Below are 126,499 nucleotides of genomic sequence, written 5' to 3' on the forward strand. Positions count from 1 at the left end.
GTTTAAGGAATGAATGCAGAGAAGAACAAGGCCTGAGCACCTTGCGGTTGAAAAATTTTTGAGAAGGAATGAATTTTATCACAGAAAGAGACTACCTGGTTCTTCTCAGGTAATAAATGTCCTGAAGGAAAAAAAAACCCGTGTCATTATCAGGTGATGTTACTTTATGAAAGATAGGTAAGGACAAGCAAATTATGAACATAATTTAAAGATAGAATTTATTCTCTGATGGTTTACTCATGCAAACTGCACATAAAAGAAAGTAGTACAGTTTGTGTAACATTGCAAATATAAGGACTCAAAATGCTAGGTACAGAAGTAGTGTGACATCCTGAAAGTCGAAATGGAATTTGTGTTTATACAACTAATAATGATTTTTATTTGCTGAGTACAGACTGATTTACAATGAAAGTTTTGCTAACCTTGATAAAAGTTCATTAACCGTTTACATGACTTCTTACACCTATGTAGTTTTATTTTACAGTTGCAAGAATTCCTGTTACCAAAAAACTTTAACTTGCATAAATAATAAAATGAAAGAAAAATGTACTGAAGGACTTAGGAGAGTGAAAAATTGAGGCTTTTCCTAACCCATTCAAACTACAATAAAAAATAGCCTTCTTGCAGAATTTATATTTTGTGCCTTTGAGATCAACTCCTTAGCATAACTATGGCAAAATCACGATTAGAAATTCATTACTTTAAAATTATAAAATCAGTTAAAAATAAAAAAAATTTAGAAGTAGAATTATCAACTAAAAACGCTCACTTTTAATAAGCCAAACAATAAAAATCCTATTATCTTCATACTTAAAAGTCCTGAAATGTCATTTGTATAATTTGAATGTTTCCCAGTTTGGAACTTAGGCAGGTGGGATATTTCCTTGAATTATCAAGGATATTCGATATAGGTTTTTTAAATGTCAGTCTCATTAGGAGATGGCACTGAGACGTTCGTAAATAGTGTAGTATAGATGCAGAACAAACTACACAACTTATTATAAATGCATTACAGATATTTACATAATGGAATCCTGCTTGAATGCCAGAAGTTGCTACTGGGTAGGACTCAACTATTTTACAAAGTTTTCTTACACACATCTACTACTTTATTTTTAACAATTTAGTCTATTTTAAAATATTGTACTGTATTTTGAACATAACTGCAGAATAAAAATAGATAATGGCACATTAGAAAACTCAGTATCCCACAGATGATTGGATAATGAGGAAAGTGTACCTACAATCATCTCATCAGAAACAAACTACATCATGGAATGTTAGTTATCCAAGCCTGCACAGTAATGACATTTTAAATTGCAATCATCTATTGGCCAGCATCACACTGAAGGCATCGTTAAACATTCAAGCAAAGACTGCTGGCATAAACTATTGAAAGAAACATACACACACACACATTCATACTCTCTCTCTCATTCACTCTTGCTTCTCACATTATAATTACATTGTTCTAAAGATAGATACTGATTTTTTTCCCACGAGAAACGTTATCAAAATTTGCTACTAAAAGATGACAGTGCTTTCACAAGAATAAGTACAAGTTAGCTTGCAAGTACAAGACAATGGGGGGTAAACAGTCTTAAATTTTCTAAGTAATTTTTAGGCTTTTTCTGGCAACCATACCATACTTGATTATGCATAAACTTCTCAGTTTGTAACCTGAAATCTGCAAAAAAAAGAAAACCAAAACCAAACCTAATTTCAAAAAATTATTATATTGGATAACCCTGTATCATAGATTATGTAATTTCGTATTTTATTAGCCTCAAAACATACGGTCTAAAATACTGAATTTAAGACTTGAAAAATAGTCATTTTGAAATGATAAAGGATTCCAAAATTCATGTCTACTTAAAATCTTAAAAGAAAATGCACGATTAATGATCTTGATTTAGTTTCAGAGTGTGCATAAAAGCACCGTATGTCTCTCACCATGTTTCACTCACTTAAAAAAGTGTTCGCTAATGTTATTCCTTTTGCATAATGTGCAAAATAAAAGGCAAAAAGATTAAAAGCAAATCTCTATCTTTCTCTTGCTAGTGCTTTATGACCTTGTTATTATTACAAAGTCAATAGGGACTATGCAGAACTTTGGTATAAATGATAAACAATACTACCATCACAGCTGAGGATTAAGAGGTGGTCAAAAGAAATGGAAGTGGGAAGAGATTCAGTAACACCCCCATTTATTAAAACACCACCAAATTAAAAGTGAAATAAACCACAATGAATTATAATACAATTTACACATTGAGCACAGAAAATTAATAAATCTAACAATATTTATAAAAAAAGCAAAATCAGTCTTTTTCCAGAGACTAAAAACTGTTGTTCAGTCTATCATCAACTGCTGCTACACCAACTTTAGAGCCAAATTTAATTTCAAGTAAAAAAAAAAAAAAAAAAAATTTACAACCACAGATTTCGCATAAATGGAAACTGGTCTTTCCTTGATTTCCCTTTGAAGTCACTAATGAGTATCTAAAACTGCTGCACTGCAGGTTTCTAATCAACTTCCTGAGGGCTGTGACTGGGAGGCAGGAGCCATAACAATCTGCGAAAGCGCAGGCTCTGTACTCTGGTCCGCCATCTGCGTGAGGACTGAGGTGGCCACAGCTTCGGCCTTGGAGGTTGAACTGACTCCATTGGATGTGCTGACAGAACTATGCTGTATAGCTTCTGTATGTGGACTACTTGGCACTGACAGGTCTTCTGAACTATCATCTTTATCTGCGGCTGAGTGGAAAAAAGAAAAGTTACTGTTTCTTAAAAACATCTCTAGGAATGTGTCAACAGTTTGTCAATATACAGAGTGAAAAGTTAGGCTTTTGCAAAAATTGGTTATTGAGTTAAAGTGGAATGACTGGAACTAAATAAATGAAAGGTGGCTGCAAGGAAGGAAGGAGGCAATTTCACCGCAACAGGTCAGATGAAGGTACAACCAGACACACGGAGCATCTGTATGCCCAGTGCTTCACTGAACAGAGCTGAAGTATTTGCTAAATAGTGTTAAGAAAATCAGGTACGAATTCAAGAGACAGCCTCTTACAGATATAATCAAACACTTATAAAGTAACACATCTAACAAAACCAGTGTGTTTGCATACATGCTATTCTTATTGAAAGATAAAAAAATTATAACCACATGCATAAACAAAATAAATTCTTACATACAAATTACATTTTCAAATTATTCCCTCTGCATCTCCAGAACTATATTTATTCTGGCTGACTCTCCATCTACTGTAGCAATGGGTGTTTACAACACCTGATTCTAATGATGCATCCACATGAGAATAAGCAATATTTAGAATCTAAATGCCACCAGCTGTTATAGCTGCATGAATTAATTGAGGTTCAAATAAAAAACTATATAAAACTCTAGACACTGCAATGGAAAAGATATTCAGAAAAGGGCTTAAGTATTTATAAAAAGCTACCAACTTTTAGGCTTGAACAATGAATTTCCTACACCTTTCTCATTTTAACAGGATAGAATCCAGTTATTTCATTTAGTGAAAAATTTGATATGTACAACACCCAAGTAGTTATAGTGTATGTAACTCATGAGATACAATGGTAACTCGAACCAGTAACTATAAACCCAGTGCCAAACTTAAGAGAACACTGCCAGTAAATGCTTCCTAGAGAATCCTCTCATCAAAAGTAATCACCATTCTGATAGTTAACCACTCGCTTAGTTTTGGTTTGAAGCTTTATCAAATGGGTGTGTGTTCCTACACAATAGCATTTGGCTTTGTCTTTGAACATCCTGAAAACTGTACCATACTGGATGTATTCCTTTGTACTTTTCACTTGGCATTAAAATGCTTATTTAGTGCTTTAAAGTCACAAGCAGGCTTTCTACCAAATCTCGCAATGCATACTGGCCTGCTTACTGCACAGGTGCCCATTCTAAAAGTTAAGCATTAAAAAGACTGTGGATCCTATGCAACAGGACTTATCCCATGATCTGTAATGCAGAAGGCAAAGGGGGAAGAACCTGGCCAGCTTAACTTTAGTTCAAATAAAATTCCTCATTTTGAGAGTTTTCTGAAATACAGTACTTACAGAATTTTGACAAGTTTGCCTCAAATCGACGTATTTTTGGGAAAGCAGTTTTTAAAATGTATTAATTAGAATCCCATCTTCTCTATAAATCTGCTATAAATGCAAAATCACACCTCAACATAAAAGCTTGACTTCAAGATACAATAAAAAAAATCACAATAATCCTTTTAAAATTATACAAAGTAGAAAGGATACTTTTCTGATGAAACAACAACAAAGGTTCTAAAATATTTATATTTCAGTTAAACAGCCAATACAATAGTTATGTGTTCAAAGAAACCCAAACCCTGGCAATGACTGAAAAGAATACTAAAAAAAAAAAAAAAAAGTTCTCTTTATTTCACCACTCTTCTTCAACAGGAAACAAACTGACCTTTCTCTCAATGTTAAGTTCTAGGGGATACACCAGGTTTCAAAAATAAAGAGGCTGATCTGTGACAAAAGGTATAAGTAAATATAAATACACAGTGGAGACAAGGACTCAAAATGAAACAGTAAATTGTAATGATAAGTGCTTACCTCCAGATTTTAAGAATTAGGTAAAGCAAATCTTTAGGTTGTACAAAGCATCAGTATACAAAATATCTTTATAATGTGATATACCTGCACCTTTGTCTACTTCTAGAGGTGAGGAGAGAAAAATCACTAGTTTAATAATAAGCACTAAAAAGATACCAGATCTTACTGCACTTTAAGAGCCATTTTCAGCCCTACTTAAAGCTACAAAACCCCCAACTGTTTGACAATTCACTCTATGAAGTTTTCTACCTAATGTTCATACATATTTTCATTAATGAAAATATAAATTCTCAATTACATTTAGGCCCAAGAAGCTTTGCTTCCTACTTATGGAAACAAGTATAAAACCATTTTAATAATGCCCAGAGATCTACAAAATATGAATTAATGGTAGTAATAAGATCACTCTTGTGCTTATTCTTCATAGAATCCAAACATTAAAAATTTATTCCTATTTTCATTCACATTTTATACTATATCTGATTGTTAAGGTGACCAACTGTCATGGTTTTCCCCTTTCATCCTATAAGATAGGGACTTTGAGTATTAGAACTGAGACCCTATGTCTATGCTTTTATACTGTCACCTTTACCTGAAGGATTTTGTAATATTCCTTAATTTTTATAAAACCTCAATTCCACAAATGCTTTAAAAGTACTATAACAAAAAAAAAAAAAAAAAAAAAGTACTATAACAATTCAACACCATTAGCAACACCTGTGTGCTACAATATGAATAGTGTTAGATATTTGTGAATCTCCCCACATTTTCTCCAAGATTTAAATATTCACTTTATCTACCTTGACCACTAAACAGAGAAGTCCTATTTTTCTTCTAAGACTTCAAACTTGAGAAATTACTTTAAAATCTCTACAAAACCCAATTATCTCCCCAAGAGCTGAAGGAACTAATTTTATGCTAAAACTACACTTTTACTGTAGTCAGTTTGTCTAGATGACTAGACAGAAAAAATGTAGGAATAACTTCAAACATCACAAATATCTTATCATTTCTTATAGCCCATACAATCTAGCCATAATATATATTCCCTAAAAATTTATTAATCTAGACTTTCAGTGTATTCTAAGGGTATGTATGGCACATAAATCCATACATCTAGACCTTAAAAATATCTTTATAAATTATTACTTAAAATGAAAAATTGGCTTGCCTTTCCTGAGCATATGCTGCCTTGATTACAGAGATAAAACTGTTGAGATTATCTAAGAGATTATCTAAGATTAAAAAACTGCAGATGAAAACAAAATTAAAAAAAAAAACAACTGCAGATGAGATAAAATTTTAGTTGGATGTAACTGAAGAATTCATTTTCCTTCTAATTTTATAGATTCATTTGTATATTTCTTTTTGAACTATCAACATTCAAGAGAGCTCTCTTGTTAAGAAAATCATATATGCATAATGCTGAACTCAGTAGCTTCTATAGGAAATTATGTTGTTAAATCAGATGGGAGCCATAATGGCCTCATCCCCACAGCAATCATTGTTAATACAAACCTCAAACATATTTCTATATGGGTCCAATTTACTTCACAATGTGTTTCACTATCCCGTGAAAATGACTAGATATCAAAGGACTGAGATTTATTTGCTCAAAACTGACAAAAATCAATGTTCTAAATATATATGGCAATAGAGAGTTGCTAAATCTACTGAATCTTTTAAATTAAAAAATATTGCCCATTTTGATGAAACTGCTTACAATGACTACAAGTAAAGATGGTGGCCATTAAGTTTTATCGTGAGCACCTGAGGAACTGTTTGCATCCAATACAAAATGTTTCTTTCTTTTGAATTACTGACACTGGCAAATTAAAATGAAGTGGATACATATGGTTGAAACAATCTTCACATTTACAAATATCCTGAAATATCACTAAATCATAAAAACGAAAGCTGTGGGTTATATATTATGAATGTTGCCTAATGCATCCCAGCTCTGTTATTTGTTACAAATTTGTGTACGATGGACAAAATTGGCCATTTATTCAAGAGTAACAGCTGGCTCCAATATTGTGCATCTTAACAAAAAAGAAGGACATTACAAGACGGAAAAAGCACAATTAACCTCTAAAATGCTGAAAACAGAAGAATCTCATTTTGGGGAAAACATGTAAGAGAAAATTAAAAAGCAGATAATTTAAATAGTGTTCTATTTCAGCATTTTTATGACTAAAGGACTCAATATAAAGATTCACAATAAAAATGGCACAATGCTGAGACTTAAGAAAGAACAAAAGGATCTGATACTGGAACTGGGTACTATGTATTATTAAATGAAGATAGTTAATTTTTAAAAACATTACTGAATGGAGGCTGGAACAGAAGTAGTGTTTCACTCTAAGACAAAATGTTACTCTGGAAGATAAAATACCATCAGTACTTAACAGTTTATTTTAAATTATTAACCTGTTTTGTTGATGTATAATAATCCTCAGAAAAAAAGCTAGAAATAGGAAAACTCAAAAACTCTCTAGATTCTAAAAAGTATATTACCCATTCCATAATAATCTTGCAGAAGTTCTAATACTTAATATTAAATATTATACCCCAGTCTGTTTTTTAAATGGTAGCTTGTTCGCTCTGGCAGTATTTCACTCATGCAGCCTAAGGCTATAGGTAATGGAACATTACTCACTATGATAGCCAGATTTCTTCTGCATGGCGGTTACAGGGCAATCTTTATGAGCCAGAAGAAGCTGTTTCAGCTGTGCCACTTCATTTCTCAGCAGGGTGACTTCACTCTAGAGAAGAAACAACTTATGTACCTTAACAGCATCAGACTAAACATTTCTTACTGTTTATAACAAGTGAAAATTAAGAACATCGGATATCTTTAACAGAATATCAAGGAATAAACAAAATATACTGTTTAAATAGGTTTGTTCAGTACACATCAGTTTTCATATTTTAGCATTTGTACAAAAAACTTCTATAAAAATTTAAATGAGGTAACAACACGAATGGATAACATACTTCAAAGTTTTTTACATTACCATTTGCCTTGGGACTGCTTATGTATTACAGGTTACCTGTAGAAGATACTTTTTTACTTATGTTGCATGCTCTTTTGATTATTTGAAAAATTAGAAACATCAAGGAAGTCAGAATGAATTTTCACTGACTCTATGTACCTGAAAATGAAAAATTTATACTAGAAACTCAATTAAGCAAGTTTCTAGTTTTCCAGAAACTATGAAAAGCTCCACAGGGGAAATCACAATAACCAAATAATCATGGATACCTAAAATGAATCAAAGTACTTACTGTCTCGGACATGGAACCAATGAAAGGAGATGTATTATTGAAATGGCTTAGTTGCCCTTGATCTAGGTAATTTGTACACATCTAAATTTAAACCTGATAAATGGTGATTTGTCCTAGTCTTTTACTTTTTAAAAAAAATTTTATTTATTCATTTATTTGAGAGAGAGAGAGAGAGAGAGAGAGCGCACACAAGTGAGGAGAGGAGCAGAGGAAGAGGGAGAGAGAAGGGGAGAGAATCCCAAGGATTCTGGCACTGAGTGTGGAACCCAGCATGGGGCTCGATCCCATGACCTTGAGGATCACAACCCAAGCTGAGACCAAGAGGTGGATACCTAACTAACTAAGCCACCCAGGCACCCCTGTCCTAGTCCTTACTAAAAGATGAGCATTTCAGCCTTTGTTTTGGATGCATATTAATCTGGTATATTCTGTATAAAAGTTCCAAATTAAGAGATTTCCTTTGATTCCTTTTGGTTACCCCTAAATATTAAAGATGCAGAAATTAATGACAATTACCAATACTCAAGAGTTAGAATTAAGGGGCACCAAAAAAAAAGGGGGGGGGGCACCTAGGTGGCTCAGTTGGTTAAGCATCTGCCTTTGGCTCAGGTCATGATCTGGGAGTCCTAAGATGAAGCACCGCATCAGGCTCCCTGCTTAGTGGGGAGCCTGTTTCTCCCTCTGCCCCTCTCCCTGCTTATGTGCAGTCTCTCTCTCTCACTCAAATAAATAAACTCTTTAAAAAAAGTTAGAAATAATATGAATTAATAAAATGGTTAAAAATGCTTAATTTACAAACACCTCTACTCACCTGGACTTACATTAACTTTGAGTATTCAAATTTCATCTATGAACCCAAAATTAAATAAAGAAATACAACAAGCATATGTACTTTTGTAAAAGCTCAGGCACTTTGTTTTCCATCCCTTTGTCTCTTAACAAGAAAGCTGAATATAAAATAATTTAGCAGACTAGTTTCATTAGGTCCCCTTAAGACGGAAACATAAAAATTCAGAGAATAAAAGTTAAGCAAGTCTCTTGGTTCAAATAGTTCCTCGCACCCCCTATAACAACAAAATACAACAATGTATTAAAGCACAGAACAAAAAGTGATGCTCACAGTAACTCTAAACATTAAAAAAAGGTTAAATTCTGTTCACAATATTGTATTTGAGACAAGAATGGGTGTGTAGTGATCAAAAATACAAAGGGAAATTTTTAGAGTTTAGAGTTTTGCTTTAAAAAAATATGCTGTTTAGAAAAAAAGCAGCTATTTCTATGGAAGACTATAGTCATTAATGTCAGTATCACTAATTATAGCTCTTTATTAGTGACATCAAAGATGAGAAACCATGTTACGAATAATCTAATATAAATCCCAAATTTCTCCCTCTGCTGCGTCAGCTTGATTTTGAGATTCCTAACAAGTTTCTCTTATTAATTTCTGTGATATGAAATAGGACTGGGTATGTATTTTTAGTCCACAGTAATATTATCTTATAATCTGGTACCTGTGACCAGATTCACATTAGTTTGAACCTATGAAAAAAAATCAATATTTAATCATTCTGACCTATACATATTGAAGTTTTATAAATACACATTGCTGTCATTATCAAGAAAAGTTAAAAAAAAATAAGTTTTCTTCTTTATCTCATCTTGCTAATTTCTTCTTTTTCTTTTTTTTGCTAATTTTTTCATTCATCTTGTCCCCAGACCCATATGCATATATGTGTGTACACTTATGGAGTATTTACTACACAGGACTGTAATTTATTTACTTGTTTGATACCTCTGCCAGATTGGGAATTTCTCAAGAACAGGGATTATCTTGCTTTTTGTATCCCTAGACTACAGCACACAGCCTAGCACAGACTGAGTACATGGTTATATTTTAGAACCATGTAAATCTATGTCCCTGAGGGTGGGGGAAAAAGTCCAAAGAAGGTGAAATTGCTTAAGTATATAAAACCAGTCAGAGGTCCTAATTTCATTATTTAAACCAACAATCTCACCAACATAGCTTACACTATTCATTTCCTCAGACATAAAATGAAAACTGGCATATTTTACAGTATCCTCTCAATTATAGAATTTTAAAAATCACAAATGCCCTCTCTCCTATATATTCTAGACATTCAGCATAAACGATATTATGATTTATTTTATCAAAGTAAAATATTTGTGGTAAGATAAAGCAGATGCTGAAAAAATTGTTAATGCTAGTCTAAAATGAAATGTAAATTACTTTGGCAATGTCTGTATCATTGCTCCATTCCATCTCAAAGGTTAATTATATACTAACGAACAATTTGTTTTTGCTTTTTTTACAGTTTATGTGAAGCAGATTAGGCTGATAAAATCATGACAGATTAGCCAATTGATTAATCGATGAAAGCTTTTCATGGATACTTGGCCATAGACTGAGGACCTGGTATTCCAAAAATTTATGATCTTTGATTTTCTAGTTGAACTACTACCCCCCAAAATAAAGAAATAATATTGGATAATTTCTTCTTTGGGGAGTTTCTCACTGGTAAAGGTACAGTTTTCTTTATGTTAAGTCTTTCCAAAAATCAATGATTAGGTATCAAGATTCCCATCACACAATTCCAAGGATTGTCATGGATGTAAAAATCTTACACTTGAGAACAAAACATTTAATTTATGTATGTAACAATAGAAAAAGAGATAACTGGGTTCTTAATATTTTGGAAATACTTTGCCAAATGGACTCTTCTGTTACTCTCTTCAGAGTATTTTCAGACTTTGTTTCATGTCTGTCTCCTCTGCTAGACCACAAATTCTGTAAGTGCAAGGACAATGTCTTTGTCACTGTTGTATCTCCTGTGTCTAATAACATGCCCTGCACACAATAGATACTTAATGACAGAATGAATAATAAATAGCTAGCATTTGCATAGTGTAGTTATAACAGACTTCTCTATACCCTCTCTCTCATTTAATCTTCATAATAGTACTTATTCTATGAATATGACAGATGGGGAAGTAAAGGCTCAAAGATTTTTAGTAAGGCCTAGTATAAAGAAGTACTAGGTCTCAGGCTCATAAGAAAATGCATCAAAAAAAAAAAAAAAAAAAAGAAAATGCATCAAGTATAAGTGGCTTCACTATTACCCATTCTCCCTCTAGAACATAGTTAAAAATGAAGGAAGGCTGTAATAGCAGAGAATACTTTTTTTTTTCTTCAGGAATTAAAAACCAGTGTAGCATCTTCCAATTGTCACCATTCCTTTTTATTTCAAATGATAAATACTGAAATAAAATATGGTTTGGGTATCAGAAATAAAAGATTTGATCCTATTCCCTTTTGAATCAATAGAGCAATAACCAAACTTTTTCTGTATCATTAACTTATGAGTGAAAACTCCTCACGTATCCAGCTATGAGGGAATGCTTCTATTTTTTTTAATTTATTGAGCTTCTACTCTACACATATTATCCACAACAAAAACTCCTAAGTTTTATATACAGACCAACTGTTAAGAAGCTGCGGTTAGTAAAGAATCTACCTTTGATCACAAAGGAAACATGCTGAAATTTAAGCCGAAAACAAAATTCCAAAATGAATATAACTGAAAAAGCCATAAAGAGGTGAAAACTTTTTCAAGTAAAAGACAATAAAATCATGTATTACCTTGAAAAAATAGTAATTTATAACAGTATCCCAGTTTTGGTCTAGATTACCATGTCTCTGGTGCAATTTGATGCAACTGTCTTTTTAGCAACAATTTTAGAAAGTCAAAATATAATCAAAATCAGTGAGTGGGGCAAGAAAGTTGAATAATTAATGTTCTTTAAAACCCAATATGGGGACGCCTGGGTGGCTCAGCGGTTGAGCGCCTGCCTTCAGCCCAGGGCGCGATCCTGGAGACCTGGGAACAAGCCCCATATCGGGCTCCCTGCATGGAGCCTGCTACTACTCTCTGCCTATGTCTCTGCCTCTTTCTCTCTGTTGTCTCTCATGAATAAACAAATAAGATCTTTAAAAAAAACAAAAAACAAAAAAACCCAATATGTATTTGGTAAAAATATGAAGTTACACCTCAACACTCGTTATGATTTATCTATAATATATAAGTAACCATGGGTCATTACTGCCCACTATACGATCAGCTAAGCCTATGTCACATAAAGGATTATTAAGGAAATGTAGAATTGATGAGTGTTTTCACATAAAGTAGAGTTTAATTATTTCACTGACATTCAATTTGCTTTACAAGTCATTCTGTTCTTTACAGTTAATGGTCTTGCTGTTGGCAGACTGAAATTTTTCTCCCTGAATCTATCATAAGCATGTTAACTCTTTATACTCTGAAAACAAGAATCTGTCACTTTTTAAGACTGTTTAATTTGATAACTAAAAAACAAAAAATAAGAATCATATATCCACCTAAACAATAGAGAAAGTCATAATTGAAGCACACTTTCTTCCTAAACTATTCATGCCCTCAAAAGCCTCTTCACTTACTCCTGCTACATGTGTCATTCCAAAATTCGATTTAGGGATTCATTCCTATATCGATTTTCATATTTACACATTTATCCATCTAATTATAAACCCTTTATTAATGAAAAAGAGCTGTGCTATTTTAGTGTACAACTATTTTTTTGAGTAAGTTATTGAGGTGACATTGCCCTGAGCTAGAATTAACCATTTTAAAGTAAACAATTCAGTTCAGTGGTGTTCAGTACATTTACAATGTTGTACAGCCACCTCCCTCAATCTGGTTATAAAACACTTCTGTCGGTCCAAAGTAAAACTCCTCACCCATTAACCAGTTTCTCCCTATTTTCTACTCACCTCCCCCTGCCACCCCTGCAACCACTAAACTGCATTTGTCTCTATGGATTTCTATTCTTTTTCTTTTTCTTTCTTTTTCCTGAGAGAGAGAGAGACAGGAGTGGGGAGGGGCAGAGAGAGACAAAGAGAGAATTTTAAGCACGCTCCACACCCACGCAGAGCCTGATGTGGGGCTTGATCTCACTACCCTCAGATCATGATCTGAGCCGACATCAAGAGTTGGACATGACAGAATGAGCCACCCAGGCAACCCTCTTCTTTGTATTTCATATAAATGGAGTCATAGGTGGCTTTTTTCTGGCTTCATTTCATTTAAGCAAAATGTTCAGAGGTTCATCCATATTCTAGCATGTTCATCCACATTCACTCCTTTTTATGGCTGAATATTCTATTGTATGCATAGACCATAATTTATTCATTCCTCCACTGATAGACATTTGGGCTGCTCTCAACAACTTTCCTTTTACCCCTAACAATATATTATAGCTAATTTCCTAGGTTAGTACCTGATATGAACATCATTCTTTTTTTTTTTTTTTACAGAAATATTTTATTTTATTTTATTTTTTTATTTTATACAGAAATATTTTAAAGAATATCCTGTTAGAGGATACCTGTGTGGCTCAGTCTATTAAGCATCCAACTCTCGATTTTGGCTCAGGTCGTGACCTCAGGATCCTGGGATTAAGGCCCACATTAGGCTCTGTGCTCAGGGAGGAGTCTGCCCATCCCTCTCCCTCTGCCCCTCCCCCCATGCTCATGGTCTCTCTCAATAAGCAGTATCTTTAAAAAAAAAAGAGAGAACATCCCTGATAACACATCATTTCATCACCTATCTTCACATTCTGATACACAGTTCCAAAATTAATAACACTTTCTATCTAACCATGATTCCCCATCGTCACTTAGTGTTTTTGATTAAAAATATGGATTTTGGAGCCTGAGTGGCTCAGTCTGTTAAGCGTCTGCCTTTGGCTTAAGTCATGATCTCAGGGTCCTGGGACTGAGCCCCATGTTGGGCTCTCCCACTCAGCATGGAGTCTGCTTCTGCTTCTCCATCTTCCCTTCCCCTGGTGCTAAAAAATAAAATTTTTAAAAAAGTAAATAAATAATGGATTTTAATTTTGTTTATAATTTGGGGTATTAACATTACATTCAACTTTAGAGCTTAATTTAGGAATTTCTTGAATTTGACTTTTTTTTTTTTTTAGATTTCATTTATTTATTCATGAGAGAGACAGAGAGAGAGGCAGAGGGAGAAGCAGGCTCCATGAAGGGAGCCTGACGTGGGACTCGATCCCAGGTGTCCAGGTTCAGGCCCTGGGCTGAAGGTGGCACTAAACCGCTGAGCTACCCAGGCCGCTCTTGAATTTGACTTCTATTTGAAAGTTTCATGCTTTGAAAATGATGCATTTGTTAACCTTTACCTCAAGGATAAATCTTGCCTTTATTCCTCCAATCAAGAAATTTCTACCCAGATTAGGAAACACAAAAATGTAAATATACTTTACAATAATGACATTTAATCATAGTTTGTTTGGTGGAAAAAACATGAGATGAATGAAACAAAGATTACATTTATCTTGAATACTGAATTTTCCAGGGTTTTCTGAAATAACAAAGTCCTGTTGCTGTTAGTAATGGGCTGCAATTAAGGAAATAACAATATCTCGTGAAAGCTGTTAATATACTGCTATACCTTAGGTCAAAGCAGAAAACTGGCCCAATCTAAAGTTGAAGACTACTCTGTAAATGATACTGTACATTTCTATACCATTGTACAGTTTTCAGCCTTTTTAAACTTCTTAAAAATGACAATAAGCCAAATCACAAAGGAAAATATTGATAAATTTAAGACTTAAAATTTATGTATTTAAAAATACTTGCACTCATTCTAATTCAATTGATTTATGCAAAAAATTCTCAGAGAAGTAGGATCAACAGGTATATTCTATGGATAAGACAAATGAGGCTAACAAAGAATGACAACTAAAAAATAGCCAAGTTATTCAGAAGAATAATTTTGTTAAGAACAGAAAAGAAAAAAAGAGCTAAATCATTTTGTGAATGTAACATGAGTACCTGAAAATTTGAATGACAATACTTCATATTTTAAGAGAAACTTGGCAAATAGCCATTTTTTAAAGAATATAAATAAGTTAGTAACTATAACCTGTTTCATTGTATTTAAAAGGAAAAGAATCAAGTTTTCTACAAAGTTATAAAAATAGTTCTTGAATAAGAATTTATCAGATGATAATATTAAGATATCCTCGTATGTATTTATTTCAAGTCTCTGTGATGATGTGATAAATCATGTTTAAATTTTTTCTAAAAAAATAAATTTTTTCTAAATGGTTAAAATGACTAAAAATAAATTTTGCAAGACATTTGTTCTAGAACTCATGCATCAAATATCTAAAGCACAATATAGAATCTTAAAAAAGGATTGTCTCACATATGAAACAATTTTTATAAAATTTACATTAGGTTAAATGCTGTGTCTTATGTTAAAAACTTTTTCCTAAGAACTGAAACAGACATTTATATTGGTGACATATTTAAAGATAGATTTTAAAAAAGAGCAAGTTTCAACATCAATTATAATTATACGGAAAGATCTGTTTTTCACTGGGGATGGCTTACTCAGAAGACTGGCCAGTAACAACTACAATTCATTAACATCAATTTTCTAGTTAATGCTCATCAACTGGTTCACAAGATCTTTCTGAGAATATTCACAATATTAACAGAACAAAAAGAGGGCGCCTTGGTGGCTCAGTTAAGCAACTGCCTTCCGCTTGAGTCATGCTCTCAGGGCCCTAGGATGGAGCCCCAGTTGGACTTCCCATTCAACGGGGGAGTCTGCTTCTTGCTCTGCCTTTCTTCCTTGCTCATGTTCTGTCTTTATCTCCTAAATAAAATCTTTCAGAAAAGCAAAAAACAAAACAAAAAACCCACCAAAAAAATGAGGACGCCTAGATGGCCTGCTCTGTTAAGGCTCCTATTCTTGATTTTGGCTCAGCTTCTTTCCTCCTCCTCCCCTCCCTTCCCTCTGCCCCTCCCCCTGCAATCGCACTCACGCGCTCTCTCTCCTCTTGAACTAAAATAAATAAATCTTTAAACCAAACAGTAAAAATAAAAGGAAGAAAGAAAAATCAGAATGAAGAAAATAGACTTCATGCTGTCTGACATCATCACTGGAAATCTTAGTAGACTGAACAAGAAGGAGCCTTAAAATCTGTATATCCCATGATGTTCCTAAGAAACCTATCTGAGGTGCATTTTGCACGACATTATGAAATCATTTCTACTGCCATTGGCTATATTGTACCTGTTCTGTGGATGATTAGAGCTCTTCAGTTTCCAAAACTATCAATCTGACACTTTTCCCAAGCACTATATTCACTCCAAATAAACACAACAAAATTTATAATTCAAAGAACCTAAGAACTTTAAAATGTTACCGAAGCAACTTTACAGTTGTGATAGAGACCAAACAAATTAGAAAAGTGAAACACCAGCCATATTTTAAATTTTAAGATTCTTTGTTTGAACTTTATACACCAGAACTTTACAAAGTTTAAGCCAAACAGTTTTGTTACTTTTGTAGCACACAAGTGAAAACTTATATTTAGTATTTCCTCATTGTATCAGTGTTGCAAGTTTTGTATTACTTCACCTCAGTATTCAAATAGTTTTATAAAACTATGCTTCACTACAGATCCCATACACACCCAATATTGTGTGCTAAAATGTCTAGATGGCTAAATGGGAAAAACAGGGAAGAACTAAGTTCACAATTATTAAAATTAGACAAAATATACATATATGCACCATACCTGCAGTTGACCATTTAATGAACTCAAGTCTTCTGCTTTCTTCTCTAAAGACTGAACCCACACTTTCCTTTTTTGTCGGCATCTTGAAGCTGCTGCTCTATTTCGCTCTAGAAATTTCCTCCTTTTTTCATCAGGATCTTCATTAGCTGCTCTTCTTCGACGACCACTTGTATTTTGGGTCTGTGGAGTTGTGTGAGCTGGAGAAGCCTACAGTAAACACAAATGGAAGTTTTTTATGTTTGTATCCAGTGAGAACACAGGCACAGTAAAGGGTGGCAGAAGAAAAGAGCTACTAACTTTGTTTTCTAAGTCTCACTGTATATATCAACATTTTGGGGTGACATGAAAATCACCCTGTGCTTTAACAAATTCCTTGAAATAAATAAGCACTGCTAAAATAAGATTCTAATTCACTATCATAGTGAATATATTTAAAGTTTGTATAATGTTTTCATTTATATAGAAATAATAAGAAGTTGAAAATGCAACATAAATGAACATGCATAGATCTTAAATTTTTCCAAGTGTACTTTTTAACATAACGGTATTATATAATCCTTTGAAAAATTATAAGGTACTAAATTATAATTTTAATTATTAAAATTTAATAATTTATTTAAATTCACTATGAGAAACCATTTACTTGCTATTTTTGAAGTAAAACTTTAAAAAATCGTAAAATTTTCTCTTAAAAACTAGTTTCTCTAAAATTGAGAAGTACAGTAGTGCCCCCTTATCAGTAGGGAATATGTATGTTCCAAGACTCCCGTGGATCCCTGAAACCACGGATAGTACCGGACCCAATATATACCATGTTTCTTCCTATGCATATATTCCTATTATAAAGCTTAATTTATAAATTATGTACAGTAAGAGATCAAATAGTAAGAGATCAACAATAATTTATAATAAAATAGAACAATTATAACAATATACTCTAATAAAAGTCATGTGAATGTGGTCTCTTTTGCTTTTAAAATACTGTCCTGTACCCACACCCTTCTTCCTGTGATGGTAGGAGGTAACATGCCTATGTCACGATGTGAAGTAAAGTGACTGATAAAGGCATTATGACATACTGCTAGGTTACTAGTGACCCTTCTAACAATCTGTCAGAAGGAGAATCCTCTCCTTCTGGACCACAGTTGACTGTGAACAACTCAAACTGCAGAAAGCTAAACTGCAGGTAGGAGGGAACTATATAGTATGTACATATTTTGGTATACTCAGCTTTTCTTCAGTTTTTAAAATTTAGGGTCAAGGACATGTGATTATTGATGCTCATTTTCCTGGTGAAAATTAGCAATCCCACAGGTGTCCAGATTTTAATTTTAATTGCTTCCCTTTGCCTTTCAACAGATCAGCCTAGTTATCTCGGATCAGCCAGAGACAGTTTTCGGTCACTGGTAATATTATCTAGTATCTGGGATTAAGAACAGCAAGTATTTCCAAGCCTCTCTCAAATCCCAAAATTATGCCACAGAACACTTGAACTTGGGATGTAGGAAATGAACCCTTGGAAACAGTGTAAAGGAAATGGCACTTTGTGATCACAGGCTCATGACCCAAGGAAGCCTGAAGACAATCTTTTATGTATAATTATATTCCAAAATAGTGTGAATAAATAAGACTTCTATCTTCTAATCTACATAATAAGCAAAAGCCTTATATATAAGCTCAACATACGTTCTGCAAGGAAATCATCAAACTACTTCTCACTCTACAAACTCCAAAAGACATACATTCTCATCTAATTCCTTTTCCAAATAGCTAGCATTAAAAATTCTGAGGGTAATTTAATTTATACTTTATTTTAATTGTAATAAAGATTAAGTATTAAATTAGACCAGTTCTTTTACGTACATAATTGCAAGTTAATCTTTTAGAAAAATATTTCTATGGCTTGCTTCAAGAATGGCAACCTTGAAATATTTTCTTTTCTTCATCCTCTTAACTTATTGATAATAGCAGGTTTTTTTCTTTTACTCATTTGGCTGAATAGGAAAGAACAGTTTTTTAAAAAATTGACAACTCAGTTATTACAGCAAAGGCTAATCACAAGTATTATAAGCAGAAACCAATAAAGAGTTATATTTGTACATTTTTACAACTAACAAGGATTAAGGCTACTAAAAGGCATATAGTCCTCTCCCTTTCCCTCCTTCCACCGATTCATTCATTCCACATTATTAAAAAGAACACAGGAACTATCTTAGAAACTAGTGATATAATAGTTAACAGATAAAGTCCTGCCTTCATGAAGCTTCCATCTAATACAGTTTAAGGATATAAATAAAAGTGAGATCCAGATAAGCTATAGAGTTAGTGTAAGAAAATAAATTATATATTCACTTCAAGAAAATTATATATTCATTTATTTTAAATAAACTTTTAAAGATGTAAAAACCACACATATAGCTTGCAGACCATATGAAGAAATTCAGAAAACATGAATTATCTCCGAATTATGACATTAAAAATAATACACTTATTTTCCTTCTCTCTTGGTCCCTAAATTGTTTAGTAGATGACTACCACAGCTACATTCCACTTTATTTTAAGGTCTGTGAAGGTAAAATACAGTTATTTAAAAAGTTACAATTATGAGGTAATCTAAAACTTGTGATTTACCTGTTTCTTTAATTGCAAAGTTTTGCTGTTTAATGCCAGTGGTAATAATCTTTAAGTGTCCGTATCTTTTATCTTGAATGTTCTAAATAAAGTTCTAAAACACTTAATACAGTAACCCTGCCATGTAGAAATGCAGTGTAGACAAAATAGACATATCAATTATCTGATACACAGTCACAAACCAGAGATAAATGAAAAGGACCTCTAGTATTAACAGTTTCCATAAAAGCTTATATATATATGCTCCTTTGGTGATGTTTCTCAAATTTTAATTCAAGTATCATTTGATTTATGTTAGTAATGTAATAAATACACACCATGTAAACATTACTCGTTGAATACAATCAACGGGAAAAAAATGATTTAAAAAGTGTCGATGTCATGTCAGGCTAACACACAGACACCTATAGAAGCATTTATAGGGTGTTCTAATCAGCAACTTGACTATTTTATCTGTTTTTGGTATCAATACTTTTACAATGAATTATCTTTTCCAAAGGTTTTTGGTACACTTTTGAATTATGACCAGAAATATTTTTTTTTCAAAGTATATAAAACAGTCATTTAAATTACACTGTATTTGGTTTTTAAAGGATGATAACAGAGCATGAATGATAAAAACAACACACATACCGGTGTTTCTGTAGTGGATGTAGCTGGCTGTTGTAACGACTGTGGTCGAGATTCCTCTGACTGAGTTCTAACCAATCCGCTGCCATGACCTTTGACTGTATCACCATTGGTAACCGGAGGATGTTGCTGGGTCAAAGCAGCTTTTAATCTCTGAAATGCAAACACCAATTTAAAAAAAAGGTTCCCCCGCTTTCCATTCAAATTCAACTCCCAGCATACTCTTTGGTTAACAAAAAAGTTAAGGAATGCGTGAATACATTTGATACCAATAGTAAGACAAACACTTGGGGGAGCTTTCTTGAGTTTTTCTGTCTGGTACTAGAGGATTTTACACTTTGCTGTTCCTAATCAATTTTAAGAAGAGTGAAAAATAAAAACACTGTTGACTGAAAATAACTAGTTCTGTTCAACTAAAATAAGCAACATAAGTTAATTATGTACACTTTTACCTATTTTCTCCCACCTCATTCCTGTTATCTCCATCTTCTCAGGCTCTGCCTAGATTCTTAAAGCCTAAATCTCATCCAAATTTGGGACCAATTAATCTCTGCTTGATGGTCTGATGTCAGTGCCTATTTGGATAATGACCTGATGTTGCATTTTTTAGGCCACTATATTAAAGTCAGAATGAATCTCCTAGAATCTACAGCTAGGTTCACCTCCCTTAGGTCTTCCCTGTCTCCAGTAAGCAGATTTAGTTCCAAGTCTATCCCCTCTACGAGGTTCCATTTGCCATTAACTGAATTGCACTTGACCCACTGTCAGAGTATGAACGATCGATCTAGTGTTAGAATGAGGTCCTAAACATTTATGGCTACCTCTTAATAAAGGTACAATTTGCATAAAACTTATTATTCTACCAGCAAAAATGTATATGTGTCTTATCTCCTCAACCAGATAGTAAGGTCTTTCTTTCAAGAATAGAGACTGCCCTATCTTTCTTTGCACCCGGTTTAAGCAACTGATTGATTTGCTACATGGCAAATAACAGATGTATTTGTTAAGTGACATAAATTGGATTCTCTGACAAATATGGCACAAGTGATATTTGGGGTAGTTTTATTATTAAAAATACATAAATATGAAATAATTAGCACAAGATAATTATACTGTCTTAGAAATGAAAGGGACTTGAGAGATCTAGGACTATGATTGTTGATATTGTTTTCGTAACTGAAATGTAGTCCTTGAGCCCAAATTAAGTTCCAGAGACAAGTGCTTTTAAAGAGGCCTCCAGATGATTTTAGTACAACTGCCTTCATTTACTCGAATTAAGAGCAACTTAGAAATCTGTACAACTGTCTTTAAATTTCTAATATCTTTGATTTTCTCTATGCATATCTCCTTTCCATCTGTAAGAGATCCAGACCCCTTAAAAACTAAAACATACATGAAAAGGTCACTAAAACTTCCCAAGGCAATAATTACACCTAGACAAGTGTTAATGGACATTTTCTCTATACTGCTTTCATTATAGATGCTACGTATCATTTTTATTTTTTTTTTAATTTTTTAAAATTTATTTATGATAGTCACACAGAGAGATGAGAGAGAGGCAGAGACACACACAGGCAGAGGGAGAAGCAGGCTCCATGCACCGGGAGCCCGACGCGGGACTCGATCCCAGGTCTCCAGGATCGCGCCCTGGGCCAAAGGCAGGTGCCAAACCACTGCGCCACCCAGGGATCCCTACGTATCATTTTAAAAACAAGTCAGTAGTTTAAAAAACAAGTTTACTGGGGCACCTGGGTGGCTCAGTCAGTTAAGTGTCTGCTTTCAGCTCAGGTCATGATCCCAAGGTCCTGGGATAGAGCCCCCAAGTTGGGCTTTGTCGGACTCCCTGCTCAGTGGGGAGTCAGCTTCTCCTTCTGCCTCTCCCCTAACTCATGTCTTCCTTCTCTCTCTCAAATAAATAAATCTTAAAAAAAAAAAAAAAAAGTTTACTGAAGTATAAATTACATATGGTAAAATGAAGTCTTTTTTGTGCACAGTTCTTTGAGTTTTAACAAGTGCATACAGTTGTGTAACCACCCTCTACAATCAGGATACAGAACAGTACTATTATCCCCCCAAATTCCCTCGCACTCCTTTCTTGTCAAAGCCTCCTCCCACCCCCTGCCCCTAAGAAACCACTTATCTGCTTTCAGATCCCAAAAGTTTTGTTTTTTCTAGGACATCATATAAATGGAATTATACAGTATTACAGCCTTTGAATTTGGCTTCTTTCTTTTAGCATAATACACTTGAAATTCATCCATGTTATTGGTACTTTTCCAATGAATTTCAATGAGGACGGTGTCCCTACTTTACAGATTAGGAAACATGAGATCATTTGCCCAAGGTCACATTAGTGGCTAAGACACAAGAAATTGAGACACTCGTAACTGCTGGGTTAATATGGACATGGATGGATTAAACTAAAGTTTGATAATGGGCCAAAGTAGTTGGCTACAACCAACAGGACTACTTAGACTAAGTGGTCAAAGAGCTCAAAATAGAAAGACAAGAGTTTAGGGATGCCTGGGTGGCTCAGTGGTTGAGCGTCTGCCTTTGGCTCAGGTCGTGATCCTGAGGTCCTGGGATCATGTCCCACATCAGGCTCCCTACATAGGCCTCTCCCTCTGCCTATGTCTCTGCCTCTCTGTGTCTCTCCTGAATAAATAAAATCTTAAAAAAAAAAAACAAAAAAACACAAGGCTTTGAAAGTATAGGTCAATATAAACAGAACAAAGGAGGAAAATCAGGGAAGGTAGTCAGTCAGTCTGCGTAACTGTATCTTTTAAAAACAGTGTTATACATCAAAGTTCAATAAACAGTCTACACTATTAGGCTATAGGCTTTCATTTCTGGGTATAAAATGTGTATAAATATAAGTAGTGGTTGAGATGTGAAGCTTGGTAAGTTATGTGTTGATAAAACACTTTTAAGTCCTTAGGTAGAAAACATCATAGAATTGAAGAGCATTTAAAGTTTTATAGTGAAGAGCTTAACTCTTAGAATTAATGAAATACAGTAACTGCACATAGGGGAGTCTGAAGTACATAAACATCACTCTCTTGAATAATCTTTAGTAGGACAAGTTACTACCTTATAGAGCACTTAAAAGCAGCATCAGTATTCATTCATTATCCTCTCTTGACTGCCCTAGTGTATACAGTACTCACCTAGTGAGGAAGCTCTAATGTTTGCTTCGTGCTGTTACATTGATTACATTGTTACAATGGGTCTGACTTAGAAAGTGTGCCACTGGGTACAAAATTTAAGAAGAAAGATTTTCAAGGGTTAATTAACACTGCTCTGAACTGTGTGTGTGTGTGTGTGTGTGTGTGTGTGTGTGTGTGTGTATATTTATTTTAAAGAGCAGTAAAAAAATACATGTATGCTAAAAAATTCAGAATGGGCTAGGTGGAAAAAAAAGTCACTAAATAGAATTCATAAAAATTTTATAATATAAGGATATCTATAATCCACCCATATATATGTTAGAGACATCTTAAAAAATGACAAATAACATGGGTCAAAAATATTAATGAAAACATATATAAATGCCACAGGTATTTTGGAACTAGAAGATATAATGATGATCAATTAATACAATCACCAGCTTAGAGATAGGCTAACTAAGGTCCAAAGACTGAATGAAGTTACTTCTCCAAATCAAAGAGTACGTGAGAAGAAGAGCAGGGACCCCGGTATTCTATCTGTTTACTCTGAATTCATTGAATATATCTTTTTTTAAATTTTTATTTATTTATGATAGTCACAGAGAGAGAGAGAGAGAGAGGCAGAGACACAGGCAGAGGGAGAAGCAGGCTCCATGCACCGGGAGCCCGACGTGGGATTCGATCCCGGGTCTCCAGGATCGCTCCCTGGGCCAAAGGCAGGTGCCAAACCGCTGCGCCACCCAGGGATCCCTCATTGAATATATCTTAAACAAAAGTTTTGCCTAACTAAAGCTTTTGCCTACATTAAGTATTCTAAGTATATTAGCAATCAATAAGAAGAGTATCAGACATTGGTCAGTTCATTTCTCTCAATACAGAAATTTAATATAATAAAAAGATTGAGTATTCAGAGAAATTTAGTTAAGATCCAAAATGTATTCTCCAACATGTAAAATAAAACTTAAGTATAATTTTAATTTTAAACTAGAGGCATTGTTTGAAAGAAAACGAAAATATCTTTATTACTGTATTTCTAAGCAGACTAGTGTTTTAATGTTTGGAATTAACTTTTAGCAATGTAAAATTCAAGAACTATATCGAAAACTTTTTTCTTAGGTATAAACTGTGTCAAAAGATCAATAGTTAGTTGTGCTGACCAAGATCACTTACTCATTTTTAAGAAGTAATCTGCTAAAAATAATTTGCTATTCAAATTCTAGGTTATATTTCACACTCCTGAAAACAAATTTTATCACATCTGTCAGAACTTAGTAGGAACAAACTACTCCATCATAGTTCAAAGAAAAAACATAATGTTCTCTAGAAACAATTTATGAAAAAGTCAGATCCATATTTCATATGTGCCACAAAAGCTCATCAGAGTAATAACCCTCCTTCTCCTGGGTGTTATCCTACCATCTGCTGCTCTATTACTTATCTTTATTTTGCAACTAATTAACAGCATAATCTTCTAAATTCAGCAAGTTAATTATCATTATTGTGGTCTTTGCAGCATCATCAGTCCTCATGAAGTCTTGTCTCCCCACCCCCAGAGAACATATGAAAATGAAGTAGGTTGGGAGAGAGTCTGTTTCTTTGGAGTGGGCTCATTAGGTGTTTGCTGATTAGCCTGGCATGCAGAGGCAGGTCAGAAGAATTCTGCTGAACATGAGGTTCCATGCAGGGCCCAACTAAGTTAATGTAGGTTTCTGAACATTTGCCAAGATGCCCTCTGTCAGCTCTCAGTAGAAACCCCCCGCAGAAAACCTACTGGCTACCCACCGTGTGCAAGGATATTTCTGTTTGTCACACAAGACTTAAAGGAACGACTGTGGAGAATGCTACATAAATACTTTATTAAATCTGAACAATACTCTTAGATGATTAATATTTTCTTATTCATACAAGTTACTTTTTGATTACAAATAATACATAAGAAAGTTGTTTTATTAGAAGAGTAACACAGATGGAAAGTTAACTATGGTTTATGTGCTTAATGACAAGATTCCTAAACCTAAATTTAGTGAAGTCCACTGAAATTCTGTGTAAGACTGTAGATCCTAGGAATCTTTCTGTAGTACTAAAATTTAAAAATACTAGATAATCTTATATTTGTGGACCCCCACCTACATTTCTTTTTCTTGGCACATTCTCACTTTTACAAAGACTTAAATGTTCCAAGAACAAAAAAGCTTGCTCAGGAGTAATTTCTTTAGCAAAAAAAAAAAAAAGGGGGGGGGGGGGAGGGTCCATTTCAATATTTATAGTAGACATAGACAATGCATATCGGTCTCCCTATGAGCCCTAGGCATCTGAAAATCAGGGCCCCAGAAAAATATCCCTGGCTATCTTGGGATACAAATAAGTTTCTCTTTAGCTATAGTGTGCTAGTCATTCTTAGGTATTCCAATGCCATTTCTCCTACATTTATTTTTTAAGGTATCTTCCACTATATTTCATCTTAATTTCAATGTAGTTAATAGAAAGTAGTATATTCATTTCAGGTGTACAATATAGTGATTCAACAATTCCATATATAGCTTAGTGCTCATCTAGATAAGTGCACTCTTATCCCCTTCATCTATTTCACCACCCCACCCCCTTCTCACTGGTAACCATCAATCTGTTCTTTGTAGTTAAGAGTCTGTTTTGGGGTTTGTCTTTTTTGTTTTGTTTCTTAAATTCCACATATGGGTGAGATCACATGGTATTTGTCTTTCTCTGACTGGCTTATATTGCTTAGTATTATATCCTCTAGATCCTTCATGCTGTTGGAAAAGGTAAGAGTTCATTCTTTTTTATGGTAGAATAATATTCCATTGTGTGTGTGTGTGTATACATATATATATACACATGTATGTATGTATATATATTACTTCTTTATCCATTCGTCTATTGGACACTTAAGCTGCTTCCATAATTTGGCTATTGTAACAATAATACTGCAATAAACACAGGGGTGCATATCCTTTTGAATTAGGGTTTCTGTATTCTTTGGGTAAATGCCCAGTTGTGAGATTACCCTGGGTCATAGTATAGTTCTATTTTTAATTTTTTGAGGAACCTCCATACGGTCTTCCACAGTGGCTGCACCAGTTTGCATTCCTGCCAATAATGTAAGTGGTTTCCCTTTTCCCCACATCCTCGCCAACTTGTTTCTTGAGTTTTGGGTTTTAGCCCTTCTGTCAGGTGTGAGGTGGTATCTCACTGTGGTTTTGATTTGCATTTCCCTGATGATGAGTGATGGTAAGCATCCTTTCATGTGTCTGTTTGGCCATCTGGATGTCTTCTTTGGAGAAATGTCTGTTCATGTCTTCTGCTCATTTTTCAATTGGATTATTTGTGGGGGTTTTTGGTATTGTGTAAGTTCTTGATTTATTTTGAATACTACACCTTTATTGGATATATTGTTTGCAAATATTTTCTCCCATTCAGTACGTTTTTTGTTTTGTTGTTTCTTTTGCTGTGTAGAAAGAAGCTTTAGATTTTGATATAGTTTCAATAGTTTAATTTGCTTTTGTTTCTCCCACTTCAGGAGACATACCTAGAAACATGTCATTACAGCCAGTATCAGAGAAATTACTTCTTGTGCTCTCTTCTAGGATTTTTATGGCTTCAGGTCTCACATTACGATCCTTAATCCGGGACGCCTGGGTGGCTCAGTAGTTGGGCATCTGCCTTCAGCTCAGGCCGTGATCCTGGAGTCCCGGGATCGAATCCCAGATCGGACTCTCTGCATGGAGTCTGCTTCTCCCTCTGCCTATGTCTCTGCCTCTCTCTCTCTCTCTCTCTCTCTCTGTCTCTCATGAATAAATAAAATCTTAAAAAAAAAATCCTTAATCCATTTTGAGTTTACTTTTTGTGTATGATGTAAGAAACTGGTCTACTTTGCTAACACCATTTGTTGAAAAGACTTTTTTCCAATGCCTCCAATGTTGAAGATTAATTTACTATATAATTGTGGGTTTACTTCTGAGCTCTCCATTCTGTTCCATTGATCTGTGTGTCTATTTTTGTGCCAGTACCATACTTTTTGATTACTACAGCTTTATGATATAACTTGAAATCTGGAATTGTGACACCTCCAGTTTTGTTCTCTTTAAAGATTGCTTTGGCTTTTTGGGGTCTTCTGTGGTTTCATACAAATTTTAGGATTGTCTGTTGTAGTCTTGTGAAAATGGCTATTGCTATTTTGATACAGATTGCATTAAATCTGTAGATCGCTTTGGGCAGCATAGACATTTTTACCATATTGTTCTTCCAGTCCACAAGCATGGAATGTTTTTCCATTTGTTTGCATCATCTTCAATTTCTTCAATGCTTTATAGTTTTCAGAGTACAGGTCTTTCACCATTTTGGTTAAATATATTCCTAGCTATTTTATTATTTTTTGTGTAATTGTAAAAGGGATTTTCTTAATTTCCTTCCCTTTCTGCTGCTTGTTACTTTATAGAAATGAAACCAATTTTTGTATGTTGATTTTGTATCCTGCGAACTTAATTAATTCACCAGTTCTAGCAGTTTTTTGGTGAAGTCTTTAGGGTTTTCTATATATAGGACCATGTCATCAGCAAATAGTGAAAGATTTACTTCTTATTATTCTGGATGCCTTTTATTCCTTTCTCTTGTCTGACTGCTGTGACTAGGACTTTAGTACTGTGTCAAATAAAACTTATCTTGTTCCTGACCTTAGTGGAAAAGCTGTTTTCACCATTATGATGTTAGCTGTGGATTTTTCATATAAGGGCTGTATTATGTTAAGGTATGTTCCCTCTAAGCCTACTTTGTTGGGTGTTTATCATGAATGGATGTTGTACTTTGTCATATACTTTTTCTGCATCTGTTGAAAAGATCATATGGTTTTTATCCTTTTTCTTATTGATGTAATGTGTCATGTTGATTGATTTGTAAACATTACATCACCCTTGCATCCCTAGAATAAATCCCACTTGATCGTGGTGAATGACTTTTTTAAAGATTTTTATTCATTCATGAGAGACACACAGAGACAGGCAGAGACATAGGCAGAGGGAGGCAGAACTTGATCCCAGGACCCCAGGATCATGATCTGAGCCAAAGGCAGACGCTCAACCACTGAACCACCCAGGTGCCTCTGAATAACTTTTTTAATGTATTGTTGGATTTGGTTTGCTAATATTTTGTTGAGGATTTTTGTTCGTCAGAGATAGTGACTTGTTCTTTTTTTGTGGGGTTTATCTGGTTTTGGTAGCAGTGTGATACTGGCTTCCTAGAATGAATTTGGAAGTTTCCTTCCTCTTTTATTTTTTGGATAAAGTTTAAGAAGAATAGGTTTTAATTCTTCCTTAAATGTTTGGCAGAATTCATCTGTGAAGCCATCTGTCCTGGATTTTTGTTTGTTGGAAGTTATTTGATTAGTGATTCAACTTCATTGCTGGTAATCAGTCCGTTTAAATTTTGTTTCTTCCTGATTCATTTTTGGGAAGTTACACATTTCTAGGAATTTATCCATTTCTTTTAGGTTGCCCAGTTTGTTAACACATAATTTTTCATAATATTCTTACAATCCAGGAAGCCCTGGTGGTTCAGCGGTTTAGCGCCTCCTTCAGCTCAAGGCATGATCCTGGGGACCTGGGATCGAGTCCCACATCGGGCTCCATGCATGGAGCCTGCTCCTCCCTCTGCCTGTCTCTCTGTATGTCTCTCCTGAATAAGTAAATGAAATCTTTAAAATATATATATATATATTTTTTTTTCTTACAGTCCTTTGTATTTCTGTAGTTTAGGTCTCCTCTTTGTTCCTGATTTTGTTTGAGTCCCTCCCCACCTCCTTTTTTTTTTTTTTTTTGATGAGTCTGGCTATAGATTTATCAATTTTGTTGATCTTTTCAAAGAACCAGCTCCTGATTTCATTATTTTTTATATATTCTTTATCATTTATTTTGGCTTTAAGCTTTATAATTTCTTTTCTTCTAATGAGTTTTGTTATTTTTCTAGCTCCTTTAGGCATAAGATTAGGTTATTTGAGATTTTTCTTGCTTCTTCACAGACCAGTATTGCTATAAACTTTCCTCTTAGAATTGCTTCTGCTGCTTCCCAAAGATTTTGGACCAGTTTTTTTTTTTTTTAAGGATTTATTTATTTATTCAGAGAGGGAGAAAGGCAGAGACACAGGCAGAGGGAGAAGCAGGCTCCATGCAGGAAGCCGGACGTGGGACTCGATAAAAAAAAACAAGGATCTCCAGGATCACACCCTGGGCTGCAGGTGGCGCTAAACTGCTATGCCACCGGGGCTGCCCGACTTTCTTCATTTGTCTCCATTTATTTTCTGACTTTCCCTTTGATTTGTTGATTGACTCATTTGTTGTTTAGTAGCATGTTTTGTTCTCTTTTCAGATTTTTCCTACTGGTTGATTCTAGTTTCACTACAATGTGGTTGAAAAGATGCACAGTGTAACTGAACTTTTTGAATTTGTTGAGACTTATTTTGTGACCTAATATATGATCTATTCTGCTCCAAGTGTACTTGAAAAGTTTGTATTCTGCTATTTTAAGAAGGAATATTTTGAATATGCCTATTAAAACATACGGTCTAATGTGTCATTCAAAGCCACATTTGTCTTGTTTTTTTATCCATTCTGTCACCCTATTTCTTTTGATTGGAGCGTTTAGTCCATTTACATTCAGAGTAATTACTGATAGGTAATTAGGTATTTACTGGCCTTCTGTCATTTGTTTTGTTTTTGTAGATCTTGTTTCTTTCTCCCTTGCTCTCTTCTCTCACCCTAAGTTGGCTTTCTTTAATGATATACTTGGATTTCTTTTTTTTCCAATCTATTACTGGTTTTTGATTTGTGGTTACCATTAGGTTTGTATATGACATCTTCGGAACCACATGTCATTTTAGCAGAATCACTAGTATACTATTTAGCATGGCATTGAGAGATTATGATGACATAGGTCAAATAAATCCTTAGGAGAGACGAAGAATCAAGTAAGAAGGATGTTTAAATAATTTTCAAAGATTTGAAAACAACAAAGCAAAATCCAACTGAAGCACGAAAGAAAAAATTTTTAAGTTTTACTGAGGAAGGGTAGCAAGCAGACTGACAAAGAGAAAAATTATTTAACGTGTAACATGAATCTAAGAGATATGAGCTGGATGGAAACCACTCATTTGGAGAGTATGGATTTGGAGTCTTATCATTGATGGAGAACAGTCATGTCCTGTGATCATTTATCTAGTCCTGCGTAGGTCATTAAAAAACCTACACATACACTGGGATCTGAACCGAGTCTCAACTTTCTTCAGGGATGATACAATTATTTCCTCATTTGGTAAGTCTTTTTTTAGCCCACAGGAACTTAATACTGTAAATTAATGACACTGACATTTTAATTTAGAAAAAAACTGTAGCTATTTGGTATTTTATGTCCTAAAAGTAATTAAAATAACTTGCCACAGAGTTTAACAGGTTACGTTTGAATTTCAATTTAAAATGTTTAAGAGATCAGTTTAGTCTTGTCAGTTGGAAAAGCTAAAAAAGCTAAAAGCTTTACCAATCTTCTAATACTAGACAGTTTAGGAAAACCAAACCTCACTATAAGTTTAATTAACCTTTGAAGTTATTAAAATACTTAGGGAAGTTTGTTAGACAACTGAGTTACCTATAGGATTTATCAAGTCTCAAATGAAGTTTAGAATGTTTTAGATTAATTGTATTTGAAGACCTTTAAAAGCAATCATTATATAATTGGATTTGTAAACTGGCCTTGAGAATTCAGGGAAGAATTAAATTTTGGAATTTGTAACTTTAATAAATCTAATTTTTTTTTTTTTTAAGTAGTCCCTCCAAAAAAAAAAAAAAAAAGTAGTCCCTCCGTGGATCCCTGGGTGGTGCAGGGGTTTAGTGCCTGCCTTCGGCCCAGGGGTGATCCTCGAGTCCCAGGATCGAGTCCCACATCGGGCTCCCTGCATGGAGCCTGCTTCTCCCTCTGCCTTGTGCCTCTGCCGCCTCCCCCCCCGCCCCGTGCTCTCGTGAATAAATAAAACCTCAAAAAAAAAAAAAAAAAAAAAGTAGTCCCTGCATAATGGTTTTTATGCACATGGGCACCAAAACCCAGAAATAAAAAATCTCATTGATATGATATAATCCTAACTGTTGAAAAATATAAGTAATGGCCTTAAAAGGTAAGAAGACTTTCTATGTTCACCAGAATCATTTGCAAGAAAATTTTCAAAATTTAAATTTAAACTGCTAAGTTTAAATTTAAACTAAGTTTTTTAGTACCTAAGAAATGTTTGTTAAATAAATAACAATAGAAAGAAATAATTGTTATAGAGGCTGAGACCAAATATATGAACGTGAATCAAAATACAATAACCAAACTATTTTCAGTTTATTTCCTAATGTTGCTAGACTGGTTTTGTATTTATAACAATATGTAAGTATAGTTGATGATGGCATGCAAGCAATGAAAATTCTTAAATAGTCAACAATGTTCATTTTATGTTACTAAGATAGAGAAAATAGACTAGTAATATTTGATAAAAATATAAAACCAAAGGTGAAATGTACAGTAATTTCTGTATAACCACCACCAAAAAAAACCCAATTAATCAGAATTCCCTTAGCATACCAGGCAATTGGTAACAAATTGGTAACAAAATTGTTACCAGTTCATGTTACCTGGATAGAAATGAGCCAAACAGGTATGATATATTAGAAAACAGGGCAATCAAGTATACCAAAGGTGGTTAAGTTCCCAAATCACGATGTAATTAAAACAGAAATCAGTAAGATAAAAAAAAAGTCTCCAGATATTTGGAAATTATACAATATACTTTTTTATAACCCATAGCTCAAAGAAGAAATCACATATTAGAAGATAATGAAATACAGCAAATCAAAATTTGTGAATAGAAAAATTTATAGCTTTAAGTGCCTATATAGGAAAGGTAAATAGATCTAATCAAAAAAATCTAAGCTTCCACTTTAAGCCAAAAAACATAGGCAAATTAAACCTGATTAAGAGAAAGTAAGTATTAGAGATAAAAGTAGCAATCAGTGATAGTACAAATATATTATTAAGAAAAATAAAGGCAGGCTACAGACTAAGAGAAAATATCTGTATGTCACAAAAGTTTTGTATTTATTATATCTAAAGAATTCCTATAACATGATAACAAGAGACAACCCAATTTAAAAAATCAGCAGTAAGATATCACAAAAAGCATCTGGAAAAATCAGAAATGCAAATTAAAACCATATGATATTGCTATAAACTCCTAAAAATGTCTACAATTAAAATGACAGATAAAACCAAATGCTGGCAAAAATGTGGGATCAACTTGAATTCCCATACTCTACTTGTGAGAATGTAGATGTCTGGCAAAGGATCTGGCAGTTTTCTTACGAAGTTAAATGTGTAACTATCCTCTTACTCAGCAATTGCACTCTTCAGTAGACATACCAAATGAAAATAAACATCCACATTAAGAGTTATACAAGAATGTGTATAGCCTCTTTGTTCATAAAGCTCAACACTGAAAACCATTCAAGTGTCCATCAACAAGAGAATGGATAAAGAAATTGTGGTATATTTGCACAATGGAGTATTACTCAGCAATAAAAAGAAGTAAACAATGATATATTCAACAACATGGGTAAGTCCCATAGACATATGGTTGGCTGGACAGAAGAGTATATATTAGCTCTAGAATTTCATACAAAAGGAATCAATTGCTGGCGACAAAGATCAGAACAATTGGGACGTTGTACTGACTAGGGAGGAAAATAAACTTCCTGGGTAGATGTTAATCTTCTATACCATGATAGTAGTGTGAGTTACATTAATGCACTTATATATCAAAATTAAAGTTGGTTCATTTCAACGTATATAAATTTTACATTAAGAAAGGCCTATTAAAAGAATAATGGAGGGAACGCCTGGCTGACTCAGTGGTTTAGTGCCTGCCTTTGGCCCAGGGCGTGATTCTAAAGTCCTGGGATCGAGTCCCACATCAGTCTCCCTCTCTCTCTCTCTCACAAATAAATAAAATCTTTGAAAAAAAAGAAAAAAAGAAAAAAGGAAAGAAAAAGAAGAATGGAGTTGGGTAGGGAACGGTCTGAGGCATAGATAAAATAAGAATGGCAGTTATATTCCTAATAATTGAAGTTGGAGATGGGTACATGAGGGCTCATTATACCATACTGTTTACTTTGTATATGTTTGAAATTTTCCATAATGGAAAGTTGGGGGGGGGGGGGGGGAAGGAAAGACTAATTTCTGAGTCTTTCTATTTAATTAAAAAGGACAATCTTATTTACCACTTCAATTAAAACAGGCCATCACCTAAATATGGCTATTTTAACATTAGCAAAATTCTAATAAATTTAATTGGATTGTTAAATTTAAGTGTGGCAATCTGTGACTCCCCATGCTATTTTTTGGGCCTTCAACCAATGATTGTTTTCCATATATAAATTTATTAAAGTTGTAGCTTTGATTTTTTTTCTACCATATAAGCACATAAAACATTTTTATTCTTCTTAATTTCCTGATGACCTAAAAGTTACTCAAGGAAGTATTAAATGTAATAGTTTCTACAAATATGGCCTACTCTTCTTATAGCCAAAAGTATTTCTTTAAATTTGAATTGTTCCTTTTGAATTAATTTGTTAGGAAAAAAAGTCCAAAAAAAAAAAAAGTCCACTGAATATGTAAATATATTTTTAGATGCGGTGTACAACAGATCTCTTTAATTCCTACTACTCCACTCAGTTCTCACTAATTGAATTTTTCACTAGTACAGTATGTCTATAGTAGGAAATGTAAAAAACATTCCCCGTGAAGCTGTTTTGCTATCAAGTGAAGAGGATTCATCTTGTATTTCCAAAGCTTTGAGCCAAACATGCTGTTATGCAAAAAAAAAAAAAAAAAAAATTCCCTTTTGGGTTTTCAAAAGTTCTCTCCCCCTAATCAAGGACCAGCTAATTTTCATACTTTTCAACCACTGTTCATTTAGATGGTGTGTGTAAGTTTTACTGGCAAAGTCATCACATGCCAATTTCAAACTGATTATTTGCAATAATGGAAAACAGAGGTAAAAACTTAAAGCTTTGCAATATATTATATAATGGCTTTTAAACATGTAATTTTATATTGTTATTACAGTGCCCATAGACAACAGGTGTCTAATAACTACTGATTTTCTAAGAATGTAGAGTTATTAATTGATGTTAAGAATTAGCCCTAAGGTAAGTTAGGATATAGAAGGGAGAATTACATGGATTAAAAAAAAAAAAAAAAAAAAAAATCAACAGCACCTTTAGGTTTTTTACCAAGGAATTTAGCACGTTTATGGAATCTAAGAGAAACTCTAAAAATCAAAGTTTAATCTCTTTATCTTACAGATAAGGAAACAGTCTCCTCAAAGTCAAAATGGCTTAAGAGTAGTAAATAGCAGAGTTAGGATTAAAATTAAAACACGTCTCCTGACTCCTAATCTATAGCTCATCCCTTAAACAACACCAATTTCTTAGTGTCAATACACAACCCCAAACTATGGTGTTTTTGGGATGCCTGGGTTGCTCAGTGGTTGAGTGCCTTCAGCTCAGGATGTGATGATCCCTGAGTTCCCGGATCAAGTCCCACATCGGGCTCCTGCATGGAGCCTACCTCTCCTCCCTCTGCCTATGTCTGCCTCTGTGTCTCTCATGAATAAATAAAATCTTTAAAAAAAGAAAAAACTATGTTTTTTCTTTGTATATTATGTGTAACATTTGCTAACTTGTATATGATTTCAGAATTCTTAACATTGTTCTATAATTTGTGTCACTGTTTATAAAACCATCTGTACTGCCTTCAGATGATTACATCTAGTTTGAGCTGTAATATTCCCAGCCACCACCAGGAGGAGATTTTGTTTAAAAAGCTACAGCCAAAAACCAAACCAATTACAAGAGCTAGAACTTTACTCCCAAATCCATCCATTTAAGGTACCACTAACTAGTCTCTACATTTTCTGGTTCTTCTAAAGTGTGATGCATTCCAAATTTTATAAAATGTGATCTATCTTGTATATTTGAAGCAGGCTTTAATGGAAAAACTAATTCAAAACAGGCTCAAGAAATGTACAGAACAAGTAAATCTTGCTTACCATTTTTGCTTCTGACTGTACTGGTTGAGGGGAGGAAGGACCTGGAATTCCTGGAACACTAGGCACCATGGTGACTGGTCGAACAAGCTAAAATATATTGAAAAATAATTGCTAGAGAGTATATTCAAAATGATTGTCCTATATCTGCACAATGGCTATAAAAATTTGAGAGTTCAGAACCAGAAAGGTGTAAATCTTTATTGATCTTCTGTCCTGATTTATCCTTTAAAACTTGTCAATTTCTGAGACACTTGCTTCTCCAATCTCTAATTTTCAATGTCTTTTTTTAAATAGTTTCTTCTTACAGAAACTCAATTTTTAAACTGATGCAAAATTTCCCAAAGATCTGTCATACTGACATTTTGAATGTGAAAGGAAAAAATGTCAAAACTTGTGACAAGTAGGCAAATAACTTCACAATGAATTTTGCTCTTCTAATTCAGTTTCTAAAATACATAAAGAAAGGTTCGTTTGTATATAAATATGCACATAATGACAAAGAAAGAACCTGGTTACCTCAAATAATTTCTCTAGAAATAATGTGGAACAGATTTTTTTCATTTTGCATACCTTTTTAAAAAAACTAATATTAACATTGGTAATTAGTTATTATATAGCTACAGTAGCTCTCCTTGCATTTTAGTTTTATCATAATTATATTTAACAGGGTAACTATATAATCTCAAATTCAAGGGCAAGAATGTTTCCCCCTTCAAAAATATCCTAGAAAAATAGGAAGTAGTCACCTAATATCTGAGTCCTTATAAAGTCACTCAAATAATGCATTTTGAACAGCAAGGTTCTGTCTGAAGATGATACCTCATCTTATAATTATGCCAATCAGTGCTAATTTTCAATACTTAGCAAGGCCACTTGGAAGAATGTATTAATAAAAAATATTTCATATTAATTTTAATAATTTTCCTGGGGGTATAATCTCACCAAAATGTTGGAAGTTATTGTAAATAGACTTTTAAAAATAATTTTCAAAGGCACCTGGGTGGCTCAGTCAGTTAAGCGTCTGCCTTCAGCTCAGGTCATGATCCCACAGGTCCTGGGATCCAGCCCCACATCGGGCTCCCTGCTCAGTGGGAAACCTGCTTCTCCCTCTGCCTCTGCCCATCTCCCTGCTCTTGTTTCTGCTCCCTCTCTCAAATAAAATCTTGAAAAAAAATTTTTTTAAGCTATACAATAAATGATTATATTGTACTGATCAGAAATAAATATCTGTAAGGTAAAAAAAAAATTTCTTTTTATCATATGAAGGAGTATTAGGGCTTGGGTAAGATTTCTAGGAAGATATACATTCAGAAAGTGTTATGTTGAAATTACTTAGGTGAAAACAAAAAGTGTTTTGAAAAAACTGTGGTAGGTGTTTTAAAAAGTGCTTTTTTTTTTTTTTTTTTTTAAGATTTTATTCATTTATTCATGAGAGATACACAGAGAGAGGCAGAGACACAGGCAGAGGGAGAAGCAGGCTCCATGCAGGGAGCCGACGTGGGACTCGATCCCGGGTCTCCAGGATCACACCCCGGGCTGCAGGCGGCACCAAACCGCTGGACCACCAGGGCTGCCCTAAAAAGTGATCTTAATGATGAAAACCTGAACACTGAAGACACATTTGAAGAAGAGTTTGAATAAAATTGTTATATGAAAAGTGAGAAAAGAAAAAGTATTTCTTACTCAAAAGAATGTGCATTTAAATATTCTCTATATTATTAAGTATTACAAGTAGGTGTTTAACTTGCCTATGACTTTCAAAATTTATATATTTATATTTAACATGCTCAAGAGACTTCTCTTTTGGATCTGACATGCTGATTTACCCTTCAAATGGTCAATTTCTCTGAGACATTTGCATTAGCAAACTGAAGGACTATCTACTGTTTTAGACTGTTTAGATTTCCACATGCCTGGGCCAGCAAAGGAATTCTGTAAACCCAACTTGACCATAAAAGTTCAGAGAGTGTTCTTATAAACAATTCCTACAATAATCGAAGTATCATGGAGTTACTGGACATGTGTTCTAGTATAAATATCTTCCTAAAGAATAGAACTATGTGTTAATATTTTAATTCTATGAACTAGTCAAATTGAAATGGGTTAAATAAGGATAAATTTCTTAATATTAACAATTGAAGGAAAAAAATTTTTTGGAAGATAGAAAAACATTTTCTAGTCAATTATGTTTCCCTTTACTGGTATATGCTACCACTAAAAGGGGAGTAAATACTACTAACTACTACTAAGTATTTTGTTGGATTCAGTTTCATAAACCAATCAAGCTTCCGAAAGTGTATTTTCTGATTACAAAGATCAGTTTGGTATGAAGAAAAGATTTAGTCTAAATCTCAAACTTACTGGGACTGCAGCTGGAACATGCACATTAGAACTTGTAATTGATGCAGGAATAGCAACAGGCATGGTCTGTCCATTAGGAAGATGCAACAGAAGAGGAAATGGGCCTGGTACAGGACTAAGAAAAACAGAAGAAGGAAAATTAAAGATAAGAAATCCTTATTAGTCATCTCTAAAAATATGAGTATTTTTACTATTTTTTAAAAATATATTTTAAAAATATTTTCTAACCATCACAAAGCAAATTGCAAATTTTTACTATTTTTAATTGCATCTTAAATGTATAATACATAAAGCAGTGTGGAAAAACAACAGGGGAAAAATAGGAAAAGTTAATGGATTTACTTAGGACAAGCTCCAATGTTAAATGAGAAAAATTCTTATCAGAAGCTCTTGAGGGGCACCTGACTGGCCCAGTTGGTGGAGCATGCCAACTCTTGATCATGGGATTATGAGTTTGAGCCCCACACTGAATGTCAACATTACTTAAAAATAAAATCTTAATAACAAAACAAAGAAAGCTCGAGGGATATGTGTTAAGAACTAAAAATAAGAGACCGCCTTAAATTCATAAAGTTGATTTGTTTTTAAAACTAAATTTTAGTTGGGGTGCCTGAGTGGCTCATTTTGTTAAGTGTCTGACTCCTAGATTTTGGCTCAGGTCATCTCAGGGTTGTGAGAGTTTAGATTCTCTCCTCCTCTCTCTGATGTTCCCCCCCTCCCCCAATTAAATTTTATATATTTGTTTTCTAATCTATTAGATAATATGAAGAAAAAAAGACAACCCAAATACTTTCCAAAAATCAAAGCATGCAGAATATGATTAACACATACCCACACATACCCCTAAGGCTACAATTTGAATAATTAAATGTCTTAAGAAAAACTTAATTCATAAACAGTTTAATGACTAGCCCAAATCATCACTTACACGATTGGTCTGTTGGAGGATGGTGCCTGGGTGATTACAGTACTTGAGGTTGGTGAAGGTACTGCTTGCTGAATAATTACACTTGAGTCAGAACTTGTAAGCAGCACGTTGGGAACCTGTAATGATGCTGGACGAACAATAGCTGATGTGGGCTGTGCAGTTTGTGCCAATGGTACCTCCTATTTAATGAGATAGAGAAAGAGTAGGATTTAAAAATGTAAGTCAATCCATGACGTTAGAGTGAACAGAATATAACACACTTTGAAAAGTGTCCACAGGATAAATATCCTCCCCCAAAGTAATTTCATGTTAACTTTATTTAAATAACTTAAATATAATATAAAGAAAATTTTGGAAGTAGCTATAAAGCTTTTCAAATGCAACGTTCATATTTTAATTTAAAGACATCAGAGTGGTTTTTTTTTTTTGTTTGTTTGTTTTTTTCCAGTACAACTTGTTTTCCTATCAATCCAGAAATAGGCTGGGCAACTTGGCTACGATTCCATGAGAATTTCTGTGAAAAGTAAAAATATAATTTATTCTCATGGAATTGTAGAGCTTAAAATCCAGAGAGATTGCCTAGTCCTACTTCATCATTATACTGTAAAAACAGGAAACAGGTCCAGGGAGACTGGGTTTATGGTTGATACAAATTCAGTAATAGAAACGGTTAAAAAAATTTTAACACAATACAAATGTTTGTTAATTTCAGGTAGCTATTACTATCCCCCACTCCTGATAATTTCCCAATGTCAAAAGGGCAAGGAATACTGATTAACATCCTGAATGTAAAATAAATAATTACTAGAGTGAAATCTTTCTAAATTAAAGGAAAACACAGGGCAACCTGGGTGGCTCAGTGGTTTAGCGCCGCCTTTGGCCCAGGGCATAATCCTGGAGACCTGGAATCGAGTCCTATGTTGGGCTCCCTGCATGGAGCCTGCTTCTCCCTCTGCCTGTCTATCTGCCTTTCTCTCTGCTGCTCATGAATAAATAAAATCTTTAAAAATTAATTAATTAGAGGAAAACACAGAATCTGCGAGTTAGTCAGGACCTTAAAGATGGTTTTTCCCCCCAGTTTCACAGATTAGGAAGAGATTAAGGGCTTTACATAGAACTTCTTAACTAGTTAGAGTAAAAATTGGGTCTATTGTGTTCTTTGAATTGGTCTTTATGCTGCCTATTACCAAATCTTATTAAGCCCCTTGGAAGAAAGATCAACTAGAACTATTGGAACTTCATTTATTCAACAGGTTTGAGAATTTATAGCATACCTTCAAAGGGCTAGGGGAAGAGACAATAAATAAGAAGAAAATTTCAGATAATAATATGTTACAGAGTAATACTACAGCATAATAAATAATGAAAGATTAACTGAGGGAAGGTTAGAGTTGGCTACTTCAGAGAGCAAGTAAGGTGAGCTTTTTTGCAAAAAAAAATGGTGCTGAATGAATGGATACTGAAAAAATAACAAGCGAGAGGGAGAGGGAAGCAGTACTAAGAGTAATGTCTTCGAGGTAGGAAATAACTTAGAATATTTGATGAATGTAACACAGTGGCATGAGGTGAAGGCTGGATGAGCAGATAAGCTCAGATCAACGAGGACTTAAGAAAGGAGTATTAGTCTTTTTTTTCTTTTAAAGATTTATTTGAGAGAGAGAGAATGCACCCATGAATGGGAGGTGCAGAGGGAGAGGGAGAGAGAATCTTCAGCAGACTCTAAGCTGACTGCAGAGCCCAATACTGGACTTGATCCTATGATCCTGAGATGAGCCTAAACCAAGAGCTGGACATCCAGCAGACTGTACCACCTAGGCACCCTTAAGAATATTTAGTTATCTTAAATGTAATGGCAAACCACTGAAAGATTTTAAGCAGAAAAGTGACTATAATGTGTTAAAAACAAAGCCATCTATAGAATATTGGAGATGGAAGCAGCAAATCCAATTAGAAGATAATTGTTACTAATCCAAGTAAAAGATGATGATGGCTTGGAGTAAGGTGTTAACACTGAAGACTGAAGATAAATTGAGGATATTTCAGAAGGTATATCTGATGTCTAAGAAGATTTGCTGTTGCTTTGGTGTAAAGAAAAAGAAGGGAGGCCCTTGAGTGGCTCAGTTGGTTGAGCATCTGACTTTGGCTTCTGTCATGATCTGGGGGTCCTGGAATTATGCCCTGCATCAGGCTCTCCACTCAATGAGGAGTCTGCTCATTCCTCCCCTTCTTCCCCCACTTGTGCTTTCTCAAACAAATAAAATCTTAAAAAAAAGAAAGAAAGAAAGAAAGAAAGAAAGAAAGAAGAAAGAAGAAAGAAAGAGAGAGAGAGAGAGAGAGAGACAGCACTAAGGATTCTTGGTTTGAGCAACCAGATGGGATGGAGAGAAAATTTACTGAGCTAGAGAAAACTATGGAAAGAATCAAGAGCTCTGACTTAGATATATTAAATTTAATAGGTCTATTAGACATAGAAAAAGAAATGTCAAGATGGGAGCTGTAAATGAGTATGGAAATCCAGAAGATATCTTGGTTGACATAAGTTTGAGAGTCAACAGCATGTAGCTGTTTTTTAAAATTTATGGGTGTAGATGAGATCACCTAGGACGAAAAGTGAGAAAGACAAGAGAAGGCGGCCCAGAACAGACTTTTACAAGTTGGCACAACTATGCCCTGTCCAGAGAGAGGCTATAGACCTATAGACAGGAATGCAGGAAGAAGGATTACCCTAGAAAGATCTAAAATAGCAATGAAGAGGGAAAAACTGTTGAGTGTGGAGGAACTGGAAAGCTCTTTAGAAAAAGGATATTTATATCACAGAATTAACAGCATTTTCTATTAACTGTGATTATGTGGAAACAATCTTTATGTCCAAAAAGAACAGGATAATACATTAAGATAATGATAAAGTGCAACCATTAAAAATTTTTCTAATGACATGGGAAAGTGTTCATTATACTACAAAAGTAAACTAGGATCAGGCTGCCTATAAAAATATTTTTAATGTTATTTTATTTTATTTATTTATTTTTAAAGATTTTATTTATTTATGAGAGACACAGAGAAAGAGAGAGGCAGAGACACAGGCAGAGGGAGAAGCAGGCTCCACGCAGGGAGCCCGACGTGAGACTCAATCCTGAAACCGCAGTATCATGCCCTGGGCTGAAGGTGGCGGTAAACCGCTGAGCCACCAGGCTGCCCTATTTTTTTAATGTTATTTTAAATTAGAAAGTAAACTGCCCAGCGAGAAGTCTGCTTCTCCCTCTGCCACTCCCCAAGCTGTGCTCTCTCTCAAATAAATAAAACGTTTTTAAAAAAGTAAACTACGGTTTTTGAATTTTTCTTTGTATCCATTTAATTATTCACATATATATACATATATATTCACTTATATATGTGACTTCTAATTACTCACTTATGTATGTGTATTTGTATAATGTTTGCATGTATCTATGAAAACTGTTTCAAAATATTGGTAATTCTTATCACTCAGTTATGGGCTAACAAGATTTTGGTTTTCTTCTTCATATTTTTCTGTATTAAAGTATTTATAATGAAACTCACTTTATAATTAGGAAATGAGAATAACAATGCACGAAACCTCTTAGGTCAAAGCATTTATTCTTATGTAGAAAGTTACTTTTTCTACCTTACTTCTAGATCCTGTCATGACATAAGTCCATTAATTCATTTACAGTTTTAGAATAACATAGTATACAAAAAGAACAAGATAATACATTAAGATAATGATAAAGTACAACTATTAAAAATTTTTCTAATGACATGGGAAAATGTTCATTTCCTCTTAATTGCCATTCATTGCCTCTTAATTGTGCCACACGTAGCACCCCATGTATTCATTATACATGCTTATGAACAAAAAGTGATCAAGAAATACCCATGGGGACCTGGGTAGCTCAGCTGGTTAAGCATTCAACTCTTAAAGATTTCAGCTCAGATCATGATCTCAGGGTTGTGAGATAGAGCTCCGTGTCGGTTTCTGTGCTGGGATTGGAGACTGCTTAAGATTCTCTCTCCCTGTGCCCCTCCCCACTCCTCTCCCTCTCCACCTCTCTAAAAAAAAAAAAAAAAAAAAAAGAAAGAAGAAAGAAAGAAAGAAAGAAAGAAAGAAAGAAAGAAAGAAAGAAGAAAGAAGAAAGAAGAAAGAAGAAAGAAGAAAGAAAGAAAGAAGAAAGAAGAAAGAAGAAAGAAGAAAGAAGAAAGAAGAAAGAAGAAAGAAGAAGAAGAAGAAGAAAGAAGAAAGAAGAAAGAAGAAAGAAGAAAGAAGAAAGAAGAAGAAGAAGAAGAAGAAGAAGAAGAAGAAGAAGAAGAAGAAAAGAAATGCCCACAGTAATAGTCACATAACACACACTATAGCTCAGGGGGTTCCAAGTTACCAAGGTATTCAAGATCCAGAAATAAGGCCCTAAACCATCTACAAAAGGCTTGTACCAGAGACAGTATCATCATCTTAGTTGGTAGTACCAAAGATTCCTTGTAGAGAATGAGTAAACTACTCCTTTAGCTCTTAAAAAGCCTAAATAACCTTGGTTCAAGAATTTTAGTTGTAAATAAAAAGCTGTCACTATTTAAAAGCAGAGAAGAATAAAATAGAAAAACCCAGAAAAATTAACTTCACTTTATAAATTCATGTAGCCTTTAAAAAAATAAATTTTATCTAAAATGACTGCTGTTTCCCCTATTATTTTTCTGCATGTAATAAAAAACAAATTATCTATAAAGGTGATGTTTTCTTTCCCTGAAATTTCTGAGTATTCCCAGGCTTTCACAAATAAGGCTATTACAACCTAATACTCAATTATGTATAACTTATCACATTAACATTTTATGTAAATGAAACATTTAACTTCACTTGGGGGTGCTGTTTTTTTTACACTAAGTTTGCATTTCTACCCAAAATACAAATTTCTAACCTTTTCATCACTGGTAGTAGACTCTGGGTGAGGTAAAGGACTATCCTGGTGAGTTGTTTCTACAACAGAGGGCTCCTCAATTTTGCTTCTTATGATAGGTGTTGCAAGAGGGGATAAATCTAGAGGCATCTAAAATGCAAACATTAAAGAAAATATCAGAAGTTCAAAAATGCCAGTCAGTATATCTAAAGTAAGAAAGCAAGAAGTATAAGCTATGATTACTACTTTGTTAGAAGTACTCTTTTAATTTCATGGTTAACATACTTTTTTAATGTCGTCTTCTGAGGCTTTCTTGAATTCATTCTCAAATGGACTTGCCAACTCATTAAATAAACCCACTTCTTCACAGTTTTTCAAGAATCTTGTTGGTGTAGGGGTCTGATCTGAAATAAATGTCAGAAGCAATCACATAGATTTAAATATGCAGGACTCTCAAATATAGCTAGTAAGTTAACAAATTAGCAGGACTGGTTCAGTCAGCTGTTAATTCTCTCTTTGGAAAGACCTCTTCCTTTAAAGCAAACAAAATTTGGTTAAGTTTTTGTTGCAATTCAAGATATTTCCTCCAACTTTACGAACCATAGAAGTATGAAAAAAGTCCTTCCTGTTCCTTAGTCCAGACCTTCTGAGTAGAGTGACCTAAGCATCTTCTACTCAGATCAACTATTATCAACTATTAAGGCAATAAGAATTTTTAAAAGTTTACATTATTAAAAATTATGATTGTTTAAAATACATGCAGTCTGGAGAAAACTAGGACAAGAGCATGTATATTCACTCTAGCTCAGCCCTTCCACTAGTGTTCATAATCTATTATGAAAGCAAGCTTAAGATAAAATGGAATTTTTAGTAGGTAGCCCAAAATACTACAAGGAAGAAAAAGAAGGTTAAAACAAGAGCCCTAAAACAAAAACAAACCAAAACAAAATCCTCCTTATCACTATCCATAGAAGCCAATTTTCTATTTTAATACATTTTTCAAGGTTGGAACAAGGAGCTATATAAGAGTTACATATTTATGGAATGCTCTACCTTAATTTCTAGGCAGTAGAGGAATAGTCAACTCTATTTTCTCACAACGTGAAGTATTTTAACTATACTTGAATATGTACTCATGCAATGTACATTAACACATGTACTGGTGATGGAATAAATGTCAATTAAGATCCATGTTGAATGAAAAATAGTATTTTTATGGATTTCTCCTTGGTCTTATTACTTTCCAGGCTATTTATTCATACTGACCAGAGCTGGGGACACATTAAAATTCTATTCACATTTTATGTATTTTAGGGCATCAAGTTAGGTTTTATCAGGAATCTAGCCTAAGCTAAATAAAAGTATAAGGATGATTCCCAGTTTAAGATTTTGTAAAATTAAAATTCATATATTTGTTAAATATTATGTCCCCAGAATCGGCATTACTTATTGTTTCATCTTTGCCCCACATATATGTAGAGTACTAATATGCTTATTACATATAAATATATTTAACACTAAAATGACCTACTTGTCATACACACTGGATATAATGTAAGCCTATCTTAAACACTATTAGTATTACCTAAATTACTAAAGGGTCTATCTTGTGTCATCATTTTACCTATTAGTCTATAACATACATACCCACTAACTCTCAAAAGACTTCTAAAATTGTATTATAGTAAGGGTTCAGAGTACACATATTAGCCTAAATCCATTATAGCTGAATTAGTAAATTAAATATAAATTTGTCTCTTCTGTTCACAATCAAAGGGTTTGTCTATCTCAGCTCAACAAAAGGCTAGTGTGGTAAAGGGAGAGAAAAGTCTTAAAAATAAAATACATATGAATAAAACACTGTTATCAGTGATTACTGGAATGACTAGGTGTGAGAAAAAAAGTCAATATAGGCATAATTGCTTAATCATGCAGTGGCTTATGGCAATTGATCATCAAATATATACCACACACATCATGCATTATACTTATACAGTAACGTTAAATTACTAACTTCAACACGTTAGTAAAAAAATCGTCAAGTGCTGTGTTGAATGTGTTCTATTTTTTTTCACTGTAATAAAGGTAAACCAATAGGAAATTTCTATAAGCCAATCTCAAAATATTCTTGAGTTGAAAAGTTACAGATAATTGCTCTATGGCAGTTAAGTTTCAGACAAGCAAAGACCCTCATGCCTAGGAGAGTGAACTGTCCAGGTTGTTGTTACTTTGCTTTTTTTTTGGTATCAGCTCTTAATAGCTGATGTACAATATTCAAAAGAAATGCATACCTCATTCTTCTTTGCTTCCTTTTACTTATGGAATTAAAGATATGCTGAATATGCTCTTTCATTTTTCTTAGTTTTTGACAAATAACCAACTTTTTGTTCCCTCAAATTTTTTTATTACAAAAATCATGATACTGAAAGTACAGGAAAAACCTTTTGCCTCATTATCTCTCCAAAGCATTGCATATGACAATTTAATCTATTATGTTGGGTAATAATTTCAAAATACTAATAATACTCAGATTTCAGGATTATTTCCAGACTTACAAATAGTATAATCCAAACTTCAGAAGAGAAAATATTTAGGGTTGATTTTGAATATTTATGTAACTCTGTGGTTATGCCATGATAAGTTCTGAAATTTATATAAATATATTAAGTTTTATAGAAAACGTTTTCTTATAATACCTATAAAATATACAAAATGCAGTAAACCTATGCATATTTTATGTGTCCATATACATAGATGTGTGTTTATATATATTTAAATATCAAAAAAGGGGCGACTAATATAAAGCACGAGAAGACAATAAACAAGCATGAATTTTCTCTTTTCACATACTATGAAAGATAATCATCTGCTTATGATACTGTATATTCATAGGATCAAACACACACAAAAAAGCACTGACTGAATTTAGGCCCCTTTATTGAGAGTATTTTTATTAACACAGATGTTTTAGTCCCAAAAGAAATATAAACAAAATTCTAGTGAACAAGTCTGCTAATTGATCTTTCTCCAACAGGAGGAGCTTGATCATTTCCTATCTTCCCACAGCATTGCAAACCAGGTGTAAAAATCTACAAGAAACATTGACTAATCATCACATTAATTCAATTATCAATTAAATGTAAACTTTGGAGATGCTATAAATGCTCCCGGGGTTCTAATTAACTTCCACAAAACATTGAAATCTACATTTGAAAACCACACAGAAAAGTGAAATGAATGGTCAGAAGGAAACATGGAAATGTAATGGGTAAAATACATGTTGCCAACATTTACTGTAAATGAAGTAATTGGAGTATCACCAGACTATATTATTTACAGAGAATACACAAAAATTGTGCACATTCCAGGTGAAATATGTATATAAGCTATTAATAAAAGCATATACTAACCAGCCACAATGACACTGTCATTACGTGCTGGACCAAATTTCAGTGTCATCTCATGTTTATGTTTATGGACAGCCAAATGATCCTCGTTGGTAAAACGCTGTGGCAAAAAGTTTTAAAATATAGTTAAGATTTTCAATTTGATCAAATAAAGTAAAATGATAAGGAAATTCATTTCCACAACATGTAAAACCACCATTAACAATGAAATAGTTTGTTAACTATAAAAGAATCTATTGTTAGTATAGATAAACATACAAGACTTCAAATAATCAGAAAAACCCATTACTCAAGAATAAGCAATACTGATGTATTATTAAGTCACATTACTCATTTAAGAGCATTTAAAAATAAAACCTGAGGCAAAGAAACTTCATATAAATTTCATCTGGACACTAAAAATAGACCACTAGTGATTTTTTTTTGCCATGTCATAGAAATATATATTTCATGGTTCAGTGATTTTTGAAGAAAGTACTGTATTTACACAGACTTCAAGTTACTTACCACTTTTAAAATGAGAGTTCTCTCATAAAAATATTACTCCTGAACAAATTAAGAAGTAAAGCAGGTTCTTTATGTTACCACATTAAAAAAAAAAATGCTTTGGTTATAATCCAGCAAAGAAATAGCAACCAATACAAAGCAGTTCATTTTAAAATAAAATTATGTCTGGACATCAACTTTTATGAGGATGCTCCTTACCAAGAAACAATTATAACTGAAAATAAGGAGCACTTACATTTTATTTCAGAGCAATAATTATAAAATGCCAAATTAAGATATATAAGCTCTCTACCCTACCATCTTTATAAATGGGGATGTTAAAATTATAAAATATTTGAACTTGGTTCTCCCTAAACTATCATAATGGGATTCCTGGGGTGGCTGCATGGCTCAGTCAGTTAAGTATCCAACTCTTGATTTTGGCTCAGGTCACAATCTCAGGGTCGTAAGATTGAATCCCGTGTCTTACAGCTCGCGCTCAGTGGGGTGAGTCTGCTTGAGAGTCTCTCTTTCTCCCCCGCCCTCTGCCCCTTCCTCAGCTCATGCACATGCTCTTAAAATAAATCTTAAAAAAAAAAAAAAAAAAAAAAACCAACAAATTCCTCCTTTTGTGGAAATATTATTCCTGGACAAAATTAAGACGTAAATCAGGTTATGTTACCACATTATAAAAAATGCTTCTTATAATCCAACAAAGAAAGAACAACCAATATGATAACAAAAGTTCATTTTAGAATAATCAAGCTCTTTCCCACTCAAGTGCTATCTTCCTACTGCTTTATCATTATAAGAATCCCTCCCAAATTTGGAATAAAAAGTAGTTGTCTTTTATAAGACTGTTGAGTAACAGCTCTTAGAGAATGGACATATGTGTAGAGTTTACAGAATAATGTAGGCATTAAATCATTAGTTTCCATTAGAGTTTTAAATATATGTATATTAAATTCTACACTAAAAGTATCTTAAAGCCAGATTCACTTTATGTCCAAAGAACCTAACAATGTAGGAGGTAGTAACTGAACATTTGTGAATAAATGCATTTTGGGAGAGGTCATAATTAGTAGATAACCCGGAAAATTATCTCCTAGGAATTTATTCTACTACTATTCTCTGCTTGGAATGGTCTGACCACAAATATCAAAATCAAAGAGCAACCACATAGAGAATTGTACAAATTGTACAAAACATGTAAAAAATGGTACCAAGATTGATCCTAAGTGAAAAGGAACAGCTATAAGGACCCTAAAAAAAAAAAATCACTTAGGATCATGTGAATATTATAAGAGGGAATGCAAGAAATATGAATTTACAAAGTCTTATATATAATCTACAGATCAAATTTACCAAAATACTACTTAAGAGATTTTTGATATATTATTGATGTACATGGATAAAATACACTGAAACTGGCACTTCATAATAGAGGAGTTTAACCTTAGCTGTCAACTGAGTTAATTTATTTACTTGTAACAAGAAACTTAAAAAAGTCAAAGGCCATCTTGTCAAAAGCCAGTCACCAGGAAAAAAAAAAAAAAATATATATATATATATATGAATGAATGAATGAAGTTATTTTTTCAACAAATGCTTATAAAATAGCTACTGCTACATGCCAAGATAAAATTTTTGCAGAATCTATTTGAATTGCTTTCTGAGCCAAATTAAAAAGTTCATTTTAAAAATAAATTTTGTAGAAAAATATAACGATACTATACTTTTAATAATACATTAAATTCATAATTTATTTCTTCTAGGCAATGTACGGCACATGTCCAATGCCAACTGTTACAGATGTACACAGTATTTTGTTAAACAAGACTGAGTATACAGTTGAATAAACAATGGGAAAGGCAGTCAAAAGGTAGGACAGAATAACCATCTCTCTTAAAAAGTTAAAAAAAAACAAAAAACAAAAAAAAACAAAAAAAAAAGGGAAGGTAACTTGACAGATGGGAGGGAGGTAAACCAATCGCTTTTATAATGAATTTAAGCTCTGATATCTGAGAAATCTGTAAATAAGGCTTGAACACTCACCAGAACTAACTTCCTAAGAAGTCAGTCATTCTGCATTTAATACATGCATTCACATCCATGACATATATTTTTTTTCCTATTTAACAGACTAAATAGAGGGATCCCTGGGTGGCGCAGCGGTTTAGCGCCTGCCTTTGGCCCAGAGCGCGATCCTGGAGACCCGGGATCGAATCCCACATCAGGCTCCCGGTGCATGGAGCCTGCTTCTCCCTCTGCCTGTGTCTCTGCCTCTCTCTCTCTCTCTCTCTCCATGTGACTATCATAAATAAATTAAAAAAAAAATTAAAAACAAAACAAAACAGACTAAATAGATACAACTAAGTTATAAAGCCACCAGGCTCAATTTACTGCTTCTTTTACTAGTTTGAAGGAAATTTATTCAACATCAGGAAGTAACACACACACATTTACACACCTCCAGTGAAACTTTAGACTAAATAAAATATCTCGTTTGTAAAAGTTTATAATGTATAAACATTCTACCAAAGTAATTTTCAATGAAAGCATCACTGAAAACAAAGATACTACCAATAAAATAGAAGAGGTCCAATATAATCTTTCATTCAATTATCTCGCTTTGTCTCTTTCACCAAATTCAATGGACCATAACTTTAAAACAAATCCATCAACAGAACTTTCTGTAAAATACCTAATAGTGACTGAGGCATATAAAAACATTTTTAACAGCAAAAGTCAACAGTTAAAATTCTTTGTTTGCACTGATTTCTATAGGTCTCTCTCCAAAATAACATTCTCAAAGTTTTAAAAAAATTTAAAATCTACCTGAAATTTTATGTCAATTGTGTGCATTAAAGCTAAAATTCAAATTTAGAATAATGTCAATACTCATGACAAAAAGTAACTTGTACTACCACTATCAAATTGGTGATTCTAAAAATCAGTTCTTATTTGAACTTTCAATTTCATAGGAAATATTATTCACAAAAAATTCTGGGAGGTATTTTTTTTAACCTTTCTTGAATTTATAGAAAAATGAGTATCAAATATATCTCCAAAATATATGTCAAATCAGTCTATTTCTCTATATTGTCCACTCTTAGTACCTAGCAAAGCCACCATTACCTCTTGCCTGACAGGTCTCAGTTTCTAACTCTCCATTTCCACTCTTAGTTCAGTAATGGCTTCTCACCTTATGTGAATAAAGCCCACACACTTTATCACAGTCTACAAAGCTTTACAGGATATGGACTCTTATTCTACCCGAGACAATCTCTTACCCTTATCTTTGTTGGTCACTATATACTCCAGCCACAATAGCTGTCCTTCTGTTTTTAAACACACCGAAACCATTCCCTCCTTTGAACCTTTATTGTTCCTTCAGTCTGAAAAATGTTTCCTCCAAAAGTCTGCTCCTACATTTTCACATCTTAATCCAAATGTCACCTTATCAGAGGCATTCCCTGACCAACCTATCAAAATAGCACCAATCCTGGTAACTTCCTACCTTTACCCTGGTTCAGCATCTTTGGATATATCATGAAAATTAAGATCAAAATGAGATACCACTATATCCTCACTGTAATGACTAAAATTAAGAGACTATTCAGAACAATCTCAAAAAGCAGAACTAAATTGATAAACTTATTACCTCACCTGACTGGAAACATTACTATATAGCTAGAGTAACCATTGTGGTACTAGCATAAAAGCTGACAGATGGATGAATGGAACAGAGAAGAAACCGCAGAAATAGACCTACACTTATACCATGATTTGATTTTTAATAAAGGAGCTGAAGCAAATTAATGGAGAAAGAAAAATCTTTTCAATAAATGATGGTGGAATATCTGAAAAACCACATGGGATAAAAATGAGCTTCAAATCCTACCTCACACGAGTATATATATACACAAAAAGTAATTCAAGATGAGACAGAGGCCTAAATGAAAAAACAACTTTCAGATAAAACCAAGGAGAGTGCCTTTGTGACTTAAAGGTAGGCAAAGATTTCTTAGACAGTCACAGAAAATAACCATAGAAGAAAAAAAATTAATACATTAGACTTCTTTAGAATTAGATCTGCTCATCAGACGCACTTATCATGAAAATTAAGATGCAAACCACAGACTTGGAGAACTTTTTGAAACTGGACTGGTATCCAGGACATGTAAAGAACTCCTACAAGTTAATAATTAAAAGAAAGACAATCTGAGTTTTAAAAACAGCAAAAGATTTGAAAAGATAGGTCACAAAAAATAATGCAAATGATCAATCAGCACATGAACAAGTGCTCATCTTTTCATCAAAGAAATGCAAATTAAAACCACATGATATATCAGTATACACACAATGAAAATGGCTAAAATTAGAAGACTGACAGCACCAAACGTAGGCAAATATGGCACAAGACCTCTTTATACACTCTTGGTGGAAATGTAAAGTGATGCATCCATTACGGGAAACAGTTTGACAATTTCTAAAAAGTAAACATATATCTAACAAATGATCCCACCATTTATTTCATTCCTATGCATTTACCCAAGAAAAAAGAAAGCATGCATCCACGCCAAAGACTTGTACACAAATAGTTATACCAGCTTTATTTTTAATAAGTAAAAACTGGAAATAAGGGAAATGTCCACAATTGGATAATAGTGAAGTATTACTCCTCAACAAAAAGGAATGAACTACTTGTCAAATAACATGGGGAAATTACAAGTTAATTATAAGGAACAAAAGAAGCCAGACAAAAGTACATATGATAGAACTCTATTCATATAAAATCCTACAAAATGCAAACTGATCTGTAAGGACATATGGCAGAGTAGTGGTTTACAAAGGCAGGAGGGATAACAACTGGGCATAACAAAACTTTTGGGGTGAGGAGTATGTTTTCTATCTTAATTATGGATTATGGTTTTATGAGCATATACATGTTAAAACTAAATTATACATTATAAATACATGCAATTCATTGTATATCAATTACACCTCAATCCAAAACACCAACTAAAGAAAACAAATAAGGGGCATCTGGGTGGTTCAGTCAGTAAAGTATCTGTCTTTGGCTCAGGTCCTGATCCCAGAGTCCTGGGATCAAGTCCTGAGTTGGGTTCCCCACTCAGTGGGGAGTCTTGCTTTCCCTCTTCCTCTATTTCTCCCTCTCCCCCGACCTTGTACATTCTCACTCTCTTTCTCTCAAATAAATAAATAAAATATTTAGAAATAAATAACCAATGAAACACTAATGCTTATTTATGATCTATAGTTTGAATATTTAAGTACTCTGTAATTTGCCTACATATTACGTTTATTATTTCATTTCTTGGTGTCTATAATTATTTTAAATTTAGAATTATTACAACAGTAGATTAATAATTTAATGGCCTGTTACAAACATTGAAATATTTTTTGATATAATGTAGGAAGATTATTTCCTGCAAATGTTTTCATACCTGCTCTGAAGATGTTATACATTAAGAACATTACTGTGTTAGTGATACTGTCAGAAGTAAATATTAATTTCATAAGAGTTTAGTAAGTAAAATAATTTTCAAACAAGAGGTGTATCTGATTTCCAATTAAGTAATTTACAATGATTTTCAAACAATAATGGTCAAATGAAGATACTGTTAAGCCCTGGATTTTGTCTAGGTATCCATCTTTCTGTTTTAAGACTTCGAATTTTTTTTCTCCCTATTAGATTGTGTCTTTAAAAACTCAAATATGCTATTGAGGAAAAAGAATTTCTTCTCAAAATTTTTCTGGGTTATTTTTTACATTCTAACTTCAAAATTTTATTAAAAAAATCATAGGAGAATCTTTTTAGTGACAACATAAACTATCATCAGGTTTAATAAATGAGAAGTTATAAAATGATTTAAAGTAACTTATATATTACCTGTCCACATCCAGGGGCAGTGCATAGAAAGGGTTTGTCATCACTCATATTCCACAGGTCCTTGTACTGCCTATAATAAAACATTAAGAGATAGCTTAATGTTTGAAAGTACAGATTTTTAAACAAAGAATCATTTAAAATATAATATTATATGATTTTCACTAAGGTTATTACCTTTTACATTTCAATGTGAAATAAAATACTTTTACTGACATTTTAGCCATATTTTCTTCCATCTTTTTAAAATGAGTAGACAAATACACATAACACGCAAATTTTACACTATAGAAAAAAAAAGTCAGGAAGCCTGGTTTATCAGGCTAAATCTTTCTTATTCAGCAGTTTAAGTAAAGAAAGAATGAAATAATTAAAAAATCACCACTTTAATACCCAATGAAATAATGGATCTAGGCCACTATCACCAATGTCTGATAAAAACATTAGGAAAAAAGGTGACTGGGAACTTTATAATGGTTTATAGTGAACTCAGGTCAATCTTAAATTAACATCATTAAGAGTGGGACAGTTAGACATTATGTGCCATCTGATATGACGCAAGAGAAAGCATGAGAAATCTTCTTGGGCAGGGGTAGGGGTAGTATATGTGTGTGGACACAGTGGGAAGTCAAACCTAAATTTAATTAGGCATCCCTAGATTCAGCTACAGGAAATATAGGGGTAGAAAAACCATCAACACTATCTGGATGCAGTCAGCCAAATTCTATAGGAAAAAGACTTGGTCACTTCAACAAATAAATAGGATGAAGAACAAAAGGAGAGGAGGTAAGTGGAATCTGTTACAAATTAAAGGAGATTTAATAAACATACTAACCAGAGGCACCTGGGTAAGCTCAGTCAGTAAAGTGGCTGCCTTTGGCTCAGGTCATGATCCCAGAACCAGCTGAGCCAGTGTCATGCTCCCTGCTCAGTGGGGAGTCTGCTTTTCTCTTTCCCTTCCCCCTCCCCACCACTTGTGTGTTCTCTTCAAATAAAATCTTAAAAAAAAAAAAAAAAAAAAAAAAAAACCTAACCAAATGTAAATCCTTTCTGGATCCTGATTTGAACAAAATAACTATAATGAAATTTCTGAGATAAGATTATTTTCCTATATTTGATTTAAAGTCCCCAGTCGGGACGCCTGGGTGGCTTGGTGGTTGAGTGTCTGCCTTTGACTCAGGGCGTGATCCTGGGGTCCAGGATAGAGTCCCAGGTAGGGCTCCTGTGGAGCTTGCTTCTCCCTCTGCCTGTGTCTCTGCCTCTTTCTCTCTCTGTCTCACATGAATAAATAAGTAAAATCTTTAAAAAAATAAAAATAAAAAATAAAGCACCCAGTCATTTCTTCCAACAACTTTTAGGTTTTAATTTTGTCTTGGCTTTCTTTCTAGAAATTATATACAACAACTGTATTTGATTCAACTAAAAATCAGGTAACATTGTTCCTTTTTCAACACTGGCTTGCTAATCCTTCAAAGCAATGTTTCCCAAAGCATTTCAACAGGGATGACAATAGCTATATAGAAAAAAAGGTATAAAATCAAACAAATTTGGGAAATGTGGAGTATTTTTTTTTTTTGTCAAGACTTTTCAGCACCTTTAATATGTTCAAGTGAAGTGACTAGATGAGCACCTAGCATATGGCATTTTTGTCACATCTGTTTGCTATTCAAAATGCTTTTTCATAGAACATCTCATGGGACTAGTTATTTAAAACTCTAGAAATCAAACCCTAAAATATGTTTGTTTGATATAGTTAAGTGTGTTTTGATGCTCTGTTTGATAATTTGTAGACATAATAGGGGCACCTGGGTGGCTCAGTTGGTGCCTGCCTTTGGCTCGGGTCTTTTTCTTAGTTTTGTTTTTGTTTTTAAAGATTTTACTTATTTATTCATGAGAGACAGAGAAAACGAGAGGCAGAGACATAGGTAGAGGGAGAAGCAGGCTCCATGCAGGGAGCCCGACATAGGACTCGATCCCAGGACCCTGGGGTCACGCCCTGGGCTGAAGGTGGCGCTAAACCGCTGAGCCACCCAGGCTGCCCTTGGGCTCAGGGTCCTGGGATCAAGCACCGTGAGTTAGGCTTCCCGCTCAGCTTCTCCCTCTCCATCGCCCTCTGCCTCTGCCCCTCCCCTGGTTTGTGCTTTCTGTCTTTCAGATAAGTAAATAAAATCTTAAAAAAAAAAAAAAAAAAAAAAAAAGACATAATGGGAGTATCAGCTAAACTAATATACAGAGATTTGTTTTAAATTTATGGAAAAAATGCTGAAATATTTATCTAGAAACTGAGAATTTTTATAATTTAAAATATGAAAAATGGTTAACCATTCCAAATACCGCATACATACCTGGCAGAATTCACATGTAACTTGAATTTCATAAGTTGAGCAACTTATCACGTCCTCTGTTTCATGGCAAGGATACTAAAAAACAAAGTGGTTTCACACTGTTAAAAATAGTTTTGAAACAATGCTTGAAACACAGGAAATAAAAACACCTGAATAATTATACTTTTTAACACTGTCAACCCCAAACCTTGTCACTATTAAGAATCTTTACAGGGGGAAAAAAAAAAAAAAGAATCTTTACAGGGCAGCCCTGGTAGCTCAGTGGTTAGCGCCGCCTTCAGCCCAAGGCCTGATCGTGGAGACCCAGATCGGATCGAGTACCACGTCGGGCTCCCTGCATGGAGCCTGCTCCTCCCTCTGCCTGTGTCTCTGCCTCTCTCTCTCCCTCTCTCTCTGGCACAGAGAGAATGAATAAATAAATAAATCTTAAAAAAAAAAAATCTTAAATCTCATGAATAATAAATAAAATCTTAAAAAAAAAAAAAAAAGGAATCTTTATAAAGAGTAAAAATACTGCTCCTACAATATGAATACCCATATAAATGCCTTAAACACAGATATGTATATATCCAACTCAATCACAGGGATAAAAGGAGAAAAAACATTAAATTCAGTCCTTTGGACTGTGGTTGAAAGCAAAAATCCTGACCTTTGAAGTCTGATGAGAAAGAGGAGATCCAGCATTTCAGAGATCTGGAAAGTTTTTAACTTCTTAAAATATAGTTGGAGGTGATCAAGCTCTCAGTCTAATTTATCAAAATCTAATTGTCCCAAAATATAGTTGATCTATGTAAGTATCTCCCTCTTCCATACCCTTATAACTTGTTTATTTGATATTAGTTTATTTTTTTAAGATTTATTTATTTGAGAGAGAGAGAGAGAGAAAGGGGCAGAGGGAGACAAGATCCAAGCAGACTCTCAGTGAGTGCAGGGCCTGATGTGGGCCTTGATTTCATGACTCATGAGATCAGGACCTGAGCCAAAACTGAGTTGGATGCTTAACCAACTGAACCACGCAGGTGCCCCTGAATATGAGCTTAAGAATAAGTACATGTTGAAACTATCCAGGTCAGTGCCCATTTTAAAAACTGTGCTAGGGGCACCTGGCTGACTCTGTCCAAAGAGCATGTGACTCTCGGGGTTACAAGTCTTAGCCCCACATTGGGTTTAGAGATTACATACAAACATACATACATACATACATACATAATTTTCCTAATACCTCATCTTACATTCACTAAAACTCCATCCTGTGGTGGTGAAGAGTAACTATAGGTTTATTCAAATAAGATAATGATGCATAGACAAAAAATTTTCATAATTTTGCTTATACATGTGGTATTGCTCTGGACAATTTGGGAAATGCATAAATAGCCACAGTTCTGAGTCTTAGAGTTAAGGGTGAGTTGGTATAGGAGACAGAAGATTTTTTCCCTGGTTTCCAGGAAAAACTTGTATCTGGTTCTATTCCTTGTATCTGGGTTCTATTCTTCCATTCACATTTAACTTTGCCATGCTGTCTATAAAAAGAAGGTAAAGAATACTCGAATAAACCAAAGGAAATCTATGAAGGTTATACTTCTGTTCTTCTGTTGTTACCTATAGATGTGAGCTTAATGAGGGCAAGGAACTTATCTTTTGGGTTAACTACCTAAAACAGTGCCTACTCCACAGTAGCATGTATTCATTAAATATTAAAGAATGAATAAACAGCCATATGATATGAACAAGTCAAAATCAGTTTACCTCAAAAACTCTTCTAAAACTGGTAAGAAAATGTAGTTCATATTGCTATGAAAAATCAAAGCAAAATTTAAATTCAGTTAAGAAACATTTAAATACCAAATATAACCCAAGACACAAAGATGAAACAACAGTCCCTACCCTTAAGAGACTTTCAGTCTAGCAGGAGAAAGAGTACTACAGAAATATAATTTTAATTCCTTTGGTAAGAATAAGAGTTATTTAACATACTATGAGAATACACAGGTAGTGTAAGGACCAAACTGGTAAGTTTGGTTTTCTAGAAGGCATTCTAGAAATTCCTTCTGAGGGAATTAGCCCATGATACCCTTTTCTCTCTTATCTTTTCCACTCCCCCACAACTGCCCCCTTTCTCTACAAAAGCAGTTCCTTACCTACACAGCCCATTTCCTAGCTAACCAATAAAAATTCCCATTCCTTATTACTATTTTTAATTTTTTAATTTTTTTAAAATTTTTATTTATTTATGATAGTCACACACACACAGAGAGAGAGAGAGAGAGAGAGAGAGAGGCAGAGACACAGGCAGAGGGAGAAGCAGGCTCCATGCACCAGGAGCCCGACGTGGGACTCGATCCCGGGTCTCCAGGATCACGCCCTGGGCCAAAGGCAGGTGCCAAACCACTGCGCCACCCAGGGATCCCCCTTATTACTATTTTCTAAAACCTAGCTGAGGTAGTTGTAAATACAACAGTTGAAGCACCTTGAGACATAAATGATGATATTTGCTTTGGGAGGCTTAAATGCTATCTCTTCCTTAAACTGAATCTCAAGCCTTTACATCTAGGCTTATCTCTCTTTAGAAAATTTTATTTATTTGAGAGAGAGTGAGAGAGTACGTGTGCACACAAGCAGGGGGTGGGGTAAAGCAGGAACAGGGAGCCTGATGAGGGGTTTAATCCCAGGACCTTGGGATCATGACCTGAACTGAATACAAATACTTAACTGACTGAGCCACCCAGGCATCCCTAGGTTGAAAAGAGGCTCTGTTCAACAATAAACTGTTGGAGAAGTCAATGACTATAGACAGAGAATTGTTAATATACCACACCACTCTGCCAAGCATCCAAACCAATACCAGTAGGAGAATCACTATCATGAGGAATACACAAGAGGGTTCTAGGCAAAATTTAAAAGTCCTTTGTGTTCTCTAACTTCACTCTTAACTCTTCTTCTAACAGTCCTTTATCTTCCTTGCCCTCATGATCTACTACCATCAGTTTCCTCTTTTCTTTCAATTAGCAAATATTTGAGTGTCCCTTCGGGCTTGGCACTCTGCCAGATGCCAGGACTGTAGCAGTGAACTAAGGTACCTGTCTTCAAGAAATTTCTAGGGAAAAAAAAAAAATTCCAGGACAGTGAGGGAGTTCACACCAGCTAATCAAACATGCAGTACAGACTTCTTTCCAGGTTTCTAAGACAATTCCACATGTAAACATGTATATGTTCTCCCCAAAATGTTTTTTTTTTTTTTTTTTAAGATTTTATGTATTTATTTATTTATTTTTTTTTTTTAATTTTTTTTTTTTTATTTATGATAGTCACAGAGAGAGAAAGAGGGAGAGGCAGAGACATAGGCAGAAGGAGAAGCAGGCTCCATGCACCGAGAGCCCGATGTGGGATTCGATCCCGGGTCTCCAGGATCGCGCCCTGGGCCAAAGGCAGGCGCCAAACGGCTGCGCCACCCAGGGATCCCCCAAAATGTTTTTCTATTTCATTGTTCTAAGGCATTTTATTTTAGGACCCAAACTTTAAGGTATACTTTGAATTGTTTGTTACAAATAGCCAGAGCAGGATCCCTGGGTGGCTCAGTGGTTTGGTGCCTGTCTTTGGCCCGGGGTGTAATCCTGGAGTCCCAGGATCGAGTCCCGCATTGGGCTCCGGGCATGGAGCCTGCTTCTCCCTCCTCCTGTGTCTCTGCCTCTCTCCCTGTGTATCTATCATAAATGAATAAATCTTAAAAAAAAAAAAAATAGAGAAACTTCCACTATTAGGTATCCCACATAAATGATCAGTCTTACATAATTCTAAAAAACCTTTAAGGCAGAAGTTTGGGATTCAGAAGGAGGTCACGTATTTCCTGATAATATGAACTAAATTCTACCTATTGAACTACATAAGATGTAGTAAGGAACTTTAGGTTTGCTTCCATAAAAATACAGAAGAGCAAAAAGAAAAAAATAAACATCATCTAAAATCCCACCACCTACTGTTTGACATTTCACAGAGTATTGCAGTCTCTTATCACTGCATGGAGATATGCAGCTTTACACACTGTAAGAGCAGTGTCACAACTTTCTTTAAAATGCAACTCTCTAAATCCTGCCACATCATTAAATAGTAAGAACATGAAATATGAGAACTGGGACACCCGGTGGCACAACGGTTGAGTGCCGCCTTCAGCCCGGGGCCTGACCCTAGAGACCCGGGATCGAGTCCCGCGTCAGGCTCCCCTTGCATATATGTGTGTGTGTGTGTGTGTGTGTGTCTCTCATGAATAAATAAAATATTTAATTAAAAAAATTAGATGCCATTTTTAATGGCTATATAGTATTCTATCATACAGTTATAACATATTTATTACTAATTCTCTATTAGTGAATTTTTATCATCAATAAATATCCTTGATAACAGGGGTGCTGTGGTGGCTTAGTCGGTTAAGTGTCTGCCTTTGGCTCAGGTCATGTCCCTGAGATGGAGCCCTGCATTGGGCTCCCTGCCCCATGGGGAGTCTGCTTCTCCCTCTCCCCCTGCACCTTGCCCCCACAACATGCTCCACTCATGCATACTTCCTCTCTCAAATAAATAAAATCTTAAGAAAAAATATATATCCTTGATTAATAAATCTTTGTGCAGTATCTATAATTTTCACAGAAGAATTTCTAGAAATGAAAGGAAATGACTATGTCAAGGAGGTCAGCACCTCTGTCATGTCTTCTGGGGCCAGTGTGAATGCTCTGCAGTGGTGGCCTGGTGGAGCAGGTCAAGCTGGAGGCTGGCATGGAAAGGACCAAGGCCCCCACGTGGCTGCAGGGCCGTAGCAGTATTGCATGCAGAATGCCTACAAGGACGTCTTGCTGCTAGGTGTTCCAGCTGGAAGCAAACCCTTTCAGGAGCCTAGATCCTGTGCCTTATTCTAAAGGCTTTTAGGGAAGAAGTCCACTGAGGAATGCATTTAAGTGCCAAGTGATGAATGACTGCTTCCAAATCTCAAGAAAACACTTTTCTCCAGCCAAATGACTTTTAGATATTTTAGACCTTTCCTGTGGTCTGGTCCTGTAGTCAAAATTCTACAGAAATTGATGAGTTTCTACTCAGATAAGAAAACTAAGAGAAGGAGTAAGCTTTAAATAATAATGACCTGATTCTTTTGGTAAAGCGCTTTTATATATAAGACAAACAAAAATGTTACCACCAAACGCAGTATTTCTATACGTGGAATATAATATTTGTTTTATTTACTAAATGTTTACATTTTGGGAAGGAAAACATTTTTGTGAGAAAACTGAATATTTGAAATTTGTTCGTCCAGAGATTTTTATACCATAGAAAAACTTCTTTTTTGTCATGAATTTACAGTTTCTAAATGAAGATAAGCATTTTTACAACTGGGGGAAGAATAGGTTTTATTAATCAAATGATGTCTTGATTTTTAAAAATTTTTTTTAATATATTTTTTATTTATTTATGATAGTCATACAGAGAGAGAGAGAGAGGCAGAGACACAGGCAGAGGGAGAAGCAGGCTCCATGCACCGGGAGCCCGACGTGGGATTCGATCCCGGGTCTCCAGGATCGCGCCCTGGGCCAAAGGCAGGCGCCAAACTGCTGCGCCACCCAGGGATCCCTTTAAAATTTTTTTTAAAGATTTTATTTATCCAATTCATTAGAGACCCAGAGAGAAAAGCAAAAACATAAGCAGAGGGAGAAGCAGGCTCCTTGCAAGGAGCTGGATGTGGAACATGACCCCGGGAAGGCAGTCGCTCAACCGCTGAGCCACCCAGGCATTCCTTCATCTTGATTTTTCTAAATGAGAAGACTGTTTTATTTTTAACACTAACATGGGAGCTGTTCCTCAGCAAACTTTTTTGGGAAGATTCATGTCATATCGGGTTTAGAATGCCTGTTGAAACAGACCTGTTCTTTGTCTTAAGTTCCTCTATTTTACAGTTGTGGTCATCCTTTAAAAAATAAATATACTACATGATTTCCTATCTTTATTTTTTTTTAAAGATTTTATTTATTCGTGAGAGACAAAGAGAGAGAGAGAAAGGCAGAGACAGGCAGAGGGAAAAGCAGGTTCCATGCAGGGAGCCTGACGTGGGACTTGATCCTTGGACCCCAGGATCATGCCCTGAGCCAAAGGCTCAACCGCTGAGCCACCCAGGCATCCCTATTTCCTATCTTTAAAAAAATGTTTAAATGTGATCTTGAGAACACTGTAAATGATTAAAAATAATGTAAAAATACAATTTAAAATTTTTTAAATATTTTTTTTATTTGAGAGAGAGTGTGTGTGCGAGCGCACTCCGGCGAGCATCCACACAGTGGGAGGGGCCAGGGACGGGAGGGAGAATCTCAAGCTGACTCCACACTGAGCATGGATCCCACAACCCTGATTATGACCTGAGCTGATCACGAGTCCAACGTTTAACCCACCGCACCACCCAGGTGCCCCAACCTAAATGAATTCTTAATGTCACAAGTACTTTTCCTTTGATGATGTGTCTTTGGTTTAATTTGGGACACTTTTAAAAGGATATTCTGTGTTTGCAATAACTTTTGATGAACTTGGAAATTCATCCAAGCAAATTAAGCAAATTTCTGCTTAATTAAAAAAAAAAAGAAAACCAACAACAAAAAAATTACTATGGGAAAGTGAAGGCATATTTTTAAGACTTTTGATTTACATTGTTAACTGCCCTTCAATATGTAGTATTGACTTCTACTTTACCAATATTGTACAGAAAGATCTCATTTCTCAACACCTATACTAACAATTAATATTAACATTTTTTGTCAGATTACTGAAAAAAGACCCTAATTTTAAAGTTGCAAATCTTGTCACCCTAATAAGGTTATTAAACTTTTTCGTATGTATAATGGTCATTTGTAGTTCTGAAATGCTTCCTCTGCCCATTCTATAAAAATAAAATTTTAATCTAAAATTCTCTCTTAAATATAAATAGGCTTTCTTATCACATGGATTTCTGATCATGTACCTTATTGTATTCTTGATGTAGTCCTAACTACCTAACCTACATAAGAGGTGCCAAAGGGTGACTTACTCAAGGTAAAAAATGGGACAAGAACATTTTTAATGTCATACTGTGTCTGCCAGCTGGTATACTTTGGCATACACTATGTATATCAACTGTTAAGCCTTGTTATTCTATGCCTACCAACCATACAGAAATTTTATATAAACCACCTTTTAAAAAGTAGTATAGAAAGACCCTTCAGGACTTTAAGAATTATTCAACAGACCTATTATCAAATAAAATCACACATGAGATGCTAATAAGAAAATAGTAAAGAACAAGACTTCTAGGAACAATGACAAGAAGAAAATGGGAGAAATTAACTAGCAAACCATTTCTTATAGCTTAAATTAATACAAAAGCCAAGCCTCCATAAAAAACATATATAAGGGGGCAGCCTGGGTGGCTCAGAGGTTTAGCGCTGCCTCCAGCCCAGGGTGTGATCCTGGAGACCTGGGATCGAGTCCCACATCAGGCTCCCTGCATGGAGCCTGCTTCTCCCTCTGCCTGTGTCCCTGCCTCTTTCCCTCTGTGTGCCTCTCATGAATAAATAAATAAAATCTTAAAAAAAAAAAAAAAATATATATATATATAAGGGGGTGCCGCCTGGGTGGCTCAGTGGTTAAGCATCTGCCTTTGGCTCAGGTCATGATCCTGGGGTCCTGGGATCCAGCCCCGCATCAGGCTCCTCGTGGGGAGCCTGCTTCTCCCTCTGCCTAGGTCTCTGCCTCTCTCATGACTAAATGAAATCTTAAAAAAAAAATATATATATATATATATATATATATATGTCTTCCTGAAAAGCAGCTTAGACAGGGTATTGGGGAGCAAACCAGTGCAGAGTGGCATGGTGAGAAAACTGTCCATGGGAATGGAGAGTGGCTGGAGGGAAGTCTAATACGGCAACTACATGAGGTGAGGAACAGAGGTGGTACTAGTCCAGCACAGGAAAACAGGACCCAGGCTGGAGAACATGTAGTTGGGGAGGAGTGGGCCTGGTGGCAACAGGTGAGTCATTAAATACACACACAGGGACTGAGAGATTAAGTAGATATATCAAGGATGTATTGGGTAAAGGTAAATTCATACCACAAGTGAAGTTAATTATACAGAATGACCCTTAGTAATTAGATGAAATTTGGAGATACTGGTGTGAACTCATAACTTTCAACAGAGATATAAAGGTACAGAAATAGAGACATGAATACAGAGAAGACAGTATGTGCATGTATATATCTGCATATATGTTCATATATTACCCTAACTGTGTCTACTGAAGGGGGGCTAGTACACAAATACCTGCAAAGTAATATACCCACTAGGCACCCAGATCTTAATGTCTAAATACCATTCTCTACCAAAAGGTACCTGGGCTCCTTCAAGAATTGTCTGATTCCAGGGATAGGGAAGGGCAAGTACAGGATGGGCCTTGAGTATCTTGTGCAAGAAAATAAAGAAGGACCTAGCTAAGAACCTGGCCATAAAGTGGCCGGATCTGAAACAATTTGAGAATCAAAGGAAATAATGATAGTAAAAAAAAAAAAAAAAAAAGAAAAGAAAAAAGAAATATAGTAGTGAATCATATTGCGAATAAAATAGGATTTCATTAATCCACATTGATATAAAAGAATTCAACATTCAGTAAGATATCTATATCCTCTCAAAGTATCTCCTGATAAAATGTATTTTAATTATAAGAGTCTGGCAAATATCACCTTACTCAAATGACGCAAGTTAACAAAACTAGAAGGAAAACCAATATCATGTACTCCCAATAGGATGCAACAAGAAGGACACAGCATCACTTCTGTGAGAGTCCTGTCAAGATACATAAACCTAAATCTAATTACAAAAAATATTACACAACCCCAAATTGAGGTAAACTCTTCAAAATAACTGGCCTTTAATCTTCTAAAGTGCTCGTCATCAAACTCAAGGGAAGACTGAAGAACTATTTCAGATTTAAAAAGATGAATGAGACATGACAACTAACTGTAATGTGAATTCTAGACTGAACTCTTGCTATAAAAGGACATATTGGAACAACTGGCAAACTTAAATGTGATTTGCAGATTAGATGGTAGCAATATATGAATGTTAATTTCTTGATTTTCAGGGCTGTATTGTGGTTTTGTAGGAAAAGGTCTTAATTGCAGAAAATAAAGTATTTGGGGTAATGGGACATCACGCTGGCAACTCACTCTTAAAAGATTCTGAACTATAAAATTAAAAACGGAAAAACTTACAAAAGGAGTTTATATTATAGTAATTTGCACTATAATAATGGACTATATAACCATTATATAATTAGTGTCATTTAGTGTTTAAGAGTAGTTATGAGGAAAACACTACAAAGCATGGATTCTCTAATGATTCTCTGCTTGTTTCTGGTTTATAACTTCCATGTTATGAGATGTCAGAGTAGAAAAATCACTTCTGCTGCAAGGTTAAGAGCAAACAGAATCATGATAGAAGAATGACCATACCTGAATAAAAACTTAAGAGATAATATCAGACAATTATTTATCCTATTGGTTTTTTTTAATATAAAATATGTTAATCAAGATGATTCTTTAGTTCATAATATCAGAATTTAAAATGGCATGATTCAGCTAGTAAAAATAGTTGCTTTTCTTCAATCTCTATCAAAAACCCGAATGGGGCAGCCTGGGTGGCTCAGCAGTTTGGTGCCGCCTTCAGCCCAGGGTGCGATCCTGGAGACCCTGTATCAAGTCCCGCGTTGGATTCCCTGCAAGGAGCCTGCTTCCCCCTCTGCCTGTGTCTCTGCCTCTCTCTCTGTCTCTCATGAATAAATAAAATCTTAAAAAAAAAAAAAGTAAGAAAGAAACCAGTTCACTTCACAGAAAATAGGATGGGTAAATGAAGCTTTAAAAATGGGAGGGAGTGGGGTGCCTGGCTGGCTTGGTGGGTGGAGCATATAACTCTCTCGGGGTTGTGAGTTCAAGCCCCACGTTGGGTATAGAGATTACTGAAAAATAAAATCTTAAAAAAAAAAGGGGGGGGAAGAAGCAAGTCAATTTCTGGTGATGAATTTGAAAATTTTCTAGATTCTTTAATTAAAAAGAAATTTTTTAAGTTTTTGTATTTAACTGGTAATCTATATGCCTCATGTGGGCTCAAACTCACAACTCCGGAGATCAAAAGTCGCATGCTCTTCTGACTGAGCCAGTGAGGCACCCCAAAAATCTCTGGATTCTAAAATGTTAATTTTACTGATCCTGTAGTTAGCTATATAAGTATAAATGTCATAATTTCTTACCTTTAAAGCATGTGCTCAAGTTTCAAAGCAGATTTCTAAAATATCGATAACACTAAATGTTACATACAACGTATAACATTCTCAAACATTTCTAATACAACTATTTTATAAGATGTATTTGGAAAACACCTGACTGCCTATTTTGTACCTTATGCCATATTAATAAAAGATATCCTTGCCCTCAAAAATCAGATTAGTAAGGACAAATAAGTATAATTCAGTGATATACAAATAATAATAAAGATATGGGACACCACCTGGGTGGCTCAGTGGTTAAGTATCTGCCTTCAGCTCAGGTCATGATCCTGGGGACCCAGAATCAAGTCCCACATCAGGCTCCCGGCATAGGGCCTGCTTCTCCCTCTGCCTATGTCTCTGCCTCTCTGTGTCTCTCATGAATAAATAAAATCTTAAAAAAAAAAATAAGTAAAGATATACACAGGCACAATGGGAGCATAGGGGATTAAGATTAAGGAGTATATTGAAAAAAAAAAAAAAGGAGTATATTGGAGCTAGTCATCTCTCCTCAGCACCCGTATTTCCCTCTTAGAAAGCCTGATTACCAGGGAAGGGCAATCCTATAATATCCATGACCCTGACATACCTGCCTCAGGTGAACCAGGGGAGACATCTCACCAAGTTAAGCCAATCAGATGATCTCTTCAAGAAATTTGAAAAAGAAAAAAAATCAGCTAAACAGAGGTAAGAAGCAGAGATTCCAAATCATACTCCGGACTGGTGGACATTTACTATCCTGTTCATACTGACAAGAAATTAATGAAAACCAGAAAGGGAGTAGGCACAGAAAAATAGACATGAGAAACTATGCAGCCAAGAAGGAAAGTAGTTTCTGTGATGCCTATGCTTTCTGTGACTGAATTATGCAAGTCTTCTGTATTTTGAGTATGAGTTTTTTTTTAAACATGAATTTATCTGATTAATTTTCCAATTCCTAACTAAAACAAGTACATAGTCAAATGTGAAGAGAGGGTCTGGTAGGGCTACTACTGAAAGAAGTAATGCCTGAGTGTAGCTTCAAAGGTAGAGGCCTCAGCCAGTCAGGGATGATGTTTTCAGCAGAGAAGACAGTAAACATGTAGAATCACAAAGAAGCAGAGTATATTGAGGGATCTCTAAGAATTTCTGACAGCTGAAGCATAGGATATAAGGTTAAAAGGAAGAGAGAGAAGTCCAGAAAGAGAAGCAAATCTTGAACAGCCTTTATTATCCTGACAAGGAGTTTGGATTCCACCCTCACCACCCCCATCCCACTGCTACTCTGAGGTTATAAATATAAGCCTGTGTCAAAATGTTGAGCTAAGCAAGTTTTTCACATTTTTATATGGGCGGGAGTGGGAGGAGAATAAGCAACAGGAACCATATGTGGCCCCTATAAAGTCTAAAATATTCACTATCTAGCCCTTTAAAAAAATAAGTCCACTTAATCCTGCTGTAAAAAATGGGAAGATTTTATGTTAACTAGATAAAGAGGAATTTTTGCAAGATCTAATAGAAGTGTGGAGAATGGACTAGAGGACAACACTATACATAAGAAAGCCAGTACAAACTACTGCTAAATTCAGAAAAGAGAATGATAATTTGCGTATCAGCAGTATCCATCAAAATGAGAGGAAAGGACCAGTTATGGAAAAAATGTTTAGGATAAGGCCTCAAATCCATAACATTGACTCCAGACCAATGCAGGAACTGACCCCTGACTTCTACTCTGGTCTTATACTACTCCTTAATCCCTTGGGTCTAGTTTCATGCAGGCTTTTTATCAGCTCTATCTATCTCAGCCTAGAATGCTCTCACTTCCCATTTATACATCTCTCTTAGTAAACACTGCTCACCTCTATCCACTCTCTACCCTGAAATTCAGATTGTTCATTTACTTAGTAGTTTAGTCAATAAATACTTATTGAGTACATGCAACAGGGTAGGATAGACTCTTGGGGGGGGGGGCACGCAAACAAGTGGGGGTAGTGGCAAAGGAAGAGGAGAGTAGTAAACTCCTTACTGAGCACACACAGCCAGACATGGGGCTCAATCCCACAACCCTGAGATCATGACCTGAGCTGAAATCAAAAGTTGGACATTTAGCTGACTTGAGCCACCCAGGTGCCCCTGGAATTTACGTTTTATGGAAAATATTTCTAACCAAATCAGGATTTGAACATTTAAGTTGGTCAAGTAGCTCAAAAATTATTCAACATATAAATATCAGTGTGCAAGAAGTTTGCCATCCTTTCCTCCTCAAAGAATTTCCTGCTTACAAATTTTTACTTTTTCAGTTGAAAACAGAACTACCCTATGACCTAGCAATTGCACTAAGTATTTACCCCAAAGATCTAAATGTTGTGATCCAAAGGAACACCTGCACCCCAATGTTTATAGCAGCAACGTCCACAATAGCCAAACTATGGAAAGAGCCCAGCTGTCCATCAACAGATAAATGGATAAAGATGCGATATATATATATATATATATAATTTATATTTATACACATACATACACACAACGGAATACTACTCAGCCATCACAAAAATGAAATCTTGCCATTTGCAAGGACATGGATAAAACTAGAGGGAAATAAGAGAAAAACAATTATATCATCTCACTCTGTGGAATTTAAAAAACAAAAGAGAGGATCATGGGGAAGAGAAAATATAAAGATAAAATCAGAAGACAAACAGTAAGAGACTCTTAATCACAGGAAACAATCTGAGGATTGCTGGAGGGGAGGAGAATCAGGAGATGGGGTAATCAGGTGCTGGGCATTAAGGAAGGCACTTGAAGTAATGAGCACTGGGTATTATATATGACTGAAGAATCACTGAACTCTATTTCTGAAACTAACAATACATTATATGTTAATTGAATTTAAATTAAGAGGGAAGCCTGGGTGGCTCAGCAGTTGAGCGCCTGCCTGCCTGCCTGCCTGCCTGCCTGCCTTTGACTCAAGGCGAGAACGAGAGTCCCAAGAACGAGTCCCTGCATGGAGCCTGCTTCAACCTCTACCTATGTCTATGCCTCTCTCTCTGTCCCTCTCATGAATAAATAAATAAAATCTTAAAAAAAAAAAAAAAAAAGGGATCCCTGGGTGGCGCAGCGGTTTGGCGCCTGCCTTTGGCCCAGGGCGCGATCCTGGAGACCCGGGATCGAATCCCATATCAGGCTCCCGGTGCATGGAGCCTGCTTCTCCCTCTGCCTGTGTCTTTGCCTCTCTCTCTCTGTGACTATCATAAGTAAATAAATAAAAATAAAATAAAATAAAATAAAATAAAATAAAATAAAAAAAGAATTTAAGAAAAAAAAATTTTTTAATTTAAAAGAATATATTTTTACTTTTTCAAATATGTTGTATTTTTCTAATTTCAAATAAATTTCAAATTTGTTTAGGAAATAAATTTTAAAATTTATTTTCTAAATTTTGTCAAGAATAGAAGTATATATTTACAGTTTGTTTTTGTTTTTTTTTTTTTATCTGAACCTTCAGATTCAGGTGTAATAGCATGCACTAATCTGCTTGTATATCTTACTATATCTGACAACCATGTTTTTAAAAAAATTTTCTATGCCAGATCACATTTATTACATCAATATTTTCCTTCTATTTTTAGAAGCTATATCCTCAAACTATAAATGGCTTGCGACCAGAAACCACTGTATTTTGTAACTCTAACATCACCACACTGTGGCTGACACACAGAAGATGTTCCATAAAGGTATATTTGAGAACTATATAACTTCCTATTAATATTTCTGATCAGTGTGAGTAATCTGGGAACTAAGTTTATGAATTAATCCAATCCAAAATTCAATAAATTTTGACATTTTAGTGCATACAGCCTTAAAATGGGCAATATTTTTTTTTCAAAATATTTTTGGAATATAGAGAATACTTTGGGGCACTTGGCTGGCTCAGTCGGTAGAGCATGTGACTCCTGACCTTCAGGTCATGAGTTCAAATCCCAACTGGGTGTAGAGCTTACTTAAAAAAAAAAGGAAGGAAAAGAAAATACTTCAAGGAGTAACTCTTGTTACTATTCTTCATAAAATCCTAGAATTGGGACTTTCATATGGGGACCCTTCACTATAGAGAATTCTCTAGTCAGTTAAGTTTAGGAGGCTCTGATTTAAAAATTAAACAATTTAATGTTAAGTCTTCAGCATGCTTTTATAATATGTGGATATGCATTTTAGCTCCAAAAGGACATTTCCAAATTGGTGAACCTCCAATTTAAAAACAATTTTTTTCCTTTTATTTTTATTTTTTTAACAAAACACTATCAGAAAGGTAGGGCACTAGCATCCTGAGGATACTACCTAGAAGCATCTGTTGAATTCAGCAGTATTTGAGAAACAACTGCAAAAATCAAACTACTTTGCATTAAAAGTTTAAAATCTCTTACCTTTCTAACTGGTGGGCCATGAGCTTTATTCACTGTTGCCAGGAATCCCTCAGCTCTAATCAAGTAAGCAGTCCTTCTCAAGTCTCCATCCAAGTATCTCTAGGGCAAAGGAGAGGCAGAAAAGAGAGTGAACTTACTCTGTGAGATTTAAAGAAATAGGCTTGTACAGTTTAACTTCGATACAAAAATTTTTAAATGTTTACTTTATAGTTAAAAATTAGGGATGCCTGTGTGGCTCAGTGGTTGAGTGTCTGCCTTTGGCTCAGGTCCTTATCCTGGGGTCCTGGGATTGAGTTCCGCATCAGGCTCTCTGCAGGGAGCCTACTTCTCTCTCCCTCTGCCTATGTCTCTGCCTCTTTCTCTGTATCTCTCATAAATAAATAAAATCTTTTAAAAAAATGTGTGTGTCTTCCATTTCCTTAGTTTGCCTTCCATTTCCTTATTTTACGATACAGAAATCAAGGTTCCCTCCAAAAGTTGTAACGCTCCAGGAAGAGGTTTATCCTGTGGTCTCCTGTAACTCCTAGCAAAATGACACCTAGAGGTCTAATAGTTTTAAGGATGGAAGTACAGCAACGGAATCTCGGTGAAAGGAGAAAAATGAAGCTTTTTAATAGAAGGGAGAAGTAGCCACAGATAAAAGGTGACACAGCAGTGCATCAAAATTCTTAAGAGGAGATGAAAGAGTTTTTCATGTGTCAGTACTGCACCATACATACCATCCAGGGGGCCCAATTCAATATGCTTTTCATTTGGAAACAGCTTGATTTTTTTTTTTATGCTTATATCAGTTGGATTGGGTTCAGCTATGAGGGACAGAAAACTCAAAATTAACAATGGTTTAATTTAAAAGATTCAAAAGTTTCTTTCTCTCACATACAAGCACAGGCAGTCCCAAATCATGATCATTAGTAACCCAAGCTCCTTCTATTTTGTTTTGCCATCCTCAACATGTGTCTCCTTCATGTTTAAAATAACTGCTTAAGGTCTAACCATAACATCTGCTGATCAGACAGCAGGAAGGAGAATGAGGAGATGAGCAATAGCTTCCTTTTAAGGAAACTTTTCAACAACTCACAGGAAACTTCTATTTACATTCCATACACCAGAACTTAAGTCACAACAGCTATACCTAGCCGAGAAATAACTTCTTTATTTCACCATATGCTCAGTTAAAAATTGGAGCACCTATAATAAAGAAAAAGAAGAAAATGAGTATTGGTCAACATTTGTCATCATACTCTCTCATTTTAAAATGTAAGATGATTGGGTACCCTGTAGAAATGCCTTACCATCCAGTGAAGGATGCTTTCTTTTTTTTTTTTTTTTTTTAAGATTTTATTTATTCATGAGACACGGAGAGAGAGGCAGAGACCCAGGCAGAGAGAGGTGCAGGCTCCATGCACCAACTCGGGGCTTGATCCCAGGACTCCAGGATCACGCCCTGGGCCAAAGGCATGGCGCTAAACCACTGAGCCACCCACGGATCCCCCTGAAGAATGCTTTCAAAAGTAGAAGTCCTGCCAGTGACCAAGGAGCCAGACCAGTGTCCATAAAGAACTTCTCTAAATATAAAAGGCCAATCTGTAGGTAACGGGAAAAAGGGGAAACCTGAAGACCAGAACACCAATGCAAAAGCAAAGAAACAAATAAGTTGTAGTTTGGGAGGATAAACTCACATATGCAGTCCACAAAACTCAGAAACTAGAACATGGGGCCATTATATTAAGTAACAGAGTGTCCAAACTGAGTATGGGTAAGAATCTGGCAGAAAACCAAGTTTTCCCATTAGGAAAAGGCAGTAATCCTTGGAACAAGATGTTAAAGGGAAAGTAGACTTTCCTCTACCATTATTTAAGAACTGATTTCTCATTATTAGTCTGTGTATGAACTTGGAAGATGTCCCTATTGCAGACTGTTGAAAGAATTGCACTTTACCTTGAATAAGGTTGACTTGAAAACAGTCTTCATGTTTAAAACTTTGATGAGAATACTAGAAGCTGGAAAGGCTCTCATTTCAAAGCTGGCATCAAAATTCTGTTTTATACAGACTGTTCTTTAAAGGGAAAGGGAACTGAACAGGACAGTTAGCTATATGTGTGTAAAATAGGGACTATACATGGAGCAGCAATTCAAAGGACAAATGTCTCTGTGTAAAGGTAGAGATAAGTTTCTGCAAATTGTTTCTTTCAGGGAAATGTTTATTTTTAAGTAGGGCCTCAGATTTTCCTACGGAGTGTTGTATTCTTATTTTAGCAGTTGCTCACAAAAGACCAGGAACTAACACCCTAGAAAAACAGCAAGATGGACTTCTGGTCCTCACTTCAAGTGAAAGGCAACAAGATTAAGCTAGCAAGCTGTACCTGGCCTATACAGCTTATGTTTTATGCATGCAATGTCAGATTACCATCCAGACTTTGAAAGACATTAAACAATGATCTTTGGGTTTTTTGTTTGTTTTTTTGATAACTTGAAACACAAAGATGTAAAGAACTACTCTTTTTTTACCACTGCTACCCTACCCTAGCTACTGTATATGTACTTCTTATGCAGGCGTACCTTGTTTTTTAAGATTTACTTATTCATGAGAGACACAGACAGAGAGAGGTAGAGACATAGGCAGAAAGAGAAGCAGGCTACTCTCAGGGAGCCCAATGTGGGACTTGATCCCTGAACTCCAGGATCACGCCCTGAGCCAAAAGCAGAGCTCAGTTGCTGAGCCATCCAGGCATCTCATGTGTACCTTATCTTACTGAGCTTCACTTTATTATTCTTCACAGATAGTGCACTTTTTATAAATTGAAGGTTTTTGGCAACTTCACTGTATTTTTTTTTAATTTTTATTTATTTATGATAGTCACGGGGGGGGGGGGGGGGGGGAGGGCAGAGACACAGGCAGAGGGAGAAGCAGGCTCCATGCACCGGGAGCCTGACGTGGGATTTGATCCCGGGTCTCCAGGATCGCGCCCTGGGCCAAAGGCAGGCGCTAAACCACTGCGCCACCCAGGGATCCCCCCTCTTTTTTTTTTTTTTTTTTTTTTTAATTTTACCTTCACTGTATTGAACAACTAACTCTTAGTGCCATCTTTCCAACAGCATTTGTTCGCTTCATGTCTTTGTGTCACATTTTGGTAATTCTTGCAAATTTCAAACTTTTTCATTCTTATTTTATTTGTTATGGTGATTTGTGATCACTGATGTTACTACTGTAATTGTTTTAGGGCACCACAGACTACACCCACATAAAAGTTTAACTGAGAAACTTTGGGTATGTACTAATGTTCCACCTACCAGCTCCTCCCCTATCTCTCCCTCTCTTTAGGTCTCCCGGTGCCCTAAGACACAAAAACATTGAAATTAGGCCAATTAATAATCCTACACTGGCCTCTAAATGTTTAAGGGAAAGGAAGATAGGCATATCTCTCACATTAAACCAAAAGCTAGAAATTATTAAGCTTAATGAGGAAGGCATGTTGAAAGCTAAGACAGGCCAAAAGCTGCACCACACAGGTAGTGAATGCAAGCCGTGAATGCAAAAGTAAACAACTTGATGGAAATCAAAAGTGCTATTCTAGTGAACACACAAATGATAAATGAAACAGCTTTATAATTGAACGTTTTAGTAGTCTGAATAGAAGATCAAACCTGCTACAACATTCCCTTAAGCTAAAACCTAATCCAGACTAAAGCCCTAACTCTCTTTCTTAGAAGGCTGAGAGAGGTGAGGACGCTACAGAGGAAAAGTTGGAGGCTATCAGAATTGGTTCATGAGGTTTAAGGAAAGAAACCACCTTCATAATTATAAAAGTATAAGGTGAGGGGGTACCTGCATAGCTCTGTCAGTAGAGCATGCAACTCCTGATTTGGGGTCATGAGTTTGAGCCCCACACTGGGTGTAGAGATTACTTAATTTTTTTTTTTTAAAGTACAAGATGAAGCAGCAATTGCTAATATAGAAACTGCAGCAAGTTACCTAGAATATCTAGCTAAGATCATTATTAATGAAAGTGGCTACACTAAACAATAGATTTTCAATGTAGATGAAACAGCCATAGTTCAGAAGAAGATGCCATTTAGGACTTTCATAACTAGAGAAAAGTTCACGCCTGGTTTCAAAGCTTCAGGCTCTCTTGCTTGGGGCTAACACAGCTGGTAACTTTAAGTTGAAGCCAATGCTCCTAGATCATTCTGAAAATCTTAGTAATTAGGCTCAGTCTACTCTGTGCTCTGTAAATGGAAGAACAAAATCTGGATGACAGCATATCTTTTTACAACAGGGTTTACTGAATTTTTTAAGCTCACTCTTGATAACTGCTGCTCAGGAAAAGATTCCTTTCAAATGTTGCTGCTCATTGACAATGCACTAGACACCCACAAGCTCTGATGGAGATGTATAAGATTAACATTTTCGTGTCTGCTAAACACACCTATTCCCACCCATGGATCAAGGAGTAGTTCTTTCAAGCCTTAATAGATTTTGTAGAACTGTAGTTACTAAAGATAGTGATTCCTTTGATGGATCTAGACAAAGTAAACTGAAAACCTTCTAAAAAGATGCATCATTCTAGATGCCATTAAGAGTATTTGTGATTCAAAATATCATTAACCGGAGTTTAGAAGATGCTGATGCCAACTCTTATGAATATTTTGAGGGGTTTAAGACTTCAGTGGAGGAAGTAACTACAGATGCAGTGGAAACAGCAAGAGAACTAGAAGTGGAGTCTAAAGATGTGACTGAATTACTACAATCTCACGATAAACCTTAATGGACGAGGAGATGCCTTATGAATGAGCAAAGTAAGTGATTTCTTAAGACGGAATCCACTCCTTGTTGAAATGATAGCAAAGAATTTAGAATATTAATAAAAGTAGTTGATAAAGCAGTGACTGGGTCTGAGAGGACTGACTTCAACTTTGAAAGTTCCATGACTTCATTGATGTCATATTTAAAGAAACTGCCATAGCCACCCCAATCTTCAGCAACCACCACCTGATCAGTGAACACCCATCAAGGGCAAAACCCTACACCAACAAAAAGATTACAAATGGCTGAAAACTCAGATGATGGTTAGTACTTTTCTTTAAGCGATAAAGTATTTTTAAGTTACAGTCTTTATTTTTTTAGATATAATACTAGCACAAAATTAACAGGCTATAACATAGTGAAACATAAATTTTATATGTCCTAGGAAACCAAAAGATTCATCTGATTTGCTTTACTGTGGTCATCTGGAACCAAACCTGCCATATCTCTAAGGTATGTCTGTATGTGGATATAGTTAACCTGGCCTTGTGGGAGGATAGGAGCTAGGCAGGAAGAGGACAGTCTTCTCAAAGCAGTGTTCAAACAGGTGTATGTATTACTTAAAGTACACTAATGCATTCCAAGGGACACCTAAGCAGGATAAGTTTAAGAAAATTTCCATATCTTTAATTTCCCTATGTTTGCTTTCCTAAAAATGATCTGCCTACTTTCCCTAAATCCTCATTCTTCCACAGTTCAAAAGAAACCCATACTTCTCACCCATAACCAAATATCATTACCATGCATTGCCCCAGGTTGTAAAACCGCCATAGAACAAAACAAGGGGATTATTTTAAAAGTTTCTTAAAACCCCTTAATCCAGGCACCACTAAACCTCAGGCTTGTGTCTTTGCCTGTCTTATAAGTATTCCTGTTAAAGCAAAGCTTTGTTTTTAAGAATGGCATTTTGCCCTGTGTTTAGGAATGTTCTGAATTCATATATATTGTTTAGTGTGATGACAGGAACAATAAAACTCTTCATGTAATGATTGCTTCTTCCATTCTCAAAATATTGCCCAAAAATGCTCTGTCCCAATAGAGTTCCATGAAATCAGTAAGAAACTTAGAAAAGTTCAATTTATATTTATTGCAGAGAAGTGTAAGTTGATCAATACCTTAAAACATCAAAATCCACTGGATTCAAATAAAAGTATGTTGAAGAAGTAGAAAAAGATTACAGATCCTAAAACAGAAGATTATCCTGGGTTATCGAGTGGGCCTAATCTAATTATAGGAGACTTTAAGAACAGAAAACTTTCCGGCGCCTTGGTGGCTCAGCAGTTGAGCATCTTCCTTCTGCTTGGTTCATGATCCCAGGGTCCTGGGATTGAGTCTCCCATCAGGCTCCCCACAGGGAGCCTGCTTCTCCCTCTGCCTGTGTCTCTGCCTCTCTCATGAATAAACAAAAATAAAATCTTAGAAGAGAAAACTTTGTCTGGAGTCAGATTCAGCAGCATATAATTCACAGAAATTAGAAGCATGAGAGAGACCTGACATTACTGGAGTGGGCAGGACTGAAAGCCTTTCAGCTTCCATGAGCAAATACCAGCCCTGGTTGTCAGTCCACAAGGGATCTGAATTCAGCCAAAAATTTGAATAAACCTGGAAGTGGATTATCTATCCCCCACTCATTTTAACACGGAATACAGCTCAGGCAACATTAAATTTTGGCTCTGTAAGACCCTAAGCAGAAGCCCCAGCTGAGCCTACCTGGACTTATGACCTACAAAAACTGTGAGATGAATTTGTGTTGCTTTAAGATGCAAAGTATGTGGGGCAAATTGAGATGCAGGAATAGGAAATAGAATGAGCAAAAATGTTAAGATACCCAGGAGGTCAGGCTTGTGTCATAAGGTTTCAGGGCCGCAATACCTTATAGACACAGAACTCTGTGCTGTAATTTCCTTCTCATATCTTGGTCTAGAGCCACAAAATGCAAAAAGTGATCCTAGCGCAATCCTGAAGTCTTGGGAACATCATGATGGTCATAATAACAAAATTTAAACCTAAGAGCTTGAAAATCTGTAACTATGAGCTAGTAGGACTATACTCCCTTTCAAAGTTAAGGTATCTTAACTTTGGGGTTTTTTTTAGATTATTTGAGAGGGTGAGAGCACAAGCCAGGGGCTAGGGAGGAGGGAGAGGGAGAAGAAGCAGACTCACTGCTGAGCTGGGAGCCAGATGTGGGGCTTGATCCCAGAACCCTGGGATCATGACATGACCTGAGCTGACAGCTGATGCTTGACTGACTGGGCTACCCAGGCACCCCTTAATTTCTGTATTAGGAAAAATTTAAATGGGGTGATTTCACTATGGTCCTAGTTCACAAGAAATAACACATCACTTTCACTGTCGTCAAAAAGAATAAAGGATAATACTATATATAAAATACATAGCACAGTATATGGCACTTACATGGTATCTATTAATTTTATTACAAGTTTTACTGTATTTTACTTTGACATTAAGTATATATTTTCCTAATACTAATCAATCCTAATCTTACTACCTTCTTTAAAGCCCCAAACTGAGAACTACATGTTTAACTTTTAAATAAAAGGTTTTTAATCTTTAACCCATGAATTTGATGTTATCCCATACTGTCTAGTTCATCTATGTAAGGAAATCAAATGCCTCAAAAGTGAGAAAAACAGAAGCCCAGCTTTAATGAGGAAAACAGCTTTTAATTTTGCCCCACTCACAGCAGACATGACATGTTCTTCACACTTATCACCAATTCCCAAGAGTATAGAAGTGTTTTGACAAAATTCCTCAAAGTTGATGGCAGACATAAAGAACACCTCAGGCTTCCCAATACTGTATTCATGAAAATGTGAATATGTGAATATTGAGATCAGCCCCATATACGAAAATATTCCTTAGTAAAAATATCAGTTTTAAGTTAAACTTCATTTTTTAAGTGAGTCTTAATTATTCCCAGACCTCTAATCCCTGGGTGATGTAAGATAAGCAAGTTATTGTCTTAAAATTACAACAGAACGTTAGAAATAGACATAGGGGCACCTGGGTGGCTCTGTAGGTTGGTTAGGTGTCTGACTTGGTTTTGGCTCAGGTCATGATCTCAAGGGTAGGATAGAACACTATGGCAGGCTCCACACTCAGCAGGGAGTCTACTTGAGGATTCTTTCCCCCTCTGCCTCCCTCTACTCACCTGTGCGCTCTCTCCCTCTCTAAAATAAATAAATCTTTAAAAAGAACTGTACAAGACCTTGCAGATTTATGGTTATGAACATAAACAATACATATTATGAACATAAAACATAATACAAGTTTTTACTAATAATATCATTTTAGATTTGGTTATCTAATAATGCCCGTAGCATTATTTTTCTAAAGGTAGATGTAAAAAATGTACTATTGCTTTTAAAAAAAAAAAAAAAAAAAAGATTTTATTTATTTATTCACGAGAGACCCAGAGAGAGAGGCAGAGACACAGGCAGAGGGAGAAGCAGGCTCCTCACAGAGAGCCCAATGTGGGACTCCATCCCCAGACTGGGATCATACCCTGAGCCAAAGGCAGACACTCAACCACTGAGCCACCCATGCGTCCCTACTTACTCCTTATTAAAAACTTATCTTTTGTAAAAGTAAAAAGAAAATAGAAATTCATAGCTCACCAAGAATTACAGTAAGTCCTAGCTATCACTGCTATTAAGAGTATATTGATACCAATTTCTCATTATAAAGAGGACAAATTAGATACGATATAGGTTATGTATAATTCCCACTACAACATTAGTAAACTCCTCTCTCTCCTCCTCTCAAAGTATATCAAAATTAAGTGAAAGAATATTACTATAGGAATATTCTCCCCTTGGGAGGCCTGGGTAGCTCAATGGTTGAGCGTCTGCCTTCAGCTCAGGGCATAATCCCAGGTCCAGGGATCGAGTCCCACATCTGGTTCCCTGCAAGGAGCCTGTTTCTTCCTCTATGTTTCTGCCTCTCTCTGTCTCTCATGAATAAATAAATAAAATCTTTAAAAAAAAAAAAAAAAAGGAGTAACCCTCAATCCAGCATATGTCAATAATCTTAAAACCTTCCTTACAAATGATAAAAGACACAGTGATTCTCAAAACTGTGACTGAGAACTGATGGTACAGTTACATTAGTTGAATAATCGTAAAGAATTCAAAAGAACATTAGAAGAAGACATACGGATGGCCAAAAGACACATGAAAAGATGCTCATCGTCACTTATCAGGCAAATGAAAATCAAAACTACAATGAGGTATCACCTCACACCTGTCAGAATGACTAAAATCAAGAACACAAGAAATAATAAGTGTTGGTGAGGATGTGGTGAAAAGAGAACACCTGTGCACTCTTCGTGGGACTGCAAACTGGTGCAGCCACTGTGGAAACCAGTATGGAGGTTCCTCAAAAAGCTAAAAGTAGAACTACGTTAGGATCCAGCAATTGCACTAATGGGTATTTACCCCAAGAATACAAAGACACTAATTCAAAGAGATACATGCACCTGTTAAGTTTATAGCAGCATTATTTACAATGGAAGCAGCCCAAGTGTCCATCAATAAATGAATGAAGATGATGTGATACAGACAGACACACAGACACAAACACCCCTCGGAATATTACCCAGCCATAAAAAAAGAAGGAAACCCTGCCATTTGCAATAATATAGATGGCACCAGAGAATATTATGCTAAGTGAAATAAGTCAGAGAAAGACAAATACCATATGATTTTATTCACATGTGGAATTTAAGAAACAAAAGAAATAAGCAAACAAAAATGTGAGAGAGACAAACCAAGAAACAGACTCTTAATTATAGAGAACTGATGGTTACCAGAAAGGGCGGGGGGTGGGGGGGTTGGAGGAGAATGGATTTAAATAGGTGATAGGGATTAAGGCAGGCACTTGTCATTTATAATGAGAACAGGGTTATGTATGGAAGTGCTGAATCACTAAACTATATACCTGAAACTAGCACTATATAAACCATGACAGTCTAGCTCCTAAAACATTATATACATATTATGTACCAGAAGACTACACTAAGGAAACAACAATGCAGTCAATTTGACTATAAAATACCCATTCATTTCAAAGATTACCTATATGGAAATAAATGTCATCATGAGTTTTAATAACTCATCAATCTATAGGTCAGAGAGTAGCTCTTATATTAAAGCAAACTAGCATGAAACACTCAACATGAAAGCCATGTAAAACTACATCAAATTTAAGGATTGCTGTTACCAGACCGTCAGAAGTTTCAGTAATCTTTATGAGAAATAGTGAAATGACAGTAAATATATATATATATATATATCTGTCCCAGCACATGGATCACTCGTAAGCAAATAACTATAGACTGGTCTACTGAATAATTGATATGGTCTACTAAGTAAAACTGCTAAATAATCCAATTTATTTCCATTAATAATTTCTAATTAAGCAATCCTACTTTATTAATCAGCACAACTCCAAAGTTGGTGCGCTCAGATTCTCTTGACAGTGTGGACTTGCTCAACATTTTGGGGAGGTAAAAATTTGGCAATAGAGAAATATTTATATCCTCTGACCTAGTAATCTCAACTGAGATTAGTATCCTACAGAAACAATTAAAAATAAATAAAAAGATTTAAGCACAGAGATGCTCAATTCAATATAAAAATAGAAAATGAAAATTATTTTCCCATTGGGCTTTAAATTGAGGAAATTTTAATGGTCAACTGGTAAACTATCATGTAACCACTATATATTACAAAAGTTAGACAATATGGGGAAATGCAAAAGCTATAAAAATAAAACATAACTGTCTCTAATGATATAATTCTGTCGAAGCCATAATTTATTTTGAAGCTATAATTTATATGCAAAAATTAGAAGGCAACAAAAATAATGAAAAGTTATTTGTCAGTAGGGCAAACTTGTAGTTGATTTCTAGTAACACTATTTTAAGTGTTCAATAAATAGAAACACACTAGCCCACACACAAGAATTAGAAAAAACCTACAAAACTAGAAGAACAAAGCTATGAAGTTGGAATGACAAAGGTAAGGTTTAGGTTCAGGTAAGCAAACTAAAGAACATTTACGGAATTTGTAAATTAAGGTAGTATTATCAAGATAACGAGATCCACTATTAGTCAAATAACCAAAATACACTTGGTATTGTGCCAATGGGCTTTTTGCCAATTTTAAACATTCCCACCCTGTTTTCCCCTACTAATCTTGAGAATCACTGTGGTAATAAGCTACTACTACTGTTGGGACTGTTTCTATTCCTTGGGTATTAAGAGAGAAAAAAAGGAGAATCACTATCTTTGTTAAGATACAGAACGCAGCCATGGGTGAATAAGCCTCAGCCCAAAAACATTCTATTTACATCCCTTCCTGGGGGATGTAAATAGAAAACAAAAAAATGTTTTGGGCAGCCCAGGTGGCTCAGCAGTTTAGTGCCCCCCTTCAATCCAGGGCCTGATCCTGGAAACCCAGGAACGAGTCCCACATCCGGATCCCTGCATGGAGCCTGCTTCTCCCTCTGCCTGTCTCTGCCTCTATCTCTCTCTCTCTGTGTCTCTCATGAATAAATAAATAAAATCTTAAAAAAAAAAACATGTTTTTAATCACTCTACTACCACTGCCAAAATGCCAAGAAAAAAAAAAGCATCACTTAAACATACTTAAAAATGTAAATGAATGTTTCAAGATTGTTAAAAAGAATAAATGAAAGTATATATAATACATACATAGCTATAATTATATAATACAGGACACATTTATAGTAATATATGTAAAGTAATTCCAGTTATTGTTAGCCTTAAAAATCCACAAACTTCCTTAAATTTTCTGAAATTATGTTTTACTCTAACTTTTTAACCTTGAGCTCAAGAAACAGAGCAAAAGAAATAAAATGTTTTGTGGGTTTTCCCTTGGATGAAAATAAGTGAATACTATCACTATACCCCTCATTAAGAATTACATTAAGAAAACATGCAGCATTTTAAGTAAGTCCTTAGTCTCAAGGAATAGGTGTGAAATACTAAGTGAAAAACCAAGTTAAACTAAAATAGTACATTTTAATGACAGTGAATAGCATAACAAGTACTAAATGTATTAATTTCTAAGGATCATTTAACTATCCAATTACTGTTATTCAATGAGTTTTTAAAAAGAGAGATTATCAGAGGATAAACATTATATGGTTTCATTCATTGGGGGAATATTAAAAAATGGGGAAAAGGATTAAAGGGGAAAGGAGAGAAAACAAGTGGGAAATATCAGAGAGGGTGACAGAACACGAGAGACTCCTAACTCTGGGAATGAACAAGGAATAGGGGAAGGAGAGGTGGTGAAGGGGATGGGATCACTGGGTGACGGGCACTGAGGGGGGCACTTGACGGGATGAGCACTGGGTGTTATTCTGTATGTTGACAAGTTGTTTGTTTTTTTTTTAATTTTTATTTATTTATGATAGTCACAGAGAGAGAGAGAGAGAGAGGCAGAGACATAGGCAGAGGGAGAAGCAGGCTCCATGCACCGGGAGCCTGATGTGGGATTCGATCCCGGGTCTCCAGGATCGCGCCCTGGGCCAAAGGCAGGTGCCAAACCGCTGCGCCACCCAGGGATCCCTGTTTTTTTTTTTTTTAAGATTTTATTTTTTTTATTCATGAGAGACAGAGAGAGAGAGAGAGAGAGAGAGAGGCAGAGACAGAAGCAGGCTCCATGCAGGGAGCCCGACATGGGGCTCGATCCCAGATCTCCAGGATCACACCCTGGGCTAAAGGCGGCGCTAAACCGTTGAGCCACCTGGGCTGTCCAGCACGGGGTGTTATACTATATGTTGGCAAATCGAATTCCAATAAAAAAATATACCAAAAAAAAGGGGGGGGGGATTGTATTATTTGCTCAAAATGACACAGATAAGATCGACACATTTGATCTAATATAATCTAACAATTTATCAGCAGAGAACATCTAAATCATTAAAACCCAACTTTTTCAAAATACAACAATTTAGGTAGGAAAAAATGTAATTATTTCTTGAGACTTAATGCTAGTTATAGGTAGTAGACATTTGATGTGTAGCATTTTTTTTTAAAGATTTTATTTGAGAGCGAGGAGAGAGCAAGCACTAACAAGAGGGAGAGGAAGAAGCAGGCTCCCTGCTGAGCAAGGAGTGGGGCGGGGGGTCATCCCAGAACCTTGGGATCATGACTCCAAGCGAAGGCAGACACCTAACCAACTGAGCCACCCAGATGCCCCTAGCATAACATTTTTAAAAATGATATTCAGATAGCTTTTAAATCCTGAATACCAAGAAAAAGCATCCCTCCAAATTATGTTAAAGAGCTGACATAATAATCTTAATTTGTACTGTTTAAAAATATGAAACAAATACTCCAAGTAAAGAAAATACAGGAATTTCTGGATTACATATTTAATACATTATGATATAGTGCCCCAAGGATGAAATATACATTCTTATAAGGTTAAAAAGAATTTCCAAGAAATGCAATGAGATCTACAGAAGACACATGTACCTTAAAAACACACACACACAGTTCCTGAAAGCTCCTTCCTTATTGACAAATACAAACATCTATGTTCTAAATTACCACAATATATTTCAAATAATTAAAAATCTAATGGCCGTAATCCTCTCGAAGCAAGATAAAACAGGTCTTCGGAAAGCAGCATACAAACAACCATAAATTTGTAAGATTCTTATAAATTACAAAGACCAAGATTTTTGGGATGCCCGGGTGGCCCAGCGGTTGAGCATCTGCCTTCCGGCTCAGGTGCGTGACCCCGGGGTCCTGGGATGGAGTCCCAAATGGGGCTCCCTGCATGGAGCCTGCTTCTCCCTCTGCCTCTGTCTCTGCCTCCCTCTCTCTCTCATTAATAAATCTTTCTTTTTTTAATAAATAAAATCTTAAAAAAAAAAAGACCAAGATTTTTAATTGTTACTCAATTACTGATGACCTTAAAGATTCAAGAACATCCTTAACTAATTCTTTATCTGTAAGAGGGCATCTCTTTTTTTTTTTTTTTTAAACATCCTTTACAAAGATACTCTTGCAGTTCTGCGAAGTGTTTACAGCGGATTCCTCAAATCAGTGTAACAAATGTAATCACAAGATGGAATTGCTACTGTGTTTGCCTTTCAGGTCACTTAACCTGTAGGGCTGACTTTTGAACAAGCTTATTACCTTCAAGTTCTGGTACAACGGACCAAGGTTACACGGCTATTTAAAAACGACGCCTAGAAAGGCTATTACTTACTGACAGTGCCAGTGGTTTCTTCACACAGGACACAAAGTGCACTCAGAGAGGTACAGGTTTGTCTGGACATCAAGTGTGTACATTAAAGTCAACGCACGGTTACCGTCTCCATAATTTAAAACCCCCAAGAAATGAGGACTTTCACATTATGATTTAACTATCAGTCAACAGGGCGAAGGTCGTCCATCAGGTGTAATCCCTTTACTCTACCATATTGACGGTAGTTTTGCGCTTGGCCTCAACCAGTTTTCAACTCCCCCCCCCCCCCCGCCCCCGCCCCCCAAGCGAAAGCAATTTCAGACTATCTAAGGACACAAATGATCCCCAGCTCCTCCGCCTTCTCCTTCCTCTAGCGTCGGTTCAACGAGCTAACACAAAAAATACAGACACACACAGTCACTCCCTCGGCCCTGGTCCCTAGGGCATTAAAAAAAAAAAAAAAAAAAAGGCACAGGTTATTTACCCTACAGAGGCTCTGCAGTCCGTGCGGGGAGGTTTAAAAAAAAAAAAAAAAGAAAAGAAAGAAAATGGGGGAAAATACCAGAATCAATCTGCACCCACACCTCAGCCCCGCCCCACAGGGAAAAAGCGGGGGGTGGCGGGAGTGTGAGGGGGCAGAAAGGACAGAACCGGCGGGGACTTCCAGCTCCCGGGCTGCCCAGGCCGTCGGCGCGGCCGCAGGCGGGGACCCCGACCCCCCTCCCCGCCAGCATCACCCACACAGTCCCCGCACCCCCGAGTCCTGGGCGGGGAGACCCGAGCCGGCCCTCTCCCTGCAGATCCAAGGGCTGAAGGCGGGGGTCTCCCTGCGCCCCCGGGGGTGCGGCGTGGGGGCGCCCGGACACCTCCGACCTAACCGGGGAAGGGGAAGGCGAACCGGGGGGGAGGGGTCTAAGAGGCGCCGTTATTCCTTTTTCCTCCTCGTTAGGAAAGCGCGCGAGCGGGGAGGGGCCGGAACGACGAACGCCAGTTCCCTATAACGGGCCCGCCGGGCCGGCCGGGCTCCCCGCCGCCGACGCCGCGCCTGCCGCGCAGCTGGCGGGACGGCCTGGGTCGCCCCGAGGGCCGGGCACCGAGGCAGGAGCGCCCGAGGCGATGGGAAGCGGGGGGTGGGGACTACGCGGAGCGACGTCGCCATGTTAGCGCCTTCTCTCTCCCTCTCCCTCCAGCCGCAGCCCTGCGGCCTTCCGCCCGCGCTACTCACCTTCCCAGGTCGCTAGTTCATGCTTCTCGCGGCCGCCCGGGAGGCCCGAGCTCAGCCGTGTTTACAAACTACCCCTGGAGGAAAGGGCTGAACCGCACTTTAAAGGCCACGGGCTCCCACAGGCTTCCGTCCTCTCTCGCGAGATCCGACTGACACCCCTTTCTCCCCGCCCCGCTCCCGGCATCCCCCCTTTCTTCTCGCGCCCCTCCCCTCCGCGCACACGCCCCTTCTTGCCTTCCTTTCGACCGAGCGCCTCCGGGTCAGGTGATGCCGTCAGCCTTCAGCGGCAGGGGGCGGGACCTGAGGAGGGAGGGGCTGGAGGGGGCGGGAACCAAAGGCCACTCAGTCGCAGACGATTGGTCAAGGAGCCCAGAGGGCGGGAAGCGGTTCCGGAAGGGGGCGGGGCCGAAGGAGCCGGAGGGGAGGAGCCTCCGTCACCTGCGGAAGGCTGTGATTGGCTGGGGCTGGAGACTGGCGGGGCTGTGGATGCGGGAACAGGTGGATGTCGGGGTGGCCCAAGGGCTTGACGGTGCGCGCCGAGGACGAGGGGACCTGCGGAAGAGGCTGCGAGTGGCGGGAGGGGAGGCGCGAGGAGGCCTCCGAGCTCCGTCACGGGAGCCCGGTATTTCTGCTGCCGTCCCTTCCGGGCCCTGGGTAGGAAGGAGGGCAAAACGTTAGGCGGGCGCGCGCCTGGACCCACTTTTCTGCTGCCCTGAAATGTGAGACGGGGAGGTTCCGTGGAGCTGAGATTTGGGAGAGGCGGAGTTTGCAGCAAAATGCCCCTCCCCCTCAAGGCCTCCACACGCCTGAAGCGGGAAAGAGAAGTCAGCTTTTTTTTTTTTTTTTTTAAGATTTTATTTATTTATGTATAAGAGATGGAGAGAGAGGCAGAGACTCAGGCAGAGGGAGAAGCAGGCTCCATGCAGGGAGCCCGATGCGGGACTCGATCCTGGGTCTCCAGGATCACGCCCTGGGCTGAAGGCTCAACCGCTGAGCCACCCGGGAGTCCCAAGAGAAGTCAGTTTTGCAAAAAGAAAAGAAAAGAAAAAAAAAGTGTCAGTTTTGCAAAAAAAAAAAAAGTCAGTTTTACAAAGAAATGAAAAAGCCTTTGGATGGCATTTGTTCAAATTTTACGAAGCTATCGCTGATATTGGTTGTTCCGGCTCCTGAACGCCTGGTACCCGGAAGGATATGAAATGCAGCGCCCCCCACTATATAACTGTAAGTTGAAACAGCTCAAGGAGTTGCTTGCAAGAGAAAATCTTCCTTAGGAAGGTGTATTCTATCAATTTCCCTTTACTTAGTAGTTACAGATTTTAAACGTATCACCTTTAATGCAGATAATTTCAAACTTTTAAAACATCAACTCCTTAGTAACCTTTACTGGGGACCGAAGAACACCAAATTAGAATATGGACTAGAAATGGCTCTCTTCTCATAATACTAGCCAGTGCTCACTAGGTTGCTACGATGACAAAGAAATGTCTGTCAAGCTTTGAAAGTAGCTGTTTAAAAAAGAGTTAGAGAAGGGAGACCATTTGATTAATTTAACTTGAGGGACAAAAGATACCATATTTTCTGTTCTGCAGTCGACACAGATACACTCATGAAAACACAAAGAATAGTACTGAAAATATTTTTTAATGTTGCTCTATGATTCTTTATATAACTTAAATATTTCGACGTCAAGTGTGGGGATATTGATTGTTCAATAAATGGACACAATGGAAAGTATGATCAAGGGCTCCCACAAACATTTGTTATAATGATTTCTTTAAAGTTAGATTTTCTCAGTGCCTTGGTTTTTCATGTATTATATGACTTCTAGTCTATGACAAGTTATGAGTAAAGTTTGTGTATTAATGTAAAATGCACTCTCAAACATCCAAGTCAAAGTGAAACTGAAATTATTGGAAGTTTGTGGGGTATCGTATTTGAAAAGTTAATTTGCAGTTTAATAATGGTATCTGGCATAAAAGTGAAATTCTCATGGCACTGAACATTTTAGCAGGTTTCTGGCCTGTGTACACGTATGTGAGCCAACTCACTCGTCTTTTAAAACTAATTTCACTGGGCAGCCCGGGTGGCTCTGTGGTTTGGCGCCTGCCGTCGGCCCAGGGTATGATCCTAGAGACCTAGAATCAAGTCCCACATAGGCTCCCTGCATGGAGCCTGCTTCTCTCTCTCAGCCTGTGTCTCTACCTCTCTCTCTCTCTCTCATGAATAAATAAATAAATCTTTAAAAATTTTTTAAATTTAATAAATAAAATCTTAAAAAAAAACTAATTTCATTATTCAAGAGACCAAAAAGAAGCCAGAATATTAACACTATTCACGTCCCAAATTAAAATGAAAGTACTGGGGATCCCTGGGTGGCTCAGCGGTTTGGTGCCTGCCCTTGGCCCAGGGCGCAATCCTGGAGTCCCCGGGATCGAGTCCCACGTCGGGCTCCTGGCATGGAGCCTGCTTCTCCCTCTGCCTGTGTCTCTGCCTCTCTCTCTCTCTCTCTCTATCATGAATAAATAAATAAAACCTTAAAAAAAAAAAAGTCTGGATCATAGATCCTAATTTAAAATAAATAAAATAAAATAAAATAAAATAAAATAAAATAAAATAAAATAAAATAAAAGTACTAGTCCTATCTAGTATTAGAATTGTGGTAGTGTTTGAGTCACATAGCACAAATTATATCAGTTAAACCTCAGCAGGTCAGATTACTGACACTAAATATGATAATGGGCAGGATGTGAAATTGACAAATCACAAGTTGTTAGGTCAAGTATGTATTCACTAAAATGGTACTTCTTCACTCCATCTCTCAAAATGCCTAATTCTCTGAGAAAAAGAACTTTCAATGTTTTGGCATTTCGAGAATGCAGGTTGGTGCAGCCACTTCAGAAAACAGTGTGGAGGTTCTCAAGAAGGTTAAAAATAGAGCTACCCTATGACCCAGCAATCGCACTATTGGGTATTTAGCCCAAAGATACAGATGTAATGAAAGGATAGGACACTTGCACCCCAATGTTCACAGGAGCAATGTCCACAGTAGCCAAACTGTGGAAGGATCCTCGGTGTCCATTGATGGATGGATAAAGAAGATGTGGTCTAGGGCAGCCCTAGTGGCTCAGCGGTTTAGCGCTGCCTTCAGCTGGGCTGTGATCCCGGAGATCCAGGATCGAGGCCCACATCCGGCTCCGTGCATGGGGCCTGCTTCTCCCTCTGCCTGTCTCTCTCTCTCTCTCTCTCTCTGTGTCTCTCATGAATAAATAAATAAAATCTTTAAAAAAGAAGATGTGGTTTATATATACAATGGAATATTAACCATCAGAAAGGATGAATACCTACCATTTGCTCCGATGCAGATGGAACTGGAGGGTATTATGCTAAGTCAATCGGAGAAAGACCATCATATGGTTTCACTAATACGTGGAATATAAGAAATAGTGAAAAGGAACATAAGGGAAAGGAGGAAAACTGAGTGGGGAAAAATTAGGAAGACAAACCATGAGATTACTAACTCTGGGAAACAAAGGGTTGCAGAAGGGGAGAAAGTGGGGGGATGGGGTAACTGGGTGACCAGCACTAGAGGGCAGGTGATGAGATGAACACTGGGTGTTATACTATATGTTGGCAAATTGAATTAAAATAAAATATTTTTAAAAATGTTATGGCGTTTCCAAAGAAATTTGTGGGCAGCCCGGGTGGCTCAGTGGTTTAGCGGCGCCTTCAGCCCAGGGCCTGATCCTGGAGACCTGGGATCAAGTCCCACCTCCGGCTCCCTGCATGAAGCCTGCTTCTCCCTCTGCCTGTGTCTCTGCCTCTCTCTCTCTCTCTCTCTCTCTGTTCTCTCATGAATAAACAAATATAATCTTTTAAAAAAAAGTTTACATCAATTAGATTTTCTTTTTTTTTTTTTAAAGATTTTATTTATTTATTCATGATAGTTACACAGAGAGAGACAGAGAGGCAGAGACACAGGTAGAGGGAGAAGCAGGCTCCATGCAGGGAGCCCGACGCGGGATTCGATCCTGGGTCTCCAGGATCGTGCCCCGGGCCAAAGGCAAGCGCCAAACCGCTGCGCCACCCAGGGATCCCTCAATTAGATTTTCTTAAAACAATTATTTTCCATTCACTTATATCAAAAATTTGAAATTCTTTTCTCCAGTTGTGAATGAATTATTTTCAATTGACAATAGGTTTAGTTTTAAATTTCTCCACATCCCTACTTTTCCAGTCTGTTGTCAAGTAGCTAAGTATCTACATATTGGACTACAGGAACATGTTATGTTTTTAAAGATTTTGTTTATTTATTTGAGAGAGAGTGAGAGAAATCAGAGGGAGATGGAGAAGCAGACTTGCTGCTGAGCAGAGAGCCCAATGTGGGGCTTAGTTCTAGGCCCCTGAGATCATGATCTGAGCTGAAGGCAGATGCTGAACTGATGAGCCACCCAGGCACCCTGAGGAACATGTTACTTTAAAGAAAATCTTTCAGGAGTCCTCATAGAAGAGAGAATTATTATTTAGAAATATAAATAGTACTCTGTTGCAAGAAAGCAGTTTTAGCTACTTTTCTTTTTTAAAAAGTAAACAAATGAGAAAAAATGAAGGAGATCACAGGAAAGAAACAGGTGGAAAGGATGTAAATCTGTTCCATGTGCTTGTTGGCAACCTGGTGGTTAGAAAGTGTCTTATTTTACATATTCATAGTTCCACAACAGTTCCTTTACTATAACTTTTCCACAAATGGAGATAACATTCTGCTTAGACAAAATGAATGTAGTTCTTATTTTTGGTTCTGATCTCATGAACTTGTCTCACTATCCATATCTTCATAAAATGCTTTGCTTTTCAATTTTTTTTCCTCATTCCTCAATATCCTCTAATAGCCCTAAGATTCTCTACAACCCTAAAATTTTCTACAATCTTCTCTTCTGCAAGTGCAGGAAATTTGTTCTGGATCCCTTCTTTGCCTGTCTCATCATTCCACACATGCGTCTAGCCAACTTGACTCCTAAGAAAATTAGTGAGGATCTGGTAAATCTCCTTTAAGAACCCAGCATGACTTCTGAATAAAATTGGTATCCCTTAGATACAAGAGGCTATTTGAAGAAAACTATTTCTACCACAGAAATGTCCATTATTACATACTGCAAGAAACAATGGAGGCCTCTGAATGTTCTCAAAACCTTCCAAATGCCACAGAATGTGGAATCTCCACCTTGTTCAGAAGCTATTATGTGGTTGTTAATCCATTAATCTGCAACGTTTCTTCAGAATTCAACTAAAACCATGCTCCAGTGTATATACGCTTATATGTAGTATATAAATATACAAATATGTATATATGAAAAATAGGGTGAAAAGAAAGATTTAATTTGTAAGACATAGTTTCAGTTTGTAGCTAAACAAAACAGCATGCTCCAGGGCATTCCTTATGTTTGGATTGGACTTAGAGAAAGCCTCTACATTTTCACAGGTAATCCTCAAGATGCAGCCCAGTACAGAGTGATGAGATGAGGACAGCATGGCGCTAGACATTTTAGTTGATTTTTTTGGTAGCTTCTGCCTCCTGGCAGATCTTTCCTTCCCTCTGACAACCTGGTGTTTTCCTGCACATCCCTGAAATGGCCTATGTTGTAGTTAACCTTTCAGCATCTGGTCTCACTATGAAAATTTCCATTCAGAACATTCCAAGTACAAGGAAGGTCCTTGTCCACTTCCCACCCCGTCTTTGGGTCTCAAAAGAGTTTGTAATTAACTATGTATGGCATTATGGGGAAAAAATTAGAGAGTTCTATTTATCTTCAAATTGTACATTAGCTCATTTCAGCTTCAGTGAGACCAGTCCAAAGAGAGAGAATGGAATTTAAGGGTCTACTTTCCATCCTTCATATCAATGCCTCCTTCTACTTCTTACCCCACTCACTAGAAAAAGGGTTTATCATCATCATACTTAGCTTTCCACACACAATTAAATTACCAGTACAGGTAGACAGGACCACTCCTAGGGCAAAAAATTTTGTCTGGCATTCCAGTGTCTACCCTTGATGACTCCCCATAACTAGTCTGTCAACCTGTGGCCCACATAATACCAAAGCCATGAATTCCTTATGCCAGAAACTAAGAAAGGCCTTGTCATATGGACCCTCCTAGGCCCTAAACTAATACCTTGCTCTTTCCAGTTACATTCTCACCTTGGAGACAGCCTCTTAGGTTAACTGTTAACCTAATGCTCCGTTTCTATATAGTTCACTACTCATAAAATATCAATATTTATTAAGCATGCACATGCCAGGCACTGTTCTGGCCCTGCAGCTACAACTATAAACAAGACACAGTCCTAAGGAGACTTTTGTGAGAGAGGAGGGGTGTCACAACACATTTATAAACAGTAAGATAATTTAAACAGTAGTGCTATGGAGACCCAAAGCAGAAATGTGATAACATACATTATTATAAGCTTACTCCTTTTGTACAACTTTAGGGATCTTGAGAGCTAAAGATGTTTTAGATATCTCTAGAGAGGTAGATAAATACTTTGAGCTGGACTTTAGGTAAAAGTCTTGAGAGAATAATATTGAGCTGTTCATCTCAGAGATGCAGCCAAACCGTGTAAACTATTTGAGAAGGCAAACCCTGGGACTCTCCTGTAAGAGGAGCAGATCCTGGAATCTCCAAGGCTGGGAAATGCTGACTAAATACTTTTTTAAAAAGCAGCCACTGCCAACAACGGTTAGTCCTCTTAGGAGTCTCTGCCAACATCAGTTGTAGGATGTTAGCTCGTGCGAACAGAACAATCAAAAGCCCTCGGATTTGTGAGTCCCAATTGATCTTAGGTCAATTCTTCTCTTCAGTAGTTAAGCTCCCTTGAAAAAGCAGCTCTAAGTTACTAAACATCTGAGAGGAGATAGATTACTTGCTTCATTCAGGAAAAAGAAGTGCAGATTCTTACTAGGAATGTGAGATTTTAGAGATTATAAATAGATTGATAGCTGAAAGGATGTGACCTAGGAATAGAGGGTTACCCTCAATTTACAAAACTGAGGTTTCTATAAAGTTGAAAGTGAAATGCTATATTGGAGTCTGTTTTCTCATTGACAGATTAGACAGTGGTTCTAATTTTTTATTTTGGGCCCGTGCACTCCATGTTAACATAAATAGCATTTTTTTGGAGAGTAACTATATTTTCCAAAACAAAAGTATTACCAAAAAAATAGAATAATGGCATTGTTTTCACTTTTGTAAATAACAGTGTCACACTTAATAGTAGCTGTATCTGGGATCCCTGGGTGGCGCAGCGGTTTAGCGCCTGCCTTTGGCCCAGGGCCAGATCCTGGAGACCCGGGATCGAATCCCACGTCGGGCTGCCGGTGCGTGGAGCCTGGTTCTCCCTCTCCCTCTGCCTGTATCTCTGCCTCTCTCTTCTCTGTATCATAAATAAATAAAAAAAAAAACTTCAAAAAATAGTAGCTGTATCTATTTCTGTACTTGATCTGTTGCAATATGTTGTTTGGGCTGAAGTTCTGATGACAGTCTAGCCTCATGCAGCTACGTAAGTGGAAGAGCGAAGACCTTGTGAACCCCATGAAAGGTTCTAAGGGCCCTCAGAAGTTTTCAGACCACACTTTCAGAATCACTGGGTTAGCAATACATTCCAAAAGGGGTGGGGCAGAGAGCTGCCCAATTAATGAGTTGATAGCTTTTTAAAAGATAAGGAGCCTGAGTGAAGGCATATGGGGAATTGTATTCTAGTACATTGCCCTCAAAACTTAACGTATATACAAATCACATGCAATCCTTGCTAAAATTCAGATTCTGATTCAGAAAATTGTGTGTGAAGCTCTAGAACCTATATCTCTGACAAGCTCCCAAGTGATGCCAACACTGATGATCCTCGGACCTCACTTTGAGTAGCAATGCTGTAGTATATTGTGATATACACAATGCCAGAAAGCCTATAAAAGAATGTACAGGTGAGCTTCTGTGTATGTGTGGTGTGAGAAGAGAGTAGGATATGGGTGGGTGGAGGGAAAAGAAGAATATAAACAAACTCATGCTATCTACTTTTTTTTTTTTTTAATTTTTATTTATTTATGATAGTCACAGAGAAAGAGAGAGAGGCAGAGACACAGGCAGAGGGAGAAGCAGGCTCCATGCACCAGGAGCCCGATGTGGGATTCGATCCCGGGTCTCCAGGATCACGCCCTGAGCCAAAGGCAGGCGCCAAACCGCTGCGCCACCCAGGGATCCCCATGCTATCTACTTTTTAAAAAATCTGTAAAAATGATACTGCTTATAAATCCTATACTATCACAAGTTTTGACTACTACTTATTAACTCTCTGTACACCAGAGCAAGCTAAGGCATAATGTTGCTATTGGCAGAGACAGAGTCCAACTGCCATGTTTGTTGAGGCAGAGGAGGATGGTAATAGCTCTGAAAAAAAATTATTGGCCCTAATAATGTAAAGAATTGGGCAGGGGCACCTGGGTGGGTCAGTTGGTTAAGCAGCTGTCTTTGGCTCAGGTCATGATCCCGGGGTCCTGGGATGGAGCCCTACATCGGGCTCTCTGCTCAGCAGGGAGCCTGCTTCTTCCTCTCCCAACTGCTCCTGCTCTCTCTCTCAAATAAAATCTTAAGAAATAAAGACTTGGGCAAGTAATTGATGGACTTTGTATTTAGGTTTTAAGTCCCTATTATCAATAGAGTAATACCATAAAAGTACTAAATTAATATATGCTCAGCATGTAGAGACTTCAACTCATAATTTCAGATATAGAAATCACATATTTAAAAGGCTTTGCAGAGGATAGTATTGATATTTTTTTTAATTAGATTTATTTATTTATTCATTCAGAGAGAGAGAGAAGCAGAGAGAGAAGCGGGCTCCATGCAGGGAGCCCAACGTGGGACTCGATCCCAAGTCTCCAGGATCACGCCCTAGGCTGCAGGCGGCGCTAAACCGCTGCGCCACCAGGGCTGCCCTGATATTTTCTTTTCCCAAACATTTAACATCCAAACCAAACCACGTTGGCTAAAATTACTAAATAGAATTTAAAACTTACAGCAGAAACATGAATATATATTTTTTGGTTCTCAAATGATATTTCCCATTTATCTATAATCGTTCTTTAAACTTAACTTTAGTGACATTCATTTCCAACCAACTTGAGCTGCTCAGGAAATTTTTATCGTTCCTTAGACCTACCTTACCTCCAAGAGCTTGAACTTTGAAGTTCTTTTTATTTCTTGACTATTTATTGGCTCTTATTGAAATGGATCTTCAACTTTATTGTACTTCCTGGGCCCTTGACCATTCTATTTATTTATTTACTTACTTATTTATTTATTTTTTATTTATTGAGAGAGAGAGAGAGGCAGACACAGGCAGAGGGAGAAGCAGGCTCCATGCAGGCAGCCCGACATGGGACTCGATCCCAGGTCCCCAGGATCACACCCCGGGCTGCAGGCAGCGCTAAACTGCTGCGCCACCGGGGCTGCCCTCTATTTTATTTTCACAAAATACATGTAACAAAATTTACCATCTTAACCATTTTAAATATATATTTTCAGTGATATTAAATACATTCATGAGGAGCACCTGGCTGGCTCATTTGGAAAAGCATGTGACTTGATCATGGAGTTCTGAGTTTGAGCCCCATGTTAGGTATAGAGATTACTTAAAAAAAATACATTCATAATGTTATGCAACCATCATTACCATCCATGTTTATATCTTTTCATTTCATGAAACAAACTTTTCTTGTTAAACTAGAAGCCCCCCCCTTCTTTCCATCCAGCCCCTCGCAACCACAATTCTAATCTCTATGATTTTGACTACTCTACCTAAGTGGAATCATACACTATTTTGTCATTTCGTGAAAGGTTTGTCTCACTTAGCATAATGTCCTCAGGGTTCATCCACATTGTAGTATCAGAATTTCTTTCCTTTTTAAGAATAAAGAATATTCTACTGCATGTATATACCACATTTTGCTTATACCATTCATCCATCATCAATGGATACTTGGTTTGCTTCCATAGTTTAGCTATATTAATGCTGCTGAGAACATGAGTGTACAAATAACTCTTTAAAACCTTGCTTTCGGTTTTTGGGGTATATACTCCTTTAAGTGGAATTGTTAGATCATATGGCAATTCTATCTTTAACTTTTTGAGGAACCACCATACTGTTTTCCACAGCAGCTGTACCATTTTACATTCCTACCAACAGTGCACAAGGGGGATCCCTGGGTGGCGCAGCGGTTTGGCGCCTGCCTTTGGCCCAGGGCGCGATCCTGGAGACCCGGGATCGAATCCCACATCAGGCTCCCGGTGCATGGAGCCTGCTTCTCCCTCTGCCTATGTCTCTGCCTCTCTCTCTCTCTCTCTCTGTGACTATCATAAATAAATAAAAATTAAAAAAAAAAAATTAAACAGTGCACAAGGGTTCCAATTCCCCTATATCCTCGCCAACACTTTTGCTTTTATAGTTGCCATACTGCAGGGTGTGAAGTTGTATCTCATTGTAGCTTTGATTTACATTTCCCTAATGATTAGTAATAGTGAGCATCTTTTCATGTACTTGTCAACCATTTGCATATCTTCAGAGAAATGTCTAAGTCCTTTGACCATTTTTAAATTGTTTTCATTGTTGAGTTTTAGGACTTCTCCATATATTGTGGATATTAATCCCTTATCACATACAGGATTTGCAAATATTTTCTTCCATTTTGTGGGCTTTTTACTCTGTTGACCGTGTCTTTTATTGCACAATATTGTAACTTTCATATTCAATTTATCTAAAATTTTTTCCCCTGTATCTTTGGTGTTGTATCCAAGGAATCATTGCCAAATTCAGCGTCCTGAAGGTTTTGCCCTGTTTTCTTCTAAAAGATTTGTAATTTTAGGTCTTACATTTAAGTCTTTGATCCATTTTTGTTAATTTTTGTTATTAGCTAAGGGTCCAACTTCATTCTTTTGCATGTGAATAACCAGTTTTCCAGGCACCATTTGTTGAAAAGGCTATCATTTCTGGACCCTCCTGTCAAAAATTATTGGACCAGGGATGCCTGGGTGGCTCAGTGGTGGAGTGTGCCTGCCTTTGGCTCAGGGTGTGATCCCGGAGTCCCAGGATGGAGTCCCACATCCAGCTTCCACATCCATGGAGCCTGCCTCTCTCACTAGCATGAGTAAATAAATAGAATCTCAAAAAAAAATTATTGGACTATACATGCAAGTATTTATTTCTATTCTATTTCATTGGTTTACTTTTTTAAAAAATTAATTTATTCAGGGGATCCCTGGGTGGCTCAGCGGTTTAGCGCCTGCCTTTGGCCCAGAGCGTGATCCTGGAGTCCAGGGATTGAGTCCTGCGTTGGGGTCCTGGCATGGAGCCTGCTTCTCCCTCCTCCTGTGTCTCTGCCTCTGTGTGTCTATCATAAATAAATAAATAAATCTTTAAAAAAATTTTATTTATTCAAGAGAGACAGAGAGAGAGAGAGGGAGAGGCAGAGACACAGGCAAAGGGAGAAAGCAGCAGGCTCCATGCAGGGAGCCAGACGTGGGACTCGATCCCAGGTCCAGGATCAGGCCTGGGCCAGAGGCAGGTGCTAAACCACTGAGCCACCTGGGGATCCCCTATTTCATTGGTTTATTCTATCTTTATGCCACTAACACTGTTTTGATTACTGCAGCTCTGTAGGATGTTTTGAAATAAGTAAGTTGGTACATCATATTTTAAACTCTCTCTTTAGTTCTTTGATCATCTTTAAGATGATTGTTTAATAGTCTTTGTGTAGGAGATCTGCTATCAGGCCTTTTTTAGCAAGATTGTTTCTTTTCTCTTTGAATGGGCCATACTTTCCTGTTTTTTGAACATCTTGTGATTTTTTTTGTTGCAAACTAGACGTCCGAATAATATGGTATCTCTGGCAATCAGATTACCCACCTTCCCTAGGGTTTATTTTTTATTTTATTATTTTTTGGTTGTACACTGTCTCTGTATCAAGGATTAGTTGATATTTAAACTTAATATTTTTTCAGGTCTTTTTTTTATTTTTTTTTTTTATTTTTATTTATGATAGTCAGAGAGAGAGAGAGAGGCAGAGACATAGGCAGAGGGAGAAGCAGGCTCCATGCACCAGGAGCCCGACGTGGGACTCGATCCCGGGTCTCCAGGATGGCGCCCTGGGCCAAAGACAGGCGCCAAACCGCTGCGCCACCCAGGGATCCCTTTCAGGTCTTTTCTGAGTCTTTTCTTAGGTATGAGTGGTCACTTTCAAATTTTCCCAGTATATATGCAGTTACTTTTAAATGTCCTAGTCTTTAGCATCCAGTTCCCCAAAAGGGGAAAAAGATAAAAGGGGGAAATGGATGCCTTTCCCTGAAGTCACTTCAGCTATAGGGGAAGGCGGTTGCAACAATGAGGGGAGGTACAGCAACAATGGCCACTCTCTTCTTTATCTACACTCCTGTAATCAGAAGTAGCAATCAGTGATCAAAGCATTGATAACCAGCATTTGGAGGACATGGTTCTTTTTGCTTACCCTGGCTCCAGAAAGCTGTATGAAGCTGCTCCAGGAAGATGTGCATAGCAGCCTGCCCTGGGCCTAGGGCTGAGGGGTGGCAGCTGCTATTCTATGAAGACCTGAAATTACATTAACCCCAATTTACAGTTCAAGCCTTCTTCTGGAAGTTACAAGCCTTCGATAGAGTCCCAATATACTTAAAATAGATTTGGACAGTACAATTGTTGTTTAGGTGGGAATCTCTCTTTCTGGTGCTTCCCACAATACCCTTGAACTCTCTCTTTTATTCCAACTTACCACTCCTCCTATTGTGGTTTTACTCATTCCTGAGTTTGAAGCTCATAGGTTAGCTGTTGAAAAATGTGCTTGCTTGCTGTCTGCTTAGAGCTCCTTTGACCTGTCATTTCTTTTTGTCAGTAACCAGTCTTGATAACCATCACCATTCTCTATCAGTTTGTGTTAACATTGCTGAGGAGTCATAAAACTAGGTTAACAAAACTTAATACAAATTTATGGTACTACCTGGAGCTGGGTTCTTACTGTGGCTCTGCACTTGTTTTATCCTCATCTACTCCATACCCACCATACCTTTCCTCTTTTCAAGCCTACAACACTAAGATTATGCTTCAATTTTGTGCTTTTCCAAAATAAAATTTCTCCCAAATGAGCTTTTCCTTTTTCATGCTTTACATAAACATAGAAAATAAAAAAGTAAGGGCTTTAGAATTAAGGAAGGTCTGAATCTGGATCCTGACTTTGCCACTTAATAGTTAACTAGCTGCTAATGAGATTTTCTTCCTAGAAACTCAATACTTTGTTATAGACACTTAATTACTTAATGTTGAGACTGAATAGCAAAAACCACCCCGAAACATAGTCTAACAAGGCTTCAATTCCTAAAAAGCGGACAGGATTTATTTTTAGATTTAGCTGTGTAGGACCAGCCAAGTTAGTCTTGGAAGGCAATTCTGCTCCCAGGTATCGAAATTCCTATTAGGCCTTAAAAACACAAAACCATCTTAACTATCTAAGTTTAATTAATTGTATCTCACAGAAGCTGAAAACACTCACATATTTTTCTTCTTTATAGAAGTAACCAAAAGCCCTACAAATTACAATGTGCAGAATACTGTATAAAAGAAATCTCATACAAACTGGCTTTTTCATAACAGGGCATATGCTTTTTCATAACAGGGCATATGCTGTGGTTTCCTCTGATTTGTACAGCATCTGCCTGAATGCATATTCTTCTTTGTGATGATCTAACTTTAGGTAGGTACAAATAACAGCAAAAACTAAAGTTTTCATCTTTAATGAAATGACCTTGGAAATAATGTACATTTCCATGACACCAATAGTACAGTTTACGGAGTCACAGTAAGATACACAGAATTACATCCGTAATTAATATGAATGACAACATTTCAAGCAGTAATTTCTGTTACATGGCAAACAAGATCAAGAAAGCAACCATCAAACAAAAGAGACCCATAGCTTCAGACAAGGCAAATCCCAGGATAGCATATGAAAACAGCTGCTGCTTCAGCGAAGGGTTTCTAAAAGAGACACAACACATATAATTGTTACTTTGAAATATTATTTGAATTCCATTGTTTGGTAAATGTTAAAAAAAAATCAAATTACTAGTATGAGATCTTTGTAAACTGGTAAGTCCTGGAAAAGTATTTGCCTCGATCTCTTTTGCTTCTGCCTGTTTGATATTCCTTTCTCCTCAATCCTAATCATAGGGGGAAAAGGTAAGGAAGTGATTTCTGGATGTCAATATAAATGGTTAGTCCTCATCCATTTTGAAGGGTTCAGAGGTACTTGCTATTCCTGTGAAAGTATGTTCTATACTACTTAAGATCTGACAGTTTAGAAATAAGGTCTTAAATAAAATGGAAATTGATACTTTTAAAGACTGTGGTTAACTACAGTCCTAATATAGCTTAATAATTTAAAGTGTAGACTCTCAAGTTAGAATTAAAATTTATTTGACACTTACTAGCTACTTGTGCAATCAGTATAATTTCTGTGTTGCTCATTCTTCATAAATAAGCTGGAGTAGATCTCCAAGGGGTACTTTGAGGGTTAAGTGAGATCATGCATTCAAAACCCTCAAAATACAAGGCAAGAAACAGAGTGGGCACTTAATACAAAGTAGTTATTATTATTTCACTAGTTTTCTAAGTTTCCAACTATGTTAAGCATGCTCTTAAAGTAGTTTATTTGGTGATAGAAAGTACCTGGCATAACCAATGATAAGGCTGCCAAAGACTGTTCCAATACCAGCACCAGAACCAGCCACTCCCACTGTTGCAGCACCTGCACCAATAAATTTGGCAGCAGTATCAATGTCTCTGCTGATTGCACTGGTCTGAAACTCCCTTTGGATTCGCTGAGACACACCATTCTGGGCCCCATTAAATACCGTAGAGCGCTAGAGAAAAGGAAATAAGGCAAAGGTTAAATCAGTAATCACAATCAGCTATTTTAATTACTATACTGTCAAATGTTAACTGCTTCTCTATTTTGTGATTTTGAATGGGAGGCTGTGGCACAATGGGAAAATCAAGAGCTTAGAATAATTGCAGCGTAGAATAGGTCTAACAAAATTTATGTCTCATAAGGTTGTTGAAAACAGTGTATTTGAATATGCTTTTTAATAGGGTAGGCTTTTCAATAACTGCAGCTAGTATAATCTTAAATATAGGTAACTCAAGACTATAAATACATACATATATATACGTATATACATGTACATATATATTTATATACTGACTGTATTGCTTAGCCAACTCAGCCAAGTTTCTTTCATTGGCTTATCCTCTGCACTATTTTTTGGATATAAGGCTGGAAAAAGACTGCCTTCAAACCATTCACTAGTGAGGTTTCCTCCCTTTTAATTAAAACCATAAGACTTACTTGGTGGGGTTACTTAATTTCTATTATTACTGCTATTACCTCTCCAGGCCTAGCCTCTGGTCGATATAACACTGATGCAGAAATTGGTCTGTATGCAACTCTGGATCCAGCTCGGATCTATTAAAGAAAAAAAAAACAAAACAAACCATTCCAAATATTAAGAGTAGATAAGATTTCAATAACCCTTTTTTGTACCATGAGGCCTAAAGAAGCCACCAGCAAAAAAAAAAAAAAAAAAAAATTTGATCAGAAAGCTCCTGACTTCTGTATGTTCTCCTATCTTGCTGTTTGGTTATTTTCAGTGCACGAAAGACTTTTATTTTAAAGTTGCTAAATTAAAGTTTAAAGGGTGCTACTTCATCTATCTGTAATAACCCGAACAAAACTTCTAAGCAACTGGTTAAAAAGGAAGCATTTTTAAAATTTCAATTACCGTAATGCCACCACTCCGATCAGAAAAACCGCAACGAGCACCCCCGCACCGTCTCTGGTAGGTTTAAGGGGAGCAACAAGTCTATCAAGAGTGTTGCTCTAAGCTGGTCATTTACAACAGCCCAGCGGTCACAGGAGCCCCACAGCTCCCGAGACGTTCCTACAGGTCCATTCATCATAGCACCTAAGCAGCAGCCGAAGCGACTCCCTATCGGGGCGAGCACGTCGCTGACGCGTCTGAGCGGAGGACACTGCAGCCCAGCGTCGCTGCCCTTGAGTGTCCACTCCACTAAGGTCACGGAGAATCCCTTCGGAACCGAGACCTGAGTGGGTCAGACAAATGCCCCCACCCCCTCGCTTCCCCGAAAGCCTCCCTGAAGGCTTCGGGAAATAAAGGCAGAGGCAGGGAGACTGGGACGCCGGGCTCGTCCAGCACCTCCCTCCGCCCCGCGGGGCCAGGCGCAGTCCCTCCCTCTGCAGCAGCGAGTGTGACCTCCAGACGGGGCGCGGGGACGTGCGGGGCCGCCTAGGCCTCGGGCGCCCGCCTCGGGGAGCCCCCGACCGCGCGGCGCGGGCAGCGGGCAGCCGGGAGGGGCGCGGGCACCGGGGCCGCCAGGGCTTGACCTCCAGCGGGCGGCCCCCGACCGCAGGCCTCGGCGGCCCCGCCGCACCCGGGGAGGGGGCCGCCCGGGTTACCAGGAGGGCGGGCGGGGGCGGGGGGCGCAGCCTCGCGGACGGCCCGGCCGGGTACGCACCAGAGCGGGGGCGCAGGCGAGCTTGGCGCAGGCCAACATGGTGCGGTCCTCGGCGCGGCGCGGCTGGCGGGCCCGGCTGACGGCGACGTGGGCTCCTGTCCCGCTTCCCTGCGGCGGAGGCAAGGGGCTTAGCGCGCGGCGCCCTCCCGGGCACGCCGGGGCCGCCGAAGGAGGGGGTCCCGCCCGGACGCGGCTCCGCCCGGCCCGGCCCGGCCCTCGCGCCCTCCGCTTACCTTCCCGGCGGCGGCTGCGGCGGCGGCGGCAGAGGTCGAAGGAGCGGCGCGGGCGCGCAGGCGCGGGCTGGCTCTTATCCGCGGCGCGGCACCCGGATGGAGGAGGCGGGCGGCGGGCGGGGGCCCCGCGCTCAAGGTCACTTTGTAACAACTTTATTGGCAACCGGCTCCGGCGGACAGCGGCGGGCGCCGAGCAGCGCGGGCTGGCGGCGGCGGAATCCCGGCAGCCCCGGGGCTCCGCGGGTAGCGCCGCCTGATCCTGGGGACCCGGGTTCGAGTCCCGCGTCGGGCTCCTCCCTCTGCCTGGGTCTCGGCCTCTCTCTCTCTCTCTGCGTCTCTAATAAATAAATAAAATCTTAAAAAAAAAAAAAAAAAAGAGGAAACGGAAAGCCGGCCCCGGCAGAGAGGACTCAAGAGCAGCTGGTTTCCCCCGTGACCTGAGCTGCCCTAGAGGGCCCCTCTCCTGGTCATTGTCCCTGCGAGCCTGGGGAGGGAGTTGAGGCTCTGCTTGACTAGGAGTCAGGGCCCAGGAAAAAAACAAAAACAGAAGGGGGGCAGCCCCGATGGCCCAGCGGATTGGAGCCCGCCCTGGCCCGGGATGTGATCCTGGGGACCCGGGATCGAGTCCCACGTCGGGCTCCCTGCACGGAGCCTGCTTCTCCCTCTGCCTGTGTCTGTCTCTCTCTCTCTCTCTGTGTGTGTGTGTCTCTCATAAATAAATTTTTAAAAAAGAAAAAAAACAAAAAAAAAGAGAAGTCAGGGTCCCTGGCAAAGCGAGCACCTTTCTCTAAAGGGATCTGGAAAAGTATCCCAGAGGTATGGCTTCTCCTTTGAGCGACCTCGGACCTGACCGAGAACTGCTGGGACAAAGGAATGAGCACATGAATTGATCAGAGAGTTTTGTGACTTTTTTTTTTTTTTTTAAAGATTCTACTTATTTATTCATGAGGAACACACACACACACACACAGAGGCAGAGACATGGGAAGAAAGAGAAGCAGGCTCCCTGCAGGGAGCCCCATGCGGGACTCGATCCCCGGACCCGGGGCGACCTGGGCCTAAGGCAGGTGCTCAACCGCTGAGCCCCCCAGGGATTCCGAGTTTTGTGACTTTGGGCACAAAGTTGCCTCTTGGTAAAGTGAGGGAGGTAATTTTTCCTCCAGCTCTATGCTTGGAAGAGTATCTTTGGCGGGACTAAAGAAAGTCTGAGTATTTTCAAGACCTACCCGACTTTGACACCTGGTTTTTTAGTAACTTTGGACAAGTCATTTTGCTTGATGAATACAGAAATGTCTCAGAAGAAATAAAAATAAAAAAGGCTTTTACCGAACTTCTGATAGACCTGCAAATTCTGTGCATTTTACTTAGTAGTTCTTAGTAGTTCCACTGGAAGTGATACCAGTCAACATGGATGTTTAAACACCCAGTATGCCCAGTTGAAGGGCTAGCAGGGGACTGAAATCCCACCCACTTGGCCTAGAGCCTCGGCAAGGGACAACGTCCTACCCACTTTTTCTAGTTCACACTTTTTCTAGTTAACACAAAGGTGTGGTATTATCTAGTGGCAACCTTGGGGAGAACCCCTCAGAACTGAAACATGAAGAATGAATAAGAATTTGTCCCTGATCCAACTTCAAATGCAAATGGTTCAAAATCATGTGAAAGCTAATCATTTTAGGCTCAAGCTTTAGCCCATAAAATAGACATAATTGAATTGAATTCAATTGAATTGAATTCACATGTGCAGTTCGAAGAGAGATTATTTTCTCAAGTACTCAGTTCTTACCTGAAGTATGTAATGTCCTGTGATGTCTAAAGTAGACTAAATAATGTCCTGCGTTCATCAGCATTCTCCAGAGAACCAGAACCAGTAGGAGATCGCCTAATTATTGATTTATCTGTGTATTTATTATGAAGAATTAGAACATGTGGCTATGGAAGCCAAGAAGCCCCAGGATCTGCTGTTTCCAAGCTGGAGACCCAGGAAAGCCAGTGATATAATTCAGTCAAAGTCAGAAGGCCTGAGAACTAGGGAGACAAACAGTATAATTCCCAGTCTCATCAACCCAGAGATGAGATGAGATGTTCTAACTCAACAATGAGATGGGGAAAAAGGGACAAATTCTTTCTTCCTCTGTCTTTTAATTTTTTAAAAAGATTTTATTTATTCATGAGAGAGAGAGAGACAGAGACACAGGCAGAGAGAGAAGCAGGCTCTGTGTAGGGAGCCTGACATGGGACTCGATCCCAGGACTCCAGGATCAGGTCCTGGGCTGAAGGTGGTGCTAAAACTGCTGAGCCGCCTGGGCTGCCTTTCCTCTGCCTTTTGTTCTATTCAGACCCTCAATGGATTGGATGATGCCCACCCACCACTGGGTGGTAAAGTCTACTTTACCGAGTCCACTGATTCAAAAGCTAGTCTCATCCAGAAACACTCAGAGATAATATTAAATTTAGGTACCCCATGGCCAGTCAAGTTGACCCAAAATTAACCACCACACATCCTATACTTCAATAATAGATCTTTATAAGTGAAAAAGTATACTGATTGGATTTGTGTACAGAGATGGTTTAAGGAAAGTTCTTCTCTCTTCAGCCATGAATCAGTAGCAGTAACTGTTGAATAGGAAGAGGAGGCAGGAGAGAAGCTGGGATCCCTAAGAGGATCACTTCCAGGGTGCACATGGGCTAGGTACCTATGACAGGGAGAGGTGCAGTCTAAGTCCAGGCTTTCACTGTTAGTATGTCAATAAGCAGGTGAACTGGCCTAGAAGAGGAGACAATTCTATCAGAGTTTAAATATTTACAAAGAATATTAGATGTTCAAAGAACAGATGGTGCTACCTGTGAGAATGGCTCGTGTGTGTGTGTGTGTGTGTGTGTGTGTGTGTAACAAAGTGGATCTTGAGTGACACCAACCCATGTTGATAGAGGCTAGATATTTGTGCTGAAGAAGTTTGAAGAAAAATGGCATCTTCTGAGAGGAGTAAAGTGAGACCATAAAGATGTTCCAGGGACTTCTTTTGAAGTATTCAGTTCTGTCTACATTTTTTTCTTAAGTAATAGAGACAATCATCTTTTTTAAAATAAGATTTTACTTATTCATTTATTTGAAAGAGAGAGTGGGTGTGCACATGCACATGTGCCAGCAGGAGTGCAAGTGGGAGGAGGGGGACAAGCAGACTCCACACTGAGCTTGGAGCCCATTGAGGGATGGATATCATGGCCTTTAGAACACAACCTGAGCCAAAATCAAGAGTCAGATGCTCAATTGACTGAATCACCCAGGCACCTGGGACATGATCATCTTCAGTGATGACATCATAGTTTGGTAGTATCTGATAAACCTGAGTGAAGATGGCATGGAGAAGGAAGGAATGGGGTGGTAAAGAAAAGTATGGAAAATCCTATCCCAATGTAAATGCAACATTGCGATGTGACTTTGCCACTCATCAAGCAATGGAGTCTATTTCCCTTCTTAAATCTGGGCTAATCTTATGACTTGCTTTAACCCAGAGAAGTGACACTGTGTGACTTATGGACTAGAAAGAGGTCTCCTTGTTTTCATTTTCTCCTTGGAAGCCAATCATCATATCAGGAAACATGAGTTAGACAACATGAGTGCTAAGAAACCTTCTGGACAGAAAAAAAAAAAAGTCTCATAAAAGAGAACTAAGGTGCCCTGGATACATGAATGAGGCCATGTTGGGTTCTCTAGCTTTAATCAAGTCTTCCCGGCCAATACTACATGGAATAGAAGTGAGCCTTGTCTAAATTCTTGACCCACAGAATCAAGAGCAATGAAAGGTTATTGTTTGACGCTACTAAGTTTTAGGATGGTTTGTTACACAGCAAGATAACTGAGACAGAAGATATTCTCCTCAAAATATCCACTCTTCCTTTGAGACCTATGTGGAGGCAGCATGTTTTTGTTTTGTTTTGTTTTTTTTTTGAGTAATCTCTACTTCGAACATGGGTCTCGAATCCATGACTGAGATCAAGAGCTTCATGCTCCACCAACTGAGTCAGCCAGGTGCCCCTTTTTTACTTTTTAAAGTAAACATTTTTTAAAAATAATCAGGAGGCAGCATCATCATAACGTAGGCAGTTTCAGTTCAGAATTCCAGGCATAACTCAGAGCAAAACAGATAGAAGCACATGTCTTGTGCACTGACTCCTCTTCCCTTGAAATTTGGGGTGGAGTAGGGTTGTTATTGTTAAAACAATCATAAGGCAGCTCTAACTGGGAAACATGGAAAGATGCTTGACTTGTCTGCTTTTGAAAGTTTTCATTTTAACAGCCTGTAAAGTTTTCACCAGCATTTTCACATCCGTGGGATTTTTAAAAATGTATTATTTGTGGAAATCAAAATCAGAAATGTGAATTAAAAATATTCTGGGCTTTGTTATAAAACTATTTTGCTTTTATTATTAAAAAATTAGTTTCATATAGGGGCGCCTGGGTGGCTCAGTTGGTTAGGCGTCTGCCTTCAGATCAGGTCATGATCTCAGGGTCCTGGGATCGAGCCCAACGTTGGTCTCTCTGCAAAGTCGGGGGGATTTCTCCCTCTTCTCTGCCTCTGCCCCTCCCCCTGCTTATGCTCTCCTTCACTCAAATAAATAAAATCTTTAAAAAAATAAAAATTTTGTTTCATATTATTGGCCTTAATTTGCTATCAATTTGTCTTTTTTATGAAAATAAACCTCTAAACCTGTGCTAATTCTGTAGGATCATTCAATCGAGATGAGCTCCAAATAAATACTGTGTCTCCTCTTTGAACATAGTGAGTATACAAGAAAATGTGAGTTTACATTATAATTGGGGTATATGAAAAATTTAACTATGGTATATAAAAAATTAGAAAAAAATACAAATTAGTAACTGTTTTAGGACAAAATTGTGTGGTGTTTGATAAGGGAAATAGCTTAAGAAAAGAGATTGGCCTGTTTAGAAAGAGCCTCACTGAGACAGACTTGAGCACGGATGAAAAAGATGGGGTGATTCATGTAGAAAACATTTCTTGGGGGGCACCTCGGTGGCTCAGTTCGTTAAACATCCGCCTTTGTCTCAGGTCATGATCCCAGGGTCCTGGGATCGAGCCGTGCATCAGGCTCCCTGCCCAGCAAGGAGTCTGCTTCTTCTTCTCCTTCTGTCCCTCCCTGCTCATGCTCACATTATCGCTCTCTCAAATAAAGAAAAATTTTTAATAAAAAACAAAAGAAAGAAAACTGTTTCTTGGTATCCCTTATATAAAACCTAACACTCCCAAGTCTGCCTAGACTAATCACTTTCTGGTGCAGAAATTTGTCCTTAATCTTCATTTTCTTACTTTGCTAATTATTTAGTTGTTTTCATGCCATCTAGTATAATGGAATAGATTATTAACTAAATGCTTCCAAAGATGTAGTCAGGAATTAAAAGTAAAGATATCTTTATGACCTTTCAGAGGTCCTGACTCAGGTCCAGGCTGAAATTTATATTAAAGAATTACATGAAAACAATATACTAATATAATAAATATTATTCCTTTTTTTTTCTGGTAAAACATGCTAGTAATTGAGAAAAAAACAATTTTATGTCACAGTTGACAATTAATATACAAAGAGTGTTTACATAAGAAGAAAATGTATAAGTATGTGGCTATGAGATCAAGTCTCTTTGTTACCTCTTGTCCATCAGGCACAGCATAGGGAATAAAGTCAATAATATCATAATAATGTGTGGTGACATTGTGGTGGTGACGACACTTACTGTGGTGAGCCCTGAGGAATGTATAGACTTGCAAATCACTATGTTGTACACCTGAAACTAATATAAAATTGCAGGTCAACTGTACTTTAATAATAAAGTAAGTTACCCATTTTTCACTTAATTTGTGGCAGATACAGCTAGTTGCCTATCCAACATATGTTCTCCCTTTTTTTCTTAGTTACAGAACCCCATTCAGGGTTAAAAAATACTGAACTTCCCAAGTTTCCTTACAGTTAAGAATGATCAGTGATATGTGAGTTAAAGTTACTTGGTATTGACTCTAAGAATGCATGCAAAGCATATAGATCTAACTGGCTCATTTCTTTTTTTTTCCTTTTCCTTTTTTTTTTTCCTGCTTGGAAGATGGATCTGGTGTCTGGTGGTAAAGCAACAATCTTGCACCCATGAGTACAGACCAAACATTAAGGATGGAGAAGTTGGAAACCAAAAGAGATTGAGTTCTTAAACTTTTTTTTTTTGAGTAGAGCTATTAACTATTTATGGATTCCATGTTATACAAGAAAAAGCCTCTATTTGTTTAAGCCACTGAAGTCAGTCTTCTATTACATGCAGCTGAACACAACACAAACTGAGATATAATGCTATGGATCTACATCTCTGGTGCTTTTTGGTCTTTGATCTGTGATTACAGCAGAAATAGTCGTGACAGAATTTTCATTAACTTGGATCTGTCTTTTTTCCTTATTCCATGGTATGTCTGATAGGGACCAGCCAGCAGACAGAACCATTTTAGTAATTTGAACAAAGAAAACTTAATGTAAAGATTGTTAACCAATAAAAGGTATCTACTAAGAAGGATAGAGTAGATTCTAACAACTGTCAGAATAGCTACTACCCTTGGCTGAGGAAGAGTGAACAAAAAGGAAGAATTTAGAAATTTAGAGGAGAGGATATGGCTGTCACAGGCACATAGAGTCCACTTGTGGTGAAGGAACTTGCTGGAGACACCAGTCACAAGTGAACCAGGAAGACTGCTGAAGTGAACATAACCAGACCTCTCTTGCAAACCAACCCATGGGCTCCGACCAGAAGAAAGAAAAGTCATTTCCTCCAGCTCTGCCCCTACAGGATCTTTCCATTGCCCTCTCTTGGGAAAGCCTAACATTTTGCCAGTTATCAAAGCAGCAATGCCTGCAGGGTCCAGCTCTAGATAAGGAAGTAAAGCAAAGAAGGATGCATTTGTAGCTGAGAAGTCATAAGTTAATAACTGGCACAGATGGTAAGATTCTCAAGGGCAAGGATTAGGTCTAATTCATATTTATGTCTCCCATAGCACCTAAGAGAGTGTTAAACATGGTAGTCACTTAATAAATTTTTGCTCAATATATAAGGGCTTAGTATATACAAAGTAATATGAAATAATTTTTTTTCTCTTTTGACGAAGATATTAGTCTCTTTGGACAAATTAGGATGACCTCTAGAATGCCTTTTCTTTCTAGTATTGCAAAATTCAATCTAAGAGAAACTGAAGAATATTTTTTGATTTGTGACATGAGTTTGTTCAAACATTTTTATGTGCTTTTGAAGGACTCTGTGTTTATAATCTCATGTGCTTAATAAATTAATTGAAAAACCAAAACATTAAAGCCCTTTACTGATCCATTCTCTGATACAACTTAATATTGGCAGGAATGGAACATAAACTGAAGCAAGTTGTGAAGTAGGCAATGTCTATCTGCAGTTCCCTTCCACTTCTTTTTTCATTGCCTTTGGTCCATTCAGAGAAACTTGCTCTTTCTGCAAGCACCTGGTATCTTCATAGTGACAAGAGACTATGCAAGTTTTTCCATGGCAGCACCTACTGAAGCCATCTCTCTCCAGCCAGTGTCCAGCTTCTGAACCCTTATCCACGGAAAATATTAATCTTTTAGTGCTTGCTTCAGCAGCACATATACCAGCATTATAATGATAGAGAAGATTAACACGGTCCCTATTCAAGGACAATACATAAACTCAAATATTCCATATTTTTACACTATACTAGCATTTACCTCAGAAGGTAGGTAGGGCAGGGGTGGTGGTGGATGTCAATGCATCTAAAAAGTTAATGCATCTAAGAAGTGGAATTACAAACGTATTTCCTATATTTAAAAACTAAAAGGTTCATAGATGGTTACTCATGGGAGAAGAAATAGGGTGGAGGAAATAATAATAGAAGCCAGACTTCTTTGAATATACTTTGCTTTGTAGATTTGACTTTGGAACTATGCAAACCATTTATGAACGTAAAGTTTTAAAAATCCCTAAATAATTGAAAGTAAATGAAATAGATAAATTTAACTGTGTCTAGCTGATATCATAAGTACATAGGGTAAATACAAAGAGTTTCTATAGTTGGATAAAAAGATAGCTCCTTGATCACTCCACTTTATGTGTGCTGGTCTCTTTGCTATTCCTCCAACACGCCAACCATATTCCACCTCAGAGAGCTGCACGTTGGTTCCTTTAGCATGGACCACCTCCCGCTGTATATTCAATTGGTTTAGGAGTCTACTTTGTTCAAGTCTTTGCTCAAGTCTCCTATTAAGAGAGGCCTTTCTGAATTCCTTACATATCTTTATATTTCTTTATAACACTTAATGCTACTACCATTATTTGTTTGACTTTCTCATCAGTCTCTAAGTCCATGGCTGCAAGGACCTTATTTTGTTCATTCCTATAGACCACAGAGTCTAGAACACCCTTGGCCCATTAATAGAGACTCAGTAAATTTTGAGCAACGAGGTTGGGGAAGGAAGGGAGAAACTGTTAACTTTTTCTTCACATACCACTGTATTTATTTGAGAAGTTACCATAAGTGGGAATTTCTTTAACATTTTAAAACCCGTAAGTTAGGAAAGTTTTAATAATTCACAATTATTGGGCACCTTTCATGGCTCAGTGGTTGAGCATCTGCCTTAGGCTGAGGTTGTGATCCCAGTGTCCTGGGATTGAATCTCCCTGGGCAGCCTGCTTCTCTCTCTGCCTATGTCTCTGCCTCTGTGTCTCTCATGAATAAATAAATAAAATCTTTAAAAAAAATTCACAATCATTGATAAAATACATTACATCATCCAGTCTGTGGTATTTGCATTAATTAACCCAAAGGGAAGCATTATTATTATTATGTTTTAAATATTTTATTTTTTAGTAATCTCCATACGCAACATGGGACTTGAATTTACAACCCTGAGATCAGGAGTCACATGCTCTACTGACTGAATCAGCCAGGTGTCCCAAGGAAGCATTATTAAATGTTGACTTTTAGTTCTTGGTGATGGGCTTGGAGATAGCCTGACACAATGCTTTTTAAATTATACATGACTTTAATCTGTCTATGGAAGGCTATCCCTGTTTTAGTTTTTTTTTTTTCCTGTTTTAGTTTTTTAAAAAAGTTTATTTATTTTAGAGTGTATGTGCATGCACAAGTGAGTGGGTGGAGGAGTAGAGGGAGAGAATCTCAAGCAGACTTCCCATAGAACCTGGAGGTCCATCTTCCAACCCATGAGCTCATGACCTCAGTGAAATCACCAGTCGGGCACTTAACTGACCGAGTCTCCAGGTGCCCCAGACTATCTTTGTTTTAAAGCACTATATATGTGTGCACGTGCGTATACCTCATCTATATCTTGGCTAGAGTTTTTTGTGATTATAAGGCATTATGTCAATTTCAGCTACTTTTTAAGATAATCAATTACAATTATATGTCCTATTCTCCTTTAAGAAATTAAATCCATCTGTATTCAGTGGACCCAGATATTCAGCTTAGTGTTAAGAGATAAGAAGTTTTGCAACACTAACAAGATGTATGAGAAGACTCTTGCTTGTCAAACTTTTCTGCTATTCTAGCCCTAGTCTTAAAGGGCCATATTCCTAGTCTTAGTGCTGTGTGATACATATAGGGTCTTACATCAATTTTGGGAATTGCAAGGTTTTCGTATGGTACAAGTGTACCATGCTAAGTAATACTTCATTTTCTTTTGAATTTTGGATTATCATGACTCTGTGCAGCCCAGTAAGACCCATTTCAGCATTCTGTCCCTCCAAAAGAGAAAAGAATTTGTGTTTGTGGTAGTTGGCCCAGTGGTAGCAACCACAGGAAACTAATATAGTCAAATTCTTGTCTGATTCCAGTCACAGGTTATCAACCTGGAGGGACAAATCAAAGATGGGGTGAGGACGTAATTTTGGGATTCAGGCAGCTGAACTGCCTGGCATTGTATGGGATGGGTCATTCATAATAGATCTCAGTTTAGTACAAGGCCAGGGAGATAAGCAGCAGCAGGGGTGTGCTCTGACAAATGATGGCATGATCTCCAAGAGCATAGAAGGTATACTAGACTAGTTGGCTGGCTAGGTCATAGGACCAGGTCCATTCAGGGCACCTAAAATATGGGAGGATAGGAAAAGAGCCAGGTGAATGGACAGAAGTGTATCAGAAGGGAAGATTGGTATCTCTGGATAGGTAGATACCAGAAGCTGATGTATAATATTGCTGAAATGCTGTTGAGCATAAAGCAATGGAATACTTTCAGAACCACACTGACTTCTAGGAGAAGAGCTAGGAATATCTCTCTAGGTTGGCCTCCATGTTGCTCTTAGGGTATAAAACCCTGTAGGAAGAGGGCAGCTAGAAGAGAGTCATCAACGATAGGGTGTTAGCCAGAATGGGAACAGAGGGAGCGCCAAGAAATGTGAGACAGTGTCAGTCCAGTGATGAATTAGTTTCATTGATAGCTCACTAGAGTGTAAAAGTCATAGGCTTCTATATTCACATTTCTTGACTATTCAGGGGTCTTGTTCAGGCACTTACTGGGCAGCAGGTCCCATGTATTCCTTTCTTTTCTTCCCCCACTGAAATCCTATTTAGGTCACTGTCTTACTAGTGAGTCTACTCTTACCTAGTCTACTTGTCTTCATTGCTTCTTCAGACTCATGTGTCATACATTCAACAAGCATTTTATTAATTTATTATACACAATTGTGAGACTATTTTCCAAAGAGATTTCTTTGGTGAAAACTCTAGAATAGGGCAGCCCAGGTGGCTCAGCAGTTTAGCGCCACCTTCAGCCGGAGGCATGATCCTGGAAACCCAGGCTCCCTGCATGGAGCCTGCTTCTCCCTCTGCCCATGTCTGTGTCTCTGCCTCTCTCTGTCTGTCTGTCTGTCTGTCTCAAGTAGTATTGGGCAAACTTGATAACTACATGTGAAATAGTTGGACTCTTAACCTTATACCATGTACAAACATTAACTCAGAATGGAGTAAAGACCTAAATGTAAGATCTAAAACATAAAACTTTCAGGAGAAAACATAAGGGAAAATCTTTAATACTGGATCTTTAATGAATAAATAAATAAATAAATCTTAAAAAAGAAAACTCTAGAATAAGATACATACTAATTAATGTAAAATTAAAAGCATTCAAAAAATAAAAATAAAAAATAAAAGCATTTTTCCCCCTGCCCTCTTGCCAGTCTGCTATTAAAGCTCTCTGGTCTAGCCAAAACAGGCCACTTCCCATCCTCCAAAAACCATCACATAAAACGTTCTTTGTATTTTTGGCTGCTTTGGTCTGGCAAAGTTCACAGAGATCTCTTAAGTCTTTAGTTACCCCTTACATATAATAGCAAAATATATGCTATCCAAATACAGCTGAAGCTTAAAAACAAAACAAATCAGGGTGAAAGATTGTGGGTAGGTGGAAGGTTAAGAACTAGGATCAAGTCTTCTTAACTGTCTCTGTTTGCTATTGCTACTGCCAGATTATCTGGACAAACAGCATTACCCTTGAGATCTGCTAATTTCTTCCCACGCTGCAATTCAGCCTCAGCCTTTTTTATTTAATTTGGCCCTCTAGCTTGCCAAATATCAACCGTTGGCCTACTTGTCCCATGCTTCAACAGCCAATCAACTTTCTCTTAAAAACAGGAAAAATACCCCACTAGAGCTACCTTTTAAAAATTATGTGAGTAATATGTGAACACAGACTTAACAAAATAATCTTAAAAATATAAAATTATATAGAGCAAAAACTGTAGCTCTTATATATTATCCTCCCCAAATTATTTTCCTTCCCAGAAGTAATTAGTACTAACAATATAGTGTAGGAGTGCCTGATTGGTTCATTCGGTAAAACATGTGATTCTTGACCTCTGGGTCATGAGTTTGAGCTCCACATTGGGTGTGGAACCTACTTTAAAAAAAAAAAAAAAAAGGAAATATATATATATAGCCAGATCTTTCACTATGTTTTTACATGAAAGTGTATGAATATAGTTTAAAATTTTAATAAAAATTTGTCTTTTTTTTTAACAAATAGTATTGGGCAAATTTGGTAACTAAATGTGAAATAGTTGGACTCTTAACCTTATACCATGTACAAACATTAACTCAGAATGGATTAAAGACCTAAATGTAAGATCTAAAACTATAAAACTTTTAGGAGAAAATATAAGGGAAAATTTTTATGATACTGGATTTGGCAATGATTTCGTGCATATGGCACCAAAAGCACAGGCAACAAGAGAAAAAAATAGGTAAATTGGACTTCATCAAAATTAAAAATTTTGTGCATCAAAGGACACTGTCAAGAGAGTGAAAAGATACCCCACAAAACAGAAGAAAATATTTACAAATCACATATTTGTTAAGGGATTAATATCTAGAATATGTAAAGAACTCCTACAACTACACGATGAAAAATCCCAAACAACCCAATTAAAAAATGGACAAAAGGGGATCCCTGGGTGGCGCAGCGGTTTGGCGCCTGCCTTTGGCCCAGGGCGCGATCCTGGAGACCCAGGATCAAATCCCACGTCGGGCTCCCGGTGCATGGAGCCTGCTTCTCCCTCTGCCTGTGTCTCTGCCTCTCTCTCTCTCTCTCTCTCTCTCTCTGTGTGTGTGTGTGTGACTATCATAAATAAAAAAAAATAAAAAATAAAAAATAAATAAATAAATAAATTAAAAAAAAAAATGGACAAAGGAATAGGTGTTTCTCCAAACAAGATATACAAATGGTCAATAAGCACGTGAAAAGTTGTGCAACATCACCAGTCACAAGGGAAATGCAAATCAAATGACATACAACTTCACATCTATTAGAATGGCTATTATTTTAAAAAAGGAAAATAACAACTGTTGGCAAAAATGTAGAAAAACCAGACTCCTTGTGCATTGCTGGTAGGAATGCGACCTGGTGCAGCTGTTGATGAAGACAGTGTGATGGATCCTCAAAAAGTTAAACAGATAATTATATGATCAGCAATTCCACTTCTAGGTATACGCTCAAAAGAATTGAAAGCAGGTACTCAAGCAGACAACTTGTGCACTAGTGTTCACAGCAGCATTATTCACAATAGCCAAAAGGAGGAAACAACACAAATGTCCACCAATAAATGAATGGATAAGCAAAATGCAGTATACACACAATGGGATATTATTCAGCCTTAAGATGGAATGAAATTCTGATATGTGCTAAAACATGAATGAATCTTGGAAACATGCTAAGTGAAATAATGCCAAAGGATAAATATTGTACAATTCTATTTATGTGCTATTCTTATTTATTTTTTAAAGATTTTATCTAGGGCAGCCCAGGTGGTGCAGCGGTTTAGCGCCACCTGCGGTCCAGGGCGTGATCCTGGAGACCCTGGATCGGTCCCGCGTCAGGCTCCCTTCATGGAGCCTGCTTCTCCCTCTGCCTGTGCCTCTGCCTCTCTCTCTCTCTCCGTCTCTATGAATAAATAAATAAAATCTTTTAAAAAAATAAAGATTTTATCTATTTATTTGAAAGAGAGCAAGAGTGAGAAATCACAGAGGGTGGGGTAGAAGCAGGCTCCCCACTGAGCAGAGCCCAACAGTGGGCTCCATCCCTGGGACCCTGGGATCATGACCCACGACAAAGGCAGGTGCTTAGCTGACTGTGCCACCCAGGCACCCATATGTTGTATTTAGAATAGGCAAATTTATAGAGACAGAAAATAGGATAGAGGCTAGCAGGAGCTGAGGGGAGGGAAAATGGGGAATTATTGTTTAATGGGTACAGAGTTTCTGTTTCAGATGTTGAAAAGTTCTGGAAATGGATAGTGATGATGGTTGTAGAACATGTGAATGTACTTACTGTTGCTTAAAAATTATACACTTAAAAATGTTTAAAATGGGGGGTGTCTCTCAAATAAAATCTTTTAAAAATGATTAAAATGGTAAATTACATATATATTTTGCCATAATAAAAAACAAACAAGTTGTACTTTGATTTTTCAAAAAATGTATGTATTAGTAGTATTTCAATTTCAGTAAACACATAGCTACTTCAATCTTTTAAAAATAATCCTTAAGGGGATCTCTGGGTGGTTCAGCGGTTTAGTGCCTGCCTTCCTCCCAGGGCGTGATCTTGGAGACCTGGGATCGAGTCCCATGTTGAGCTCCCTGCATGGAGCCTGCTCCTCCCTCTGCCTGTGTCTCTGCCCTCCCCGCCCCCCTCCCCCCCCCCCCGTGTCTCTCATGAATAAATAAATAAAATCTTTAAAAAAATAATCCTTAAAGCTTTATAATGGAAATTTCAAACACATTCATAAGTAAAGAGAATTGTATATTGATTCCCACCCATCACCCAACTTCAACAGTTAGCAGATGGTCTCATATCTTTTATTCTTCCTCTCAACCACTTCTTTCCATGTCTACTCCATATGATTTTGAAACAAATTTTAGAAGTCATAACATTATTTATTTTTAAAGATTCATTTAAAACATTTTAAAAGATTTTATTCATTTATTTGACAGAGTGCACAAGGAGGGGGAGTAGGGGAGGGAGAAGCAAGCTCCCCACTGAGCAGAAGCCCTGTGTGAGGCTGGATCCCCAGACACTGGGATCATGACCTGAGCTGAATGCAGACACTTAACTGACTGAGCCACCCAGGTGCCCCCAGAAGTTATAACATTTAAATTATGAATGTTTAAGTGTGAGTTTCTATAAGGACTCTTTCCTGAAAAACATAAGCACAATACCATTATTATACCTTAAGTATCTAACAATAACTTCTCAATATCACCAAATTATGCATTCAGTGTTCAGATATTCCTGATTGTTTCATAATATTAACGGTTGGTTAAAGTGAAGAATCTGTACAAGTTCTATGCATTGTAATTAGTTATACAATGTCTTTTAAGTCTGTTTTAACCTGTAGATTCTCCTTCACTCTTCTTTCAGATTTATTAGTTGAAGAAACTTGGTTGTTTAGCATATAGAATTTTCCACATTCTGGATTTTGCTAATTTTATCCTCATGGTGTCATTTAACGTGTTCATCTGAACTCTATACTTTCTATAAATTGATAGATGGATCTAAAGGCTTGGTCAGCTTTTTTTCTTCTTAAAATACCTTTTACAGGTGGTGTTGAGTACTTCTTATGTGCATCATTTAGGAGATACATAATGTCTGGCTGTCTTTTTTCTGATATTAAAAAAATTGATCAATGTGGGTGCCTGAGTGGCTCAGTTGGTTGGGTGTTTGCCTTTGGTTCAGGTCATGGTCCCAGGGTCCTGAGATCTAGTCCTGCGTTGGGCTCCCTGCTCAGTGAGGAGTCTGATTCTCTCTCTGCCCTTCCTCCCTGCTTGTGATCTCTCTCTCTCACTCACTCTTTCTCTCTCAAATAAATAAAATCTTTTTTTTTTTTTTTAATGATAGTCACACAGAGAGAGAGACAGAGAGGCAGAGACATAGGCAGAGGGAGAAGCAGGCTCCACGCACCGAGAGCCTGACGTTGGATTCGATCCCGGGTCTCCAGGATCGCACCCTGGGCCAAAGGCAGGCGCCAAACTGCTGCGCCACCCAGGGATCCCTCAAATAAATAAAATCTTTAAAAAAAATTGATCATTGAGGTCAGCCTCAATAAAGTTTATAAAGTTTCCCATCAGCTTTTTACTTGATGATTTTAGCAGTCATTTATGATTACTTCTGAGATCCATTATTCCTTAGGATTGAAGTATGACAATATTCTTTTTCTATCATTTCTTATTCATTTATTAGCTCAAATTATTCTATAAAGAAGAGCTTTCCCATATCATCTATTTTTATTTCCTTATATTACAGTTAGGACAGACAAGACGGAATAAATAGTTGATTCTTTCTCTTTATAGACTTCAGAATAATGAGTTATATATCATTTAAATCATCAGGAAATGAATATCAAGTGATTTAACCTGTAGATTAAAAGTAGGTGCTGTATCTTTAGGGAACTCTGAATGATTTTCTGTTTTTGAAAGAAGCCTGGATCAGGTGATTTCTGAGGTCCCTTTGAGCTCTTACAGCTCATAATTTTTCTTCCTCATGAAAAACACATATGCCTTAATTCTCAATTTAAAAAAGAATTAGTTAATATAGTCCAGTGATCTTTAGAGAGTAGACGTTCCTTTAACATGTAGCATAATTTGCCAAATAATTTGCACTAATTTCGTGGGTTTGTCTCAAATACTAGTTACCAGATTTTTGTGTGTTTTTTTTTTTTTTCAAGAGAGGGAGAGGGAGAGGGAGAGAGAAAGAGTAGAGGGGAGGGGCAGAAGGAGGGGGAGAGAGACAATCTTAAGCAGATTCCATGCTAAGTGCAGAGGCTGACTGGGGCTCAATCTCATGACCCTGAGATCATGACCCTGAGCCAAAATCAAGAGTCGGACACTTCACCGACTGGACCACTCAGCTGCTCCTACCAGATATTTTTTGAGGGGACTACTTCAGTGTCTTCTCAAATTTTTGTATAAAATATTTAAACCTAGATTGTTAAACTTTAAATATTGCAAAAAGAGAGCAGCTATTACTATTACTATTATTCTTCTGTCCTGATTCATCAATTTTTACCATTTTCTATACTTTTTCATATTCTTATTCTGTCTGTAGATATGCACACACAGAGCATATGTATAGAGTTGTCTATAGTCATAGACATCTATTATCTATATGTGCATGCACACATAGTACACATTTTTCTGAACTATTTGAGAGTAGGTTGCATGCATCATGCCCCTTAATATTTCTATGTATATTTCTTAAGAATAAGAAGATGAGATGCTCTATATACAAATATCGCATCATTATGCTATACACCTGAGACTAATATAACGTTATATGTCAACTATACAACCATGAAGATAGATTCTGTCATCACAGTTTACCTATCAAATTCAGGAAATTTATTTTTTTTATTTTTACTTTTTTAAATTTATTTATGATAGTCACAGAGAGAGAGAGAGAGAGAGAGAGAGAGGCAGAGAGAGAGAAGCAGGCTCCATGCACCGAGAGCCCGACGTGGGATTCGATCCCCGGTCTCCAGGATCGCGCCCTGGGCCAAAGGCAGGCGCCAACCCGCTGCGCCACCCAGGGATCCCAAATTCAGGAAATTTAACTCTGATAAAATATTTTTATTCAATCTGCAGTCCACATTCTACTTTCATCTGTTGTCCCAGTAAGGTCCTTTATAGAATTTTGTCCCTCTAATACAGGATCCAGTCCAGAATTACATATTGTACTTAGTTGTGTCTCATAACCTGTTATAATCTAGAATATTTCTTATTTCTTCTTTGTCTCTCATGACATTGGCAATTTTAAGGACTACAGGTTAACCTCACTCTTTTTCACTACTATAATCATACACATTGTTTAGTTCTCAGTCATAAGTCATAAATTGCTAATTTAAGCAAGAGATGAGTTTCATTGAAAAACTTTTCAGGAACTCCTAGAATTTCAAATAATCTCAATAAAAATATTTTACTTTGCATATATAAATCAAATAATATTGTTTACAGGAAAAAAATGATAAATGATACTTTATTAAGCACTTATAATGTGCTAGACACTCTCCGTATCACATTAAATGCATTGTCTTATCTAAAATAGCTCCATCAGGTAAGTTTCTTTCAAATACTCTTTTTTTAAAAAAAAGATTTTATTTATTTATTCATGAGAGATACAGAGAGAGAGGCAGAGGCACAGGAAGAGGTCGAAGCAGGGTCCCCACAAGGAGCCCCATGTGGGACTTGATCCTGGACCCTGGGATCCTACCCTGAGCCAAAGGCAGATGCTCAACTGCTGAGCCACCCAGGCAACCCCTTTCAAATACTCTTAACTCCCAGTTTAATAATGAGGGTAAGTGGATTGCCCAAGGATACACAATTTATTAGGGACGAAGAGTTCAAAGTGAAGTTTTGTCTGACACTAAAGTCCATCCTTTTTCTATCCCAAACTTTTAAAAGGCAGCATAACTTGAAATTTTTCTTATATTTGCTTGAAAATAAATGATTTGTGATAATCTGATTCATTAAGTATTGCTTCAGCTGATAATATATAATAAGACACGTATGCTGAAAAACATATATACTTTAATAGCTTTTATCATCCTTAAAAATACTTCACAGACATGACCTAATATGAGAAGAGCTGACCAGAAAATCTTCAACATGCACATCAAAATGTACCCACTTGGGGGCACCCACAATGCAGCTTTTCTGCCTGTTTTCCTGCCCAGAAGCTTCAAGCCCTGCAGAGCTGGAGTGGAGCCAGCTGATGAATTTAGTCTGCTTTCCAGGACCCAGCCAGCCAGATCTGATGTCTCAAGAAATAGCCTTCTGTATCTCCAACTTTGCAGAATATCTCACTTAGCATGTTGCCCACACAATAAACTATTATGTGCTATTTAAAACATTAATAATGAGTGCACTCGCTATAGGCCAAATGTGCTAGATATGTTAGTAAGATTTAATAACCAAGAACCAAAAATAATTTGCTGACTAAAAATGATAGATTTGTCCAAAGAAGTTTTTGGATTATTGTTATGCACAAATCAGGAACATAATCATTAACTAGCAGGGGTAAAAATGTGTCATACAATAAAGCTAAGTGTTTTATTTTTCAAAAAGATTTTATTTATTTATTCCTGATTGACACACAGAGAGAGGTAGAGACATAGGCAGAAGGAGAAGCAGGCTCCCTGTGGGGAGCCTGATGTGGGACTCAACTTCAGGACCCTGGGATCATGACGTGAGCCAAAGGCAGAGCTCAACCACTGAGCCACCACCCAGGCAACCCAAAATAAGTGTTTTAAATAGATTTTAGTACTCACCTGAGCCATGCTCTCTGATATGGGTACAACTGGTGATTCCTAGAGGAGGGGAGGTTTCTGCAGGTATTGGTGCTGATATAACCTCTAGGTCAGTCATGTGGTCTTTAGCTGCATCACATAGTAGAGATGCACCTGAAATATACGCCAAAGATGTCACTGACCCAGATGCAGTTACTGTGACTCTGCCTGGAAAGTGGTTATTATTCTAGAGCAGAATGAAAGAAGGTATAGAAATGAGGTTGTACTGGGCATGGCTATCACAGTTTCTTTTCTGCCTATCACCTCTGCCAAAGAGGCAATTGAAGGTGGCTGTGTTTTTGCACCATAGAAATCTGTTTCTCATGTGTATTAGAAGAGAGCCACAATGCAGGCTGGGGACATCATGTGGGGTGGCCTGGCTCAAAAAGCTCTATTTGATGAGGGACAACCAGACTAATCACAGACATACTCATGGGAACCTAATTTGGGAAACAAAATATGAGGTGGGAATCAGAAAGAACTGATAAGAAAGGATGAATAGAGGGGATATAATGTTGGATAGAAGCCCAGATCAAATCTGGGTTATAAGGAAGCCACACTCTGATGAAAGTGAGACAATAATTAAGCAGAAGCTAGAAGAAGGAGAAAAGACAGAGTAGAGGGATTCAGTTTTTAGTGCAAGAAGTAGCAAGACGTGGGAGGAAGCAGGGAAGGGAGAGGCTGGGGCATGTTTGTGGTGGAGCACTTGAGAGAAGAGTCATAGCTCTTGCCCCTGAGGGTCCTTGGGTTTCTCTTCCAGTCAGGTCTCTGTTCACTGATTGCCATGTGGTCCTGGCTTCAGCCTCTTACAAGAAACAGCCATTACTTGTGGAAACTTGAGTGAATATTTGTTCCCTTGCTACCAAACCAACTGACTAAAATAGGAGTAAGATGAAAGAATAATATTGCTGCTTTGAGTCTTTAAAAAATTGTGATAAAATATACATAACAAAATTTATTGCTTTAACCATTTTTAAGTGTAGAGTAAGGGGCATCAGGGCCATTTGCATTGTTGTGCCACTAGTACCACTATCTTCCCAAATTCGATACCCATTTTTTTAAAGTAAGCTCTATGGCCAACATGGGGCTTGAACTCACAACCCCGGGATCAAGAGTTACATGCTCTACTGACTGAACCAGCCAGGTGCCCCGGTATCTGTTAAAAAATACTGCCCACCATCCCTTCTTTGCAACCGTTGGCCGCCGCCATTCTACCTTCTGTCTCTGTGAATGTGGGCAGCATCTTTTTTGAATAAATACTATTAGTATTAAATGATTAGGATATTATTTATGCAGCAAACCTGAAAATGACAAAACCATGCCCAGAGTATTGGGAGCCAGAGTTACCCCAAATAGCCTGGAAAGTGTAAACTATTTATTGTGTGTAGTCAACTGCAGAAGGAACACAAACCAGACAGGAAACCAAACCTGAGTGGGAGGCTCCCAAGGGAGTCTGAGATGTTGGGCTACCATCTTTTGCCATGTTCTAGCAAAGGGGTTGCTATGTTTAGAGGAATACTTCCTTGAAGTTTGAAGTAAAATGACCATATCTGTGGGAGTAAAGACTAAGATCTGGGAAGAGAGGAAGCCGAGGAGATTGTGGGTTAAGGTCTGTCATCTGTATATGGCTAAAATAGAATTATTGTAGCAATATGACTCCTCAAAGTTATACTTTGGAAACATCCTTCTAAGAGGCTTCAAAGTGTCATGGAATGTATACCTTGCCAGTGGTCATCCTGGACCCTTAACAGTAGGCCTATGAGGAGATGGGAATAAACTTAAGCTTTTAAGGGTTTGGGGGACTGACCTCATCAATTTCCAAGGAAGCTGGACCGGAAGTCCAAATCACAAAACTCAAACTAAGGCATTAGATAAGGTGAGCTGGGATCCTGCAGCAAGACTTCCTGAGCAGTAGCTATGCTGGTGAAACTCAATGGGTGACATCATTTTGGTTCAGGTGAAAACAGGATCCTAGTGAGCATGCAGGGATCAGGGACACGGTCCCTGCAAAAATAGGTCAACCAAGACTAGGTGAATTGATAGAGTCCCAGCCAAATAAATGCATTCAAGGCAGGTCTGGACGACTGAATAAACCAGAACTGGTGTCAAAAACCCATTCCTACCAACTCAATTTCTATGACAGAGATTTATGTAGAGGCTACTGTTTGTCCCTTTTAGGCAAGATTGATGAGAGAAAGAGAGAGGCAGCACCTAAACATAGCCATGTTAGGTTCTCTTTAACAGACCAGTGGAATGAAACTAAGCCAGAAGGTTGAACATTTTAACCGCCTAACCCTGGGCTTGAGCACCCAAGAACAGAGAATGTGACAACCAGTATCTTGCTGCAGAGTCTGGAAAAATTCCATGGCTTTATTGACCAATCCCCTCTTTCAGACCATGCCAAGTAAGGCTAACTGGGCATTGTCCTGAGAAAATGCAACTTTCCTGTGTCAGTGGCCATCAACCAAACTCTGAAAGTGGGACTAATATGTTTGGTCAGGGAACTCACGCTGAAAGCTGACCTGGAAGAGAGCGCTGTTGCACGTACCACTAGGATTCCACGTTATTCTACATACTTTGTCTATCCTTGTTACACACCATTCAGATTCTCTTTTAATGGAACGTATTAGCCAGCTATTAGGAGTGTGGTCAGCAGACAGCCTTCAGTTGTTAGCCTGTTTAGCAGTTACCTAACAAGGAGAATGGTCTTGCCCAAGATTATACCCTTTCCAGGGCAGCCCATGTCCAGTGATTGATTAACGGGGGATATAAAGACACTGACATCTCAGCTCAACTTGAGGACAACTTTGCAGGACCATTCTAGCTTCAGCACTTCCGTAGAGTCAGCTGAGGCAGCTTGATTTCTGTCCAATCTACTTCTGCCTCTGGTATGATCTGAATGTCTGTGTTTCCCCCAAATTCGTATGTTGAAATCACAACCCCAGAGATACCTGGGTGGCTCAGTGGTTGAGTGTCTGCCTTTGGCTCGGGTCGTGATCCTGGGGTCATGGGATTGAGTCCCACATCAGGCTCCTCATGGGGAGTCTGCCTATGTCTCTGCCTCTCTCTGTGTCTCTCATGAATAAATAAATAAAATCTAGAAAAGAAAAGAAAAGAAAAGAAAAGAAAAGAAAAGAAAAGAAATCCTAACCCCAAAAGGTGATGGTATTGGTAAGGGGTATTTGGGAGGTGACTAGGTCATTAGGATAAAGGCATCATGAACGGAAATAGTGGTCTTATAAAAGAGATCCCACGGAGCTCTCTGGCCCCTTCTACCATATTGAGGACATAGTAACAGGTGCTGGCTATGAACCAGAAAGAGTTTCCTTTCCAGAAAAGGTTACCAAGCTGGTGTCTTGATCTTGGACTTCGAGATTCCAGGATTGTGAGAAATAAATTTCTTTTGTTTATAAGCCACTCAATTGGTGATGTTTTGTTATAACAAATAGACTAAGATAGTCCCCTTCCCTTCACAGATGTTTATCTGAAGGGTGTCCCTTTATAAACAACCTTACCATGGGCCTCAGTTTTATTTTTAGTGCTCACTCTTAGTTCTTGTTCTTATGCCTCTCTTCTGGTGACCTGCTTTATGCCTAGTCAATACTGGGGCCTACATGGTTCTGCTCTTTGTTCTCAATGTGGCTGCTATTGCCATTTCGGTTTCCATTCATTTGAGGTCATGTAGCAACACTGGCTAAACGCTAGTAGCTGCGTATAACCAGAAATGTTTCTAATGGCTCAGTAATATCCCATTGTATACATAGACCACATCTTCTTTATCCATTCATCTGTCGATGGACACCAAGGCTCCTTCCACAGTTTGGCTATTGTGGACATTGCTGCTATAAACATCGGGGTGCAGAGTGTTTTGGTTTTTCACTGCATCCGTATCTTTGGGGTAAATCCCCAGCAGTGCAATTGCTGGGTCGTAGGGTAGCTCTATTTTTAACTCTTTGAGGAACCTCCACACAGTTTTCCAGAGTGGCTGCACCAGTTCACATTCCCACCAACAGTGCAAGAGGTTTCCCCTTGCTCCACATCCTCTCCAACATTTGTTGTTTCCTGTCTTATTAATTTTTCCCCCTTCTCACTGGTGTGAGGTGGTATCTCATTGTGGTTTTTGAGCATTTCCCTGATGGCAAATGATGTGGAGCATTTTCTCATGTGTTTGTTGGCCATGTGTAGAGACAGCCCATTTAAAAACCATTAAGTCAGAATACCACCCCAGGACCCAGGGGCTTTGTGCTGAACCCGGCCTAGAACCTTGTTCTCTGAGGGCAAAGCATGCCTTATATGCCTGGATTTTGTTGTGCCCTGTTGTGTTCATCTGCTAGAATGGTTGAATAATCACACCTCAGTAGGTCCATCTGTTGGAGCCAGGTGAGACTAAGGCAAGGAAAATGAGGCTGAGGGCTAGTAATAGGTCCACACAACATTGTCATTACATGTAACTACTGTTAATGAGAATAGTGACCACTTAATCTTGGTTTATTCTGGGCTTTTATATATTAGTTACCCAATGAGGTAGGAACCTCAACCACCCTATGAGATAGGAACTATCATTTCTCCATTTGATGGGTAGGGAAATTGAAGTACAACATGACTGAGTTACTTGCCCAGGTCCCACAGCTGGTAGGGGGTGCAGAACCAAGATGCCACCACAAGAAGCTGGGTGCACTCATTTGCTTCAACGTGGATGGAACTGGAGGGTATTACGCTGAGTGAAGTAAGTCAGTCGGAGAAGGACAATCATTATATGGTTTCACTCATTCAGGGAATATAAAAAATAGTGAAAGGGATTATAGGGGAAAGGAGAGAAAATAAGTGGGAAAAATTAGAGAGGGACACAAAACATGAGAGACTCCTAACTCTGGGAAACGAACAAGGGGTAGTGGAAAGGGAGGTGGGCAGGTGGATGGGGTGACTGGTGACAGGCACTGAGGGGAGCACTTGATGGGATGAGCACTGGGTGTTATGCTATATGTTGGCAAATTGAACCCAATAAAAAAATATACAAAGAAAAAATAAGCTGGGTGCATTCAACCTATCACTTCCCTTTTTTATTTTCAGTGTTAAGTGGGACCTTAACAAAGTCAATAGTAGTGTAAAGGGTTATCGTCATCATTTTGCAATAGATTAGTTGCTGAAAAGTTGAAGGGAAACCAAATATTTGTCTCATAAGATAAAATCCTAAGATTTTATTCATGAACTTGAACTGTCATCAATTCAGAGCATCCTAACAGTGAATTTAGTGTGTG

At 37.3% G+C, this 126,499-nt stretch overlaps 2 protein-coding genes, 1 long non-coding RNA gene, 1 other non-coding gene and 1 pseudogene across 29 annotated transcripts; 3 read left to right on the forward strand and 2 right to left on the reverse strand.

Annotated features, from left to right (window-relative positions):
• Positions 1-201: 201 nt before the first annotated feature.
• On the reverse strand, positions 202-85,661 carry ATF2 (activating transcription factor 2). 18 transcript variants are annotated; one of them, XM_025460261.3, is made up of 18 exons: positions 85,487-85,658; positions 70,926-71,012; positions 70,207-70,305; positions 66,396-66,451; positions 65,792-65,826; positions 57,234-57,278; positions 55,488-55,562; positions 53,146-53,215; positions 46,746-46,842; positions 43,621-43,739; positions 43,357-43,485; positions 38,426-38,604; positions 37,498-37,612; positions 35,137-35,223; positions 19,831-19,980; positions 16,567-16,773; positions 7,271-7,376; positions 202-2,757 (listed from the first exon to the last, which is right to left on the reverse strand). In XM_025460261.3, exons 7-18 carry the CDS (start codon positions 55,517-55,519, stop codon positions 2,531-2,533), a joined length of 1,518 nt encoding a protein of 505 aa, XP_025316046.1. In that variant the 5' UTR covers positions 55,520-55,562; positions 57,234-57,278; positions 65,792-65,826; positions 66,396-66,451; positions 70,207-70,305; positions 70,926-71,012; positions 85,487-85,658; the 3' UTR covers positions 202-2,530. The 18 variants fall into 18 exon arrangements, with proteins under 18 accessions (XP_025316046.1, XP_025316038.1, XP_025316041.1 ...); XM_025460253.3 differs by lacking the exon at positions 70,926-71,012; XM_025460256.3 differs by lacking the exons at positions 57,234-57,278; positions 70,926-71,012.
• Positions 17,638-120,812, forward strand: LOC112668137 (uncharacterized). 8 transcript variants are annotated; one of them, XR_004803985.2, is made up of 8 exons: positions 17,640-17,752; positions 49,004-49,110; positions 54,531-54,572; positions 69,415-69,519; positions 75,396-75,463; positions 107,091-107,145; positions 108,477-109,353; positions 120,520-120,812. It is a non-coding gene; the product is annotated as an uncharacterized LOC112668137 (long non-coding RNA). The 8 variants fall into 8 exon arrangements; XR_004803984.2 differs by lacking the exon at positions 54,531-54,572 and adding an exon at positions 109,764-110,133; XR_004803989.2 differs by lacking the exon at positions 54,531-54,572 and adding an exon at positions 109,764-110,133 and having other exon boundaries at positions 108,477-108,825.
• Positions 59,708-60,947, forward strand: LOC112668136 (guanine nucleotide-binding protein G(I)/G(S)/G(O) subunit gamma-10-like; annotated as a pseudogene).
• On the reverse strand, positions 99,313-102,485 carry ATP5MC3 (ATP synthase membrane subunit c locus 3). Of its 2 annotated transcripts, none has more exons than XM_025460268.3 (5): positions 102,362-102,485; positions 102,129-102,236; positions 100,981-101,058; positions 100,263-100,456; positions 99,313-99,572 (listed from the first exon to the last, which is right to left on the reverse strand). In XM_025460268.3, exons 2-5 carry the CDS (start codon positions 102,165-102,167, stop codon positions 99,458-99,460), a joined length of 426 nt encoding a protein of 141 aa, XP_025316053.1. In that variant the 5' UTR covers positions 102,168-102,236; positions 102,362-102,485; the 3' UTR covers positions 99,313-99,457. The 2 variants fall into 2 exon arrangements, with proteins under 2 accessions (XP_025316053.1, XP_048962030.1); XM_049106073.1 differs by having other exon boundaries at positions 102,129-102,231; positions 102,362-102,420.
• LOC112668311 (U6 spliceosomal RNA) lies at positions 110,005-110,106 on the forward strand. The gene has a single exon (XR_003141642.1). It is a non-coding gene; the product is annotated as a U6 spliceosomal RNA (small nuclear RNA).
• Positions 120,813-126,499: the final 5,687 nt, after the last annotated feature.

Source organism: Canis lupus, chromosome 36 (assembly GCF_003254725.2).
Source record: "Canis lupus dingo isolate Sandy chromosome 36, ASM325472v2, whole genome shotgun sequence".
Classification (NCBI taxonomy): Eukaryota; Metazoa; Chordata; class Mammalia; order Carnivora; family Canidae; genus Canis; species Canis lupus.

Bases quoted from the DNA above. Each gene is read 5' to 3' on its own strand.
- ATF2 (XM_025460263.3), bottom strand. From the start codon at position 55,519: ATGAAATTCAAGTTACATGTGAATTCTGCCAG. The intron at 43,486-43,620 runs GTATGTTAACCA...TTTGCATTTTAG, and splicing joins CAGAAGACGACATTAAAAAA to ATGCCTCTAGATTTATCCCC. The intron at 35,224-37,497 runs GTAAGTTTGAGA...AATATATTTTAG, and splicing joins ATGTTCCAGCTGCAGTCCCA to CTTGTTCGACCAGTCACCAT.
- ATP5MC3 (XM_025460268.3), bottom strand. From the start codon at position 102,167: ATGTTGGCCTGCGCCAAGCTCGCCTGCGCCCCCGCTCTG. The intron at 101,059-102,128 runs GTGCGTACCCGG...TTTCTTTAATAG, and splicing joins TCGCCTGCGCCCCCGCTCTG to ATCCGAGCTGGATCCAGAGT. The intron at 100,457-100,980 runs GTAATAGCAGTA...CCTTTTCTCTAG, and splicing joins CAGAGGCTAGGCCTGGAGAG to CGCTCTACGGTATTTAATGG.